The sequence below is a fragment of the Danio rerio genome, chromosome 7 (genome assembly GCF_052040795.2).
Source record: "Danio rerio strain M-AB ecotype USA chromosome 7, GRCz13ab, whole genome shotgun sequence".
Lineage (NCBI taxonomy): Eukaryota > Metazoa > Chordata > Actinopteri > Cypriniformes > Danionidae > Danio > Danio rerio.
The window spans coordinates 41217403-41361581 of NC_141027.1; the positions used below are offsets into that span (position 1 = coordinate 41217403).

A 144179-nucleotide genomic window follows, 5' to 3' on the forward strand; every position below is an offset into this window, starting at 1 on the left:
TTCCCCAAAGCTGAACAGTCAAAACAAATTGAATCTATGAAAGCAACTGAAAAATGCTATATTTTGCATTCCAGGGCTGTACACTGATAAATCATACAATGGGCTATATGCACACAGACTTTTCATTTCAGTCAGAAAAAAAATAAAAATAAAAAAGTGTGTGTGTGTGTGTCTGCCTGGCTATGATTTAAAGTGGGTATCAGAACAAACAAGAAGCACTGCATTAAATGATAATTTACCACACCATGTTTTTAAAAATACTGGGGTAAAATTTATTTCCACTGTTTAATTGAGTTTCTGTGCTAGCCTGCTGCTATTTCGTCTCTTTTTATGCTTAACAACCAAATGAATGCTTAAGGTCATTTAACTGATTATATTTGACTTATATTAACACATCAATGCTGTAAAAATCTTATGAACCTGAAAATAGTCACATAAATCTTTCACCGGAAGTTCATCATTGGCTGAAAAACACTAGCTGTGCATATAGCCCATTCCTTCATGTTGTCGCAACTCAAATCGATTAAGTTAACTTGATTGTTTTAACAAATTTATGTGGATCAAACATAAAACAATTAAGTTAGCCTAAAGAAAACTAAAGAATGGTGTTGATTCAGCTCATTTAAAGTAAGTAGTTTAAACAAGCAGCATTTTTAGAGTGTAGTTGATGTCACTTTGTTATCAAACACTAGATTTGGTCCTGTAATTGGACATTTGTGTTTTGTTTGTGAAGTACTTGCACATACAGACTAGCTCAATATATGCACAACCTGAATTTCACAAAGTGAAGTTTCAAACTAATTTTGAGAGGAGCATGTGATATGATTGAGCATGACTGGGTGCTTATCTGTAATCAGTGATAATCCAATCAGGGGTGCGTTTCCCAAAACCATCGTTAGCCAACTAAGGTCGCAAGTTCCGTCGTTACAAACAGTTTGTTGACTTGCCGCTTCCCAAATCCGTCACTCCAACGAACATTCGCAAACTGCGTTGCAAACTTGAGGACTCGCAACTACAGCTCTAAAGCTGTCGTTAGAACCATAGTTCTTGGCTGTGTTCTATTCCCACTTATGCCCCCCCTATGCCCTATTCATTTAGAACATTCTAACATTCAAAGTTGGAATTATTAAAAAATAAAAAGCATTAAGGTCATCTCTCTTAGGTGTGATTTGCTTCCAAAATATTTTTACAGCTCAGTTTTAGCGATCTTCATGTTTACAATTGTGCTCCCTTCGTAGTGCACTTTTCAAAACATTGGTGTCATTTTGAACACAGCCTCATGGCGAAAGCTGACATTATTTAAAAGCGGAATTTATGTTCTGTCTCCAAAGCTTGTGAAAACAAAAAGCATATGTTAGTTATTTTAATTTATAGTGGGTTATTTATTAAATTTCTGTACTGTATATGACATGGGCCTGCTGGTTAGAACATTTCTGCAGTGGTTTACATGTCTCAAATTGTAGAAGTAGACTTTTAAAAATAAAAATAAATAAATAAACAACATCCTACTTAATAATAATAATTATTATCATCATCAACATTAATATTATTAATAATATTATTAAAGTATGTTTTTCCCTTTGTAATAAATAATAAATACTACATTACATTTCTTAATAAATAGCCTCATTATTTATTTATATGATTTATATATGATATTAGAATACATGTTAGCTTTTGTAAGTGATTTGTTTTAGAATAGAATTTATAATGTTCAACTTCTCACTACAATTAGCAAAGCAAACATAGGCCCTATGTGCCATTTAGATATTTTTCAGTTAATATGGAAAGAGAGTGCATATTTTACCAAATCTAATATTGGATTTTATTTTAAATGTGTGTGCGTGTAAAACAGTATAATTAGCACACGAAATTACGGGCTTTTCCTCTAAATTTGTTACTCCATCCCCGTTTATAGCATAATTATGGGTGTTTTACGTTATAACTAACATGGTTCAAGCTATGGATCTGCGACAGAGAAACTACGGGTTTTGGGAAACACTCGTCACTACATAGTTCTTTTCCCAAACGATGCATCGTACTATGATAGTTCAGCCACGAGTTGCATCGTTGTTTGGGAAATGCACCCCAGAGTGATCCAAGCTTATTAAATGGATCATTTTTTCCGTACTGCTCTATCTTCGTTTTGGAAGAATCCCCCCTTCCACCCCATCTCCTCCCTTTTCTAAGGAGAGCTTTTCACCTGATCTTGGATCCCCTTATATGCTTATTTAGTTGGCGGGAGCCTTGGGCTCAACTATCTCCAAGCTTAGGGTTTTCTCCAGGAACAGCGTGCCAAACCTGCTAATAACAGCAAACATATCTAAGTGGCAACTCTTGAAATTATGCATTTGTAACTTGAAAACAATAATGGTATTACTATTAGACAAGCCACCTTCAAAACATTTTAGAAAGATGCAAGGTCAATGTGAAAAGGCATCAATTTATCACTCAACAAAAACACCAACAACAACAACAAGGGCAACAGAAGATAAAACCCAGGAAAAGGATTTATTTCAAGCAATTATTCAAGTGCAAGTACAGTCAAAGGCATACAATCGGTTTCCACTTGACAAGCTCCAGAAAAGAGCTTCCTAAACAAACAGCATTTATATTCTTCAGAATTGAACATGAAGGACAGTCTGGCATTTCAGACACATCAAAAAACCGTTGCATTAACGCACAAAAAAAGCGGTGATCAAAACAGCATAAATCACTTCCTCCCATATACAATAATGATTTCCAAGCAATGCTTTCTTTTCATCCAACAACACAACCCATGTGTACAGCTGGCAAGAGCGTACAGATCATTCGGGCTTTGTGCGACTTTGTGAACTTTGGAAGTCAGTAAGGGTGCGGTCCCACAGACGCAACACTTCCACGGACCTGGGCTAATACAGAAAGGAAATCCAGACGCAACGTCCCCCTGCTTTAATACAGAAGGATTATGTGCACACAACACCACAGTGAGACCAACAACAGCCTTCCCATCCAGAAAGAAAGAACAGGTGAAAGAGAGAGAGAGAGAGTATGAAAACAGAAGTAGAGAGAGAGAAAGAGAAAGAGAAAAAAAGCGAGGGAATTCTGGTAGCGCTTAAACTGAGGAGCACCTGTTGAGAAATGAAGACAGGTTAGCATCATCTGGAGCAGCTTTACTGTAGATAGACACAACATTAATTCAAACTCATATCAAAAGGAGGGTTTTTCATCTTTTGATATTCAATCCCATGCCGTGGTTTTCAAAATCAGTGTTAGTTTCACAGAGAAATATGGAATCCCAGTTCTGCCATCAGAAAAAAAAAGTTATAATGTGACTTCTGAGAATTCTGACTTTCTCACACAAAAAGTGAGACGTTAACTTAAGTTTTTAACTCAATATTGCAAAATACAAACGTGCAAGTCTGAAGTCAAAATAGTCAGATATAAAGTCAATTGCAAAAAATGTCAGTATTTCAAGTCCAAATGTAGCAGTTCTTTATAAATCAGTGGCAGAAATGAGCTTTCATAGGAAACCTTGTACTCCAAATATTATAATTTGAGTGTATCAAGTTGGCAGACTAGAAAAATCTTTAATGGTATTTTCTTTAAAGTTAATAAACTCAAAAACTAACCTATCAAAAATCAAAACTATGAATTGTATGACTGAACTGAATATAAAACAGCCTTTGGTGTGTAAGCTCAAAACAATAACTAGACGACTCAAAAACAACCACAAAATTTAGAGACCAAATACAGTGCAAAGAGCTTAACGCAAAGATATCAGAGATCCACGTTATCATCAACATCAGTGTGTTTGGTCTTTAAATGAAGCACTTTCAGAATGAAATTGCAGTTGCAATAAACAACTTAACCATCAACATTATATGAACTCACACTTTTTTTTAGTTAGACATAACACTTGCATGTCTTGATAGAAGTAAATGTGACCATCACTAAACATTTGCTATACAGTTTAAAAACAGTAATGGAGTATATAAATCCTAAAATGTCGTCGCCCTTAAACTACACCACAACACAAAACCCTTATAAAAACCCCAACACAAAACTAAACAAACAGCAATACGTCCGTCTCCATATTAATCTTTTGCAAAACACACACAAAACGACACCATTTAAACATTCATTATCCTTGCACAGTCTGACACAAAGCATGATGGGAACTGGAACTTGTTCAGTCTAAAGAGAGAGTTCACCACAAATTGAAAATGTAGTCACTTTACTCACCCTTTATTTCTTCTTTTAAAGATAAAATCAGGAATATCAGCCTGATCTCATGAGAAAACGTGACTGTTTTACGCTTTTGTCAGTTTAGTGGCTAATTCGTACAAGTTTGTACAAGTTCAGCCGTACAGCGTGGCACCCAACCCCACCCCTCAACCCAACCGTCATTGGGTGATGAGCAAATTGTACTAAATTGTACAAATGAGATTGTAGCAATTCATACGAATTAGCGACTAAATAAAAAAGTTACGAATTGCTGTGAGATCTTGTTGAAAATACTGAAGCTATTGACAACTACAGTATTTTCTACTATGGAAGTCAACATAAAAAAATAAGTAGAGGGTAAGTAATATGACAGCTTTTATTTGTTTGAGTGAATTATCAATTCATTTCTCTTTGGTTTTAAATTGTTTAACTATTAAATTTGATTTAACAATTCAATACAACACTGATTAAAAACAAAATACCTATAATTCCAGCCTGATAACATGAGAAAATTTTATTCTTTTACGCTTTGTCAGTTTAGAGGCTAATTTGAGTTCAGTCGTACAAAAATGTACAATTTTAAAAAGGAGGTGTGGTACATTTATTACTGAAATAAAACAAATAAGACTTTTTCCGTAAGAAAAAAACATCAAGACATACTGTGAAAATTCCTTTGCTCTGTTAAACATTGTTTGGGAAATATTTAACAAAAAAAACAAAAAAAATTCAAAGGGGGGGCTAATAATTCTGACTCTAACTGTATATTAGGTTTTAGTTATGATAATCCCAAAATCATTCCACATAAATCCGCAGTTTTTTAACAAAATTCTGAGCAGAAATAACAAAAAATGTCCGCAGATTCTGTCTGGCCCTAAGAATAAGCCACTAAATCAAAATGTTATGAATTGTCGTGAGATTGCGTTGATAATACATGTTATTCTTTCTCTCTCACGATCACCAAAGCTAAACAGCAACTCTGTCATGAAACAACCAGAACGAGTTTGAGACATTTCACCATTCAGTCAATCATTACACTAACCTGATGATAACCAAGACACAACTCTTACAAAACAAAATCACTTCAAAATTACTTATAAGCCATGAACCAGATTAACTATGAATTAGAACACACTTCATTTATGGCACCATCCTTTCCGGATTCATCCATCTCTCAATTTGGCTAACCCTAAATTCCACCTTGTCGGCCAAAAAACCTCACAAAAAACAACTAAAACCAAACTTTTAATAGAGCGTATATAATACCGAGATTTATATACACTACCCTAAATAGAAATTTTGAAAACCAATGCATTTCAGAATATAAAAAAAGAGCATTTCTTTAATGAAAAACCCTCCTTTCGGTTCTCCTGAAGATCTGTCCTGAAAAAGAGAAAAAAATGGTTTAATTTGAAGGTAAAAATGACTGCTGCTAATGGGGAAACAGTGCACAGTTTGTGATGCTTAAACTGTAAGAACTTGCTAAACCATTATACAATTAAAGCAGCAGAATTTGAAAGTGTTACAAATTCTAAGCTGATTACCCTAATAAAAAAGTGCAAGTAATCAAATAATATTAAATATTAATATTAAAGCAATAGGCCATCCTAATATTTTTATATACCGGCCAATCGCAGCATAAACGGCATTAAACAGTAAGGTTTTGGTACTAAAAAACAAAAAGAAAGAAAATAAAATGCACATAGAGTGTGCCAGCCACTTGTGATCGACAGAAATAATAAATTAAATAAATAAATAAATAAATAAAAAAGTAAACCTCAAGCCTACTCTCAAGTACAGAACAGAATAGAACGCATTCTCTGTTATTTTGACTAGACTGTTTGTCAAGTCCATAAAAAAATGTCACATGTGTGATTACATCTGGGAAAGGGACATTTCCCCTCAAAGTTATTTAACACTTACAATGAAGTTACTAAAAGATTCAATATGAATCAGTTTTTCTGTTATAAGACTGATTTAAAATATGTCTTATAAGATTTAAAATGAGTCACTCAGACTGCTTTACGCGTTTTAAATCCACAGGATTCACTCTTCTAGTATAAATAAATACCTTCAAACCAAAAAATAAATGTTTGCATTTGCAACTTCAAAAATATTGGTCTTAAAAAAAAAAACATTAACTCAAAAGTAAACAAAAAAAAAAGATTGGAGTGCATCTACGTTTAGGTTAATTAACGTTCATAATCTTACCCATTATTATGCATTTTTGTAATTCCTGAAAACTCACAATGCAAACTATTAACACAAACATACACATATAGACAAAGAGGGATCAAACTGGGATCGACCATGCCCAACTACCACTCTACAACAGAAGATCAGCAAATTACAAGTGCATCTTTAAACAAGTGGATGCTGAAGGGTCGCGGTTAACATGTTAACTTTGAAAAACATAATGGACAAAACAACACCTCAGGTGCTTAAATCTACCCAACTCTGAAACACAATCTTCTACCTCAAATTTGGCAACATGAAAAAATGAACATTCAGGTGTATGGACAAAAAATATGTGTATGTTGTGTTCAGATTAAATAGGACTGACTCTTCAAACACAAATCAACATCAGACAACAGTTAATGGTGATAGACAGTTGGCTTCACATACCCGTATTTACATGGTATATATGTGACCATCTTTTATTTTTCATCTTTAAAATTTCCTCAAATAATAATCTCGAAGTTCTCAAATAACAAAACTGATGTAAAACGACCAAGGAATACTTTGTTCTATTGATATTTATATATATATATAAAAACAAACCGAGAAAAGAAATGTACCTGTCACATACTAGTTTTTAAACATGGGAAGATTTCGAGATGAGAAAACAACAGACTCGACAGTTTCACACAGTTTTTTCATTATATACATGGACACCGATAATAGTTGCTCCCAAACCCTTTGAAACGACAGACCTGGTTGTGTTGTTAACTATATTTATGTTATATTTCATTCACTGAAATGGCCCGAACATAAAAGACTCCACTATACTACTGTATCTGAAACAGACAAAGGTCTATTCTTTGAAGCAAAAAAATACAAATAATAAAGACGATGACATCATAACAGCGATAACCCATGATTAAAAGCCATGACATCACAAGATTGCATTACGCTCACTGGAGATATCAGCCCATATAGCAGTGCTCAAAACTAAATCTGTCTTCTGACACTCAAAGCCCTGTGTTACAACTAATGAGGAAAACAAGATGGATAAGGAAATATAGATGAAGGGATTAGGAAAGGTCTCTAACAGCAGGTGTTGACCAATCTCCAACTGACCTCAACAAGCCACTTGCATTCCCATCTCACTAACTTAAAAATGATCAACCAAGCCAAAGGTCTACCATTTATCCAGATCTCTCTTCACAACGAACTTAAAGTTGATCGAAATTCAACCAATGTCAACAAACACAGCAGCATCAAAATCTATAATAAAATCGCACGGGCCATGATTCAACCATCCTCTTCTCTACACAATGTGTGCTACGAGGAAAGAAAACCAAACATATTAAAAAAGGAAGGGGAATTTCTGCCTGATTTTTATACTTTCTTGGAAGCCATCTCAAACAACAATTAAAAGAATCTAAACATGAGACTCCAACACCGAAACTTAAAACCAAAGTATAAAAGTCATTTACTGTTGAATTGTTTTTCAGCTGTCCTTAGACACGCATTATGAACTACAAACCAGCTCTGCAGACCAGAACTCAGCTTCAATACATTTACAATGGTGAAAGCGACCATGAAAAACTAAAAATGGTGAACAGTCATGTACAATAGCCCAAAAAAAGAGACAATGACAATCTACATTGACTTCCAATAAAGACACACAACTAGAATTCAAAATCTCACAGTGGCTTCCAAAACAGCACAACCCAAACCGGTCCCTGAAGCGCCATAAAAGCACTTCAACATCTCTACAAAGCAGTGCTTTCCACACTGTGGTCGACAAGCTCAACGCAAAGACTTCAAATAAGAAGTCTTCTGCTGCCCTCTGCAGGTGACAAAAACAACAACTGCAGCATGCAGAGACCAAACAACCCATTTACCACCTTTGCTCAAGTCAATTACTGTGGAAAACTCCAAAAGAAATCAAGAATTCATAACAGAATGTGTCTAATAGTCTATATGGAGAGCTACAGGATGGGAGCAACTATTATCAAGTGCCATCAAAATGTCTTGGTTTCCTAACTTTCTTTTCAACTGCTGGTTTCAATCATTACCGATTTCCATATATATGTATATACACATGAAGATACTGAAACAAGAGCAGGACTTCATGCCAAAGTTGAAGTACTAATGTAAAGTAATGCTGTGCCATATCCAGCAGGACACAGCTAGTGTTGGGCTCTTTGTCTTTGATTCTTTCATGCATATGACTGGAGTTTGTCGACAGTGCTTTTCTGCATGGCTTCCAAAACGTTTGATTCTTGATTGTGCGTCTGTCTTCCAGAAAAAGACATGTTCTTCTTGCTCACTTCTCTTTTCTTCTTGACTTTCTCCTCAGCCATCAATAATGGAAACGTCGATGTGAGACAAATCTATCATGTGCCTGATTAAGGGAACATGTGATTGAAATGAGACACGTGCATTCAAAAGGCATCTCCAACAAAACATGACCGTTGGTAGAGTCACCATAGAGCTTGTTTTTAATGGGTAAGATATGCTAATGCTTCATGTTTCACTTGCCAAACATTTTTGCAAACTATTGGGCACATCAACTCGTCCAATTTGATCAATAATACCAACAGAAAACACCTAAATGTATTATATAGGCTTTTTTCTGTTGTGTTCACACCTGCATTTTGGCTCTTTTGGTTCGTTTGATCCAGAACAAAAAGCAAGATACATGATCTATTTAATCAAACTTTCTTTTGTAATTTGAGATTATAAGTTTTGTAATTAGTAATAAGTTTTGGACTACAGATTCCGAGTATGGGGCACCAAATTTGACTACATCCCTTCACTTTGAATTGATTGCATATATCAATTGTAATACTAATGTTTACAATTAGGACCTAACCCTAACCTCTTATTTATTTTAGATGTCCAAGCAGGAGGTGTGTAAAGTCAACTGGTTGTATAACATTGAATAATTATATTCAAAACAATCAAACTTTAATTTAAAGTTTGAAAAAGCTGACAACAAAACTTTAAAAGCTTCCAAAAACACAAAAAAGGCAAGGTAGGATTAAATGAGTTAAGATATGTTTCACTTAATGTTCACACTGTTATGCCAGATTAATGGCATACCTATACATATTGTGCCAGTACTTACTGAACAAACCATGCTGGATTGGACGAGGTATGGTATGTGTGTACATCTGATAGTATTAGTATCGGTTTAGAACTTGTATAGAGCTTAAAAATGTGTAAATGAGTCAAAATTGCAAGACACAAAGATTTGTTTCAAGTAAACAGGTTTCCAATGCCTGTATTAAAAATCTACTGGTCAGGATTGGGAATAGGATGAGAAAAGTCAGGTATGCTTGAGAACTCAGTTCTGTTTTGGTGTTGCATCTTGTAACAATATATGTCTTGTTTCTGATTAGTTTTAACGTTTGCGTTCATAATTCACTCTAATCATCTTTTGTTAATAAGTGAAAAACAAACTTTTTAGAGGTCTCAATATGTTTGTTTAGTGCACACCAGGTTTGGATAGCAGCATTTAAAATATGAACTGCACTAACAAAGTGCAGCACCAGGGTTTGTTTTAATCAAACTAAACCTGACAAGTGTGAACACACCCATAGAACTTCATTTTTACCTTCATGATCTGCTGAAAAATGTATATGAATGAATAGAAATATGTTTCTATTTATAATCTTACTCACAAAAGACATTTCAGTAGTATATTCTTGTTGTGAACTTACAAATTTAAGATAAAAAGGATCTTAAAGTCAACAGCTCCCTCGATATTTGTGCAGTGTGATGAAGTCAATCTTACCTGTGGAAGCTGTGCTGAAAACTCACTGCATGTTCTGGGTTTGCGAACTTGGCGATGGCCTTCCGCTGCTCAGGCAACATATTAAACCTCTGTAGAAGAAAAGCACAAATGACATATAGCTGTAGATTTTATTTTCTACATTTCTACTTTGTTTGCTCTGTATGATTGGGAACAACAATTTGGTAAAAAAAAATCATACGGGAATGCAACGCAAACACAAACAGCCAGATGGCGCAATTGTACTATTTTTCAAAAGATCATCCTATAAACCAGGGGTGCCCAAACTTTTTCGTTTGAAATGCCCAAAAGATTGATATGACTAAACCATTTCCATCATTCTCCTTCTCTTCTCAGATGGGACGGTGGGCCAAATCAAAGGTTACCATAGGACAATTTTGGCCTGCGTGCCCTATTTTGGGCATCTCTGATATAAAGTTTATTTTGGGGTCAATGTCTTGTGAAAAAATAAAATAAGTAAAGGTAATGTGAGGGAAATTAATAAATTAATTTATTAATCACCTAAAATTTTCTATAAGGTTTAACATTTGTATGCTTTTGAAAAAAATTGTTGAAATAATAATATATTTGCCAAATGCACTGGTTGTCCAAATATATTAATCCTCAATATTTCTATGTGAGGATGACTGTCTCATGGGTTTGTAACTGTGCATTGATTGCACATTAGTTTAAAAATTTGCTGAATTGGTGGTAATGCACACTTTTAAACCAATCAAAATGTAGTATTTAGACAGAAAGTGGTAAAAATTTGATAAAAACTATGGAAATCGAACATTTTAATACCTTTAAACTCAGGATTTGAACCACAAACTTATTTTTTTAACCAGTTATTTTCTACTCCACTTGTAATGCTCTCTTCACTATGTTCCACTCAGTAAAGCTCAATGTTTTCACCTAGCATATTGAAATATACACAAAGTGTTCAAAAACACACCAAAAAATTCCACATTAGATCAAGAAAATCTAAAGCTTTAAATATATTAATGAATGACGATGTCTTATGCTGTTTAACCAGCAGGTGGTGCTGCTGTCAATCCAACCAGTTCAAACGCTAAACATAGTTAAATGTTTAGTGTCAATTACATTTCTCAAGTGTCAAATCAGAACTGATCTTTTGTTATGCAAACAGCAATATAGTTCCCTGATGGATTAGTATATTAGCCATCCTCAAGCTTCTTATCGTTGTATTTAAAAGAAGGTCTAAATTCAAGCCCTTCTTTCTTTTGCCTAATCCTTATGCTGTGCTGCTTATATTTATAAGACAGTATAACAGTGGTCCTGTCAGCTGTGTGCAAAGGGTCCGAAACAAATAATGATGGGAAAACACCATCCTGCATGAACAGTGGAAGAATTTTAGAAGAACCTGACAGTTATTTATGACACCCTGTTCAACAACTTCTGCGCTAGTCCAAAATTAACATTTTGCCACACTTCTCAAAAGCCAGAGAGTTGAACAACATGAAACCGACTACACATTATTTAATTAAAAACAGCAGAAAGAAAAAAAAATAAATCACAAAATCTGCAGATTGTATTATTATTGAAAGAATTTATATATTAAAGATAAAGAATATTGAATTTTGGACTGAATTATATAAATCATTAATATGGTTAAAGTATACTCAGAATAATTTAAATGAATAGTGAAAAAAATAAAAACATTTGTAAAAGGACTGGGTGATTAAAATAAAATCTCAAAGACATTTGTGCAAAGCCGTGATTGTCTCGTACATCTTGTCAGGGAAGCAAGGTTCCGCAAAATATCCTCCATAGGCCAGAGGGTGCTCTCGTGCAGAAACAGGCACAAAGCAGTAATCCAGTAAATACGAATAGCATTGCAATATAAAAGCAAAGATTTTACCGCATTCATTGATTCAGCATGACTACTAATCTCATGGCTATGAAATCATCCTGCAGAAAAATTTATTTCAAACATTAGACTGAAGTTATGAAACAGGTTTGGAGTGAAAACCTAAAGCACGTTTTTATGTCACATTTTCTCATGCAGCCTTAATTCATTTCATCAATGTAATTTTGACAGAATGATCATCTCAATCTCACTATAATCAGATTAAACATGATTTTGCATAGCTTGTCAGTGAACTATGACTTTTTGTAGTAAATGCTGCTCCATCTGAGAGCACGTGCTGGAGATTTACTAGAACCAGCTGTACTAACAAAATGCACTTGGAAATCACATTCGAATAGTCACCCAGCTTTACATTAAAAAAAAGAAAAGAGCTGCTCAATTTGGTTGTCAAAATCTAAAAACAGTAGAGCTGCACGATTCTGGCTAAAATGAGAATCGCGATTTTTTTGTGCCTAAAATAAAGATCCTGATTTTCTCACGATTCTGTTGATGTAAAATAAAGGTTAATATGAGTGGGCTATTATTGTTGTTATTCTCAAACATGTGGTAAAACAGCAATAGGCTTTGTGTAGCTGTACTGTTAAAATACTAAATTTTGTATAGACTTGGAATGGTGGACTTGAACAGACTTTAGATTTGTCCTGGTCATTAATGCTGATGATAATTCTGATGTTGAATTATTGTGTTTGAGACATGCTTACAATCTGTCATTTTCTGCTTAAAATCTGTCACTGACGTGATTTTCGTGAATACAGAAGACTGGGATGGTATTTTTGCTTTTCGTCGGTTTTTGGATACTTTTTGAGCTGGAATCAGTCAGCTACAACAGTCTGGCAATACTGTGTGTGCTTTCAGTTTCATTTTCACTGCTAAGAGCAGTTCACTTCCCGCGCGGCTCCCAAATGATCACTCTGTCACAAACTGAATGTTATTTACAACTTTATTAGCTGTTATTCACAGTCTATGCAGGTTCTGTTCACTAAAGTAGACTTCATTCAGAGGCGAGCCCGCGCCCGCTCTCTCTGTGGTAACAGCTGACGCATCATTACATGAAGACAGTAATTACATTTTTAGGGTGAATAATATCTTGCATGTGACTCTTTCAACACCATTTGGAGGCGTCCACGTTGCTGAACAACGTTTGTAAAACAATGTGAAGACATGTGTGGCTACCATTGCTTCTCTCCAGAACTTGAAAATATGATTGACAGAATCGTAGAAATGCTGGATTAAAATCATCTAGTGGGTCGAATCGAGATTGTGATCTTTTTACGATTAATTGTGCAGCTCTAAAAAAACAGTATTAACAATTTGATAATTGTGCTAAATCAAATAGGATTTTGGGGCACTTTTAGACTGTATTAAAACAATTGACCAGTCAATGAATTATACTGGTATATAAAACTCGCTAATGCAGAAATCTATTCAAATTTAGCACATTAAGGGGCCAATCACACAGAACATGCTTTTTGCGTTGAGAGGCACATTCTTTGAATGGTTTACTTATGGCTATGAGTGTTTTGCGCGTCGCTTATGTGCCCTGCACGCCTTACATTTTAACCGCCTGCTGTGTTTCGCATTTTTTTGCTGTTGTGTGCTGTGTGCTCGCAGTTGAAAAAAAGTCAACAGCTATGTCACTTGCGTCTTTTTTATTTTCCAATCAGCAGAGGCGGGGTTTCCATTGATATGCCTGCAGTGTTTGTGTTGTCAAGACGACTACAGAGACTTTTGAAGATGGAGGAGAGACTAGCGGTTGCTCTTTTGAGTTATCCAGAGCTGTATGACTTCACACATCTTAAATATCACAATATTATTAAATATTATAAGTATAACAATATCAACAGCAACACTCCTGCACAATACACAGCTGATTCAGACATTGCCTGGCGAAAAAAAAAAAGCGTGTATTTTCAGAACGGAAAATCAACTAAAATTCTTGATCATTAACAAGCCAAAAATATAAATGTATTTTTGATGAGTGAAAAACAAAGCTTAGGCTTCCTAACCTCAACAGGGCCAATGGAGTTGAGCAGGTTCAGGAGCTGTTTATTGGTTGTGGTGGTTGATAAACCCTCAATGCAGACAGTGCTGGGCTGATGATCTTGAGCTCTCGGGTTCTGTTGCGTCAGCAAGCGATTCGTTCCACGGCCACGTCCTCTTCCTCGAACTACCAACTGTGGAGATCGATAAAGATGCAGAGAACTATTTATTAACAACTACTATGATACAATTAACAAAAACAAGTAAGAGGACACATCATAGAGCTAGCCACTGCTTTTATGTAATGTGGGAACAAGAGATGATTATTAGATTGCGTAATCTTTGTTGTTTAATTCATTATCATATCCTTTAACCATTTTTATTCTACAACTCTACAGCAGTTCAGCAGATCGAACACAATTCAGTAACTGCTCCTAAAAACGAACATATTCCTCAATAATTCATAAACATAATGGTGTTAATTTTAATATTTTCAGAGGCACTGTTAAACATCAATAGTTTAACCACACTATTTGTAAATGGTTTCAATAAGGTAAAGTCTGTGAATGTAATTTCTGCAGTGTTCTTGGTTTATTTTACCGCTAAAATATTAGAAAAATACTTTACTTCCCAAAGTTTCGTGTTCACCATTATTTGTGATTCAGGTAAAAAAAAAAAAAAAAAAACATGCATAAATGTGGCCAATAAGCCAGCTGCAACATCAAGGTGAAGTGCTTTTTGTCTGAGATAGGAGAAGCAGTCCTGCAATCTCTTCAGCACTTTACTGATTAAGCCTCTGAAGCGACTGGAGGGAAGAGACTTCAGAAAGAGGCCATCATTAAGTCACGCCTGGAGTTTGCTAGAGGCCATGTGACAAAACCTGCTGAATGAAAATGTTGTGGTCTGTTGAGACTGAAGCTGAGCTCTTTGGCCTTGAAAGCAAAGCTTTACGCTGGGCACAAACCAAAGACAGATAACACTAACATTACAGTCAAGCACACACATTGCTTCAGTATAAGAAAAGCCTTTCATTTTGTAAGGCAATAAAGACTTTTTTTAAAGGCATTCAAGTTTCACCTTGTAAAACCGATTTTTTCCTTTTTACACAAAAAAACGTTTAGAATTACAATTTATTCCTGTGATGGCAAAGCTTCAGTTTTCAGTCTGACTGTTTCATTGTTATCATTCAGCAATCATTGAAGTATGCTCTTTTATTTTATTGTTATCAATTTATTCAAAATCAGTACATTAAAATAACACGCACGTAATACTCTGAAGCTGTAAACACTGTTCATTAGGGCTGCATGATATTGGAGAAATCTGATACTGTGATTTTTTTTTTCTGCGATAAACATTGGGATAAGAATTGATAAATATTGGGATATGAATACAGTTTCACAAGATCGTTTTGAATAGCACAATTTGATGCTAACAGTCTTCAAGTACAGAATTGATTAATCACACTGCAAAAAATGCTTTTCTTACCTTGCTTAGTCTTATTTTTAGCTCAAATATCAAACATTTCTTAGATCTAGTATATATATTGTTTTGTTTTTAACTTTAGAAGAAATACGCCAAAGTTAAGAGTTTTTAGAATAGAATGCCTATTACAGTCACTGTACACGTCTACTATGTACATTATATACAAGTGCGATGAGATTAAGTGCTCACTCTTCAGTGCAAACATTTACAGTAGAAATAACTGTAGAAGATAAACAGTAGTGCAAAATGGGGGGGGGGGGGGGGGGGGGGGGATTTAGGGTGAGGTGGAGTAAACAGTCCTGTGGTAGAACGTGAACTACTTAAAAGGTATAGTATGTAAATGTAAGATGATAAATAAATAGTGGTGCAAAATAAAGGATGAAAGGGGGGTAGGGTGAGGTGGAGTAAACAATTCTGAGGTAGAATGGGAGACGTATACGATATGTAAATGTAAGATGACAAAAAGTAGAGCGAAAACAGTTCTGAGGCTGAACGAGAGATTTATACAAGATGTATATAATTAGATGTGTATTGCATAAAGTCTGCTCCATGTGTGTGCATGTATAGTGTCTGTGCGAGTGAGTTGAGGATGGTAAAATTTGGAAGGAGGTGTAAAAATGTTTTCTTTAAAACAAGTAAAAGTATCTGCCTGTAGGGGAAGTAAAAAAAAATCTTATTTTCACTATAAAATGTAGATATTTGGACTAGAAACAAGACAAAAATTCTGAGTAAGAAAAACTTTTTTGTTGTTGTTGCATAAATCGTATGAATTCCATAGTGATTAAATTTAATTCTGTAGCTCTTGGTCAACTTTAATTCCGAGTCAACATTGCCTATCTTGCAATGTGATTATTGTAAACGTGCACTTTGTGAAATCAATGATATATTGTGCAGCCCTACTGTTTATTGATCAATGTTTATTTGTAAATAAGATTAAATGTGTTCATCTAGGGCTGGGCGATAAATCAATTTTCTTTTAAGCTCATGCATTGCTCCCCTCTAAGTTACAGTAGTTTCTCAGCATATTTGCGCTAGAAACAAACAAACAACATGGCACCGAGCAGAGAAGAACTAAAATTAAAAAGCACATTGCCACAACAAACACATAAGCGATACACCCGCCATGACACACACGCATTCACAATGAGACACATGCATTTGAACGTGCCCATGCCACAAATTGTCTTTCTCATTGAAGTTATGGATATTTCTCACTAAGAATTGATGGATAAGACAATTATTGGACAAGATGAGCATATGAAAGGAACTTTTACCGATCTAATGTTGGAATTCAACGTTGCTGTTTCTGGATGAATTACTTGACCTAGCCGTAGAGATGTTAGTTCATTACTCGGTATTGTGAACATCGACACTGTGACAAAACACAAATGTTACAACAGCCCTATTTTTATCATATAAAACAATTGCATCCCAGGGCTGCAATTTAAGGATCTATTTAAGGATCTATCAAAAAAATCTGATATTTTTAAATATTTAAAAAATATTTCGTTTTTTTGTAACAAATATTGCAATATACTGTATTTACAATGTCACTAGATTACTTGAAAATTGCTATTTGGTCAGGATTTATTAAATAAAAGATTTATTATTAATTAGTTAATTATGCATAAAAATGTAAAAAAATGTTACTCTTTCAGGCATTAAAAACCTGCGCAAATGATAAACTTTCACTCCATTACAGTTAAACTCTGCTATACCATCACAATTGTCATGTGTTCTGACATGTTTCTCCTGGTCACCTAATTCATAAAAATTGGTATTATTTATGTAATCTCTACGAAAACTGACGAGTCATAGTATTGGATTTCTTTAAAAAATATCTTCATTTGTGTTTCGGGGGTGAACAAAAATTTTGAAAAGTTACAAAGATGAGTAACTGATGCCAGTGTGTTTTCATGGCAGGGAATATAAAACATTTACTTATTAAAAAATGTATTATGTGCTGGTATTTTAAGCTGCTGGTGTATAATAAAATGTAAAATAAAATGCATAATCAATGTATTTAAATTACATGTCAATGCACAGGCATGCCATCCATCTTTACGAACAGACGCGTGCCATCAAATGGCCCAGGTTGGCTTTTGACCCAACTAAATGCAGCAGCCATCCACGCTGGAGGATTCCTAGTGCTATAAGCCAGTTGCTCCCTCACCACTTACTGAACATACAATTCACTTTTGCTCCAAGCGAAACCCTGGGTCCGTTGTCAGTGAGTGATTTACAAGGCCACGGTTATATCAGTAAACAGCAGCGAGTGTTTGGAATATCTGACTCAACATGAGCGCTCAGGCAGATGTGCAGGAAGGCGCTCTGCTGTGACTGACTGACACACGTTAGCACTGTATTTGTCCCCTGAGAACGGACGACTGTACAGAGACGGCAGCGCGCGGAAAAGGCCAAGGGATCTTCATCTCTCCTGCTTCAGCCTGTCAATATCATCGCACCTGGCACTCTGTTCCATATCATTACTGCTCCCGCTCTCTTCCAAAACAGCTACTGGTCCCCTGGGAAAAGCGGTGACACAGCTGAGCCATAGCAGAAACCAAACCTGCCGTCTTTACTAGTGCTGAAGCGCCGAGGAGAGAGCCACTTACAGCAGCTCTTCATGACAGCCACAAAGAGCCAATGATAACTTCAACAAACGGCCCGAGTGTATTGTATATTCTGGACAGCACTACACAAGATTAGAAGAAATAAACAACAGTGCAGATAAAATAAATGAATAAATATGATAACCATATCTGCGTTTAAGTGATTTTCAGTCAATATTATGGGCTATTTCAGGCCTTTTTTCACTTTCCGACAATGGCAGGAAGGTTTTCAGTGCAAATTCAACAAAATGAAGATCCTGTAAATGTAAAAGATGTCTTGTGTTTACACAACCGCTCAAAACTCTACAGAGAGCAGTGTTTCCCACAGGTTTGAAATATACTTGTGGTGGTAGCTGGATTGAAACATACCTTTTACCCACATCACATAAATGGTAAACTATAAGTGACAAAAAAAAACAATTTGATTTTTAACTCTTTTTATTATCTCTTTTTAACTTTTTCTTTTCAATGGGTTAAAGTAAAAAAAAAAAAAAGACTGTTGAAATAAATATAAAAACTCCACTCTTTCTCTTTTGTGCTATTTAGGAGCCATGTGCACCCACTGACAGGTCAAATCTGCTCAAATCCCTCTCTCTCTCATTCAAGTTTCGATTGCTTTATTGGCATCACATTTTGTACAGTACTGCCAAAGCATTTCAGATGTATAAAATAAGTGATATATCGACAACAAATGATAAAATATCCAGCAAAAGAGACATAAATTACAAAAAAGGAATAAAAATCTCTAAAAGTTATAATACTTACAAAAATGTAGATTATTTAAAGGTTCAGGACACCCCGGAGAACTTTTTTTTATATTAACAGATGTGTGTGTGTTGAGCATCAGTTAAGACAATGTTAGCACCTGTCAGCTTTAATTGTGGGAAAAACTGGATAATTTTGTGATTTTGTCAGCTAATTTCAGCTTCCGGGTTTAAAATGATTTTTGGGGCGGGATCAAAATTGGCGACGTAGCGCAGAACTGCAAGTGCAATGATGACACGTCGGTTTCTCATTATTATTCATAGCGGAGTTTTCTTATCCTTTGAGAAGAGTCGGCTGCTTAATTATTCATGAGACCTGCCAGTGTCAAGCCCGAGCTGAGAGACACGGAAACCACGGCACAGTATTTAGCCTTTCATGAAGGCTCATATGCGTTTGTTTCCATCATCCACGGGGTTTGTTGCATGTTTTCCCCCGCAATCTTGTCAGGGCCGATCATACAGCAAAGCTGTGTGTGTGATGCAAGCATTTTTGTCGGGAGAGCAGCACGAGAATTAGAGAAAAGCGGACGCTGTCTTTTATCAGGAGTTCGTTCACATTCAGACACATCACTGTGCTGCTGTGTTTGCCTAAATCCTCCAGATTACCAGCAGGGTTAATGGTTAAAATAGACGGGTCAGGAGACCTGCTGCACTGAGTCTGCTGGATACAGGGATTGAGGGAGAAGTCCTCATTTATAGTGTTTACATAAACACACTTATCTTTATAATGATATAAATTGTGGTTGTCTGTATATGAAATTAAGAATAACAAATGTAGCAGGGCATTAAATCACTGTTCATTTCTTTGCATTTTAACTTTGTAAACTATTAACTCATGCGTCTCCTCTTTGTGTCTCATTTTGTGAGCTAACTGACAACAGTAGTTATTCGCTCCCCTTCTCCCCTGCTGGCCACGCCCACTCCTGCCCGATGCTTGCGGAGCTCCACGCCCATTAATCATGCATCTTTTGAAAAAATTCTGAAGTAGACTTTAACCAAAAGAGGGGGGTGTCATGGCCCTTTAAATAATAGAAATGAGTTGGGCAGCACGATGGCGCAGTGGTTAGCACTGTTGCTTAACAGCTAGAAGGTCGCTGGTTCAAGCCTCGACTGGGTCAGTTAAGCCTGATTTATACTTCTGCGTCAGATGACCGGCGTAACCCACGGCGCATGCAACGCGCGTGGCTGTGCATTTATACTTCTGCGCGCTGTCTCTGTCGGTCTGCATTAACATTTCCGAAACGCTAGTTGGCAGTAAGGTGTAACTGTTCCTCTGTGTCGAGTTTCTTCGGTGCTTTTTAGCTTTTCCTGAACACTTCCTGGATGTACAAGTGGCTCAAACTCGCTCATTTTGAGGCAGGAACCGGCGGACGTGCAACAACTTTAACTATGAGGTAAACACAAAACAAAACTTTCCATCCGGAGCTCCTTCACGGGACTCCACACTTGTAAACAATCGCTCGCGCCATTCGCGCGGCTCTTGGTCCCGCCCAGACTCATCAGCACTACCAAGCTGACCAATCACAGAGCTTACACTACACGCCGTTGCGACGTGTAGTTACATTTTTTAAGAGGTGCACGTCAGTGACGGCGACGGCCACGGCGAAGGGCTATGTGTCAGCGCCGTAGCAAACGCCGGCGTTTGACGGAGAAGTATAAATCAGCCTTTAGCATTTCTGTGTGGCGTTTGCAAGTTCTCCCCACGTTGGCGTGGATTTCCTCTGGGTGCTCTAGTTTTCCCCACAAGTCCAGAGACAAGCGGTACAGGTGAATTGGGTAAGCTAAATTGTCTGTAGTGTATGTGTAAGAATGAGAGTGTATGGATGTTTTTCACTGATGGGTTGCAGCTGAAAGGGCATCAGCAGCGTAAAACATATGCTGGATAAGTTGGCAATTCATTCTGCTGATTAATGAACGGACAAAGCCGAAAAGAAATTACCCATTTCTAATGGTGTACAAATAATCTGCAGCCAATTTAGATGTAATTTATTTAGCAAAGTTTAGTAAAGTCGTTTAGATTCAAGATTTATTTAATGTCTCTCTGGCTATTGTAACTGTGCGCATAAAATTAACTACAGCTTAGAAAACGAAGGTAAAATCATATCCCAAACATTTTAGCAGATTTAGAAACCTCAGCCGGACGCAAAAAGGTGTGGGTCTCTGTGGGTCTGCAGAGCACACGAGTTCTCACACACACAGAATGAGCATTAAGAAACGGGTAAAAGAGAGATTTTCCACTACTTAATTGCTTGCAGAATGCAGATGTTGGTTTACATTGAGCGGATAAAAAAAAAAGTGTAAAAGGATGATAATAATAGTTGAAAAAAATGTGCCGCAAAATATGCTTGGGCGGTCGTTAATATACCCGAGCGGTCTGCCCAAGTAAAGTCTGTGTGGGAAGCACCAGAGAGTAAGACATTTTATAACATAGGAAGAGTAGGAATAGGAAAATAGGACTACCATTTCGATACAAAAATATAGAAGGTGTTTAAATCCACAAATCACCAACATTCATCATGGTTCTACTATAGAAACACTAATGGTAACTTATAATATTGCGGATTAAGGTAGCAGTGTAAATATTTATAACAGTATTTTTGTTAAGTTAGATTTGACGTTTTGGTGAGGTGCCATAATTGTGGCTATCATAGTCTATGACTAAATAAGGAAAGGCTGTTGCAATTTCTACAGATAGTACTATTTTTGCTAAAGAAACATGTAATTTGCATTCCAACTCAAGCTACTATATGACTGTATTAGTGTATTTATTTACTAAAAGAAAATTTATGAGACTGTTCTATCAAATTAGGTGCTGGTGCCTCCATCTGTAGAAACCTAGTGGCACTGATGCCAGTGCTCTCAAAGTTTTTTCAGAAGCTTTGCAGATAAGAAGGAAATTTGACCCAAGCCCCCATGAACCTGTTAAATGGCTTTCTGGCAAGTGTTGTCCTTTTCAAAAACAGTAAAAAATGGCTAGCAAAAATTCACAATTATAACTTATGATTGTATAATCTGATGATAATCAGATTTAGTAACGATGCTTAAATTTAAACTTATAAAAATGCCAAGCATCAAATATACTGATTTGGACATAACCTGAAAGCACCATTAGTACCAGAGCTTAGTGTCATCTCTTCAAAATGGCATTGTGCACCTGTCCAATTAAGGGCTTGTGAGAGTAATCCTGATTCAATGTCATACCCGGTTCGTTTGGTTTGTCACGCCACGGCCAGCCTGTTGTTGATTTTGTACACCACCAGTTGCCATGGTAACTTTCCTGATGGGACCAAGCCTCTGTTGGGGGATAGGCCGACCAATTGGTGGTTGCTGTTGCTGTGAGGGAGCAGTGCTGGGACTGGCATCTGCCTGCTGAACACAGAGAAGACACATCTTACAAACCACACAAAGAAAATCCCAGATTAACAAACATCAGACCATCAGTCTGAACTGGACAGAACTGGCAAAATATGAGATACTGAAGTTGAGCATTCTTTTTTTCCTAAAGAATTGTGCCTATTTTTATTATTTTTTTTTAATGTACAGAATGTTATGAGCATACTTTAATAAACAGGAAAAACACAGTTTTTGATCCCATTTTACATTAAGTAGCCTTAATTACAATGTACTGATATTTAAATTAATCATTTAGTACAACACATTAAAGTACATACATGTTTTTACATTGTACTAATATTTTAAAAACAATATGCTTAAAATTAAATCTGAAATAAATTTCTGTTTTTACATTTAGAAATATACTGTTTACCCACACCTTACCTTTAAAAAAACCTACCCATACTTCAGACCTATCCCTAACCTTACCCATATCCTACCTCAAGAAAAGTTCTGGTGCTTTTCAATACTATATGAACACAATAAGTACATAGTAATAAAGGCCACAATATAAAGTGGGACCGATTGTCTGATACAATTTAAATAATTCACGCTGAAAACAATCAGACTTTAAAACACTATGAATGAATGAAAACATCTGCAGATGTTCTGTTTCTTATTTGCTGTTGTCATTTTCCATTTGTCTCTACTCCTGCCATTAGTATTTATTTATTCTGAGGCTCTAGGTCCACCTTTGGGCTTGGTCTAGCCAATAGTACAACAGCACCTCCTAGGGAGCTAGGTAAAAAGATACGCGCATAAAATGAACAAAAGTGAATAAAAAGTAAGGACCATTTGATTGGTCAAATTGTGCAAAACAAACTCTCTGTGAAATAAATATTGCATTTACTATTATCACCATAACAATATTTTTTCAATAAATTCTGCAGCCCAACAGAAATGCAGAACAACAGACAACACTACTCCAAGAGGTGATGTGATCTGATTTCAGGATGCTAATTACAGGATAAAATATAGCTGAGTTTATTAAACATCTTCCAGAAAACTGGTGACCGCACCTCTGAGTATAAATGTCATGGACTGGGGATAAAGAGAACTGTTTCCTCAGCTTTCAAAGTGTTTGTGTTATCTGACAGCGGCTGGCAGTCTTCAGATGTTGAAGGCCTTGAAAATTTAAACGCTCTCATCATCGTTTAATGGTGCACTCACACTATGCTATTTGAACCATGCCCAGACAAGTGTGAGTGCTTCAAATCAGGCACAGTGCGGTTCAGTTGGCTGGCCCTGACCAGGTTGGAAGAGGTGTGCCAGAGTGCAGTTGGGCTGCGGTGCGGTACGCTTGTAGTGTGAGTGCAAAGCATGCCTGAGCCCGAAACTGAAGACAAGACTTGACTTTTAGGAGACTAAAATTGATAATTCATATGGATTTATTAATCATTCTTACTTTTCAATGAACACGAACTGTCATAGTTTATTAAAGACACTAACCCCTCGCCACACATCAGCTCCACCTTCATCAAACCTTCTAATATGTCCAGCATGAGGACTTTGTGAACATGTACGCCAAAGGTGGTGGATCTATTCAGCAAAATATTTGAAAGAGTCACTGCATCCCAAATGACTAAAAATAGTACAAAACAATATAACTAAAGCAATCTCCACTGTGCTGAGCAAGAGCAATTCTCTTACTGTTAAACTGAACAGTGCATCAACTATGACGCAAGCATGCTCAGATTTGAAAGGTAAAGATCTAGTGTGAGTGCAGGCTGTCACTTGGGAGAGGGACAATCGTGCTTCGGCACGGTTCAAGCCAACTGCAGCTAGTGTGAGTACCCCCCCCCCAAAGGTTCCAATCACCTCAATACTTTCTTGTGACCACAGATAACACATCATCTCAAGAGCTTTTTTTATATATATTTAATGAATGATTTTGTTCTTCTCAAATTTGTCATTGGTGAGAACTAAATACCTACCCAGGCCCGTTCCCCAGATCGTTTGAGAGGTGTGAGTGCTTTAAATCGCGCTGAGGCGCAGTTCACTTGGCCGGCCCTGGCCCGGTTGGAAGAGGTGTGCCAGAGCGCTGTTCACTTGAGCTTTGGTGTGGTACGCTTGTAGTGTGAGTGCAAAGCACGCCTGAGCCCGAAATTGAAGACGAGAATTGACTCTTAAAGGACTGTTTTATATGCGTTTATTAATCATTCTTGCTGTTCAGTGAACGCAAACTGTCGTAGATTATTGAAGAGGCAAGCTTGTTTATGAGCACCAAAAGTGGCTGATCTGTTTAGCGAAATATTTGAAAGCGTGTCACTGCATATCAAACGACTTAAACGATATAACTAATCTCCACTGTGCTGAGCGAAAGCACTTACTGAACAGCGCATCATCGATGATGTAAGCGTGCTCAGGCCCAAATGTAATATGAGTGCGGGCCGTGGGGGGAAACGGGAGTGGGGACAAGCATACTTCGGCCCACATCAAGGCAACTGTACATAGTGTGACTACGCCCTAATTCTGTATCTCAGAAAATTAGTGATCATTGACAATCTGTTGACAATGTTGAATATTATGTTAAATAAATAGGTTTCATGAACATGACAATGACCCTGAAAAAGAAAATAGAGATCTCAGTAAATTATTTGCACTGACTGATAAACAAACAATTGCTCAGCACGATTCAAAAATCACTTCTTTTTGGTCAAATACACAAAAATATATCAAATTTTAGTTTATGTCATGTCTTGAGTAAATGTAAGAAGTTCAGCGACAAATCTTATGATTATTAAATTGTATCCATGCATTATGGCTTAATATGACAAACCTGCTCCAGTCTGTCATTGATGATAATCTAAAAAGAAGGGTTCATTTATTAAAAGTGCAGTAGGAGATTGTCTATAGGCATGGGCCGGTATAAGATTCTGACGGCATGATAACCTTGAATAAAAATATCACGGTTTCACGGTATCACAGTATTGTGGTTACTGCTCTAAAATATATTCTTTTTAAATGTCGTTAAAAACGTTTTTCCAAATTGAAAATAATATATTTAATTTTTTGAAAGATTTATAATACTTTGGAACAGTAAACATGTCAGGCTAAATAATTCAAATGAATAATTGGCTTCTTTTGTCTTTATTTGTTTCAAAAGCAATGATTTCATTACAAGTTAAACCGGCATCTTTGATATTTTATGCTGAAGATACTGTTGTCCTAAAAAACTAAAAGAAAAATCTTACACATACCTTAGAAACGTTATTACAGGAAATGGTGGTTTTAAAACCTTGACTTTTCCAAACTGCGGTAAACCTGTAGTAAAATTGTCGTCCCATGCCTAGTCTTCAGAAACATTTTTTGTTGTGTTGGTAGAAATTCTCTTCACATTCCAATAGTACAGATTAAAGTAAATTGTCTTAATGTATTCATACGTATTTTTCTATTCTGGGTAAGGCATTAAACAAAAAAATTTTAATCCAATAAAACATGTGTTAGGGCAATAATTGCCATAATTCTGATAGGTAGCCCAAACTGTCTGTCAACAAATGTAGATTTGTACATTTGCACAGCCCTTCAGGCAAACAGATCTGTCGTTTACACGTGCACATGCACATGCAAGAGTGACAGTGGTGAAAACAAATGCTCAACCAAAACTTACTAAAATCTTAAATCAATTTTGGAGTTAGTTTTGTATACTGGATGAAGAATGACACCATGGCTGAAGTATTTCTGCTAGACAGGTAATGTTCTATTATAAAACTATTGTAGTCATGTAAAGCTGATGTAGATTGCATTATGCTATGAATGGGTTATATGCACAGACGTGTTGTTCAGCCACTGAAATTTTCAGCCGAAAGATTGATGTGACTATTTTCAGTTTCATAAGGGACCTTTTACAGCATCGATAATGTAGATTTTTTTTTAGTTTAACAATAAAACATAAGTCATTAATGCCATTCCACCTAGTCAGCTTTACAGAGGTAAAGTTGAAGTTGGTGAAGTTGGTTTTATATTCACATTGATTCATTTTTGAACTATGACAACCTGTGACATGCTCCCTATATTGTTCAACATAGTAATTTGAATATTCAGTCTAAAATAGCATGTAAGTATGGCTTAGTAATAAGTGTAATTCCTGCATGCCACCAGCCAACCACTAAGTATAGTCGCTTTAGGACAATGTGTGAGAGAGTGAGACTAGCGATCCTTGCATACATGAAATATTGCACATACAACTAAAAACATGCTAGATATAATACAGTTTTTCATTCAGAATTGAAATATTATAAAGTACTATAAAGATTTCTAACTAGCGAATGTCATGAACTAGTGGGTTTGTTTTCTATCGTCTTTATGGTGCGTGTTCATGATTTCAGGAGGACTGCAGGGGAGGGACTGTGTTTTCAAAGCTATTATGCTAACGGTTAGCTTTTTGGCAAATAACCTAATGCACCGTTAACATTGACTGAACTGCTATAGCTAGTGCTCAAAATCATATTCAAATATCAAAATTTCTTAATGATTTCTTGAATGCCTTGTATGTTATTTTGGTTGTACTCTTTTAACCGTATCATTGTTAAAATATAAAAAGAAAAACATGAAGAACATTCGACTTATACCGTCTACCACAGAGAGAATCAAACATCAGCATATAGTCCTCATCCGACAGCAAACCTGAATATATTCAACACAATCCCTATAAACATTCCTTCAGTCTACAACAAAGACATAATTGCCAAAGCAGCTAAGCTCATCCTTTTCCCCTCATCTGTCTTTTTCTAAACCGTGTGCATTATCTCTATTCTGTCTGTCTCCATCTGAGGGGGTTAATGGATTAATCCAACTCAATACAAAATCCACACCTTCAGATTACATCTATCAGATGCTCCGCAGCAATACACCGGGGCGGGGTGACGACATTTGACAAGTCCCTCCCCCTCCCCCACCCAGCCCGTCACCTCCATCCCCCATGCTGCTTTTGTACGGTGCAGGCTTTTGTATTCTTGCTGATGAAAATTTAATTTGCTCTTATCAGTGCGGCTAAGCTGGAAGAAATACAAATCCGCCCAAACCGGCATCTCTCTTTCTCCCGGACTCTCGCAGGTATTATTACACCCATATCAACATAGACGAGAAAGATTAATTGCAGATGTCCCCGGACTGACACCTATTCTAACACACTTCAATGATGAGCTGATGGATGGATAAAGCGAGAGGCGAGACGAGATAGATGAAGAGAGTAACATGGAGCGAGCACAAGTTAGAAGGGAGAACAAGAAAGAGAGATAACATTGTCAGGCGGCTGAGGTTGACAGCAGGAGAAGAGAAGCACCTAGAGGATCAGCTTCTTTCGGTCTGACAGACCCTCCCCCTTCTTCCTCTTTGTCAGTCAGAGCCACGGCACTTCAGATAGCTGCGTGTAGCTTTCTATTAACTAAGTTGACACACAGTTATCTTCATTCACAGAGATCTGGCAGTCAAAGGAGATATTTAGCTTCGCTTCAGGCAGAAGACTGGAAAAGGATGTTTTCTCCTCATTCAACGAACAAATCATCTCTTAGAGGCCATAAATCATCCTTGGGTCCTCCTTTCCTTGGTTGAGATGCATAAAATGCCCTGTCAGAACGACCTCAAACTCTAGACTTAAATGTAAAATGATTGGCGAAACCGATAGAAACCTCCATTTGGTCTTGCTTAACTTGCCTCGTAAAATTGCTGCTCGACTTGAAGAAGATACAAACCTTTACAATGTCTGGATCTGCTATCACTCAGAGTAAAGACGCAAATGCCAAGCATCTCACTTTAATGACAGCAGGATGGTGCCATTTATGGCCACAAAAGGTAAAAGTGTTCTGTCAATTAAATCCCAGTATGAAGACTACCATCGCTATCGATTCTTTCAAAAAGAGAAATTTGCTACATACCTTAAAACAGTTTTGAGCTCTAAAAACTTTACTGGTCGAAAAAGTAGACGTCATGACTTTTACAGTAATTGGAAATCCTCTTGTCTTTGAGGTAGACTCTTTTATTAATTCTATCAAGGTGACAACTACTTCAAGAAAACCGGCAAAGACAAAAAGAGTCAAAATATTCTGTGGCACATGAACTTTAAAGATCACATCTAGAGTTTAAATAGGTTACAAATTCACTCACCTCTCCCTGAAGCTTAACTACACGCACTTTCTGTGGAACTTGTGGTGATTCAACACTGTTGGTTCTTTGCATCACTGTTCTTTTTCCACCGGGCTGAGGCTGACCCAGGCCATGCCCTTCTACTGGCTTGGTTTGAGCACCAACACCCTGTGCAGCCGGTCGTTGAGTGTTTTGTGGGGCGATGGTCCTCTTCTGCAATGGTTGATATTGGCCCTGCAGGTTGGCATTAGGACCAGTACTCTGTGGCTTCTGTGGCCCAGACCACCCTGAAGCAGGTGCCTGAGGTTTAGTGTTCAACAGACGTGTCTTAACATTGGGACGAGGGGAATTGACGATGGGCGAAGGGTTCTGTGGGGTTCCGTTAGAGATCAGGGAAGGGACCGGCTGAGGGGGTTGAGCTGTAGGGGGCTGTGTGGTGTTCTGTGTTGGTTGAGTCTGGTTTGGAAGTTGGCCGCCAATTCGTTCCAACAGTTCCTTTTTGCGCTCACCAGCTTGCTGCTGCCTGCGCAGCTCTTTGCGTCGAAGGACCTCTTCTCGCAAACGTTTCTGTTCTTCGATCTTTAGTCTGTATTGCCGTGTCTCCTCATCTTCATCTGGGTTCTAAACAAGGACGAATTTAAATTCTGGATGAATAAAAGAAGACTTCTTTTGGCTTTATGCAAAAACATTTCAGTCTAGTGAGCATATGCACGAGACCAAGGTTGCTTGTGGTTACTTACACATTCTAGACAAAGTCTAGCTGCAATTGCATTATCTACATATCCAGTTTAAGTCAGAATTATTAGCCCCTTTTTGAATTTTTTTTTCTTTTTAAATTTTCCCAGATGATGTTTAACTGAGCAATGAAATTTTCACAGTATGACTGATAATATTTTTTCTTTTGGAGAAAGTCTTATTTGTTCTATTTTGGCTAGAACAAAAGCAGTTTTTATTTATTTATTTTTTTTACAAACATTTAAAGTCAAAATCATAATATCCTTTAAACTATATATTTTTTCCATAGTCTACAGAACAAACCATCGATATACAATAACTTACCCAATTACTCTAACCTGCCTAGTTAACCTAATTAACCTAGTTAAGACTTTAAATGTCACTTTAAGCTGTATAGAAGTGCCCTAAAAATATCTAGTTAAATATTATTTACCATCATCATGGCAAAGATAAAATAAATCAGTCATTAGAAATGAGTTATTAAAACTAGTACGTTCAGAAATGAAAATAATCTTGTCTCTGTTAAACAGAAATTTGGGGAAAAAAATAAACAGGGGGGGATAATAATTCAGGGGGGTTAATAATTCTGACTTCAATTGTACATAGATATACAACTGTAATATTTGGTTTGTTTGTTTTTTGGACCAGTGTTACCTAGGCCTGCCCCAATAGTCGACTAAACTTGTAAAAGAGAAGATGCTTGGTCAACCCAAATGTTTCAGACACAGATTTTTTTTTTTTTACACTGGATATAGCAAAGTAAATCAAGTTGGCCATGGTTGACAGATTGCTAATTGCTGGTAACAGTACATGGGGCATGACATGAAAAAGCCAATCATTGACCACAAAACAGCAACTTTACATGCTCACTCAACCTATTGTTAAACTAAAAATTGTGTGCCATATGTTCAGTGCATGACAAATGGATGTGACCTGTGCAATAACTTGCTCTTATACACTAAATTTATTTCAACAAAAAACACTGCACTTTTGTAAAATGAAAGGGGTTTCACATGAAGCGATTGTGAAAGTGACATACTTTGATGATCATCTGTCTGTGGGTGCATTGTAAATTGACCTGACAACCCAACTATGCAATAGTTAAGAAATAATATTTGGTGGACATATACAGTTGAAGTCAGAATTATTAGACCCTTTTTTCATTTTTTTTCTTTTGTAAATATTTCCTAAATGATGCTTAGCAGAGAATGGAAATTTTCATAGTATGTCTGATAATATTTTTTCTTCTGTTTCATTTTGGCTAGAATAAAAGCAATTTTTTTTTAATATTCAATTTAAGGTCTAAATTATTAGCCCCATTTAACTATATATTTTTTTCTCGATAGCCTACAGAACAAACCATCGTCATATATAACTTGCCTAATTACCCTAACCTGCCTAGTTAACCTAATTAACAGAGTTAAGCCTTTAATTGTCACTTTAAGTTGTATAGAAGTGTATTGAAAAATATCTAGCAATATATTTACTGAATTTACTGTCATCATGACAATGATAAAATAAATCAATTATTAGAAATGAGTTATTAAAACTATTATGTTTAGAAATGTGTAAGAAATTGGGCAAAAAATAAACAAGGGGGCTAATAATTCAGGGGGACTAATAATTCTGACTTCAACTGAATGTATACAGAGAGAGTTAAATCACTGAATAAAACATATATATACTTTTGTGCAAATGAGCTTATTATAATTAGGTAACAGTGTCTGTGTGAGGAACTAATTTCTTCCACTACAAATTAACATCTGAAGTTCACTGTAACAGCTGGGCAAAAGCCATCGCCAAAATAAAAACTTCACTTCAGAACACGTATTTAAATTCCTTAATTCTGCATATAGGTGAGTATCATGATGCCTTAGACATGAACAAACAGAGGATCGTGCTCAAAGCTGAAAATTAAAAAGCAGAACAGAATAAATAAATGTTTAAAAATCCACAGTTTTGTGTTTAAATGGTTTCAGCGTGTACAACAATTTGGTGCTCTTGTTTCTTAAAATGCTTTATAAATAAATGTTGACTTGACTTGAAATTATTTGAAAGCTAAACTACTACGTTCTTGCCTAAACTATAGTGAGTCTGCATGAGACTCGCTGTGGTTGGAGAGATGCCCACAGAGGAAGAGACTGGATCATTGCTGATACTCATAGAATGCTGATTTCGGCCAATCAAATTTAAGAAAATAAAACAAATTTTTTCATAAACTTGAACATGTCTAATTTACGTCTATGTAAACAACTGCTATTTTGTAAAGAACTTTAAAAACATCAAGCAGCTCCCAGTATTACCTGTGGAGTGGTGCTTGACTGTGCAGCTGGTTGCGCTTTCTTTATCTCGGGCACTCTGGGCTGCAGCGGTGCTCTGGCGGAGCCTTGCCCTTGTGCTAAAGGTCCAACCTTTCCTGCTGGTCCAGAACGAGCAACGGGCCCTTGCCTAACATTTTGTGTTGCCTTGGTAACTGGTTTTGCTTGCCCACTAGGCACTGATGGGCAGGTATTATTGTTACTAGTAGCAATGGGCAGCTCCCGAAGGTTGCTGTTGCGCTGAGGAGGAATCTGCTGCAGTGGAGAAGGCGGCGTCTGAAGAAAAGCAGGAGAAGTTCAGAAAAACGGGTTGATGTTCAGGAGTGAAAATGAATTCACTGACAGCAGTTTTGCTCTAGTGTAGTGAACTGCTTTGCATGAATGAAATATAACTTAATAAGCAGCATCAAAAACACGAAGTGCTTACCATTCTGGGTCTGGCATGGTTGTTACGCTGCTGGTTGCCCTGTGGCCGGGACTGCATCTGTCTATGGCCACTCGAAATCGATTGGCGGAAATGGGGCTGGGAGAGGTGTTGGTCCCGTGGGTGGTGTTGGTGGTGAGTTTGATGTTGGGGTGGAGGCTGGGAGTGAAGCAAGGCCTGGGGGGGTAAGTCCTGTCTGTGTTGCTGGTGCTGCTGGTGCAAGGGCTGATGGGTAAGTTGCGGATCATGGTGCAGGGGCTGCTGCAGTAGACCCTTTAAATAAAACAAAGAAATTAAATTAAACTAATTAAACAAACTCAAATGAGGATAAAATAATCAAATTTACATCTTAAGTGTACAAATGAGTTGGATCAAATGTCATAAAGCTTTCTTTTAAAAGGACATTTACACTAAAGCACAATCTAGTCAACAGGAGTAGAACTGAAGTCGGCACAATTTTACAGTACTTTACCTAAACAGTTAATTTGCTGTTCTTTTTCAATTTCATTTGTTTCTAAAATCACAATTTAATTCAATTTATTAGTAAAACCAAAGAAAATAAACAGTTTTAGGAGGAATGACATCTTTAAAAGAGCGACAGGTGTTTGATGTGTAACAACTAACCCAGTGACCTCAAATAACCATGAACTGACAAATACTGCTAACACAAGAGGGCAGTCTTGTCTGCTGCTTGCATGTAAAAGGGCAGGTTATCCTTACACAGCTTACACCACTTCTGCTTGCTTGTCTGTTTACACTTTCTGTGCCATCTACCCTACCATTCAAAGGTTTGGGGTCAGTAGGTTTTTTTTTATATAGAAAGATACCTTTTATTAAGCAAGTATGCATTAAATTGATCGTGACTGTCAGTAAAGACACATGCACAACCCAAACCTTAATGTAACACTGACATACTTCCTGAGCTAAATTAAGACAGCGAGTTTATGACCTCATAAAATACAGAAATATACAACGCATATATAATGACACATTTTATTTCATGCTAGATTAACATGCAATGTTCACCATGTCAGCAAGGCCATGCTAATTTTTGGTATTTCAACTTACTCTCTGGCGTACCTGCATACCAAATGGCATGTGCTGGGGGCTAAAGGGGGGTCCCTGTTGCGGGGGTGAGAATGGCTGTCTGTGACCCACAAATCCACGGGGACCAGGGGGCCCTGGAGGACCTGCATGCTGCAGGGCTAGACTCTGAGGCCCTTGGTTCTGTCCGAGCCCCAAAGGACCAAATCCAGGACCTCCAAGTCCTCCCTGTGGAGGGAAATTCGGAGGGCCTTGCCCCGACATCGGAAGAACACTGTTATTCAAAAGGGGGGCAGGGCCTGGCTGGTCAAACATGTGCTGGCCTGAAAATCGCGGTTCTGAAAAAAAAATAAAAAAAATTTAATTTCTTAAACTTACACCATCCAATGGATGGAGGAATTGGTATTGAAGACAATGCAGGGCTCCAGTGTGATGTCACATTTAGGTTGACATCCTACAGCTTTCTAAAATGATTTGACCTTACCACCAGGGAAGAAGTGGTCTTGATCCTGATGATGTGGTGGTGGTGGTCCTCTCCATGGCTCCTGGGAAGGCAGAGGCCGCAGAGGTGGGCCAAAATTCCCCAGATGCTGCTGAAAATCAGGAGGAGCCTAGAGGATGAATAACAGCACAAATAAAATAAAAATTCACAGACTCCACAGAAAACACTCTTCACCAAACAGAAATATTATTGTTGATGGATGACTTTTAAAGCCAAAAAGCTTTACACTTCTTATCTTCGTTATTAAATGTGTTATTAAATGTAACACTTCATATTAAGATCATAAACATCCGCTTATGCCATTGAGAAACCTTTTCAGCAGAAAGAAAATGATTTGCATACACCCTTGAATATAAATCTATCCGTTCGCAGTGCTTACCTAACCCATTGCTCATAAAACTCAAAATCCCCTCTCTACCTTTCCAGAGGAAAAAAAGATAACGATCCTTACTAATCCTGCAGTTGAATGCGAATCCTCTCTCCTTTATTCTTTGAAAATATCCTTTGCTCTTAAGAAATTAGCCTTCCTTCAAAGGAGCCACACTCCAGCAAATTGTGATGCTTAGCACCTCTTTACTCATTATAAATGACTTAAGATGCAATCCAACTTTTAATCCACGTTTTCAGCCCTGATCTTTAGTCAGCCAGTGAGTGTCACCAAGGCCAGCCAAGTTGCTTAACAGAAAGTCAATCAGGCAGCTTAGCTAAGCAATGGACAGGAGGGAGCAAGGGAGAATCACATTGTTATTGTAGACTTCATTGCTCTATTCAAAAGGTCAGTTCCTGTAACACAATGGGAGCTTAAGTACATTCACAATACCTTTGCAAGTTTGCATTCGTTTGATAAAAGGAGCATGTCCTTTTGGGGGGCTAATCTTTCGTAAATACCCATGGATCTGCTCAATATGTAACCAGTTATGATCTGACTGGGAGATAGAAAGGGAGTAGGAAAGACAAATGCCAAGCATGGGCTGATGCCATTTAGAAGACAAGCCTCGGGTGTCTTAAAATACACTCTGCAACTTGTTCCTTTCTGCCGTTCTGGTATAAAAAAAAATCATGAAAGTTCAACATTAAGAAAAATGTACTGCACTACTTTACAAAATTCTGGAGACTACTAAGCTTTTAAAGGGAGAGTTCACCCAAATGTTTTTATTCTAATTATTTATTCAACCTTTACCTTTTCCAAACATTTGCAAACATTTGGTTACAAAGATTTTTTTTTAAATTCTGTTGAACATAAAAGAAGTTATACTGGCAACTGGTTTCTAACATTCTCCAAAAAATCCTTAGAAAAAATAACCTTATAAAGGCTTGTAAGAACTTGGTATTGAATAAATGGTAAGTAAATTAAAATCTTTAAGTGAACTGTGACTTTAAACAAAAAAAAAATAATTATGATTCAATCAACATTACTAACAAAGGAGAAATTTACACTTTTACCTTTCAAAATGATTTCTGCTATGACCAGTATTAAACATAAAATACAATATAAATATGTAGCATTGAGATTAATATTCAAAAACTCGAAAGTAGTAAATATTCATAGAGAAATTGCGGATCAGCCTATTGTAAGATGAGATGTGATCATATGCTAATGTATGATAATCAAGAGCCCAGAGGGCTAATGGACGCCGATTCCTGCAAAATGCCATTGGCATTTTTAATGGTGTCCTGTCTGTACCATACTGGCTGTGGGAGACAGACAGCTGGAAAAATGTCATTGTGAAACTTCTCTCTCATTCAGCAAGATCAGAAACGAAAACCGTTTTAAGAGTCCACGATGTCTCCAAACTAGTGGCCACACAGCACAAACAGCATGGACAAAAATGTGGATGGCATGGACATTTTAAACTTTTTATGAAATAAAGAGAAAGTGAATACACTTGATGCCATGAGAGTGATTTTAAAAAGTCATAAGGTATTAATTGATATGGAGTTACAAAAAGTATTTTCTAATAGTGTATAATACTTATAAATTGTTTATTAAATTGTATAAAAGAGATTTATCAATTATAACAAATTTAAAATGAAAAAAAAAATACATACAATTAGAAAATCACTTTCTAACTTTAAAAGAAAATATTGCACCTACAGTAGCACTGCATAGTGGTATCATGTTACTGCAACATGCAACTACAGCTCCAGTGGACAGCAACAATGAACAGAAAACCAAAGTATTTGTAACAGAGCGGAAAAAGAAGAGAATTGGGGAAACAGTTTATTTTATGGGGGTTTCTGATGGTCTCCTCCTTGGCAGTAATCACTTTATCCACAGTGCAGGCAGCTGCATGACGGTTCCTACATCCTTAAAGGGCTTTTATATCTGTTCTATGTTTTCACGGTCTCCATTTCAATTTCAACTGGCAGATCCTCCTCATATACCAGGACACTTTTAGAGAGTCGTTTCTTCCACACCGCACATGTTGCTTTCAGTGTCTATGACTCAGGCAGTTTCGACCGTAACACACAGCAGATTTATGCAGATTGAAATCACTTAATTCTAACTTAAAGCAACGTGAGGTTACTTACCGAGAGTCTCGGTGAAGCGATGTTAGGCCTTGGTTGGTTCTGCACAGGAGGCATTGAGGGAACTGAGATTAAATGGAAATAGAAAAAGCAGGAGTCAGACAGACAGAAAAAGGGATGCAGAACGAGAGAGTGGGTTGGCGTAACACAGACACCATAAAAGTCTCTTCTTGCCACGTGTCTAAACCATGGTTTGTCACAGCTGGTCACAGAGAGAGGGCTGTTCTGCTGATTAAACTCTGCATCTCTCTCTCGAGCAGACTGGGCCACCTAATGAGATAAACTGACAGTCAAAAGGAGTAATTTCGCCGTGAATCATTCCACCTTCGCAGATGTGTGCATTTCAGAAAGCTGGTTTAATGCTGATGGGCTGCCTACAGAGTGAAGGCCACACCAGAGGGAAAAAAACACTTAGAAGGACCTTGCTCTGTGAAAATGTGTGTAAGCATCAGCCGAAAGTGCTTAGCCTAAAAAAATGAACAAAGAAAAAGTACTTTATGAAGCCAAACATGCATCAAAGAATATAGATTTGAATCTGGGGCCATACCTTGCACAGGTGAGGATGATGGTCCTCTGAAGTGAGGGTTGATGTGAATGTTTTTGGGATGGTGCTGTTGGTGCTGCTGGTGTTGGTTGGGATGTGCATGCGAGTGTCGTGGTGGGGAGTTTAACTGTTGTGTTCTGGGGCCTGGTGAACGGTGACTCATATGTGGCATCAACATCTGCAGTGGCTGCTGAGCAATCGGAGTGCCTGGATCTGGAAACAGCCCAGGACCTCCAGAGCTTCTCGGGCCGGGCAGACGAGATTGATGATGGTGATGCTGAAGCGGAGGAGTCATTCTGAGCTGCTGCTTTAAAACGAGAGAGAGAAGCCAAGGATCATCAATCAATAACGTAAGCCTTCTCTCTTTCACCCCAAAAAAATCATTATCTTGTAGTGTTGTGACCTTGGGTCTCCAGACGACCCCTTTAATCAAGTAATCAATCATAAGAGCCAAGTGACTGGGACTGAATCTGAATTAAATGAGGAGTTTAAGACGAATACAAAATGTTCAAGCAGTCTCTCAAAAAACATACGTTGTGCCTCTGTGTCTCTGTTGATTTAACCTAAAAGGACATCACCTCATTTGAATTAAGTGAAGCAGTGAGTGTACTCAGATACACTCACTACAGTCTTTCTCTACACACAATATATTTATTAACTTACGATCAGATGAAGACATGTGCTTGATATGACAACTCATAGACAGGAGCGGAGGGGAATTCAATTAAATCATTATGGCAGTGAGTGCACTATATACTGCTGTCAGCACTGCAATGTAAAAGAACACATCAATGTCGAGGAATGACAAGTTGTGCCAAAAGCCAGGAAAGTCAGGCTTTTCTATAAAAGAAAATCAGCTTTAAAAAAAAAAAAAAAAAAAAGAGGTGCGAACGTTCGAACGAACAGCTCAAGCGCAAAGGGATTACACCCTCAACAGATATTTAATAATAAAATAAGCGCAGGAAGCTAAATCCTTCAGCAAAGTACAAATTTAATTTGGTGTAATGCTTCCTCAATGGACTCCCGCCAAGTTATTTGCCATAATCCATATATCAACATGGATAAGACAGGGAGTGAGAACGGTGATAATTGTCTTTTACTCGAAAGCAAACGGACTCTGCAAGGGTGAGACAAGAAAAAAAGTCAACGCAACATCTAAAACTGATCTTCAACCACCTAAAATAAAATCAAATGCCAAGCTTGCCTGAAATTAAAGTGCCTTTCAAAAGATTGTGGTCAGTAAGTTGTTTTTTCTTTGTTTCTTGAACCGGTCACTTATACTCATTAAAGTATATTTATAAATCAAAAATACAAAAAATTAAACAAATGCTATGACATTTTAAATAACTTTTATATTTGAGCATTTATTACACTTTAATAAACGGTGCCATTTAATAAAAATCAGTGCTCAGTATATGGAAATTGGCATTCTGTGACCCAAACTCAATGGTTTCCTCGTTTTCATGTAAATCCTTTGAGTATAAGGGGCGGTATACAGCAAATCAACACTTGGTCATTGGGCTTCATTGGTACATTCGTCACAGTCAGTCTGACTAGTTGCTTTGGTTTGTTTCCACGCATAACCTCTTGTCCGGTTAACGTCAGAACTCGTCAGCCCGATTAAGGCATGAAGAAACCAGCTGTAATTTTGCTACATTTCTCAAATATTTGTTAATCGATATGGATTATTAGATTATCAGACATTTTTGCAGGAACAAACTCTCAGAGTTGAGTGAAAGCTGCTATAATATTGGTACTAAATATTGCTTTGTTTACACTTTGCACGTGCACACTGGAAGTTCCGGTTTTGCCGTTCTGAACAAAAAACAGATACTGCCCCCCATGGTGCAAAAAGACACATCCTCTTGCACAGACGCAAGACATAAGACCTAAAGCCTGGTGAAAAACAGGCCTATCCAATCAAAATACAGACTGTTACATTGCACATGGGATTAATTATTAAATAGCATGCCCTTAACATTTGCATGTACTATGTGACATTATACATCAACTAGACCTGCTGAATCATCAGAAGTTCAGCTATTATTTTGAAATAAGGAGACACAGGAAGACAAATAAAGCCAAAGACTATAGGCTAAAGCCAACCACACCATGCCTTTACACCGTGTCTTTTCTATGCGCTGTGAAGCAATGAGGACAGATGCTAAATGCAGTGCGTTTTTTTTTGTTTGAAGCTTTTCATAATGCAAAATCCAGGCAATATGGATTATAAATTCATTCAGCTCCACCCCAAATAGGTATAAGGTCTGTTTAATTGTATCTTTTGGTAATTTAGCATGTATTTTGTAAAAATATCTATGTTTGCAATGAGGCAACAAAAACATGTATTTTGGAGTGAAATAACAAAACAATTTATTAAATGCCACCTGTTTATGCAAAGATTGATAATAATTATTGTTTTTCATACATGTTAAAACATTCAAAATACAACTATTAATACATCTCTCTCTGTCACTATTTTCGAGTATAATTCTAATTTAGCATTGATTTCATCAACAATGCAACTAAGGAGAAAAATTATTTTTTCTGGGTGATTAAAGATAGCTAAAATAAACCTCTTCACCACACTGGTGGATTTAACAAGGCATCTATTCAATTTCTTAAAATATATTTTGACAAATTAAGTATGATTTTGTTTTGCACATGTTTGTTTTTGTTTCATTTATATTTCGTTTTATTTCGATTTTGTGCTTGTGTTTGAGTGAAAGAGCAAGCAATGAGCTGCAGGAATTTTAAAGAAGACCTCATTAATATTCATGACTGTCCCAAACATGGTCAATACGGACCTTCTGGTCCTAGTGGATACATTCTGGGGTAATAAAATGTTATATAAAACCATATCTGCTGAATTTTTTAATTTACTAAAGCCTCAGTCTTACTGTGTAGATAAGAGAGAACAATTTAACTTATTGAATCAATGCACTATATGGCATATTTAAACACCAGCATTAGTGTAAATACAACATTTATATTTCAGAGGCTCCTATGTCATGTGCAAAGCTCCATGAAAAGCGAGGCTCAACATTCACACTTGTCTAGAAATACCTGTAAAATTGGCAATCTCAAAACAAGGCTGTCAGTTCAATGACACCTGTCTTTTCACTGAAAAAAATAAAAACCCACGCAATAAATGCACTCATAGGTTTTTCTAAAAGATTAGTTTTAAATGCATTTCCACAGGAATCACAACTGCAGGAAACAACTGCAATGAATGCTGATTGCTAATTTATGTGCACACAGTGATTGTCATGACAACAGCAGAGTATAAAAGCACAGTCTTACTGGCTGACTCAAAATTTTACCTTGTAAATGTGCATTTGTTCCTTCGGGGCTTGTCAGGATTATACGTTTACATGCGGACAATTCTACCTCCGCTCTCTTAATAGTCAATTAAGGGCAGGAGAAGCCTAGAAAACCCCTTGACACAGAATCACAATGGATAATAATCAGCATATATGCTATTCACTTATGCTGAGGCAAAGGTTTGGAATAAAAGCAAGTAGAACAATTGCTTATCAGTATTCCAGATTGAGAAGCAGGGTATTGTTCACTGCTCAGCCCAAAACAGTAGATGCCAACAATAACCAGACAATCAGTACCTAAATAGTATACAAATGGTCAGCGTTTCAGAAAATAAGAGTTAGTCCAATTTCACTAAACAGTGTACATGCATTAACGTAATTTATTAATTTATTAAGGTTTCTGTGGGTTTTACTAAAGTAATCTTAGGATTCTGGTACTCATACTGCTCAATTAAAGTGTTTCCTAAATTATAAAGTGTGATGTGGGGCTGCAACTAACAAGTATTCTTGATAAGTGATTAATACTGATTATTTCTTTGAAAATATAAATATTAGAGTCTAAGACAAAAACAACAGCTTGCTTTCCAATTTAAAATATACATTAAAAACAATTGCACCGACAAAATATTAAATTACAAGCAACACACTAAACTGAACACAACATTAATTATAATACACCTATTAACTATTAAGAGCATTTATTGTTACTGCTCTAATAAAAATTTAATGTCTAGCCAGATATATATATATATTATTATTATTATTATTATTATTTTATAAATCATCACAATTACATTGCTTCATTTACTGCATGTTGATACTCGTTCAGTGAAGTCTCTGAACAGGTGGGCCTTTAGGCAAAATAAAAATTGCCTTGTGACTTTCTAACATTTACAGATTAAGACTCAACTAGTTATGCTGAAGGGAACATGTCTGAAACACTTCAAACAGTACACAGCACATGTATGCCATGCCCATGTCAGGTCAAACTGCGTTACATTCTTATGAAGAACTTATTTGAAGAGCTTAAAGGATTCTCAAGTTTAAGACAACTTGGGTCATGAACTTTCCCCACAATTCCACCCAAGATGTTATATGTTCCTGTCATAGAAATGTGTTATTCACTAATGTAAAGTGACAAGACACACTCAATCAGTTATTTAAATCACTGTTACTTTCTCAATGGATTGCAATTAGATTAACTGATTTGGTTTTGCAGCCAAACTGTAAATATTTCCTATTAAACTGGTCAATTTGAATTCAACACTTAAACCTCCACATTATATTTTTATAGGTTTGTGTAAAGTAATTGATGCCTTTTGTTGACAACTTAAATAAACCTTTGCATTAATTATGTATTTACAGACGTTAAAAATTAAAGTGGATCAAATTGACCCCTTGGATAATAGGAAGGTTAAGCTTCTTCATCCACTGTCTAGAAATCATACATTCTTATGCACTAAATATAACCGCTAATAATTAGTCATTAATGGTTTAATTCTATACTAAATACAGCTGTCAAATCACATAGTTGAGCATTTGTGTTAAAGTCATTAGTCTTTTACCTGCATTCCTAAGTTCATTTGCATCAGTGGAGGCCTTTGCTCGTTTATTCTCCCTCGACCTCCAACTCCATCGCCGCGAAAACCTCCCATTCCAAACATGTGGAAATCATTTCTTCCTCCGAGTCCTCGACCTCCAGCTCCTCCTCTTCCTCTCATTCCACCTCTACCTTGCATTCCTCCTCTTCCTCCATCTCCATACGGTCCTCCTCTCCCTCGTCCTCCAAAACGACCCTGCTTTCTCTGACGCTCATTCTCCTCAAACTTCTGCAGGTCTGCTTTAGCTTCCTTAGAGAGCTCTGAAAGAGAAGAGAAATGAATGGCAAATGTCCTCATGAACAATCAAATAGCCTTTTATTCTGCACTTCATTAGGATAATGGGAATAAAACTATAATTTATAATACGATCTTATTGGTTTTGATTTATGATCACTTGGGGAGCCGAGGTAAAGGGATATTTCACGCAAAAATGAAGATTTTGGTATCATTTTGTGAAACACAAACGATGATATTTTGAAGAAAGCTTGGAACCTACAACCATTGGCTTCTATAGTATATTCAATCTACCCTATATGGAGGTTAATGGTAATATGTTTCCAACATTCTTTAAAATATCTTTTGTGTTAAAAAATTAACTTAAACTGGTTTGGAACAAGTGTAGGGTACTTAAATTATAAAAGAAATCACTTTTGGTGTGAACTATTTCTTTAGTTTAAATATTAAAAGGTCATTTGACACTACATAAAAATTCTCAACATTTACCCATATTAAGTATTAGTTCATCTTCGGAATGTATTAAACATTTTTTTCACAGCCATTTCATCCCAAATGCTTAAGATTCTAAACTTATATAAATCAGAAAATTATATCTATAATCTAATTATATCTATATGATTTTATTAATCTTCTTAAGAGTTAAGGTTTATGTGACGATCATATTTTATTTTCATTTTAGTCAAGCCTCAAAAACTGGATCCCCGAAGCTCAGGTATGCTTGCTTGATCCACAAGAACCCTTAAGGTTCATTCTTGCATGTCACCAGAATGTTTGAGCTTCCACAAGAACCTTTGAAGTTCATTCTCAAGTGTCTGTCAACTGTGATTGAGCTTCTGTTCATTTGATGATCAATATTTATAAGAAATAAAAAAACTAAATCTGCTCATCATATAAAGCAGAGGCTTTCAAAGTGTGTCAACTGGAATACAGTGATGTCAACTGATAGATCCTTCTAAATACGAATACAAAAAACAAAGAATGAATGCAAAGAAAGAGTGGAATCTGCTTGAGGAGTCATTAAATGCACAATAAATCTCAAATGAAAACTGATTTCAGGACTAAAAAGTGGTTGTCTGTTTTGGGTAATTAGACTTACAATGTAGGGACAAACAAAAAAATCTTAAACGCCATGAGGGTGAATAAATAACTAATTTTTTTCTTTTGGGTTAACAAACACCTCAAAGGCATAGTTCTCCCAAAAAAGGTAAATTCTGTTATCATTTATGCACCATCCACTTGTGCCCAACCTGTTTTATTTTTTGTTCTGTTGAACACAAAAGAAGATATTTTGAAGAAGGCTGGAAACAATTTCATAGTATTTGATTTTCTACTATGAATATAATGATTTATTTCCCAAATATTTTCTTTTGCGTTCAACAGAACAAAATAATTAAACTGATTTTAATTAAATCAAGGCTGATGACAGAATTTTTGTTTTTGGGTAAATTATCCCTTTAATTAAAAAAATACATATTTTTACTATCATTTGGTTAAAAAAAACATTAATACTTTCTTTTTAAAGCACTTAGACACAATTTACATTTTTAACTATTACAACATCTCAGTCCAAAGAAAATATAACAAAAATGTAGAGAATATGACAAAAATAAAAAGATTTTCATTAGGTTTGATACATTTGATTGCACTTTAGATTAGTCTTTTTTTCCATCAATGTCAATATATGCTGATGTAGTCACTATTATTGTCTAATGTCATCTGTGTCATCTTCATCTCGTCTTAGCCTTACAAAAAAGGTAATCAAGGTGATTTTTCATCATTGTTTTTTTTTTAATTGACAGGATTAACACCTTTGTAACAATACAAACAATACAGTGCTTTATTTGTTAGCAACTAACCTAATGTTTCTGGGATGTTTCTTCTTTTACTGGCAACATCAGACAACCGGACCACTGTGTCATCTTTGCGCTCAGTCTTAAATCGCAGGCGGCCAGATTCTTCATCATCTTCCTCTTCCTCATCAGACTCCTCCTTTACATCTGCATCCTGCTCATGCTCAGCTTCTAGATCGTTTTCATTGTCTGCCTGAAGTTTGCAGTGAACTTGCATCAGACGGTGTGACTTTAAATCATCATCATGAATGAAGAGACCACAAACTCATCCTTTACCTCCTCTAATTCAGTGACATGAGAGCTGTCCTGCTCCTCCGTTTCCTCCTCATTCGCCTCCTCTTCCTCCTCAGCCACTTGTTGTTGGTTGGTCTCCTGCTCTCTATATTCTGTTGGGTACTCATCCACCTGTAAGAGATAATCAAATATTTATTTGGTGATTTAAGCAGAACTTGAGCATAAGGGCACCAGCGCATCCTCTATTGAAACACCTGCTGCTCTAGCATGTTATAGATGAATGCTACTGTTCAATGTCAAAAACAACATTGATGAGGATAAAACATTAGAATGATGCAAAAATCTATATAATTTTTTTTATTACTAAAAAAATGCTTTAACAGCATCGAAAAACCTGGAAAAGGAGCACTTCTACCATGTAAAGGCAAGAGTAAAAATTAAAATTTAAGGAAAGAGAGAAGGGACTGCCTAAAACGAGAAGATTCGTTACACACAAAGACAGCTAATTTGAACAACAGCAATGCAGACACACACACACTATGAAATGAATGCCGTGAGTAGCAGATAAGGCAGTTCTGAAAGGAGTATCTCAATCAGATCACAAATAGGGGATGACAGACCAGATCCACTGTCCTAAAAAACACATAAAAAGAAAAGAAAAAAAAAAAAAAAAAAAATATATATATATATATATATATATATATATATATATATATATATATATATATATGATGGCGTCAACAAGAACTAAACCCAAATGATGTGACATGCTGCCTTTCCCGCCCACCTCCAAACACTACTCCAGTCATACGCTGCACTAGCTCGCAAAATGGCTAGTAACGTTAATGTAATCCTCCTATAACCAACAGTGGGTCTGGCGTTTGGGAGCACTTTGGTTTCCCTGTAAGTTATGAGGGTGATGGTAAGAGAGTTGTGGAAAAAACCACAACATCAACCACAGCGATAAGCTATTTCAGCGGTAATATTCGAGCATGTCAACTCATTTACACTGACATCACGAAATTAGACAAAAGCTGGAAACACGTGCACTATATGCAACTATTCTCGCAGCATTCAGACAGACAATTACTACAGATTCAAACAGGGCAAAACATTTAAAGCTGTGGATATGAGACAGGTCTCGAAATTGCCCTGATGTTGTGCGACCAGTTTTCACAGCAAAATGTTCACCACATGCGCGGAATTAGGAGGCATTCAAACATTAAGCAACTTTGCACCTAAAAACGCCAAACACAGAGCTCATGAATAGTTTAAAACAGTTGACATGTCAACTTGCTGCAGTAAATAAAGCCCTGCTTGCCCCGCCTTCAAGCTCTTCTTATTGACCCACTGCGCTAGAACAGAACGCTAATGAATTGGTTAATATTAGCTGTCGATCACTCAGTTCCGATGACAGGGAACTACAGGTCGCAAAAAATGTTTACGGCTGGATACGAGAGAATATTAACAACACTGACAGATTTAGTTTTAGAAACCAGCTAGAGTTACAAATAATGGCAGATCTGATTAGTGATCATGTAATGAATGTCATTCATTTTTGATTTTTGTTTATTTGTTAGTTGTGATTAGAGTGTTATTATATAATAGAATCTGTTAATATAAAACGTGTAGTAACGGTGCTCATAATTTTTGATGGGTGCGACTAAATTTTGTCTGGTGAGCCTAAATTTTTTAAGTTAGGAGCACTGGTGCTACCCAGAAAAAAAAGGTTAATTTCGAGCCCTGTGAGACCTTAATCGGTTGTGAAAATGTCGGGTTTTAAGAAAATGTTATATGTAATAGAGCCCCGCTACATTATTCCTTTATAAGCCCATTTCAGTCAGATAATTCCTGCTTTCAGACCCACTAAAATGGCAGATGACAGTCAAATCAAGCAGAACTGTGCTGTAACTGTCTTAAGAAAAGGGAGACACTCATCTTTCTGAAAATAAAAAAAAAATTACTTAATTCATTGAAACTGAGTTCCATATAAAAGCTAAATTAATCTTTTCTTTTTATTTGTATAACAACTACAATATTACATAGATTTTTTTAAGCAGATTTAGTTTTATTTGCTGCTACACAGCGACCTCATGTAGCTCTATCACTGTTTAAAGTAAAAGAAAAAAACAAGATCATACTTTAATGATGTTAAGTTTTAATGCATTAAAAAAAAATCTGAGAAATATTCTGGCTTTTTCTTCTTTTGCTGTATCGAAAACATACCGAACCGTGACACCACTCGTGTCGTATCGAACCAAACCGTGATTTTTGTGAACCGTTAAACCCCTACAAATGATGACTTAGTCCTATTTGTACAACCAAACATGACGGAGTATTTTAAGTTGTTCAGCTACAGAAAAATCAGCAGTCATCCTTGAGCTTTATGTGTAATAGTACAACTGACATTGCAGCCTGTTCATCAAACAAAAAGTAAATGACTATAACTAGATTATTGTCAGAGACAGATGCAAAGCAGGAATTTGGGCTGCTTAATTATTTAAAAAAACAATAGTGATTATTTTGGACAAAATTGTAATCAGGATTGAGTGGGCCATATGACCAAATTGTTAAATCCTACTATGTTTTTATATATTTTGTAGAATCCATAGCTATTACACTTAAACATTTAATATTGTACATTTAAACATATGTACAGTAATATTTTAATTATGGCTGCACGATACTGGAAAAAACGAACATTGCGATATTTTGTTTTTCTGCGTTTTATATTGCGATATGTATATAATTTCAAAAGATCCCTTAAGGAAGTCTATTTGGAAAAAAAAACTCATAATTTTAATTTGATTGGGAGTTTGACTTTGACTTTGGGATTTTGTAGGTGAGTGCATCTGCGTTAAATATACAAAGTTACCATAAAATAAACTTAAGCATTAATGAAAACAATAGAACAATGATCCAAAATAAAACAAACATCACTATATGTTTTTTTCCATAGAGTTTAACAGTATCAAGGTACAGAAATTCAATAATCAATGTAAAGCAACACTGCATGTAATATTCATTGCACAAATAAACATAATTATTATACTAAAGTGGAAAACTTTATATCTTTTTGTGCCCAAATTGTTCAAATTCACTTGAAATCTTAATCTCACAGGCACTGAAATAACATAAAAACACAAATCTTTCACACTATTATACAAAAGTTAAACTTCACAATCAAAACATCTGCTTTAAACTGGGGTTGCGGGTTAATTATTTTCCCCACTTGACATTGCAGATCCTGCAATGTGATTATTGCATATTTTTAGCAATGCACAACCTATATCCTAATATATTTTAATATTCTACTTCTACATAGAAAAGAGATTTGGATCTTAAAAATCTCAAAAAATGTTTTAGTGGGTTTCATGGCCCCAGTTAAAAAGATAAAATACATACTAGTTATTCACACTCAAGGGGTTTTATACCTTCATGTGTTCCTTTTTCTGTTGAAGGTACACAAAAAAGGGCAATTTAAAAAATGTTAGAAACCTGTAACCACTGGCATCTATATAGGAAAAGCAAATACTATGGAAGTCAATGCTAATACAATGCCATTCAATTCTCATCTAATATTTTTCCAAATATCTTAGTTTGTATTCAACAGAAAAAGCAAGTGAAGGGCGAGTAAATGATGACAGATTTTTTTTATTTTTGGATGAACTATCCCTTTAATGGCACTTCTGAGCAAGAGGCCGGAAAGGCCCAGTGCAGCAATCTGAAATCGGGGAGGGGAGGGAAAGGGGGCGCTGAAGGGGAGTCTTCCTTAATTAGCATAACAGTGGGAGCCCAGTCTCATTACTATGCCCTATTACCATTCCTGCTGATATTTGAAATTCAATGAGATGTAAATGTTTGACATGATACACAGAGAATGGGAGATAAACACGCACACGGCTCAGTGGTGGTGAAAATATCATTGACTGTGTTGTCTTTACACACACTCGCACACACGCACGCGCAAACAGACACAAAGAAAGCTCCAGCGCACACATAGCTCACTGACAGGGAAATATCATCATCCGACTCTGAACAAATTCTCACACACACTCGAGCACAGAATGTACAAAAGCATCCAGAGAGACAAGCGCACAGCATCTGCTGACTACCTTGCTGAGCTTCCCATCCTCTACCACGGCTTTTGGGGGCTCTCTCACCAGAGGAACTTCTTCATAAAAGTACACACGTTTTTTTTGAATGTCTGCACCACAGGAACTAGGAACTTATTAGTTATAGGAACTAAATTAGCCTATACTTCAGAGAAGGGTTTCGCCCACCACAATAGGAAGTACCAGTAATGCAAGTTGATTGGGTGAACCCACGCCATATACAAAACCCTGACTACATATTTTGAAGCACTAGGAGAGATACATGTATGAACATAATCTTACAAGCAATGTGCCTTAAGGTCTTTGCACACTGAAATCAATTTTCATATGCGTTTTTTCATATTCATATGCAAAAAATTCATCAAGTAAACAAACCAGTCCGATGCGTATTAATGTATTACGAAAAAACAACATTTCTGAGTCTCCTTTTTTCTCCAAAGTAAAAAAGGAGGAATGGGTGTTCATTCAATACTGTATAGAGAAGAAGGAGGGTTAAGCTCATTTTTAAAGTGTCTTTCTAAGATTTATTCATTCATTTATTTTATTTTCAGCTTAGTCCCTTTTATTAAACTGGCGTCGCCACAGCAGAAAAAACTGCCAACTTATCCAGCATATGTTTTACACAGTGAATGCCCTCCCGGCTGCAACCATCACTGGGAAACATCCATACACAGTGTGTCAAAATGATCAACACATCGTGAGTTCGAATGAATGTTTTTAACCTGCAAAAATTACGGATGAAAGTTTTGTATTCAGTGTCCAATCACCTACAGTGTTTTGTCTATTTTACTCAGCCTGAAGATATGCTTTTAGCTCTTTTATTTGGTCAATTTAATCATTTTAACTGCTTAGTATGGTTGCTTAAATATGTTATGACCAAGCAATCAAGCTATGTCAGAAAGTAACAGCAAGACAGTAACTCTGCTCTGTTTCAGCTTGATAAAGCTATACCAGTGAAGCAAAGTGCTAGCCATATTAAATTTATTTTGTTTGTTTACATCAGGCATGCTCAACCCTGTTCCTGGAGATCTATCTTCCTACAGAGTTTAGCTCCAACCCTAATCAAACACACATGAGCCAAATAATTAGGACATGAACAACCCTTGATAATAAAAATGCAGGTGTATTTGATGTGGGATGCAACTGAAATCTGCAGGAAGGTAGATCTCCAGAAAGAGGGTTGAGCACCCCTAGTTTACATTGTTAAAATGTCTGCTTTTTGCTTTGCTTTATCGAACAGTAAAACATGGCTGTTTACTTTCACAAGTCATAGCGATGCTTTCTTTTCCCTGTAATAAAATGAAAAAGTTTTGAAATATTGCATTATTTAGCATCCTATTGTATCTCATAAGCAACCGCCACTAGATAAGTGATGTCTGACTGGATGTTTTTCAGCTGATGTATGAACGTTCTGCCCACATGGTCAACTTCAGATTTATTGAGGGCTACTGCAATCTAAAAACAATAACATCAGCCTGACACAAAACACCTAGCGACCTGAAGTAAGAGTGGGTATTCATGAATGGTCATGACTGCTGAAAATTCACCATAACAACTTGCGTACTAAACAGACAATTTTAAATGTTCCAAATAATTAAACACTTTACCAATTAAAGATTTACAAATTGTACCGGTAACGTAAACTACAAGCCAAAGAAAAATTAAAACTTTCATCAGTGCAGAATTATGGCAGATATCAATCTAGACTGACATGAAATTTTCATGTATTCAAATATGGCCAGCAACCATGATTATGGGGACAAACAGATCCAAACTAACTTCATCTGGTTTGCACCATTCACGTAGCCTTGGAGTCATGACGCCTAAAGCGACTAACATCTCACCTTTAGGCACAAGCAAAATCCAATAGTAAACATTGTCACAGGGCACCTTTTATAATCCATTTGGACAACACAGATTTCACTGCTATGGAAAGTCAACAGTACTCAGACCAACCTATATTTGAAGAGACAGTATCTTTTTAGCCATATCCTTGAGAAAACGTGTGCTGTACGCTTTTATTACAACACGCTTCAGGTGATTTTTTTTACTGAGAATCCAGATCTGTGTGGGAGGAATAAGCCTTTATTGTAATTTACAGAATTAAGAGGAAACTGGCAATGAAGAAGCAAACTTGCGAAATGAGATGTGAGGGCCGGCCCTCTGTGCACCTGTCAGCACTGTCCTGGATGCAGTGATCAAGCGATCACATGGACAGGTAGAACGTTCAACGACATCTGTCCCGCATTAAAGGTCAATGAAAGACAGAACAAAAGCAGCAGTCTGATGAGCCTCGAGTCCTACGGGGTTTTATCACTCTGTGTCTTTGTGTAAAATGACTAACCCTGATGCTCAATGGCCACAGCTTGACCATAGCAAATCATATTTAGCTCATTTATGTCCAATAAATTGAGGCAAAAGACACCACTGACGCCATCAAAAGCCATTGAAAATTTTGTGTATATACACTAATACACATACAAAGCAGTGCCTCCATGTATGCACACACGCAGAACTATAGAGTTGGACACAAGGTCAGACAGATCCAAATGACTACAACATGTATCTTGTGCAGAGCACATGAACTGGCCAACTACAGGGCAAACGGTTAATCCTTTAAATCGTTCCACACATTAACTCTGGATAACAGTAAACACAAAGATGCTAAGCGCCAGCAGCCAAGCGACCTTGTAAACAGAGATATCATATGGTCAAAGTGAACACTGAAACTAAAGCAGAATTGAAGCAATGACAATATTGGAATAGAAGTTGCCGTTGTTTTATTACAGAGAAAAACCCTAATCTGATTTCAGACACATTTCCCAAGACGAGTTTCTGAGGCAAGGCTTAAGGCTTTTCCTAGACTAAATTATAAACCAAATACATCAGTGCCATAAGAAATGTTAAGATACACACTAATAATAAGAGCTGATCAATATATTGTTTGAGCATCGATATTGCAATGTGTATATACGCAATAGTCAGATTGCAGAATTAGATTAGTTATTAAAGCTTTAAAAGATAATTTTTTTTTATTTTTTTATTTTTTTATTTATACAATGATGTAGGGCTGCACGATATTGAAAAATTCTAATATTTCACTATTTTAATTTTCTGCTATAAATACTGCAATATTCCACAAGATAGTTGAATGGCACTATTTGAAAAATTTCTGGGCAGTCTAACAGAATTCAGGTAAAGAAATTGTACAATCAAAATGCAGAAAAAAAATTCTTACTTTGGTTAATGTCTAGTCCAAATATCTAAAACTTGTAGATCAAATAAAAAATATTGTTTAATTTTCAACTTTAGAAGAAATAAGTAAAAATTAAGAAGCTTTCCTTAAAACAAGCAAAATTATCTGCCAGCGTGGTAAGTAAAATAATCTTGTTTTTGCCTTGAAATGTATATATTTGGACTAGAAAGAGAAAAAAAATTCTAAGTAAGAAAAACATGTATATGCTTCTGGTCAACTACATTTCAGACTCAACATTGCGATGTGCTCATTGCAAATGCGCACATTGCGATGTCGATGCTGAAATGACTTATTGTGCAGCCCTACAATGATGATTATTTTATTTTACATTTGATTGTTCAATTCCTGTATTTGAATACTGTTGGACTCCCCAGAAATTCATTAAGCACCGTTTACTCTACTTTTATTTTTGCTGTCATATTAATATGTTTTTGTATTAATAAATCTATTATATTTTATGCAGATGTACAGCATAGCAAAAAGCTTGACCAACACAGTTGATCTAAACGAAATCTTTACAAATAGAGCAATTCAAACCATATGTTGAAATAATATTCAAATCACAATATATAGCAGCAAAACAAAATATTGCGATGCCAGATCTTTCAATATCGTGGAGCCCTTCCAGTAATATTTAATGGGTAGACTTTTTATAACAGCTACTTAAAATCACATAATTTAGTAAAGGCCTAGTCCTGGACTAAAATAAGCCCTGTTTGTTAAACCGCCCTATTATTCAGTGTACTCGCGTACACTGAATAATCGCGTAAATTCTGTATAAAAACAGTGATAAAATACAATTCTGTAGCAACTGGTTAACTATAATCCAGACTTAACATTAAATTTCTTTGTGATGTGACTATTGGGGATGTGCACATTACAGTATCGATGCGGAAACGATATATTGTGCAGCCCTAGTCTGAAGACACCATTACTTTGTATTAATTTAAGAAACTGAAGTTCAATTATTGTAGGTAAAGCAATAAAATTAACATTTATTTAATGAATCACTTTCTTGGTGAAAATAGTTCACACTCGGATGACAAAAGAGATTTACTTTGTGTAATACCAGGCAATATCACGTTGCATTGGTTGTAAAACATGTCCTGCCACTGACCAATCAGAAACACAACATCATTTGCCTGTAGAGCTGCGTGAATTGGGGAAAGATTCATTTTGTGTTATCGAGGTCAAAAATGCTAAATGAAATAACCATGGTATCACGTTTTCCATTTAAAACGAGACTTTTACTAAATTTAAAAGACATATTTGCACAAACTTGTTATTTTCACAGTAGTACTGCTAAACAAAATAAATAAAAAGACACATTTACATGCAATTATTTTTTAACATTTTGTCCAAACAAACTAACAGGGACTTTTACACACAATTAATATCAAATCATGTCACCAATGCAAGCCTAATGAATGACAGTGCACCAGTAGGGATGTGCCAGGCTATCATGCAAAAAAAATTTAACAAGGAGCAGTGAGCAAAACACACAGAAATGAGCTCTTTATGACTAAGTCATTGTCTGATATTGTGGTTTGCAATGTGTAATTTAATAAGATATGAAACATTAGAAACTAAATAAATTCGAATTTGGACATTTGAATGTTCAAATTCATTCCATTTGATTAATTTTACACATCCAAAATGGTTAAAATATAACTTCTGTGGTTTTAGAAAGACAAATTATAATTAACTCAGAGGAAAGTATATACAGCCTTTTTTTGTTTTGATTTTTTTTTTATTGAAAGAGTTTTTTTTTATCTAAATATATATTTTTTTGTTTAATTCAAACAAATATTGCTCTATCTAGAAAGAAACTGATATAAATAATTCATAAACCATGCACTTAACATCTCATCTGGGTTTGGATGAGTAAATGATAACAGACTTCTCAAGTTCGGGTAAAGGATCTCTTTAAGATCCAAGCAAATAAATAAATAAACATGTACAGAAAGGACACAACTCATCAATCATGCCCCTGTGTTGTGTCTGCTAAAGACCACTTTAAAGAAGGTCAGTAATCTTTTCACCTACAGCCAACTTTATCAGATCCTGTCTAAGAGCTCTTCCCATTCGCCAGCATGGATTGGCAGGACATCTGCTGAACAAAGACTGTGAAAAGAGTCTCGCCTGAACAAAACCCTGAGGCCTGAGGGTCACAAAGCACGAGTTGTCAGGCTGTAGACATGCAGGAAATGTGCTGGGGGATTATGGAGAGTGTGTGTAAGCCATAGAGTAAGAAAGGAGAACGCATTGCTTACTTGGAAATCGTCATCCAGTGGCTCGTCGATCTGAAGGTCCAGCACCTCGTCTTGATATACAGCAAAATTCTGCTCTCCTCTGTATTCAAACCCTTCATCCACAGCTTGGTACTCATCTCCTTCATACTGTCCATCCTGAGAGAAACCCGCCTGGCCCCCTTCACCCTCTTCATAAGCATTTCCTGTATATCCACCTGGATCTTCAAAGTCAACAGAAGTGCCCATACCCAGCGTCGCATTCAAACTTACGGCTTCACCTTGACCACTGGTTAACAGACACACAGAGAACAAACAAAACAGATCTTAGTGAGTTACCAAAGCTGTTTTATGTTCATTAGAAGAAAGAAATTCATGCAGGTTTGGACGAGGGTGGGTAAATGGGTCATTTTTGTAGATTTCCTTTTCTTATACAGTGCATTCCAGTGATGGTGCAGGACAGATTATACATATTATATGTCAACTTTTCCTTTAACATGCTATTTTCATTCTAAGGCCCTGTCCACATGAACACTGGTATGTTTAACCGCACTTTTTTGTGTGTGGTTTCGCTGTTAGTCCATACAAAAACTGAGCATCATAATGCGGAAACTAATACTTTCTAAAAACAGGGTGAAGATTATGTTAAAGTCCAAGTACAGTGTGGTCATGTGGTAACTAGAACTGGACATTTGACTCATGATGTCAAGTGTCCGCACTATTCACACTTCACAACCAAACCCGGAAGATGTGAATGAGTCAAATTTTGCATGTTTGCAGCAAACGTATCGCATCTTGTTGGACCGAGGCATGGTAATCTGCCTCCGTTCTTGCGTTTTTATTGACTTGTATAATGTTTACTTGCAAAATATACTTCATTCTCTATTTAGCGTGAGCTCAGCAGAAACATGTCCTTATTTCAACCTGTTGGTTTGGTGTGCCCTTAACGTGCATCACAAAGACAGAGTTTTGTTTTAAACAAAGGTGGAAAAAACTACATTTATAAAAATACTAGTGTACAAGGGGTGTACCAGTGTACTAGTTCAAAGCTGATAAATAAGTGTAATTATGTTTGTAAAGTGCTATTTCCTCCTTAAAAAGACATAATAGGCTAATAAATAATGCAAAGTGTCATTTATATAAATCTCCCTCAAAGCTTGGCTTGTTAATTAGGGTATTTAGAGTAAATAGCAGGATGAGTAAATGGGTGATGTACAAGTGACCTTGAGTTACTGTTACATCAGAGACTGAAGTGAAGCATGTCACTCAAATTTGCTATTTTAAACACGTCACTTAAGGTAGAAGGTGTCAAAGTTAGTTCAATGTCAGCTGTAATTATGTCATGGATGAATTGCTCCTGTTGGTTTTAGAGTATTGAGGCTTTGAATAAATTATTGGGAAAATGTCATTTTGACCCCACCACAAGCTGAAGAGTATTTTACTAACATTATTATATACCTCAACACTCATAAAAACACTTTAATAGTAGTTCGATTTTAGATTGTAGATTTAAGTATTTTGCAGTTAGAACATTTGTGTTAAGAGTTGGAGTCATACTGTCAGAACCAGAACAAATATAAATTTTTGTAAGTTTAGCATGCACAATGTCACAAATCAGGTTTCCTATGAAAAAGAATACAATTGGCATTTTCGTAGATTAATGTCTTCTACAACAGCTCTAATATGCTCTAACACAATGAATCTTTCATATACATTTGGCCAGAAAAATCTTATAAAAACATGAAAGATGTGACCATATTGAGATCATATGACCACATGTAAACATTAATAGTAATAACAATGTTTTTTTCTTTTTAATTCAGCCAATTTTAATGGTTTTTCTAAGTAAGGACTGCACAATTAAACGAAAGCAAATGCCATATGCATTTTGTCAATGAAGTCAGTAGTGCAATCAGCAGTAAATTTCCACCATGTGCTTCCAGACAGAGCAGCATGTACTACAAAGTCGTAGTTCTATGACAAGCTATAGAATTTAGCAATTTACAATTTAACTTCAAAATAATGAAATCAAAGATAATCATGCTGTGATGACAGCTGTTTGTGATGCTTCTCAGTGAACTATGGTTCTGTAGAAAATTCTGCTATATCTGACAGCATGTAAAAGTACCACAACTAGTTACATGCTTTTAGTCCAATCTAGTGTTGTCAAAAATATCGCTATTCAAGCATTGCTATAGAGCAATCCGCTAATACATCACATTTAGTAAAGCACTTGAAAGACTGACATGCAGAGTCGATTAAAACAGAAGTATTGCCAGACAGAAGACATCACTGGACATAAACAAACAATCAGAGCACTATTGTAGGCCTATTCATATTTAATGTATTTAACATTCAGTGGTAAAAAAAGGCATAATATCAGAAATAGTGATCACTGCGGTTTCTGCGATTTTTGTGGTTGCTTTTGTTCCTCTGTGGTTGGTATTGGATTTAAATTAGAAACATCCTTATTATGACAACACTAGTCCAAACTCACTTCATAACTTCCTTTGAGTGATAGAGACCAGTTAAGTAAGATGATTTGGCTTCTTCAAAAGAATAAACAGAAATAACATATTTTGTATTTTTCCCAAGCAGTGATGAAGGCATAGTACTATTATAAACTTTATTAAGAAGAAAATTATAAGATATTAGATAGGCCATATATTGTCATGTGTTGATTAGTCATGTTAAATCAGTGAAAGCAGTTAAATGTATTCTGTGTTCAGCAAATGCAATAGGAATTTTCTGGTTTTCTACTTCGGGGAACATTTGGGGTTTTCTTCAGGCCTTAAGGCTGATTAATACTTTTGTGCCAAGCGTACGGGTATGGTCCAGTACATCCTTCGTGTGGTCAAATAGCCCTTGCCATGGCTGATGCTGACGTGCAACCCTCGAAAAATGCAACATGTAGCAACAATGCATAGTGCAAGCTCTGTAATTGGTCGGCTTGGTAGCACTGATGAGTGTGGAAAGCGCTGAGAGCCATGAGCTTGCTAAAGCCAGTGTTTATAAGTGTTGAGTCGCGTTAAAAGAGCTTCAGATGGAAACTTTTGTTGTGTTTAGTTTATGATTAAAGTTGGTGCATGTCTGCCAGTTCCCGTCTCTGAATGAGCGAGTTATGGCTACTTGTACATTAAGGTAGAGTTCAGAAAAAAAAATCCATGAAGAAACTCGATACAGAGAAACATAAAACCCTCACCTTTACTACTGATCACAGAACCATGCTTCCCTGACAATATGTGCATGACAATTGCAGCTTTGGCTAAATTGTTATTTGTCATGCAGCCATAATAAAAGTACATGTTGCAATTTTGCTAAATAAAAAATAAAGAAAAAAAAATTATTTGAAACAAATACAACATACACAGAAAAAACAGATCTCTGTCTTGCTTTCAAAGTCAAGAAAAATCTAGAAAACAAGTCCTTAAATCATAAATGTTTTTTGAAGTATCTATGTTTTCAGGTTATTGAAAACTCTTGCCTTTCATAAACTGTTCAAGTTCCTTTTTAAAAAGGAAGTAAATTTGTCTAGATATGTTTCTGATGTCTGAATGCCAAAAATTTAATGTGACAGCTGAATTTCTCTGAACTTATTTAAATGCTGATCACAATATACACCACTTGCCTCGATCACTAAGCTCTTTTTGTGGGAAACGTGCTTACTTGGAAAGATAAATGAAGCACACGCAACTTTCATCCATCAGTTTTGAAAGCACTGTAACGTGTTTTACTGTTACACTGTTACTACATCTTTGTAAAGACCTAACTGGCCTATTTGAATTGGTTGCTTTGACAAACACATCTGACTTGATTAGTGTGGACAGTCCATGTGAAATATCTTATGTCTTATTTAAGTCTGATTTTACTTTCAGCCTGGAAATAAATAAGGCATAATGATGAATTTATTCGAGAGCATTTTAGCAGGTACCTTATATTTTGGTCTTCTTCATCACTTTGCAAGAGATCATCGTTCAGTTCCTCATCTGACAGCTCTGAGGGGTTCTGAGTGGGGACAAAAAAAGTAAATGAAACATAGAAATCTATTTAAATGCTTCATGAACCAGAACGTCTGCTTAATCCACTTGATTTTTAGTAGGATTTAAAATCTTTAAAAAATTTTACTTGCTGTACAGCTGCTGGAAAATATTTCTGTATTGCTTTTAGTTTAAAGGGGTGGTCCACTACGATCTCATATTTTAAACTTTAGTTGATGTGTAATGTAACTGTGTGAACATAAACAACATCTCTGAATGTAAAAAGTTCTAAGTTCAATGCAAAGGGAGACCTTGGTTTTTACAGAGTTAGCTTAGCAAAGCCTACAATAAACGAATTTTGGGGACTACAAAAAAATACTTCCGCCCCCTGTGACATCACAAGTTCGCTTACTGCGCATCCCACACTGCGCATGCAGGTAAGGGCCGTGGCCAGAAGCACTGTAACGTTATAACAGAGATGCGTCTAAACGCTGCTGTTTCCACAGAGCTTCGTCTGGATTTGGCTAAAATCTCCTCAAAGCAGAAGTTGTAAGCTACAAGTAAGTGTTTTTATTTGTTAAAATTGATCATGACATGTACAGTGTCTAGCGTTAACGGTATGCTGTAGCAATGATGTAAACAATGCGAAATGCTGCTTTGCGGGCAAACGATTTACCTACAAATTCATATCTATCAGCCAAACTGCTGTAACACACTCACACCACCAGCACGTTCGTGTCTCTTATGTGTGTGCGCACGGGACTGCACTGATAGTCTTCAAGGAGCTCCATGTGTTTCACATCTCAGATAATGAAGTCGCAAAAGATATGTGGATGATTCATATTACTTACACCTGCATATTCCGGATACTCGTGAAAGATGTCATACGCATAGAGTTAAAGAAATACAGATTAGCTTACCTGACTAGTGGTCGCAGCAGAATAATAAATCAAGGCTCAACAGGTAGCATCTCACACCTTGTGCTTTATTCTTCTGTCACGATATATTACAGAAAATAACTTAATCCAAGCATCAGAGAAAAAGAAAGTCCCACGCACATGCGCTTGCTAAAGTTTACACATTCACACACACACATAGACGCACACACACTCGCTGTTAAAGGAGCCGCACCCTATTTTCACTCCTTAGTTACTGACACTTGTCAGATGTTATTTTAGAGAGCGGGCGCGAGGTTGACTGCATGTTTACACAGCAGAAAAGCACATGCTTTTACGGGCCGATCCGCCAATAGCAGCACATTATGACGATGACCAATCAGAGTCACTTAAGGGCGGGCCTTTTAGAGGAACTAGGAAATATGACAGCCGTTTTCATGTTAGCTGAGTAGCTGTGTATAATCAAAGTGAGATATATGAAAAAATTACGCGATTTCCTTCAAGTGAACCATAAGCACACATTGCTTTGCATCTTATAAACACAACCAAGCCTTAAAATTACATTCTGGACCACCCCTTTAATACGGATGCTTATTGACATTTACAAGTCAGAAATTTTAAGATCAAATGTTGTTGTTTTTTTTTTCTAAAAACAAATTCACAAAATTTAAAAAGTGATTATGATGAATATAAGCAAGTATAACCAAGTGTCATGTAATTAAAAAAATTTACTTTACCTTTTTTGATGACAGCCAATCATCTTCAAGCAAGTCTCCCTCCTCAAAATCACTGTCAATTGATTAAAATATACACACTTTTACAATAAAATCTTCATGAAAAGCAAGATACTCTCACTGCAGAGCAAAACAACCAACATTTTCTATGCAAAGACCACACTCAACAGCAAGCAAAAACATATATATCTATGCTTCTGTAATCTATGACAAGTAATTGTGTTTCCAAAAACCTGATGACATCATTTCCAGTCTGTGGAAAAGAGACATGAAAAGTGCAGAGCAAAACAGAGCCAGAAAAATGGCATCGATGAGGACTTACCTCTCCAAGTCATCATCATCTTCTCCTCTCCGTCTTCTTGACCTTTCAGCACCAGGCTTATCATACTCATCAAACTCATCATCTATGTACAAACAGGAGAATGATCATGTTATGAATGATTACATAGTACATGTTCAGGCCTCGCACACAAAATATATTGTGACACTTGGGACTCAGAAAGGCCCATTTTTACAGGGGCAGTTCATTAAAACAATGAAACTATCATCCGTGATAACTTTTAAGGTCATTTTACCTTTGGTGCCTTCTTCCATTATATAGACTAAACAACTGAGAAATGTATTGATATATTGTTTGTAGGGCTGGGCGATTAATCGAAATCGACATTCGGAACCTATAATCAATCTAAATATTCCAGGCCAATTTTTGAAATTATTCCCCACATGACCCCGCTCTGTTAAGGCTGATTTATGCTTCTGCGTCGAACGGATGGGTATGAGTATGGGTATGGTCCGGTGCAGCCTTCACATGGTTACATACCTGAGCACCTCTCAAAAAATGTTACTACACATCACACGTTTGCACTACATTGTTGATGATTGGAAGCTGCACCAGAGATGCCTTGAGATGGCATGTTTTCTATTACAATCAAATTATTATTTACATTAAAATAATTGTTTACAGATGATGCAAGAAATGCACAGCATAAAACATTATTTACAGGACATGCAAGTGTTTTTTATTTAGAAGAGATGCTCCTTTTTTCTACTTTTAATATGAAAAACTCTGAAAGTAATTTATTTTGTTTCCAAAAGTGCAAATTACCCATTTTCACTTTTTTATAAGAAAAAAGTGACTGTTGGTTTTAGGCAACGTATGCTTTAGTTTCAGTTGTTCAACAATGATGTTCAATAAATAATCATAGGTAGTAGATTGCGTGTGTTTTCTTAAATTATTTTAAATCAAGAAGTGCCCCTTTATTCAAAAATCTCTCAATTATAATATGTGAGCATATTTACTGTACAAAACCTCTCAGTGAACTATGAGGGCAAAATATTTTAAATAATAGCTCATTAATCGTAATTAAGTTAAAACATTCAATTAATCAAGATTTAGATTTTAGGCCAAACAGCCCAGCCCTAATTGTTTGTGTGAAACAGAAAGTTTCATTTTGTGGTTAAAAAGTCTATTAAGTGTATAAAGCAACAACTTTTAAAATTACATAATCAGCTTTAAACTCTACAAGAAACATTTCAAAATTCAACCAGAAAAGAAGCCACTTCAAAACAATATCAAGTCACTTTTTGTTTAACGTTAGATTCTAAGCTCCACAACAAGCCTTCATCTAATCATGATTAGAGCATAACTATGCAGCACGATTATGCTAAAGCAACAACTGCTTTCAAGCATATTTCATCTGCATCTAAATGAAATCAGATACAGAACAAGAATACAGCATATATAACGTACTGTAAATCTAATCAACCTGTCAAGAATATATCAATTAACGTAAGAACGGATTAAATAAATGACGAACCCATCTATAAGAGAAAATGTTGTAAAGCACACACACTTTTTATAAGTTATTATTACACAGTAACAAATAGTCTAATAATTGTTAAAAACATGATTATCCCAAAATGTATACCTCTCGTCTGGTTAAAACAAGTGTTGCTCAGTGTCGAGACAGATGCTTACATAACCAACACAGACACAACCTCATTTCACTACATACGACATTTCTTAACCCAGTAAATAAATCCCTATCAATATACAAAACATCCGTCGGGGCTTCACATATAAACACAGATAACTCATTCATTGCAACATTTCAGCTAGCAATCACGAATACGCATAAACAAGCAAATGCAAGCTTACTCATAACACGATCGTTAACACGACACACCATAACAACAATAATCAGTCAAACAAACAGTCGTGGTATAAAGGTAAACAGTATTTAATCTGTAAACCCACTGCACAATTAAGTAGCGCATCAAATTGTGAAACAAAAGCAGCTAACGTTACGTCTTTAGCGCTAGCATGGAGCTAAAGTAATTGTAAATAAATATTACGAAACACTTCATACCCCCGACAATGGTCGCCATAACCCAAGACTGTATGTTATCTTGGAGACTCTGGTATCTCTATAACGTCGATGAGTGCATTGAAACTGGTTTAAGTGCAGAGCTTCAGGCCGTTAGCTTAGCATAAACCTCTTCAGTCTGAGCTCTGAAAACATCTGCACAGCAAACATGGCGGCTGAGCCGTATTGCATCATGGGTTTGAAATTGCAAGGCTGGCTGCGCCTACAAAATATAACAGTCCGGGTATTTATTTTAACTTACAGTGCGTTCCAGTGATGTGAAGAACAGAATAGAGCTTGCCTTACATGACTTTGTAACACAAACTTTTAGAATTCTAATTTAAATCTAACAATTAAGTACAAATGTGTCTGTACAATGCTATTTACCCGCTTAAAAATAAATGCGTCATAAAAAAAGCTAGTAAATAGGCTAATTTTAAAGTGTCCTTTACAAGCTAAAACCTCCTCAATGCTCGACTTGTTGATTATTGGGTATTTAGATTACATATTTTTGATGTCAAGTATCAGTAACAGTAAAAATGTAGATAACATGTTATTTATCTATTTATTATTATTATTATTATTATTATTATTATTATTATTATTATTATTATTATTATTTGACAGCTGGAAGGGCATCCACTGTGTAAAACATATGCTGGATAAGTTGGTTGCCGATTCATCCTGCTGTGACAACCACAGATTAATAAAGGGAATAAACTGAAAAGAAAATGAATGTATTATTTATTATTATTGTTGTTGTTGTTGTTTTTGTTGTTAAATATTTTGGTTACCTTTTCATTATTTTAAGGTCCTAGGTCAATGTATATTTTCCACAACACATTATTCATGAAAATTAACCATGTTTTTGCAAATAAATGAACATATTAATAAAGAATGATTAATAATGTAGGCTATCAATACAATAAAAACAAAACCTGGTTACTAGCCTACACTATTTCTGTAAAGTTTCATTTTTGCAAGGGCTCAAAAGATTAGCATATAGGTAAAAAAAATGTTTGTGTTCCATAGTAAATTATTGAATAATTAGTGCAATTAATTTTCACCACATTTTATTGTTGCACTTAATTCCTGATAGTCATAATCATAATCATCTTAATAGTTATAATTTAGTGTCTCTATAACAGAGATCTTTATCTGTTCTCTCAAAGTGGCATGTTGTGCAAGTGTTATTAATTTTACTTGTAATATAGCTGTGATGTAATATTTTATGAAGAAATATAATCCAGACATATTCGCTATATTGTTCTGGGGTTACTTGAGTAAAATTGTTAAAATTTGCATTAGTGTTGCCATTATGACGTAACTTCAATTACATTACGCGCAATGAAATATGTTAATATTAATAACCCTGTTATGAATAAACCTACATATGCACTGGCATTCTGCTCTGTTTGTCTTCAGTTATTCAATTATTCAACTAAATATTTTAAATTACAATGTAGATAATATAATTGTTTAAATATTTTACATTAATAATACTTTTGAAAAAATAAAATTGAATACAATCTAATTTGTCCATGGTGTATTTGTTTATCGAAGACAAGACTTCTCATCAACAGGGGCCATGTTATCTTATTGTAATCTTTAACATTTGCACATTGTTTTAATAAATGTTTTATTCATTTAATAACAGAAAGTAAATACAAATATAATTTAACATATAAAATGGTGGTTGTTGCTTAAAAATCGTGCATGCTAGACTTACATCTAAATTAGTTAATCTGAAGTAATGTTAAGAGGGAGATCTTTCCTATCAAACCTTATGCCAAATTAAGGATTGTCATATGATATAGGGTGGGAAGAAAATATACAGAATATCCTCCCAAATGATGGGTGAAAGCACATCCGTGTTTTAATAATGAAGAATAATCATTTTTGGAGGAGTAATTAGCTTTTTGTGAAATTCTGAAATTACTCACAAAAGTATTTAATAAAAACACAATTAGTGTGTTTTATCTATCTATCTATCTATCTATCTATCTATCTATCTATCTATCTATCTATCTATCTATCTATCTATCTATCTATCTATCTATCTATCTATCTATCTATCTATCTATCTATCTATCTATCTATCTATCTATCTATCTGTGCCTGAGGTTATATCAGATTTATGTCAGGTTCAGACAGAAACATGTGAAGCTTTTTAAATTGTTCTATTTTGGTTTTATCTTCACTTTTGAAAAACAATAATATATACAGTTGAAGTCAGAATTATTAACCACTCCTAAATTATTAGCCCCCTGAATTATTAAACCCTGTTTTTCTCTCTCTCCCCAATTTCTGTTTAACGGAGAGAAGATTTTTCAACACATTTCTAAACATGATAGTTTTAATAACTCATTTCTAATCACTGATTTATTTTGTCTTTGTCAAGATGACAGTAAATAATATTTTTCTAGATATTTTAAGACCCTTCTATATAGCTTAAAGTGACATTTAAAGGCTTAACTAGGTTAATTAGGTTAACTAGGCAGGTTAGGGTATTTAGTCAAGTCATTGTATAATGATGGTTTGTTCTGTAGACTATCTAAAAATAGCTTAAAAGGGCTAATAGCATTGACCTTAAAACTGTTTAAAAAACATTTTTGTTCTAGCTATAATAAAACAAATAAGACTTTCTTCAAAAGAAAACATATTATCAGACATACTGTTAAAATTTCCCTCCTCTGTTAAACACCATTTGGGAAATATTGAAAAAAGAAAAAAGAAATCAAAGGGGGGCTAATAATTCTGACTTCAAGTCTGTCGTTTTATTGAACACTGTGCCTTTATTTTATGTAGAATTAGGCTGAGTGTAGTTTAAAGCTATGGTCGCAAACAGAGAAGCTAGCAAATTATTGTGATGCACTTTGTTTTTTTCACTCGACTCGTATTCAGACAACATAAAGCGCAATGGCTGAGAGATAAACCTAATTCATCCCCCACCTCCAATCATATTTCTTTGACTGCGATTGTTTCCTAAAGATTATTTTCTCTCTGCATCCATCCGGGGAGTCATTCGGAGGTTATCATTTTTGGGGCTGTTGTTATTGGATATCATGCTGAAATTCGGGACGCCATTGGTCTGGCGCTTGTCAGTCTGTGGCGCGCCGACACTCGTGAACGCGCTGCGCAGACAGTGCACGACACGTAAGTGGCCAGAGAGTGTCTGGAGTCTGTCTGAAACTGATAAAAATGGTGATGGAGTTTATCCAGAGTCTCGCTCATAGTCAGTAGCAAAACAAAGGGAGACAGAGCGGAATTTTGCAGGCGTCCAACACTGTAGCCATTTTCGTAGCGTGAAAATGAGATTCTATTGTAGCGCATCTCAAAGTTTCAGTCCATGTTTTTCACCAGACAGACAGACAGTTCATTAATTCACAGGTAAGACGATCGTGGCGGGGCGCAAATCTTTTGTCTAATGCAGTCTGCCGTTGTTATGGTGATTGTGTTGTTCATGAATATATGACCTAATAACTGTGTGCGATGATGCTAATTCCTAGCAAACAAGACGGCGCATGTAAACCGCTGGTCGGCTGCAGGGTGGTCATTTTAATGTGATTACATGTTAGCGCATGTCGTTCGGCGGGATGAAGAAAGAGTTTATCGCGATCGTCTCTTCAGACAGATGACGCACCTGTGCTCACGTGAGCGCGGTTTCTCATTAACCCCATGAACTCGTGATGCCAAAACACTGTGCTGCTGCCGCTGCAGTGTGAATTTCAGCCTGCCTGGACTGTTTTCAACACGGTAAAGAAAGCCATGCGCCAAGTCGCCTGTTGTTTATCCGCAATTTAAGGCCATTTTTTTCTTAGCGTGAGACTTCCTCTTGCGGTGAATGTCCGCGTTGTAATTCTTCATGGTTTGGAGTTTAGTCTGTGTTAGAGAGCAAAATAGGCTGTGGTTTGAGGTAAGGAGCTGGTTGGTCAAAAGGCAGAAAACTTCAAAGGTATTTGCCAAAACTACTGCCAAAATGTTAAACGCCAAAAGCTCCTTACACCTTGTTTGTAATCATACTTGTCTTCACAGATCGTAACTGGTGTCATTTCTGTTTCGCGCACGGATGGTATGGTCCAAAGTGAGTGGTTCGTTCCCCATAAGTAGTAAATTAATTTACCCTATTTTAATTAAAATCTCCCCATTTAAATTCTAACATAGTCTACAAGAAGCTTACTTTTTCGATCCATAGTAAGCATAGGGAAAACCGAAGCGAGTAAAAGCAGGAGTTGATAGGCTACACAAATGTGTTTTATCTTCAGAAGTTTTTCCTGATTTTAAACTTATTTTAAAACTTTTGTTTTATTGTCAATTTAATTAGGCTAATTGTACAATCCCAACATGGCAACCCTTTGAAAGGTTTAAAACTTTTCAAAACCCTTTGAATCCTGCAAATTGATCTAAATCAACTATTACTTAAAGGCAAAATAATTACCCAAAAATAAATCTTTAACAGGAAATTAGATTTATTTATTCTTCTTGGTGAAAAAAAATGCTTTCGCTTATAGCTTGTTTTACAAATGTGAGATTATGGAAAGTTGCTTCATTTATCTTGGGGCATGTTATTACATTTTGAAAACGTTTTACAAATAAATATTTTAAATGTGTGATTCTGAATATTTTTGTACTTTCATTTAGTCATGTTTTCATTTAATTCTAAAGTGTTTCGTATTTGCTTTATTTAAATTTAGCTGAAGAGTCAGTTACAAGCATTTTAATGGTCATGAAGTTTACCTCATATTCTGTAGTGCCAACACACCCTAAAATACAAAGTCAGTTTGAATAGGCAAATAACAGTGAAAATATTCAGTAGTTTTTATATATCGCCAAGTCTTTAAGATTTGTTTCTCAACAGTAGCTGACTTCAGAAAATGCTGAGGAAGACTCTCTTGAGTAATACCTTTTCCTATTCCTTATATATCATGTAGGACTACGATAATGGGGCATTTAAAAATGTAAATAAATGCATAAAGAATTACATTTTTTATTTTTAAAAAAATCATATTTTCTCGCTGTATTTAAAAGTTGGCAATCAGTTCTGGCATTTTGTTGTGCTTGGATCAGAATCATGAATCAATGCAGTGAATTCTGCTGACCAAAACATTTCAGATGTAGTCAGGCTACCATGCATTATTGTGAATTTGTTGTTTTTCTTCTTTATATTCACATTTATTTTACAGTCTAAAGTTTTTCCAACAGTTAGAATAGTTTTTTCTTCTTAAATTTTTACAAATTGTGCTTTTTTGACCTATTTCATGTTCAAATTGGTCAGTATTAAAAAGGCACATCGAGTCTGTTGCCCATGTGGCTTGGCTTTGCATGCTCATGCATTCATAGTTTTAAAGCAGACAGAGACATCTCTCTTTGATATTGTTATCAAATGAACAGTCATAGGTCTCAGCTTTTCAGTCATATGCAAAACAAGATGGCTACTTCACGGGAGGCACAAGCCTATAGATTTGTAGATATAGTGGTCCCTCTTTTATATTAGAGTTTGAGTCAGCGTAAAATGTCTCGGTAAGAGAAACTGGGACCTTGCACTCAGAGGATGGTATCTCACTCTACAGTTAAAATTGAATGGACCTAAGTTTATGTAAAAAAAAAAATCATTTTTTCTCATTTGTGATTTATAATAAATCAATGCACAATAAAAAAAATTCTCCATCATCTACGAAGGTCACAAAAGGTTATGGTGAGAAATTATTTATCTTTTATTTCATTGTCATCGATGGCCACTAAGTTTGAAAAGTTATGTTTTTGAACCTAATAATTCAAATAAAATGTGCTTTATATGACGCATGAAATTATGTTTTAATTATTCTGAATGTGATATTGCAATAACTCATGTCAACCATTATCAGAAAAGCAAGAGCTCTGTTAAGACAAATTTTTAGTTATAATGGCAACGTTAACTAAACATCAGCTATTAAACATTTGTAACATGAGGTTGAATTTACTAAGCATCTATATCCACGTTTATTTAAAATTTGCTGTGTTCAGGTCAAAATCTAGTTAATAAATACTAATAAATGAATAATTATGTTAAAAATATAAGATAAATAAAAAGTTTAAAAATCGTGGCTTTTTATTTCATTAGTAATAATTCAATAGGTCAAATAAGCTTGTACATTTATATTGCATAATGATGTATACCTGCAAACTGCTTAGTACTTTTTCAAGACAGTACATCGAGTTTTTTAGCACATGGTCATTTTCAAATAGGTGTGGTTCTTCATGAGACGCTTTAAGAAATCTGTTGGCTAAAGGAAAAGTATTTTTGTTGCCTACAGCATGAACTGATGGACAGATATTTTCGGCCAATTTGAGCAGCTCTGTGCATGCAGAAGATGTTCGTTTTGTTTGCGTACTTGACATGAGGTTTTCATTACTGTAATGTTTGATGGTATTATAAATGCACCGCTGCACATTTCTGTATATCAGTTCACCTTACAGGCCTATCAGTGTCCAACCATGTCATGTTTCAACTGCTCAGACCGTATGTGCCTGTGTGTTAGCATTCATGCATGTTGCTTTAGCTCACACGCCCGTTTAGCATTTGGTTGTAAAAATGTTTGGTATTTGAAAATGTGCTACCTGTTACTGGAGTTATGATCTTACACTCCCTGTATTTTTATTTTAGTTTGTATTGCACAACGATTTAATTGAATGATAAATGAAAAAATTGTTACAATCGAAAAAAAATATTTTAGTAATTTATGTAAAAAAATAACCTCAGTGCATCAAGTGTAATAATGTTTTTATTTTGCATCAAAACTCATTAGCACTGCTAGGGTTTTGAAATATGCATATTTTATTCTTATATTCACCCTAATTCTTTGTGTTTGGGTTTTCTTTTTAGGCAGGATTATCATTCTGGTACCTGCCGATGACCTTTCGGAGTTGTCACCAAATCATCTACCCTTAAAAGTGATGCGAGTGTTGTGCTGCCGTGCTGATGGTAGGTTTTAAAGAGCGTTTCCCACCCTGTTCTCTGTGAAGCACATTTGGGCATGTCATGGAAAGAGAGGTGAAACGGCAGGAATGCAGAGAGATGCGCGAAGGCGCGATTATAAAAGCCTGCAGGCTGATGAGTGTGCATCAGAGAGGCTAATGCTAACCGAAACCACACTCTGTTTATCTTTGTCAGATGTGACGTTTGAAATGGTGCTGAGTAATCGAACTTTCAGCTTGGGAGACCAATCATTTCCAGTACTCTTCTCTCATATGAATTTCTAACTGATTTCTTCATTGAATACAGTTGATCGTATAATTACGACAGATAAATTAACATGGAAGTAAAAAGTCTGGCGATGAAATGCGAAGGTAAAGGGGAAAGCTTCTTAGAAAAAGAATATTTTCTGAGTGTGTATGTATGCCCAAATATTTTTTTGGAGAGGAGTGATAATGAAAAGGGCAGCCATTTTTTGTTGTAATGTCCAACAGCGCCCCCCAGGTCTTTCTCTGTAGCTCTTATGGATTTGGTGTGTGAAAGAACAAGGTTCTCACTCCCCTGCATTGCTTGCATATATTCAATATCAAAGCCACAATGGCATTTTAAAGGGATCACTGGCAGGCAGCCAAAACATAGAGCCTCTCTCTTTTTGGTGGCTGTCCTGGCTTACTTGCTTTCTTCCTTTTACTCATGTCCTCGTGCTGATGGCAGCGTAACGTCTGACTCTTCTCAAAGCTTTACCCAAGTGCTGGAGCGAGACATTGGATGTATTAGGACAGCTGCCTCCATTTTAGGGAGGAGTTTTGCAGAGGAAGATGGATACCCTTTGCCACACTGCCAGATTTTGCAGCTTGAATCAGACTCGAGGCATCGTCTGCAATATTTGGCTACGTTTTTGTTGTCCGATGTTTGTTTCTTAATCGAATGTGATACATTTACTCAATATTTCCTTCGATCGCGTTTGTTGTTTTTGTGAGATGGTAAATTAGATGAAACACGCTTTGGGTGCATAGTTTACCATGAAGCAAATGTGCTTTTGTCACTATTTTTGACCTTCCTCATTGCTGTGATTTGATTTTTCTTGTTTATTTATATTTTTAGTGGCCACACACACGTATCGTTTTTCAGATTCATCTGTTTTTCTGAAAGTGTTATTCCTAATTAATTTAAAAAAAGAAATGGCATAATGTCTTAAATAAAAAGCTGCCTTTAGGCCTTCAGGATTTGACTGGTAAATGATGATGTGCTCTAATCTGCTGTGAAATGTCATTGTCTTTATTTCATATTACTCGGGCAGTTTGTATAACTATGCTATGCTTGGATTTTTTTTTTAACCTACAAGTTGCACATTGGAGGGATAGTATTATATTAAGCAAATTTAAAATGACACATTACTTTAGAAAAATTCAGCAACGAACCAAGTTTTTTAGTTGTATTGTGCCCTTTAATTTACGTTTTTTTAGTTCAGTCTTTCTAAATATTTTAATGATTCCTGTCTCTCTATCGTTGGTTAATATCTTTAAAGATGACGTTTTTATTATATCAGTCTTTCTGGTGTAAACATCACCAATGAGAATATGTGCACATTTTGTTATAGATGTTTATTGTATTTAATGCAGGTAAATACATTTAGCTAAAAAGGTTACGAAAGTGAAGTGTCCATTTAAAATATTTTGTTGTTTTGTGTAAATACAATAATTTAACAATACTTTATTTTAAATAGCTTATTAATCGTCTTGTATTCATAATGTCAATTTAAAAGTGTTTCGTTGGTGTAGATTAAATTATTGGTGTAGGTAGGGTTATTTTTTATTAATATAATTAAAATGTAATTGTAAGTTTGTTTTTAATATTGATGAAAATATTTTATGCTTTTTCACGTGATAAAGCTATGATATGAGTGAGACTGGTTTTGGTGTGTGTTTGAAGCCACAAAGATGCCATTGACAGTGTGTGCGTGTGTGTTGAAGGGTGCATTTGTGGCTCATGTTTGTGGCCTTGTGCTTCAGCACACAATGTTCTGGAAAATTCGGCCTCTTGTGTGAGACTTTAGCCATGTAATCTTGCAAACTTTTTGAAATGCCGGGCTTAGGAGAATTTTCGTAATTATTAGTGTGGCTTAATTTTTTAAAAATTACGGGAGTAGCAGTATGCAACAATGTTAAAAATATCTGTAAAAGAAATAATATTTATTGTCACATTTGCCTTAGTGTTTCTTTATTGTGCGCTATTAATGTGTAATGAAAGTTTAACATTTATAAACTTTTGCAAAGTACCGACAGTTGTAATAAACACCTTATGTAATATCGTGCAGCGATTATATAATACTTAATAGTCATTTTGGTGCTGTACACGAGAACAGTGTAGGAAAAAAAGAGTGACTGTTTAAATGTTGCAGAGGTTGAGAAATGTTGATACTGCAATATAAAAAATGCAGGTTGTTCCAGGCATATCAGTGATTAGGCTAAAATGTTATATACCACTGCAGTGAAAAGTAACATCTTTCGGAATAGATTTTTACTTGTACTTGTGATTTCGTGTTATTTATTTATACTTCATATATCCCATTGTTTTTTTAACACTTCTTGCATAAATATTTAGATATTTCTGTTTCAGATTTTTCTGTGTTCTTTTATATGGAAAAATTTCTTTTTATATGGAAAATATACAAGATTTTTTTTTAAAGAAAGGCCGTTTAAATGTAGAATCCAACTATTACTGGTTGTTTGTGCCTGTTTGTTTGCAGAAAAGTCTTCGACTTCATGTCATCATATCAGTGCATTCATAATTAATTATCTGAGCTGGACTTTTCAAGCATAGCAGATTCTAGTCTGTGCCAGTTGAAATTCCAGTCATCGCTAAATGTAGTTTGTTTGATTTATAAACTCCTGTAGAGTCCTTACGTTTTACTGTCTCTTCTAGATTTCTATTAGATTCAGCTCAATTTTGGATGTGAACATTGAAAGTGCTGTGTCCTTGTATACATTTATTCCTCTTTAATGGCTTTTCAGTGTTTCTGCTTCTATTTGCAAGCACATTAAAGTACACATTGTTTAGTACATTTTAAAAATATTTTTCTATTTGCTTGGATCTTTCGATCTGCCTATGATTCAGCTGGCTTAGCATTAAGTATCATTATTGAAGCTTTCGTGGCACTCAAAAACAATAATATTCAAATGCATTTTGCTTCCTTTTCTCGTTGAAAGCATTCATATGCATGATGCTATTTGTTATGTTTCACTTTTTATTTATTTTTTATTGTTATATGCATGTTTCCTTAGCTGTCTGAATGATTTATTAAGTTTAGAAGGAGATGGTAGAAAGAAGGTTTGTTTATTCCATCATCCCTAAAGGCACAGTATTTTAATGAAACATCATCTCTCTCTCTCTCTGACTCACACTCTCTCACTCTTCCATTTTTACTTTTTCACAACTGCTAATCATTTAATGGTCTTTCAATTAGTCTAAATGAAGCCAGTGAATATGCCACTTTTTGACATTAAATGACTGAGTTACTGCATCAAATTTGGCTTCATATTAAAACAGATGAAGAGCATTTAATCGCTAAGCATTTTAATTCGCTCTCTCCATGTCTTCAGCTACGAACGTTTGTTTTCCCAAATAAAGTATCGATTGATCTCAGGAGGTGATACTCAGATTTAACCTCGACCCTAGTTTTATTCTGTCAGGTGCTGAGGCCTGTCAAACAGTCAAAGCGTTCATCGGCGCCTACATTTCATCTGCTAGAGGATGTGTTGATGGGTTGAAAACCAAATGAACTGGTCACAGCGATTAAAGGCCAAGTGGTTAATCCTGGCAAAGAGACTGTGACACAAACACCAAATGAACACTGCAACTCTTCGATAAGAAAGAGCAGTGCTTAAGTACGCAAACATCCCAAATATCAATTTCACGTCTGATGTGCCACCGACACTCAAGGTGTGAGAGTGCAGGGGTTACGCCAAACAGGCCCTTGGCAATGGTATCATGTTATCTCCTATCAATTAGTGCCTAAAGGAGATTAACCCCTGGAACATAGAGGAAGCTGATAGGATCACTGTCGAATTGCAAGGGTCACCCATTTCCCTCATTAGCGATGACCTCTCTCTCTCCATCTGCCTCTCTGTCTGTCATTTTTATATATGCACTCGTTTAATAGGGAAGTGGACTGATATGTTTTTGTGGACATGTTATCATGAATGTCTTTTGGAAGGAGGGTTAGATATTGGGTGATTAGTCATGCTGTGTTGTGTTGTGTTATGCTGCTGCTGCTGTGGTTCAGGTGAGAGTGAATCAGCAATGTATTCAGAGTTGACAGCATTTCTCTTATAACAAGGCCATCCGAATGAAGCCCAGAGTTTGAGTCTGGCTAATGTTGGTGCATCGTGGCACATTGGGAATAAACTGCTGCTGACCTTACTCTGTATTCATGAGCATGTGCTGGTGTTTGTGTCTCCTCTGGAAAAGTTTGGTTGTAACAAATAACTTGAAGCAGGCTTAAGCCCAAATGAGAGCTAGAATTTTAGATATGGGTCAAAGGCAAGATGGCCGTTTTGGTGTCTGCGTCAAATAAAGTTTTACGAAGGTTGTTTTATATAGGAAAATTAAATGCAAGTGTCTGCTTTAACCCGTGTAATCCAAATTCTTTTCTTACAATTTGAGTAGATGCTTTTCACTGCATAGGCCTTCCAAAGACACAAAATGCATGCATACTTTGATATAATGTTGATTCAGTTAGCGTTTTTTTGGGGGATTTAGATTTTTACAATAGTGACCGGTCAGAAACGGCATGGTCAGAATTTCATTGCAATTAAAAACATTTGTTATACTGCTGGTCACAGTAGGGTATGTGCACATTCCATACCAATATACTTTCGTTGAACGCTTAACGTGACTTTTTTTCTATTTTATATGGTACCTTTTACAGCATCAATGTTGTAATGTCATTAAAATATAGTCAGTTAAATAGACTTCGGCATTCATTTAGTTGTTCAAGTAAAACAAGATGAAAAGTCGTTTACATGCACACTCCCTTCAGGACCAATCGGCTAGCGCACAAACTCCATTAGAAGTACTGGGGTAAAATAAGTAATCATACTTTAAAGGCCAAATTTACACAACTTATATTACACCACCATGTAGACCAGCCGGAAGTGTGTAAACTGAGCTGGACATCAGATGACACACATATATTTTAATCAACTCTCATTTTATCTACACTCAAACAAATGATTTTTGTTGCTTGTTTAAACTGCTTATTTAAAATGAGATTAATCAACACAATTCCTGAGTTTTTTAAGACAACTTAATACCTTTATGTTCAATCCACTTAAATTGGTAAAAGCAATTAAGTTAATCTAATTAATTTGTCTTGGGACAACATAAAGGAATTGTGAGGAATCCAGCATTTTTACTGTTTTAACTTTTCATTCAACTGTTGAATCTCAGAATTTCAAATTGTTAAAATACAACATTAAAATGTTGGTCAGATATTGCTCTGTCATTATTAGTGTGACATTTATGTTCAAATTAATCTAAGTATCTAAAAGAATGTGGGGAAATATGTGTTTTATTGTAATTGCATCATTTTATTCTTCCTGGCAAATGAGTATAATGTAGTGGTTTCAATGGGTAGTGCTGGGTAAATTATTTGGGGACTTTACTGTTACACTAAATCATTAATATGTCATCAAACGATTCTTGTGCCAAATATGCCTGACAAGCTTTTTTTTTTGCTATATAAAAACTGAATGACATTTTGGTGAGTTACTTTTATAAATCTTGGTAAAATGTGATGTTAGACCTTTTACTTTTTCCTTAAAAAAAAAAAAAAAAGAATAATAATAAAAATGAATAAAACTATAAATATATCACACTTATTGTTTTGATGCTTTCAACTTTGACCTATATGTTGCATGGTAGTTAACATTCGTTGGAAGCTTTTTAATTAGTTAGTTCACCCCCAACAAAAAAAAACTTATCATCATGCCTTCATGTTTTTCAAAAACTGTTTGTTTGTTTTCTTTTGATGAATGTGGCATTTGGCAGAAAACTCAATTTGCTTATTTCCATACAATAAAGTGAATGGAGAAATGGGAATGGTTCAGTAAGTGGAGATGGGTAGACATTTTTGTTTTCAACATCCCATCAAAAATGACCAACATTTAACATTCTTTATATAATATTCTAACTTTGTTTTTCATTACAGAAAACAAATGTACAGTTATAGAGCAACATATAATAGTGGTGCCCAGATGCTTTTATTATAATAATTTTTTTGATAATTGTGACCCTCGCAATATCAATTTTGCAATATCAATTTAAATTGTGAAATTATTAGGCAAATTAAATTATTAGGCATAATGTGTTTTCTTGGTTACAAATAAAAGATAAAGATTTCACAGATAAGAGAGAGATGTAAACAAACAGCTTTTCACTCTTTCTATTTGAAGAAAATTGTATTATATTTGTTTTTTTAGCAGGTTCTGTTTCTAAAATATATATAAAACCATTAACAGTTTACAATGTCGATGTGCAGATATTAGGTGGCCAGTTAAACTGAACCCTCTTTTCATGAGTGTGAGCAGATGATGTCAAGATTACTTTTTTTTTTTTTAGGTAATTTTTCTGCTAAAGGTGCTTTTTTTGACCTGCTAATTTGCTAGTATACAGTGAACTAAGGTAAAAATAAAATCTTTTGGTAAGTTATTTTATTTGACGTGAAATTATTTACTAATAGTTTTTAAAACAGTATTTTACTTATTCTTGTATTTCTTTTTATTAATGCTGCTTTTGACCTTGTACTAATTGAGACTACATATGAATATTTATGCGTTTGAATATTTATTTGTCAGACTACAGGACCATTTGAAATGAACTTGTGAAGGCAAAAAGAGTGCAAATGAAAAGGTGAATAATTGCTGAACTTAAGAGAACCATTTTATAATATATACATGCAATAAAGTTTAACTTAACAAAATTAGTGTTGATGAAAATACTAATGAGTCTCACAAAAACATGTTTGTGGTCACGTTTCACTAAATGGAAAAGAAAAACAAATCGTATTTTGCATAACCAACATTGTAAAAAAGCTTTACTTTTCATTCATTATTTAGCGTATTTGCCCCTAAATTCTCATTACTGTAATTACTTATTTAAAAGTAACATTTCCGTCAACTTAAGTTGAAATAGATTATTAATGCAGTTTTTTTGTGTGTGCTCATCATAATGGGCCTTTTGTTGCATGGTGCAGAAAGTTCACGAAGAACAGCCTGTTCCAGCTGAAGCTGCAGTTGTGTTGTGTAGTGTGAGCTTTGTGAAACATATTTCAAGAGATTTTTTTTTTTTTACAAAATTCAGTTTATCTTAAATTCTAATTGCTGAGAAGTGTAAGTAAATTTTGGATTAATTACTAAAAATGATCTTCTCAATAAACGTGTAAAGTAGTTTCTCATTCTTATTCGGGGGCAAAAGAAGACAAAGTCATGAAAATGCTATTTTTCCAACATTTTCTAAATAAGTTTTTGACAATATTTAAAGTCTCAACTGAGATTATTGTTCACAACAGCTATTGTTTTCATTACAGTGCCACTGAAATTTAGCCACTTATCTGCTGATAAAGCAATGTCCTACATATTAGCATTCGTCAATGCACTATTAGGAAAACACAAGTTATGTCATACTTTTTTATATATAATTGTGACTGCTTTGAAATCATTGCATATCTGCTTGATTATTGCAAGAAGTGTTTAATGTCTATAAAATATACATAACTTGCATAAGATTTGTGTGTGTGTGTGTTTGTTTGTTACTTAACATGCCACTGGTGCAAAATCAAGGGTGTTATTCAAGAAAAAAAAGGCTGTACAGTATTTAAGAAATTAAAATAGCAAAACCACAGCTTTCTACCAATAGACAGTACAGTAATGCTAATAAACCTAAATAAACAGATCAGTGAACAAGGATTTATTAAATGTGATCAATCATATCAATAATTGTGTAAAATGTGTTTGTGATTTTTGTAAAAAGACGGTCATTTTATTTTAGAAATGTCATTGACGAAATCTCTGATGTGGTGCTACAGTTTTTTTTTTTTTTTTTGTGCCTCCCTTATTGTCAGTGATTTATATAACTTTATGAACATAACTTTCTAAACATAAGAGAAGGTTTTGACGCCACCCTTGAAATGATGCAGTTCTCTTAAGCCAATCAGAATGCTTCTTTTTATAGGAGCATGTTAATCATGAATGAAACGATGAATGTTTCATTTCACAATATGTGCGTATAGAGACTGAACATAAAACGGCTGTTTCAAATAAGCATTATATTCTTTTGCATTTTAAGATAGATAGATAGATAGATAGATAGATAGATAGATAGATAGATAGATAGATAGATAGATAGATAGATAGATAAAAAAATTATTTTATTTCGTAAATTTCTTGTCTTTATATTCTCTAGCAGTGTTTCGTCTCAGCTCAGGCTGTTTTAATAAAGATGCTGCCGCAGACTTTCATTAACTGGGTGCTTCAGGCAAATATGCAGTAAGAAAAAGGCATGCTGTCTTTGGCCTTCCAGCTGTGTGGATGTCCATCAAACTCGGCAATGTTTTTTTATACTTCAAAAGAGGCAATGCAATTGACTTGACAGACTTATGACATGTTGGTAAAAATTGGCAGCAACTTTCAATCAGCTGTACTTTACAGTCAATTTTAGTGTAAGAACAGATGCAAATGTCAGTTGTGCATTGGGAATGTTTTTGCTACTGTTATTTGTTATTTTTAAGATTGTTAGGCCAAGCAAAAACCAAATATTTTTACTATTATCAGTGCACAGTTTTGTAGTTGAGCATTATATTATATTATATTATATTATATTATATTATATTATATTATATTATATTATATTATATTATATTATATTATATTATATTATTGATTCATATATTTTCTTTTCAGCTTAATCCCTTTATTTATCTGGGGTCGCCACAGCGGAATGAACCGTCAACTTATCCAGCATATGTTTTATGCAGCAGATGCCCTACCAGCTCTGGGAAATATTATATTATATTATATTATATTATATTATATTATATTATATTATATTATATTATATTATATTATATTATATTATATTATACATTTCGTAGGTGCATGCTATTGAAAAGAATCAACATAGACGCAGCGACAATGCCCTTGTATTAATGCAAGTTTGCAGACATAAAAATATAAGTAAGAATGAACTTTTTTATAGGACTTGTGGAGCTCTGCATTCAACACAATCTCACGACAATTTGTAACTTTTTGATTTAGTGGCTAATTCGTATAATTCTAATTCATACAGTTTACTACGATTTGCTCATCCCCCAATGATGGTTGGGTTTAGGGGTGGGGTTAGGTGCCACGCCTCCTTTTTAAAATCTGAACTCATACGAATTTGTATGAATTAGCCACTAAATTAACAAAATGTAAAATATTTAAGTTTTCTCATGCGATCAGGCTGCTGCATCGATGGATGGACACTTAACTGAACTGAACTGAACTTCAGCTGAAAACTGGACTGACATAATTTTAATTTACTAGAACTTCTACATTAAGCTGCTTTGACACAATCTACATTGTAGAAGTGCTATAGAAATAAAAAATAAAATAAAAAAAACACATGAATGTTGATGAACAACAGGACAAAACCAAAGCTACTTTTCAACTTTTAGAAGTGATGGGAATCTAATATTTTTTTTGTATGTGCATTTTGTTTTTATTATTGATTTAGCGAAAGATGGAGCTGACAGCTTTTATTTTAGTGGTATACATTATTTGTATTTTACGATGTTTGTTTTCACAGAACCAACAAGAATAAAAGTGTAGTGCAGATAATAAGTCTAGCTCTTTTGTATCTGAACATCTTGCTCTAGTTTTGTATTCTACCATTTGTACCAAATTCATGATTGCTTTTTTGATGTAAAGTGTTTTTCATTGTGACTTTTAAATGCAAAAGCTTTTTTTACATTGCGATTTCGATTGTAAGGTATAAAAATGTGAGTCCGCACACTCTGTTTTACATCAGAGCGATTCAGTTCTGCGAGGGTAGAAAAATAATGATAATCTCCCCCCACCCCTGTTCTATATGGTAAGTTATTAAAACTAATTTCCGCATGGAAGAGTTGGACAGTAGCCTCCACAGCACAGCCCTTGCAGACTCATCTGTGTCTGGTAGAAATAGCACAGAAAAAGAGAGTTAATTATTTCCAGCCAAACCCAAAATGCCTCTGTCTCTCTCCACACAGATTGGCTTGTGATTTGCATGAGGATTTTGAGGAGCTTTTCAGTATGTTTGCCGTGTCTGTCCTGGCTGTCTGTTTAAACAGGCCTCGAGTAATGAAGAAGAGAAGATGGAAGTAAGGAAGGAGGGAGGGAGAGAAAGAGGAGGTGTGCTAAACCCTGGTTTCCCTCCTCAGCCCTTTTGGGACGTGAAGGCCCCAGATGGTGTAGGGGTGTGAAAGCAGTATTGTGTGTATGTGTGTGTGTGTGTATGTATGTGTCTGTCTGTCTCTCTGTCTGTCTGTACATTCGTTCCGAAATCAGGGGCGTCCTTGGTAAAAGAGCCCAGCCCTAATGTCATCTGTTTGAGTGGAAGCTTGTCTCTGTCTCTGAATGGAGACAAAGGCGAGTGGACACAACACCCCCCCTCCCTTGCCCATTATCTTTGTCCCTGTTGCCCTCTGCAGCCCGGAGCCTGACACCCAGTGCTGGGGGCTTTGATTAACCAAGTAGAGACACTGGGGGTCACAGTAGCCTCTGCCCTGATTAGCCTGCACTTGGCCACTGCTGACCCCTCCTTCCAAAGAGAATCATGTGAGGGCTCTGGAGAAACTGAGACACGGGACATAATGCACCTTGACCTGTCTAGACTCTGCTGTTAACAAATGGATAATGTGACCTTTTTTCATGTTGTTGATGTAGTGTTACCACCCTCTCTGCCTCTCTATTATTTATTTATTTTTAGATAATTAGGGTTAATGACTTGCCTGTCGTCTCAGTTTGTTTCTCTTTTACTTTATTTTTTAATTAGTGTTTATTCTTTGTAAGAAACTTTTAGAATTGAATTGTTGTTAGTAAATTTCTTGATAGGTTTACATCAAAAGTCAGAAAAAAGATCCTGTTCTCTATATTGTGAGACGTCACATTTTCTGTAAGTATTTTCTAAACTTGTTTAATGATGCTACGCTTTTATTGTTTTTCTGTACAGCTTGTATTATTTGTAAAATCAGTCAAGCTGTATTTCATTTTCGTATAAAGTTTTAAGCAGCTTCATTAGAATGGCAAATGCATTATGTTCACTGTAAAAAAAATGCTGGGTTACATAATCGATTTACGTTGGGACAACATAAAGGAGTTATGGTAACTTATTCGTTTTTTTTTTTTTTTTTTTACAAATTTAAGTTGCTTAAACATAAAACAATTAAGTTGTCTGAAAAAAACCCTCAAGAATTGTGTTTTAGCTCATTTGAAGTCATTTGAACAAAGAGCAAATATAATTGTTTTAGTGTTGTTTATACTTTACTTGAATGTGAAATGCAACTGATATACCCAGTATATTAATTAGTTTAGTAAATAAAGATATTTTAGTTTCATAGACTGTAAAAATGTTGCTGCATTAACCCTTTAAGACCTGAGATATCAAAAAATAGGCAGAAAATTCTTATTTTCTGGAACTGAGATGTTTATTAAACCATAGCAAACAACCATAGCAAACAAACAAAATAATACATCATTTTGCTTGCAACAAGTTAATTTTAATGACAAAATTATTTTGCCCTTGACATTTTGACAACAAAGAACATTTCAGGCAGTTTTTACCGGTTACCTTTTATCAAATCATATACAACATGTTTTTAAACAAAGTATTGATTAGGTGGTTATTATATAGGTCTTAGAAACTCGTGTATCAAATATGATACATGCGGCTCTATAAGTATTGTTTCATTGTACTTGGAGAAAAGTTTTACGAACACTGCAATCTGACTGTTAAGGTAACGCGCATGTTCAAATCAAGTGATATTTCATGTTTTTCAAAATGAATATTGGTGGACATGTATAGCGTTTTCTCATGTTAAAATTAAAAAGGGGTTCTATATCTGAGATTATGGGGTTGCTATGTTTAAGTCGACTCTGTTTCTGAATGGAGACAAAGGTAAGTGGACTGTTTAGGTTTACCTTGTGTTGGGTTGGTTGAACACTATCATATCATATCTGTTGCTTTATTTTTTTTAAATTACTGTGCACACTTCAGCAAAGAGATATCACTTTGCTGATTACTTTAATACATAAAGATGAGATTGTACTGTTGTTAACCAGAAGCTAACAGTAAAAGAAATTAGTTAAAGGAATAATTCACACAAAAATTAAAACATACTCTGTTTTCTCACTCTTAAGCAAGTATAAATCTTATACTGTTTCTAGTTTTAAAAAAATGTTAAGCTGGTTTATTGCAGTGTAATTACAGTTTCATGTTGCAAATGAGTAACTTTCTGATAAGTAAATTTAAGTAATATTGTAATTTGATGAAGTATTATGTGAACTCAAATGTATTCAAAGTTTATAAATATCTGTTTGCTCAAATGATTTAAGTTGCCTTGACTCGTTTATGAGGGGTTAAAAGTGTGGCACAGATATGAATGTTGTGACCCTTAAAAAATGTTTATTTGTTACACGTAAGGTGGAAGGGAACTGAATTGTAAAACCATATAATTCTCCTTACTTTAGTATTATGTGCTGAGTCAAGGTCTCTGGTAAAATATGATGATTGCGCCTTTTGGGAGCTGGATACACGAAACCTGATGACAGCTGGAAAAATTTGGTCACTGGAATATTGCAATTTCAAAATCTTTCTGAAACGCTGGTGTGAATGTTGTGTTTTTTTTTCCTTTCATTACGAATGGCTGAAGGCATAGTTTGCACACTGAAAGCGCAGGAAGTGCCGCTGTTGTTGTTCCTGTGCGGGCGGGTGGGTAGATAGGTGGGTGGGTTGTTGGTTGGTTGGTTGTCTGTCTGCACTCCTTCTGCTGCTTTGCCGTCATGCAGCAGTTTCTTCCACAGATCTGGAGTCTGTGATGGTGGAGTGTTCTGTCAGGTATGGTCAGATAAATCGGACCCTGGATCAGCGTTGGTATAGAGATGGTTTGTACCAGTAAAGGAGGGTGCCGGGGGTTGTTATGGTCGTGCTCTGTGTGGCTGCTCCTGCTCCGCCCTTTAACCAGCCACTCAGAGCCAAGAAAATGGCAGCTGCAGTAAGATTCCCCACCCGCCCCTCCATTTCCCCAATCCCCCACAACACCACCACCTCCACCACCCTTTTTCCCCGCTCGCTTTTCCCATGTTTTGTCACTTTTGAGGTAAAACGAACTGGAGTCTTGTGTCCATTGCAGCTTTTCACACTGACGCTGTGTATGGCAGCTTCTCTCACGCCCTTGTTTTGAGAAGTGCCCAGGTTTGTGGGCTAAAATGAAACGCGACAAACATGTTCTACCTCAGCCAGCTGCATCCTTGCACAGTTCATAACCATGAAGAATTTAATAGAAGTATTTATCCTCGTACAAGAGATGCTTTATTGAATGCATTTCATGGCAGTCAAAACGTCACCCGTGTTTTAATGAATGCTGTCGTATGTGTGTCATTCATGATGAATGGATGTAGTCAGGGTTTTATTTGCTGCTGTACTTTCACATGGTGGATCTGCAAAACACACTCTGAAAAATGCTGGGTGGTGTTAACCCAAATTTGGGCAAAATATTTAGAACCCGATGATTGGATTTGCCTTTATTTTACACACATTTGTGTTCAACAGTACAGCTTTTTTAGTGTGGTCTGTAGTTTTGAGTGTAGTTTTGATAAAAATAAGAAATACATAATATTAATAAATAGATTCGATGACACCTAATTGTTTGCAGAATCTTCCTCCTGCTTTGCTATGTCATTAATTCCCCAACTGCTCAATCGATTGTGTTTAAGTTATGTGCTGTATAATTATTCTGTTTCTAAATGGGCAGTAATTTAGATATATATGACCAAGCTTAACTCACTTAAATGTCCAAAATAAATCGTTGTTGCCAAGAAACAGTCTAAACAATGACCCAGTTTGTTTGCCAGTACAGCCTAGAGAGAGGCAGGTCAGGTTTTGTGGAGGACGTAATGTAACTCCCTCCGAATCTACTATAATGGAGCTCTGCCCTCTGATATTGACTCTCTCCCTATGTGTTTGTGTATGAGAGCAGGTTAGGAGAATATGTCAAGGTTATTCTGTGCAAAACATGTGACCCTCCCTATTTTCCAGCTTGAGCTGATGATAAAATAGAGCTTGACAGTTCAAATAAATAGATCATTGCATGTCAGGCTTAAAATTACACTGTGTATTTGAATTCTGTACTTTCAGATGGTGTCACTGAATTTGCGTGTGTGTGTGTGTGTGCATTTTGCTCTGTCCTACTGATGTTCTTTTTTGTGAATTTGTCTGTTTATTACAGGATAGTGAAGAAGAAGAACTGTGATGGTGCTTCTGCAGAGGTGTGATACAGGTAGTAATAATAATGTAATTGTATGTATATATTTCCTAACTGCATTACACTGTCCTTCACTTGTTTGTAGTACTACACTCCAATCTATATTGCCACTTTATACACTGTCAATAAATGGAAAACGTATAGCAAGTCTCAACTACTATAACATTACCAGTTCAACAAGTTAATGGGACAGAAAATTCTAATTCTTTTAGTAAGTGGCACAAATGATCCATAATATCAGACTAATTTACGAGTTTTAGAAAAGTTTGGACACTTTATACACTGTAAAAATGTGGAATAAAAATATAAGTGGATTTAATATAAACAGTTTTTTCCCAAAAACAAATCTCAAGAATTGTGTTTTAACTAAATTCAAAAGTGTTTTGGGTGTATAATATACAAAATATGAAAGACATGATTAATACAGAAAAAAAACATGGAAACCAGTTAAGAGGCCAATTGTTTCTCAGGATTTAGGATTTATAATTGTTAGTACTTATTTTATACTTACTTATGTTAGTATTTTTGCAGTTTGTTCAAAATACTTACTTAAAATGAGCTGAAACGACACAATTCTTTAGTTGTTGGGGACAACTTTAATTGTTTTATGTTAAATCAACTTAAGTTAATTTACATTTGGAAAACACAAAGGGATTGTGTGGAACTCAGCATTTTTTACAGTGTACAATTATAATTATAAATTGTCATTAGTTTATTTTATGTTACTGAGAACATTTCTTTTCAGTAAACAAAATAGTGCAATGTTTTACTTTTAGAAAAGTTAAGAACACACTATTTGGTGTAAAATTAACCTGCTTTTCAATCACAACAAATAAAAACATTTGCGATTTTGGATGGTTTTTGTGTTCGAAAGAAAATGTTTTTCGTGCTTGTTCTAAATTTGTAAGCACTTTTTTCAGTCATTTAGCATAAAATATTAATAAATCCAGTAAATCCAACAAATTGCAAGTGGTCTTTTTCCATAGCTGTAAAACAACAACATTAATATAAAACAACAACCCAGTGTCTAAGTAATAGCTAAATTATTACAAATGAAAAGAAAGAAAGACAGAAAGTTCTTGCTTTTAGGCTTTCATTTAATGTTTGAAATGGTATGTTCTGAAGTTTTTTTTTTTTTATCAGGAATGAGCTAGCAAACACCGATCATTCACATAATATTTGTAGACCTTTAAACTGAATAGGATGATTTAAATGGTTATTTTGTCCTGCTCATGGTTAGTGGGAGTCACGGCCAATTATGTCTCCAAATGTCGTACAGTATAAGGTCAAAAGTCGCCGTGCTGTATTAAAAAGATGACAGTAACCATTCTGTAAAGGTCAGCCGTTCGGTTTGTTTCCAAGGTGCCACAATGACTCCTCTTGTGAGCTTTTGATTCACTTTAGATTAGATTTAGTTAATGATATATCATCCTGTGTAATGACAGAAGTAAACTTTTGCAATCAAATATTCTAAGTTGGCCAATACAATGTTTAAATGTGCCCTTTTGTTTGCAGTTACACTCATATCAAGCCAAGTTTCTGAGTAGACAGTTAATTAGTTTTAATGTGTGGCTATTTTAATTATATTTGGAGTGGTGTGCTTCTTAAGACACATTATGAATGTAAAGAGGACTCTTGAACCCTCACTAGGCTGATTTAAATGCTTTAAATCAAATAAAGAATTTAAATTTAAAAATGTAAAGTCTGTGTGTGTGTGTGTGTGTGTGTGTGTGTGTGTGTGTGTGTGTGTATGAGTGTTATTCGGGGTCAGTAAGTAAATTTTTTTTTGTAAGCGTTTTTTATAAAGCAACACACTGTAAATTGCAGTTACAGTGCTTAGCATACATAGTACACCCCTCACAAATCTTTCAAATTCATATTTTTACTAGGAAGCTATACAATATTGTATTTGTGTATATACATTAGATTAGTCTGTACTGAAGCCAAATCTGGAGCTTATGTAAGAAAATAACTTCCAATAACGTTCCAAAAACTAGTACACCTAAATTTATGTTAAAAAAATTAAATACAAATAAAAAAGGAAAAATGAAGAAAAGCAAAAAAAAAGAAAAATGTAGTTGAAATTTTGTAGGTTTTAATTTATATTTGCAATATTTTGCTTGCATTTTTTTATCTTTAATAATGTTTAAATTTCTAAATATGTTTGGTGATCTATATATATATATATATCTTTTGTTTAAATGCACCAAAATACATTGCCTATATTCAGTGAGAAATGGATAAAATATTTATTTTCAAAATGGGGTGTACTCAATTATGCTGAGCACTATAGTTGCTTTACTTGAAAGTGAGTATATGCTTTTTTTAAGTGTTTTTTTACTTAAGTAAGCCTTTTTGCAACTTGGAACTATTGTTGCATTATTTTATTTAATTATGCATATTTGATTTACTTAATAATTTAAGTCAAAATATTTACTTGCTTGTTTTTTAGGTAAAGCCACTAATTGCTTTTGAAGTCTATTAAAAATAATACATTAAACCAAGTTAACATCAGTTTATTCCTGTCTTACACATGGTTTGGGGGGAAAAAGGTGAGATTTATTGTCGTAATTTAAAACAACTATTTTCTGTTATAAAATACTTAATGTCATTAGTCCTGTGACGGCAAAGCTGAGCTTTCACCATAATTTCTCCATTGATTCTCAGGAATCATTCAAATGTGCTGATCTGCTGCTCAGGAAACTTTTTCTTCTTTTTTTTAAATAAATGTTGAAAACACTTGCTGTGATTAATATTTTTTGTGGAAACTATGATACTTTTTAAATGTAATTAATAGAATTGTAAAATTATAATAATACTAATAAACCATTTACTTGAAATAGAAGTCATTTGTAACATTAAAATGTCTGTCACTCTTCAGCATTCTTGTTGATTAGAAAATAAATGAATAAAAATAATGTCATCAACTTTGAACATCAGTAATCCTTCTGAAAAATGACTGCATTCATGAGTACAATCTTTACTATTTATTCTAAACTGTTTTTCAAGGTGTATCAATAAAATGCCTGTGTTTTCACATCGAAAATGTTCATGGTTTCAATAAAGTTACTTCCAACTTCAGGCTCACCATCTTTTTCAAATCATACCATAACCGTTAACTTGTTAACAAGTCCACGTGCCACTCACTACCCTCTACGACTGCCACTTGTACCGTACAAGCTCATTAAAATTTCTCATTAAACTTTCTTGAAATTAGTGCAACTCATGTGGCGGTTATATGTGTGTGTGAGAGACATGAGAGAGAGACGGAGCGAAAAAGAAAAGCAAGAAAGCGAAGTTTCAATGCCTCTGCTTTCTTTTGTCCTCTGAGTTGACTTCTTAGGAGCCCATTGCCGGAGCTCCATACATGAGAGATCAAGAGTTACCAAGGTGCTCAGAAGATAGACAGACACACACTCATTCACTCAGACTCATTTCCTTTGCATGTCAGAGCCCTGCTGGGGTTTCAGTAGAGGTCACTGACACCACCAGTGGAGCTTTCCCCCTAAATGACAAAAAAAACAACCCCTGTGTTAGAGTATTTGTGTCTTCTCTTCACAAAACTCCAAGATGTTAGAGGAGAGTTGATTTAGATGTTGTTGTGTTATGATGGACCTGATATTATATTAGTCAGGGAATGTTCTGTGAAGCATTTCGAGGTAACTTCAGTGGTCTAAAAAGGTCAGTGTATTTTGTGAACTGAAGAAGTTGTTGTTTGCAATTGTATACAACATATTAGAAATCCTCGTTCCCATCAACTAGCTGCAGCATTAACTTGTGTTGTAACAAGATTAAAATATATTTGTCCTGCGGATTAGCATTCTTTACCGACCCTTTTGCTGCTTTGCCGGACTGGTCTGTGTGTGCAGCAGTCTTTTTGATCTGCCGTGCGTAGTGAGGACTCTGGCTTGGGTCTGGCCATCCGAGGGCCTGGTGTGAAATCGGCCTGATGTCATCCCTTTTGTCCTCCGTTTGCATCCCTCACTCCTTTAATGACGTTTCCGAACCTCGCAGCCGCATTCCTCAGTGGTCCATAGGAAGCGTTTGGAGGACTCTGGGCAGAAAAGCACAGTGGGAGTGTTTGGAGTTTGGGGAGGGGGGATCTTTTGTATGGAAAGCAGACGAGTAGACATCCGTATTCTGATACTTTCCCTCCACCTCAGGCTATTCTATTGTTTGTTTGAATCGACTGAAGTGAACCCTGATATCAGGAGTTTAGTAGTTGTAGAGTTTGGTAGAAATGGTTATGATGCCATAATTGAATATAATCATGTATCAGGGCGCATACAAGCAGTCTGGAGTGACAAACAAGATTTATTTGCACATATTGTACACTTGAACTACCCTCTGAGAGATTGCACTGTGAAAATAAAGGATCTTTTATATTAAATGGTTCCATAAAGAGACTATTACATCTGCTAAACTTTTATTCCACAAAAGGTACCTTATAGCAGAAAGTTGTTTGGATTATTAAGTCATGAAGAAATTGTTCTTTAAAGAACTTTTTACAAAAAAAACTGTAATGCATTATTGTTTTTAAGAGTGTATAGTGCATGTGTGTGTGTGTTTGTGTGTTAGAGAGAGCGAGAGAGAGTTAAATGTGGGTGTAAGGTGGAGAAATCAAGATGGGGTGTGGGCAGGATTGAGGATTGTTCCTTGCAGAGGAAATGAGCCACCTGCAGCCATGACAGGAGGTTTTGACCTTCATTTGGGGTTTCTCTCTCTCACTCTTCTCCCCCCCCCCCTTTCTCTCTCTCTCTCTCTCTGTGTCTGTCTCTCTCATTACTTTGCTCACACACAAACACACATACTTTGGCTCTATAGAAAGCCAGTGAGGGACCTCTCCCCTTAACCATTGGGCATCACTTCCTCATACAAGTGGCGCTAGAAAAGAAATGTAGATGAGGCATTGTCATTGAGCAGGTCAGTGCATGGGAAATGCCAGTTGTCTGTGGCCCCCATCTCCTCCCCCCAGAGGACAGGTAGACTATGACAAGATGTTTTGTTTTATTATATATTAGTTGAAGTCAGAATGATTAATTTTTATTTTTTTAATATTTCCCAGATTATGTTTAACAGAGCAAGGATATTTTCTATGTCTGATAATATTTTTTTCTTTTGGAAAAGGTCTTATTTGTTTTATTTCAGCTATAATTTTTTTTTATAAAAAAACATTTCAAGGTCAAATTATTAGCCCCTTTATGCTATATTTTTCGATAGTCTACAGAACAAACAATCCATATACAATGATTTGTCTAATCACTCTAACCTGCCTAGTTAACCTAATTAGCCTAGTTAAGCCTTTGAATGTCACTAAGCTGAATACTAGTGTCTTGAAAAATATCTAGTAAATTATAATGTACTGTCATGACAAAGTTAAAAATTAATCAGTTATTATAAATCTTTTTTTTAAGTAGTTCTAAACTTGAGTCTTGTTTTACTGAAAACTTTTTACTGAAAAAGCAGATCATTAAAAATGGTTTCACTCATCATAGGCAAGATGTTATTTCACTTTGGCAAATTTTTTCACTATATTGTATGTAAAAAAAATTTTTAATGTGTTGTTTATAAGTTTGCAGAAAATTGTAGTGGATAGTCTACAAAGCTTGAATTAAGTTTTAAAGTTTGTCTCAATTATATTGTTTTGGATGACATGCAAAAGTTGGAGTGAGATATAAACAGTTGAAGTCAGAATTATTATCCCCCTGAATTATTGTCCTCCCTGTTTATTTTTTCCCCTAATTTCTGTTTAACGGAGAAGATTTTTTTCAACACATTTCTAAAAATAATAGTTTTAATAACTCATTTCTAATCACTGATTTATTTTATCTTTGCCATGATGACAATAAATAATATTTGACTAGAATTTTTTCAAGACGCTTCTATACAGCTTAAAGTGACATTCAAAGGCTTGACTAGGTTAATTAGGTTAACTAAGCAGGTTAGGGTAATTAGACAAGTTATTGTATAAAGGTGGTTTGTTCTGTAGACTAAAGAAAAAAATAGCTTAAAGGGACAAATAATTTTGACCTTAAAATGGTTTTTGAAAATTAAAAAACTGCTTTTATTCATGCTAATTTTTTCTTTTTCCAGGAGAAAAAATATTATCAGACATACTGTGAACATTTCTTTGCTCTGTTAAACATCATTTGGGAAATATAAAAAAAAATTCAAAGGGGGCTAATAATTCTGACTTCAACTGTAAATGTATGTAAAACTTGCATTTGTGCGTTATTTTATTTATTATTATTTTCGTGTTTTCTATTGTAAATTTTAGAATTGTATTAAAGTGGTTTTGTTTGTTTGTTTTATAGTCTGAATTAACTTTTTTTTTTATTTTATTCTGCGTAAAGTTTTCCACCTAAAGCTATTCTTTAAACAGTTGAAATGTGACTAGGTATTATTTTATCTGGAGGGCAAACATTACCGTTGTGGCATTTTATGGTGCAAATAGCTTAATTTAGGTCAGATTTTTATTTTATTATTTTATTGCAAATTACAATGAAATGTTAGCGTCCAGTTTAAATTACAATTTGTCCAGAAGCATTTTATCCATTAGTTAGCAATGACTGTTAGTTAATTATTGCGTTTAACAGCATTGTTTTTCCTGTGCTGTTTTGCAGGAGTTAATAAAGGTCGTGTTGTCTAAAACAAGTAGCCTCATCATTATCCGAAATTATTATATTTTCGGTTTCATGTCTAAATACAGCTAATAATAATAGTCCAATTTTTTTGGTGATGTCTGCGTAATAGAAATGTTATTTTTGGCAATAGTGTTAGCTTTTTCTAGCTTAAAGTCCGTACACAGGGATCCCTAACAGACTCGATTAGAGTCCCCGTCTCCCCGAACGTCTCATTCGTCACTTTGATAGTGTTTTCGTTTCATGAATTTAATTTCATTTTATTTAATTGTGTGAGCATTTAAAGTGGGAGAAAGCATGAGATGTAGCTAATAATGTTTAGTCTGTTTGTAATTTTATCATGATGACGTTTTTAAAGGATTTATGGACCAAAGTCAAAGTTGACCAGAGCCCAAATATTTTTAATTGTCGTCATGCTCATTAGACAAAATACAGGGTCACAACAAAGTGTTGCTGATATGGGTTTAACCAAAAATAAACAAACAAACAAATAAATAAATAATAATAATTATAAAAATACAAATAAATAATATTAATATTAATTCTACTAGGCTATACTACTAATCATAGCAATGATAATAATTATTGTGATAACACTAATAATGACTATAAAAAAATAAAACGTTCAAAGGGCCAGTGTTTTAGTGTTTTATTTTTTATATGGGCTCATGAATCTCTGCAGTGCTTCTCCACTGTCTTACTGCTGAGGGTGCATCAGCGACTCACTCCTGATTTGGTAAAGCTTTGTGTGCCAGCGCCGTGACGTCATGTCCGCTGGGCTCAGCTCCCATTTGATGAGAGCATGGCACGTTCTTTCAACCAAAGAGTGAGATAGGGCAGGAGCGTGAGATAGGCATTAAATCTCATAGAAGCCACAAATAAATGCATTTAAAAGACTTTGAGAATTATTATTATTATTATTCATATTGTTTATTTAATTCTTATCAAGATTTCAGGAGGCAGTTAATTACACAATTAATACGTAGGTACGTGATACAAATTATTTACACATATAACAAACAGTACCTGTAAACACAAAATAAAAATAGCATTGTATTATCTCAATTTTTTTCATTTCAGCTTTCAACATAGCTTTTATAGATAGATCTTCGCTGATGAGTAAATTCATTAGGTCGTATATCAGATAGAAGGCCATATTCATAGATATGCTCATATGCAATTGAACTAATACTGTTTCTCTGATTCGGCACAGTTCTGTGATATTAAGTTCGCACTTGAACTTGTAAGGCAAAGTGTGTTAGGTTTGGTGGCTATATAGTCACACACTCTTTTCAGGTGTAAAACAAAGATTCGACAAGTAAAAAAAAATCCACAATTTGGTATATGGATACAGTCTGCAACTTAAATCTCGATCATACCCTTTTTTACTTTTCTAAACACGCGTGAATATGCCTAATATGACAATTTGCAGCTTTCATGCAAAGGCCCCAATACCGCTTTATTCACATAAAGAAGTTATTGCAATATAAATAAGCAATTTAAACACCTTAGAAATCTACTCTCACATAAAAAGCAACACCGGTCATTGGATAAAGTTTTTTTTTCTTCCTTAATATAATCTATATAAATACATAACAAATATGAAGTCAACATTAAAACAGTATTTTAACATCTGTCATACAGTAAACAGCTGGTTTGCTTATTTTTTATTCGATAGTTGTGTGTGTTTGTGTTTTATATATAGCTGTATATTTATATATTTGTTTATATTTCTGTGTGATGTGTTGTGGCGCTTACCCTGGCTTCAGTCAAGAGTGCGCATAAGCGAAATCATTGTCAGTGCTACACGTTTATAGGCAGCATTTAAATGGTTAAAACATACTTTGCTACAAAAGATGATTATATTGCTCTTTTATAAAACTATGTATGCGATTTAAGACGCTGCGGTACATTTGTTTATTTAGCGCACCCAGTAGAAGTGTTTTGACCAGGCTATGAAGGTTAGTTCAATGTTATTTCGAAAATATTAGGCTAGTTCACATGTAGTTCAACCAGATAACCTACAATGCACTGTTAAACAAGTTTTGTGATTTCTTCCTCCATTTCACTCTTTTAAATTAGCCAGGCTAAGACTGTGAACTTATTTACAATAAAAAAGGACAGTGTTTCTTCTCAGTTTCCTTTTTTCTGTTTGTTAAAAAATCCTGCTGAGATCCGAACGATTGCTGCGTCCATTTCGTATCAAACATCAAACCAAATAATACGAAAAACGTGGAAAAAACAAGTCTAACGCATTTCATAGTACTCACAGTTGCCTGGATGCAGCAGAAAAGACTCTTTGGACTTAAGCAAGGTTCGCGCAATGTTTTTTCTCACATAAACTGACATAGCTAAATGTATATATAAACGCCCGTTGCGCTAATAGCGCTTGGTTCTGGTGACATGACAAAGAGCGATAGAAACACTTGTTTCTAACATAGACACTCTATCCAAGTGCAAACAACGGCACCTATAGCCTATTTTTGAAATAATTTGACCATTATTTCATAAGAGAATTGTGTTCAATAAATGTACTTTGACATAATTCGATATAGCCTCTATTTTAACGTCAGTAATGCTGGTATATTTATTAACTGGCCCTTTATTCTTTTGAATTATTGCATTGTAAATATAACCTTGCCCCCCACCCGGTCCACCCCACCCATCTCTTCCCCCTCCCCGCTCTCTCTGCCTCAGTCACTGTCTGATTTGTCCTCCTTTGACGTGGTGCTGTGGTTGTACAGTCCCTGTGCCATCAGGTGTATTGCCAGACCGTTCTTGACGCCGCTGGCCTTTTTGATTTTGGCCCGCTTGTTTTGGAACCAGATTTTGATCTGAGATTCGTTGAGGCCCAGTTCCTGCGCCAGGCTTTGCCGCCGCTGCTCGGTCAGGTAGCGGTTGGTCTGGAACTCGGCCTTGAGTCTCTGAAGCTGCTCCGCCGTGAAGGCCGTGCGTGGTCGTTTGTCTTCTTTACTTGCGGCTTTCTTCTTTGGTTTACGAGACCTGGGACCTGCGTGCACCAATGAAACAACAAGTCGTTTAAAAACGCGAAGCACACACTGTGCAGCAAGCTAAATTTAATATGCGTTTGTGTTCATGCATGGTCTGGTGTGAGGTTGCATTAAACATGTTCAATGGAGTGCTGTAATTTATGAATCTGTTTTACGTAGGCTTTGCTTTATTTATTTATTTTGCGTCACGCTTGGGTGTGAGCAGTAGCCTAGCCTATAGATCTCTCTCTCTCTCTCTCTCTCTCCCTCTCCCTCTCCCTCTATCTGTAAAGCTATGTAGTCCAGTGAATGCTACATTAATAGCTAATGCGGGAAACCTCAGAGATGAAGCGGAATATTGATGAGGGATTCGCGCATTGCTCTATATAAGACATTTTTTGGTTAAAAGTCTAATTTTAGGTATAGAAATGCATTGAGTGAGGTTATATGGCGACCATACTTGGATTTAACCCATTCATCGTTGTAAATGTTTATGGTTCGTGATTGTAGAGCACTCTAAGAAACTAAACGCAAAATAAAATCTGGTTTACGCGATGGAAAGAGCTCCGACTACAGTTGCAAAATATTTTAAAGAATATTTTAGTATTAAAAAATCGAGAAAGCATTGACGTTAAACAGCTTACTTTTTAACGCGGAAATCAGATGAAATATCGGCGCATTTTTTTTTCTACACTATTAAAAGTAGTAAACAGGCCGAATGATTTCCCTGAACGAACATTGAATCATATAACCTACTCATGAAATACAGTCACAAATATCAACCAACCAACACAGCAGAAACTGAAATGTTATATATTTCGAAAAGTAAAATAAATAAATAAATTGTATGGACTGGTGTACATGACCACTCATGCTCGAGTTTGCTACATTATATTGGCGTTTAGCATGGACATTTTCTTAAATATTGCAATTCAGTTTTAGTTAAATTAATTTACAAAATCACCGCAAAATCCATTAACAAATGCTGTTTGGTATATAGTAAATACGAGGCCTGTTCTATTGTTGAATAAAATATGCTAATGAAATATCAACAAAGACGAAAGGCTTACAGGGAAAAACATTTGGCAAAACCAAAAATCTATTTTTACACATGTTCAGCATTAATATTGCATTTCTATAGAATTTCATTTATTTAGTATTATTAAAAGAAAATCAGTTTCTCGTCTGTTTATTTACTCTCTTCATTAATATGACAACAAATACATTATCATTATCACTCCACGAATAAAATAAATAAATAAATAATAATAATATACAAATATTAGTAACAACAAAAAAACTTACTTAATTGTTGAAACTACTTACTGGTCATTTACATTGACGGCCAAAACATTTTATTGTTTTTGGGACCTTTTGTCGTTTTATTTAATTATATAGGTACAGTCAAAATATGTTAGTGACCCATAAATATTCAGGTACATAAAATATGCGCAAAATTTAAATAACCAAAATACTTAGTGAACTGTAAATATTTGTACTAGTATAACTTGTTCCATCACTTGGGGGTTGTTTTTAGAAATTGACCTTTTAATTTGGTGGATATACGTGATTAGAATTAAATATAGTGCAATTATAACTCTTGTAGTGCTTTGCATAAATGTAACTATTTTTTGGCACATGCTATGAAAAAATAGAGGTAAGCGTACCTGACGACGGCCTGTCCGAGTAGCGTGTGCAGTAAACCCAAGCGGGCCACAGCATACCCTGACCAGTCTGTCCGTTTGAATTGCTCTGTGAACTATCCGATTCTGAACCCAAGCACTGATCCACATTCTCCCCGCGGGGCTTCAGGGGTTCTTCGCTCTCTATCTCTGCCTCCTTTCCTCCGCTGCTCGTATGCGTTGTGGAAGCTTCTTCCGCTGGTACAGTACTTCCCACCTGTCCCGTGCTTGGACCCGTAGGGTTGTGATTCTCTCGTGCGCCGTGATTGTCCTCATAGCGCGTGATATTCGCTTCTTTTTTACGGCCAAAATCTGGTCGCAGGATGTTGTCGATGAAGAAGTTTGTGATTCGGTGTGGCAGCTGCAGGTTTCCTGGAGCTTGTAAAAGGGGTCGTATGGCACTGTTGGACTCGTCCGACGCTCCTCGCTGTTCCACGTCTCTTGCGCTCTGCTCATTCTCATCCATGCTGAGACGCACTTTCCACCTTCCGTCCTTAACCCTTTATCGCTCTCCCGCACTCTGGCAGTCGCACCCCACTCCACGGGCGACTCCGTCCACTTTGTTCACTTCAGGAAAAAAAAATTCAAAACGGCCAAAAAACTGTCAGTGAGTTTTAGCGACAGTAAAAAGCCTTTGCGCACCGTGGTCACAAAGGAAAAACATAGTTACGCCTTCCAAACACGGAATGTTTGCAGTTTAAGGTTGATGAACCGTAACTTGCCAGTTTGGTGCTACTGGTTTGCTGCGCAGTGCAACTAGCGAGGCTTCAGTGGCTACTCTGAGGACAGAGAAGTGGGGCTCCTTACTGCTCCTGAAATACTTTCACTCCGGATTTTTGTTCTTATTTTTAATACGAGCCCCCAGTGACGTTACACTCCGGTATCCTAGACACGTGCCTTTGGCCAATAGAACATGCTGGAGCTGATCACGTGCCCCTGATTCGAGAGTAACAGACAACACTCATCCTTGCACTTTTAAAGACACAGTGCTTCACCAAAATACAAATTCGGGCAGTGCCAAAACGCAGCCTGCATACTGAACACGATCTTCACGATTTTCCTTTTTAATCGGAGGTTTGCATGTAGCGTAATTATCATTTCTATCCATTTTTTGTATAAATAATTTGAATTTGGTCAAGGCAACTCACTCTCCGAACGCACTCACGAAACCGCAGATTTTTTTTTCAATTAGCCTACCGTTTTTGCACTAGTTTATTGTCAGTATTGTTACGTTTTAGTATATGCGAAAAGTTTTGTCAAAATTAATTTGTTGCAGTTTGATAAAGTCGAAAAAACGGTTGGCTATGCAAAACAGAATGCGTCAAACCAAAACGAGTGGATGAGAAATCGTTTCCATAATGGGGTGCTTACTGTTTCCAAACCGCAATAAACATTACTGTGAAATTTTTGACGAGGACGTGTATAGTATTTACTTCCATGAGTTATACAAGTTGGCTAGTATTGTGAATGGTACACAAATTCACATGATATACAGCGATGCAGTTTTTCGAAGAATCACGAGTACGCACTATTTTACGCGCTTTACACTGCACACTAATCAGAAAAAGTAAACGATGACAGACGAAGCTCTGTTTGCATCTGTCTAGGAGAACATACTTTAATGGAATGACTGGACCCCCATATCTTTGGACGGAAACTATTTTTATTAAAGAATGCCAATCTGCTTATTGTCGCGCCAAAAAAAAAAAAAATGAAGTAGAACTTTTCTTTGATTTCTATTCTTTATAACTCTTAACCAGAGCCTATGCACTATTGAAAAGGATGAAACCTTGTAGTAATGCAGATGGCGATGCAGATGGTTCGTTTTAAGGCTTTCTGTACCATGGAGCAGCAAATCCATCATCGCGCGCAATTGGTTTGGAATTCATTTTACTTCTCTTTATTCGCAGTAATCCGTCACAGAGTCGTTATGTGTATGATGAATGACGCCATAGCAGTGATGTGCATTGACTGTGGCCTTTACTGCATATCGCATCGAAATCAACAATAACCATTGGTTCACATTGTGTTCTTGCACCTTTAATATGACATTTTGTAAAGACATCATTCTGTTGTAACTGGCAGTATAGATGGTAAGTCTAGCTTCTGCCATTAAACGTGCAGTATGGCTTTTCTAACTAAAGAGGTTTCTCAAGAGGCCTTCTATGATTGCATGCTCATTAGGAAGTTTCTCTGGCGAGCCAACACCGTGCAGTCTCATCAAATTAGTGCCTTCTATCTGCCTAACCACCTTTAACTAACAAGGCATAGGCTACCTATTTTCCATTTTCATTGATTATTTTCTCCATTTAATAACATTTTTAAATACAGTCTGAATATAAATACTTGTTATATTTCGGTTACTGCTGTTTAACTGCGAAGCATTGATTGTTATTTTAGGGAATAAACTGGTTTAGGGAATAACTGGTAAAATGTATTTGGTCATGTTTTTATATTGGCTAGCCTGCATTCATACGCATGCTCTATTGTTGCTCCACGAAGATCCCCGACAACAGCCGTTTGAATAGACCATGGCGGTAGCCACAATAGCCACCGGCCTGTCGTACAGCTCTTCTCAAGAGTGGAAATGGACACGGCGCTAATCTAAGGGTCTTCAAGGATGCTTTGGCTTTAATGACAGGGGATGTACTTCTACAACGATTTTAAATCATCCACAGATATTAACCATAGACTCCATGCGCGGAATTGGTGAAAGACAATGGAGCGGTTGACAGATCGCAAGCGCCGCAGCCTGCCCTCTGTTGCGCTACAGCGCTGAAAGCCTCACCCTGGTTTGACAGAGTTGTATTTTTACGCTTTTATTTCTCATTTGCAAATAGAACAATTTATTATCAGAAATGCATAAATATTTATATGTATTTGCCATAAAAATGAATCATGCCAGCATTAATAGTGAATAAAAATAAAAGCACATCAGTTCAACAAATCATTGATGTGCGATAAGAGATGCTGTAAATGAACCATCCCCGTCACCTCCTTTACCCTCTACATCTGCTGCTTCATCCTCTACTGTATGTAGCCTATCCTGTGATTTCACTCAACCAATATGAGGCGCCCCCTCCCATAACAACAGAACACAGGTTAAGCGATGCAAGCACGTATAGCTTTACTGCTGGTGTACAGCAACGGAATATGATACATGTATCTAATCCATTTATCAAATGTAAATCCTGTACCTTCTTATAATTTTTTAAATCAGGTGTTTCATATCACGTTGATTATAAGAGCTTTTGGTGCTCTTGTTTACTATAACTGCACTGGTGCCACTTGCAAAACCCTGGGCATAAGTTAAATTTTATGTTTATATTAGTCATGATATGGCACTATTCTTTGCGTCTTTTGTGTTGTATGTGTAGCATTAGCCGTGCGCACGGGCAGGTTCACGTGCGCTTTCTGTGTATGGCGTTCTCCAAATGTATACCCGAGGGGACATTTTATTGACGTATCCTTATTCACTAACATATTCGAGATTTTCTATTCCATTCCACGGTATTGAAACATGACTGATATTTCACCCCTCCATGAAAATTTAAAGAATTTAATATTGTCTACATACCACCCGCTTTCCACCTTTGAAACGTCAAAACAGTGAAGAAGCTAGGCATTTTGAATAATCTACCAATAAATCAAAATACTAAGGTAACGTTAGAGCTCCCAATAAGGGGGTCAATTGGGTTGAATTTGTAAACACTGGTCTCAGTAACATTTCCTTCACGCTGGTTAATGAATTTGGTGTCTTTTAAAAATCAGGTAAAATATGTGCAACTTTGCACTTTTATTTAGCTTTTGGTTATATTTTGGAAATATTTATTCCATTTCATTTCAGTCAATTGTATGTCATATTTAATAAAATTTTATATGGATGTTTTACGTTTCCATGACACAGTCAAGGTCTATATCGTCCAGAGCAATTCAACTTAAGTGGATAAATATTATTGAAACTAGTTTAAAAGAGGACGGGGCAATCATTTATTACGCTTTGAATGCAGAAGTGTTTTCCAGCCAACAACCAACTGAACTAACTGAAATGCCCACGGTCTTCACGTCGCTAAAAGTCAAAGAGGGCGTATATTTAAGGATAAATGCATAGTTTTCAGATGAAATGCAGAAGCCATTTAAAATGCTTCGGTTGATCAACTGAACATACCAGCATAAACAACACAATCTGTTTCAATGTGTAGATAAAAAACACCACAACCAAATAGTGTTATAAATGCTATCCTTTCTGCTATTAAAAAGACCGATGACCTGTCGAAGTGCCTAGACATAGCGATATAAGAGTATGAGTATGAGTGTAATGCTGTTTTATTTGAATGGATGTTTTGTACCAGTTTATCCCAGTAATGCCTTGTTTGACCCTCAGTGTGTAATCTTTAGGCTGTTATGCCCTTGCACAGTATATGCCACTAGCTCAGTCACTACAATAGATGCTGACGCGCTGCCTCGGTTTGTGAATGGTCGCTCTGGTGTGTGTGTGCGCGTGTGTGCGCGAGCCCTGGTGATCATAGAGCTTGCAGTCTGATATAAAGGATAACACACCCCCCTCAACTCTCTCACTCTCTGGCTTTCAAAGACACACAAACACTTACACGAACACGGTCAGTCAAAGCACGCCTGCGATATGAGTCCTGACACCATGCATGGCAGGATCCAGCCCAGCCAACCACAAGTCTGGGATCTGCAATGACATGGTGGTGACAGTTATTTTCAATGTTACTCCAGTATATGTTTTCCTCATAAAGATTTGAAAGATATTTAAAATTCAAATATTCTATTTAGAATCTAGAATTCAAATCTAAGATTAGCGTTTCCACACCTGACGAATGCAAATCAACGCGTCAGAAATGATATTTGCAATAGGCTGTCTGTAATCCACCGCCCAATATCTGGTCCAATAATAAAAAGTGAAACCAGTATCTCTTCGGGTATTGGTCGACATGCGTGACTGATAGCTGCTGCTTGTTTTAAATCCAAATTCCCCCTTCAAAGCAGGGAACTGTCGGGGTCCGGATCCTAGCAGAGTGGACACTTTGAAAACGCCGTGAGGATAGAGTTGATAGGTTTTAATTCCCTTAATTCTAAAGCGTCTGATCGTCCTGGCGTAAATAAGTCTCCTTCAGTCTTGCTGTCCCTGACCCACCGTGCATGTGGCGTCCTCCACAAACCTAATTAAGGCTCTTTAGATGGGATCAAGTTAATTGAATGCTACTCCCATCTTGAGACTCTTTGGGAGAAAATGGCTTCATTGACAGTCAAAGCTTTAGTTTTGTATCTATCGCCAGTCATCCAACCTAGAAGCTTGAAGATTTCAGTGAAACGGGACAAAACGGTTTTGCGTGCTTAAGAATAGCCCCTTTCCCTGCAGTTGACGTTAAAAATCATTGATGATGCTCAAAATATGTTCAGACGTCTAATGTCGGATGGCTTTTCATAAACAAGAAAGTGCCACAGGTGCATTTTCACTTTCACAAATACCAAGCATTTGCTCTCCGTGAAAACTCACATTTAGAGTGCCTCTCAGACATGTCAGCCCATATTATATTTCATTAACATCACGGATCAAACGCATTTTCTCAAATTGCTTTGAGACCAGTTGCCAGTTTACGAAAGTGGAAATCTTGTTAAAAAAAAAAGCTGGCTTTAAAACATCTGTTTAATATGGATTCATAAGTTGTATTTAGTTAAATACATACTTATTTAAAAAAAAAAGAAACAAAAGAAAAACTAAAAACGGAATTATTTAACAATTTAATATAAAATTTATATTTTAAATTTATATATTTTAATATTCGTAACATTTTTAATAATATTATGTTGTTTATATTAATCTGTTGACCATGACAGGAATCCACTAATAAATGCTCGAGTGTGATAAATTATTTTTGTTAGGCTAATTATTCAGTTGATTTATTCAGTGTTATAGATATGTACAACTTACAAGTTTGCTCTGCTGTGGACAGTTTAGTCTTTTACTGTTTTCATTTTCTAATTTTACTAAGACCAATGGCATGTTTGTTAAATAAAAGATGTAATCTGCATTTCGTTTGTTTAGTGAGAAGTACGAGATTACATGATAGAATATTTCCCCATTTTTAGAAGTGTATTTTCATTAAATTGTTTAAATAAAAAAAATCCATAAAGTTAAAACATAATTGAACTTTTTACTTAACACTCTATATTCTTGCCTTTTCCTTAATTTTAGATAATGGGTCTAATGTTTCCAACCAAACACTTGGAATCAACATGAAATCAGAATTTGTTAATAATAAAGCAAGTTTCGTTTTACGTTCTAGTTTATATGAAGATTACCCGTTTTAATGTAATATTTGATATTCCAAATTACACATAGCGTTGAATGTCGTTTAAAGTCAAATAAATTAGTCTCCCTAGTAAAACAAATTCCTGAGTGTTTGCTAAATTTGAAGCAGCATTGTAACTTTATTCTAACATAAAAATAGTAAAATTATAACATAATTCTTCTCAGTAATTCTGCTAAATAGGCAGCAGTAATCATTGCAACTTTGTTGAAAGAGTGTAACATTGTTATTCTCCGTAATTTTGCTAAATATGGAGCAGTAATCATTGTAAACGTTGAAACATTGTAACATTGTAATTCTTCTCAGTATTTCTGCTAAATCCGGAGTAGTAATTGCAACTTTGTTGTAAGATTGTAACATTGTAATTCTTCTCAGTAATTCTGCTAAAGGGAGCAGAAATCAATGTAACTTTCTGTTGCAACTTTTTTACAATGTAATTCTTCTCACAGTAATTCTCTTCTCTCTTATTTAAAAGTGCCATACTAATCTGTAGAATATTTTACGCTATGGTTTCTCTGGAGGTCATTCGTCATGTGTAGGTAGCCTACAGACACCGCATAGCGCCAAATATCCTTTTTTACATATGATGAAAATGTTAAATCAAACGGCTGCTTTTTAAAAAGGACATCCATATGCAGAGCGAAGGTCCGTCCATGTTTAATTATGAATAAATGTTAATTTATTATATGAACTCTTCAAGTAACAAAAACATCTCACTTGAAACGAATAAACACCGCGTGATTAAAGATTTGTATCCTTGTTTTAAAAAAGACAGTTGTAATGAATAAATTGGCATGCGTAAAAACCCGCAAAAACACTAAGAAACAATAATGCAAATTACATTAAAACGCACTTGGTCCATATGTGCTACCTGTGTCGATGCCTGCACACACCCTGGGTGGGTAGCAGGGCGCTATCCTGGTTTCTTCGCGGGAGTTTAGATGCTTCAAATTCCATTGGCACCTGTTTCGCGCGCTTGTGATTGTTTACGACCCCTGCGACAAGTGTGGCGCGTGACTAGCCCGGTAATCACTTGTCGCTAAACACTTTGCCCACTTCCACCTTACTGTGCACTTGTTGCTTAATTCCCGTTAGCGCTTCACTCATTTTTTGTAAATGCTAGTGTACAATTACACATTCATGATGGTATTTCATCCTACAGTACAAATCATAAAAAGTGACACGTTGGCCAATTAATAAAATGGCTAATATAATGTTGGTTAATATAATATAATATAACAAGCCTAAAATAGTGAAATAAAGTTGTGTATTCAATTTTAAGCTAATTTTAAACTTGGAGTATTTGCTTGCACTACTACTTAAGAACAGAAAACAGGTTGAATTGTCTTCGTGTGTGGCATCACTAATCATATCTTCAGATTCAGCATGTATATATAGTCTAGAGAAGAGGCTGATTCCATGTGTCGTGTGCCCCACCTTTAACCTAACCCCTAAGATATTTATTTTGACCACAGCTGAGACGAAAGGGCTTCTTGAAACGAGGCCCTTAACCAGTTGCCAATCATAGCATGAACATGATGGGATTTGCGGTCAAAGGTCTCAGGATGTTTTTTTTCCTCCCCGATTGCGTTTAAAGTTTTGAATGCAGAATATAATTTTTATCTGAGATATTTTCAGAGTGGCAGGGGTATTTTTTTCTTTACCCCAGTGTCCCCTTCCTCTCTGAGAAAGTTGGAGTCCTCTTTTGTGCGTCTGTACTCGACCGGAACCTGCTCCGTCCACAGCTGCTCCTGCTTTGTGATGGGGAATGCGTCATTTCACCATCTTTCACACACACTAATCTATTTATCCCCACTTCCCTGTTTTTCCACTTCTCTGTATTCTTCATTCGATTTAAGAATATTCCGGTAGGCTGTATAAGCTGCCTTTCCCTTTTGGGATTCATAAATTTGACATCACTTGTCATAAGTAAAAAAGAATCTATCCACAGCGTTTCTGAAGAATTAAGATTTGTTTTACCATATTTAAATTCGACTTGCCATAAAGGTAGGCTATATTGAATTTTTGGATGGCTAAAATGACTCAGTTGAACTAAAAGATGAAAGAAGACGTTAAGATGAAGGTGACTGTCCCGATAATTGTTTAATAACGAATTATAGGGCGGAAGTGAGAGGTGGAAGTGATGCTCCGGTGGGTTAGATATAAAGGTTTTCATCTCCGTTTCACTATTGTGTTCAGTCTAGACCGCCCGCTTTTCTTTCCTTCTGCTGCTCTCATGAAAGGTGAACGTTTAATGACGGTGAATAGGGTGGTGGGCATGCAGGCTTTTTAGATCTACCGAGAGTTAAAACATGGTTCAGCAAAGATTTTAATAATTACTGGTTTGTTTGGGCCTTATTCATGCATTTCATTCACTTCAACTTTAAAAAGATTATATTATATTATTTGTAGGTGTGTGTGTGTGTGTGTGCTTCAACACTACCCACAATATAAAAAAATTATATAAACAGCATGACTGCATATGATTTTAGTTTATTGTAACTTATTAAATTAGATTAATCGTGTTCTAACTTAATTTATAAGTTATGCAAGCAGTTTTAAGTTAGTTTAACATAAGTTCAATGGATTCATAAGCTTATGAAAATGTACCTATTCTTTTCTTTCTTTCTATGAGTCAAGTAACAGTTTTTTTTTATTGAATAGAGACATAATGAATATTATATAACATATGCTCTGGAATTAGGCAGAATTCCTGTTGAATTCCCGTTGAACTTTATTTATATATATTAAAAAACTTGAAAATTTGATCTTTCTTTTGATTTTTTAACTGATTTATTTATTGGTCTTTCTCCTTGTAGATTAAACAGTCAAAGATGCCCTGAACAAAGGGTTTGCAGCACAGGCCTTGTATTAGAGTGTGTCTTCATGTGCTTGATTAGGTTGTAATAGTGGCAGGCCTAACGGCAGTCAGCAGACAGTTAATCCCAGACCGTAATGCCATGTGTATTTCATTTGCACTGTAAAGGATTTGTGCGGATCAGACGCTTCATGTGTCACCACCTGATATTTACTTTTCTGACTGCAGCCGTCACAGAACTGTGAAATTCATTCCACTGCACACAAGAGGGAAGTATGTTTGATTTTCATTTGTACAATGCCTGAAGAATATCACCTTTAATCTTCATTATTCAACATTGTTGATATAAAGTGCCTCAGCAGTAAATGACCGACCTAATCTCTGTATCATCATCATTCACTTTTATGCTCCTGCTGATCACTAGCATTCCTGCCAAAAGATTTTTTTTTTATTGCGAGCCATTTGGCATTTATTAGATCATTTGTGAATCCTAAATGCTATAAACTGTAACTAAATTGTATTCTGAAGGAAAGATTTTGTTATAGTGACAGCTACACCTTTGATTACTGTTAAACGTGTAAATCCGTTGACCTTGGCCCTCCCTACTGAAAAGCAATTTGCCACCACCTATACTATAAGAGAACTTGTCTTGTGATCGACCATAGAATCCGTAAACCAATTAGAACAGGCAAGGCTGAATCAGACTGACTGAGGCGAATGGAAGTCCTGGTCAGTTGTGAGGGGTGAGACATGTTTAAATGCCAAACTGGCATTTGAATGGCATCGCGGGCAATTTGGACTGAAATGGTGCTGTCTTTTTTTTCCTTTCTTTTTTTTTTTTTGCACCCTCCTGTAACACCGTCACTGGTCTGTGTCCCATTAGGTCTAATTCTTCAATTCATTATCTTGCTACCCTCAAAGATTGAGTGAGACGGTGATGAGACACTGAGCGAGAGATACAGAGTGAAAGAATGGAGATAGATTGTCATTTTGGCTTAACATGCACACGTCAATCTTTGGAATCAGTGACAGTGTTGACTGAGGCAGAAATTATTTCACAGCCTGGCGGTCCAATTTAAGATAATTTTGTTAGTTGAAAAAGACAGCGGTTCATTTTGTCTCTGTTTTCATTATGGATTTGTCTAATTGTGCATGCTTCTATATGGCTTTCCAGGTGCAGGACCTTTAAAAAGGCTTGTGTAATCTATAATTTCTTAGTGTCTCATTCCTTTTTTGTTAATTCATTCTGTTTTTCTTTCTCTTTTTTCATCCCTCCACTCCCCGTCATCTCTCCTCCACTTCCCTGTCCTCTTGTACTCCTGTGCTAGTTCAGTCAGAAGCCAAAGAAATGTCAGGGGTGAGTTCAATAAGTCTGGGTAATTGCGATTCTGTCTTCTCGTCCGTTCGACTGAATCATCTTCCATTAGAAGAGTGGTGGGGGGGCCCTTACCCAGGGCCAAAGAGCAATCTAAATCCTCAACGCCTGTTAAAACCTCTGCAAGTCATCTCCATACAAACATGTGGAAAATCTACTAACACACACAAACATTTCTTTTGTTATTTGGCTGTTCTTTATTTAAGGATTGTACCTTTATTTGACCAAATGGTAATATTTACACAAAAGAGAATGTAGACTTAACTTTTTTTTTTGGCGACAGTCTTCAGGATAAACCCCACATGGACTCAGAGTATATCAGTACTATTTTTTTATGTATTGCTCTCAGTGGCTGAATATAATTCTGTTGTAACTTTAAAAAATAATTTATTACTGTTCTTTATTTTGCATGTTTTTCTGTTTGTCAACTTCATAATAATGTTTATTTAAAGTCGTTTTTGTTTTATTAACCCCTAATGTAACATAAGTCATTGTTCTTGTCAGTGCAATGTTGATTCAGTTAAATTCTTTCATTGCCCTTAAGTATCTTAAACAGAATAGTGAAGAAAATTTTAAGGTGTTTGCTAATGCTATTTGTGAATTGATTTTTTTCAACTATTTGCGAAAAAATTTAAATTCTAAATATAGTTACTCTTATGCCTGCTACACGTTGTCGAAAACCTGACGCGTTTTCATGTTAAGAATGGTAAGTTTATAAATGATAACATAATCCCCAAAAAACGTCCAAATTTAAGAATTTGAGTAGTTTACACCACTGTATAATTCTGTATTTATCAAGTAGAACAGTTACTGAATATTAAATATTTCGCTTCTTAATTCTTCTAAATTACCTTGCTCTTTTAACTGTAAACCCGACATGTGGTCCAGCTTCTTCTCTGAACAGTAAATCCCGCCCACTTTGATCTGATTGGAGATCTTAATCTTCCTGATATTGACGAGCACTGATAGACCAGCCTAAATGTAACTTTTTAAAACCTTTCTGTAATCTTAAAAAGAGCAGCAGTGCAATGATTTCAAATGTTTGGGGGAAGTTTTTAATGTTGTAGGGACTGGGGGTGTCGATCAGGGTGTCGCCTACTATGAAAAGTTGGAGTGCTGTGTCATTTAATCAATGTTATTACTGTGTTATTTTTGTGTGCAATATCATCCAGAAAAAAATGTACTATAATATCGCCACTAAGCACTCTTGCAAATTCGGTGGCGCTGACTGTCACACATCATGCTTTTTGTGTTATATGTAGAGACAACACCTCTCACCCAATGACATGTTTGAGGAGGACAGACGCTGTTTATGTAGCCAGGATGGGGTCTCTCTTTAGCCATTCATGCAGCGATGCTGAAAAATGTACAATACTGCCATCTGCTGGTGGTAAATCAATCCAGATTCATGAAAGCTTTCTTTGAAATGTGTTCCTTGAAATGAAGTAATTTTATTTGCTTAAAGAATATAGATATAAAATATATACAGGCACAATGCGACATTTATTTATTTTGTTGGACATCTAGTTAACCGATAGTTAGTTGTTTGAGCAAGCATTCACAAGTCCAAACACATCCATGCTAATGGTGTACATTATTATACCTTTCTGTACTGATTTCATTTTACTATTTCTGTCTGTGTTTGAATTCATTTTACAGTAAATGATGAGTGTTTGTTTTGCCAAATATAAAAAAATAAATATTTATATAATGTAATAATTCTAATATAGAATAAATTTACTTTCTGTTGACTATATTTTGCAATTACATGTCAACTGATTTTCATTAGAAGCATAGAAGTTGAGAATTCAAGCACTCTTTTGGTTAGTCTTGACTGATTGTCATGCACTTAAATATTATTTGCAATCAACAGAATATTGTACAAAGGGGGTCATTCAAATGCACATCCTAGAAAGTACCTAATTATTACTTTAGGTTAAAATGATGAGGTTGTCATGAGGATAATAATAATGAGTATTCAAAAAGCTACTCTCCAATAGGGCAGTGTTGTTAAATACTGATTTTCATTTCTGGTGCTAAAATATTTAAGCTGATTATACTTGGCTTAAATAATGCTAGAACCTTTTATTATAGGAACATACGTTATATGCTATTTTTTCTATATTGAAATTGAACTAAGAAAGGTCGCTGGTTTGAGCCCTGGCTGGGTCAGTTGGAGTCTGTGTAGAGTTTGCATGTTCTCTTTGTTGGCGTGCTTTTCCTCTGGGTGCTCCAGTTTCCCCCACAGTCCAAAGACATGTGGTAGGTGAATTGGTTAAGCTAAATTGGCCATAGTGTATGAGTGTGAATGCAAGTGTGTATGGGTGTCTCCCAGTACTTGGTTGCGGCTGGAAGGGCATCCGCTGCAAAATAACAAATGCTGGATAAGTTGGCAGTTCATTCCGCTGGGGCGACCCTTGATTAATAAATAAAGGGACTAAGCCAAAAAGAAAATGAATGAGTGAAATTGAACTGCATAGTTTCACATGGATAAACAACACAAGATATTTTAATATTTTGAACTAGAAACATTTGAAGAAATTAAAAGAAAAACATTGAGCTCTGCTTGTACAAATGATGAAAGACACAAGTATTGTAATTATACTAATTTAAATTCAAATATCATTAATTAATATTTATTTTAACCTGCACTTGTATTAAAAAATAAAAAGTTAATGTCTTGTGGAACAAGAGCTAAATAAAATTATAGTTTTTTATCATAAAGTTGTTTAACTTCAAAAAATTACCAATGTAAAATGAGACCATATTACATCAACAACAACCACAACAAAACTGAATATTAATTTTGAAATTCAGTATAAAATATAAACATGCTCTTAACACTGTGGCATTTTTCCCATGGTATTTAATAATAATATTCTTCAAGGAATCACATTGAAGTTCTTGTGCTATGACAACAAAATCAAAGGGAGTTTAATCAATTAAGAACAGCAGTTTAGACTGGAGAACTTTACCCAATGTGTCAAAAGTGTTGTTGTTCACTATGATGTGACATTTTTAATGATTTGAATTCATCCTTTAAACATGCATTAACCTGTTTTCTCTTAATTTATATGCAGGCCAAAAATGATGAGAAAACAGAAGGAATATTGCCATCGCAGATTATATTATGATGAGTAAAATATAACATATTCAGGAGAATATTTGGCTGGAATAAATAATTTTTTTATTTTTATTTTTTGTTTTGGTTACAGAACAAACCACCAATCCATTGTACAATTAATAATGGGCCTAGTGATTAAGCCTTTTAAAATAGCACTTTAAGCTGAATTAAAGTTTCTTGCAAAATAACTAGTAAAGTTGTATGTACTGTCATCATGGCAAGATAAAAGAAATTAGATCTTAGAGATTAGCCGTTAATTGTTATGTATAATGTTAAAAAACAAAAACAACAGTTCTGATAGTCAACATTTAGGAAGTATTTGGAAAATAATTCATTTTAGGAGGGCTGTTAATAATGCCTTTAACTGTGTGTGTATTTACACACACATGGATATGTAGAGGCAATCCTAATTGCTGGTTTTAATAGTTATAAATATAAATAGGAATAAATAAATATAAGTGTACATAGGGAAAATAACTTGTTGGCTTCCGGTAGGTCCAGGCATATGTGCACTAATATCTAGTAAAATATTATGTAGCCTACTGTTATCATGGCAAAGATAAATCTGTTATTAGAAATGAGTTTTTAAAACTAATATGTTTAGAAATATATTGAAGAAAGTCTTCTCTTTCTTAAACCGAACTTGGGGAAAATATAAAATAATTAAAATTTAACAGGAGGGCTAATGAGGAGGTTGTGTAAATGATTTTTATTTTTATTTTACATATGCTTTTTCAGATATGCCATAGTTAAAATGTGTGCAATTAGATTGGTCAAAAGCTACAAGAATGTTCTACTTGGAAATGTGTTAAAAGTTGATGTTTCTCAAACAGCTCCTCTGCTCCCTGAAGAACAATGCAAATGGTAAAATTCAGTCCACTTTTAAAAGGGGCAGTTCACCCCAGATTGCTGTTAATTTATTCACCCTCCTGAATAATTGAAATGATGTTCAGTTTCTTGCACAAATTGACTGCTTTGATGTAGTGTCAGGAGCCATGAGTGCTTTTAGATTTACCTACAGGACACACTTTTAGGTTCAGTCTTTTCCCATTTTGAAGTCTCCCACATTTCTCCAAATAAATGACAATAAAGTGACCTTTGGACCAGTTTTATTTCTGGTGAGACTTTGTGAGACTGTAAAGAGCAATGGAGCTCAAAGATTTCTTAGTTATCACAAAAAACAGCAAAAGTAAGTCTTAGGCACTTGCAAAATGTTGTAAAAAATATTAAAAAGCCTTTGCTGACATGGCTATTCCTTAAAACTGCACCAACGCATTTCAGCAAACACTTGCCTTCATCAGGGTAACAGAAATTAGGTGCGTTCTGGAGTTTCTTTTAAACACTATGGTCTCATTACTTATTACAATATCTCAACAATATTAAAATAATATATTGGACACAATGTCAACTCAACAATCATTATTTATTAAGTATTGAGACAGAAAAGAATTAAAATCAAACAAAAAATATGAGTCTTATATATAGTCATCTATATCATCTTGTGTATAGAGTGAAACCACCAAAAAAAGTATATAAACAGGGTTATAGTGTACAAATACATAACCCACACACATATATACATTTATACATGTTTGATTTTGGATATTTATTATTTATCGTTATCCCTTTGGCTATAATTTGGATAACCTGTTATTGGAGGCTTTCAGCCACAGAGGCTTTTCAGTCACTCTTGCAGTCAGTGAAATCCGGAAAGTTTGGCTGACAGTTAAATATGGTTTGTCAGATAATTAAGGAACCTACCGCCAGGTCCCAGATAAACCAGTGACTGTGAGGATATTAAAGTGTTCTGCAGAATATGTAACTCATGAATTGTTTAAACTAGTATAACTCCTGTTACAGTCAATTCAAGAACTACTAAGGAGTGGCCTTGAAAATTGTAGGTTGTTTTCTAATTTGTTCTCAAATGTTTACATTTAATATTACTGACTATTTCTGCAAGTAATATATTGTTTAATCAAACTATTGGTCTTAACAGTAACAATAAAGTAACTTTATACAGTGTCCTTGTAATAATGTTTTTTTTTTTGTATTTACCCTTATATCTGAAGACTGAACAAATAACTCAAAAGCCTGATGTACAATACACAATTTTATTGAATTTCATCCATAATTGAACTAAAACAGTATAAATGAACCAAAGTGGTAAAAACACACATGCACATTCACTCCTAGAAACACGTCAACACATTTCTCACTCCCTTCGAAATAAAGCTTTCATTCACTTTTACACCTCTCCTTCCCTGAAACAGAGTGGTTCAGAGAGGAACGTTTTATCGTGGTTTTAAAACATATCCCTCATGGTCTTCATCAAACATTCCCAAAATACAGCGCACAGTATTTTGCTTAAAATAATTCACTACTGCTAGTAAAGACAATGAACATCAATGTTTTTTTTTCCCCATAACAGTGGAAATGGTCATTGGTATCATTTGCAAGATTATCTTTCGTGTGTGACTTCTTTTAAAAATGAGTTTGCCATCCTACTACACCTTCATGTATGTACGTATAAACAAAGTGATTATTGCTGGTTTGCCACTATACTGCATATGAGTCGTCTGGGGTTCCTTAACATTGTAAAAGGTAATAAATATGAAAGAATACCAGGCTCAAAGAAAGTGATTGCACTTAATTTGCTAAGACCCCCAAACCTGCACACTAGCCCAGTGATACCTCTTTATTTAGACAGAGAAGCTGCTACAGGTGAAAAGCAATACACAATGAATAGAATACAAAAAAATAAAATAAAAAAATTGACTGTACGGGTGAAAGTGACAAAAGCACTTAATTCTATAATACAAAGGCAATCACAGATTGCAAACCTTCGAGGCCGCAGTAAAATGTCTTCCTGATGTTTAGTTATCAAAAGTTTCCAACCTTTTGGTTTAGAAACTTTAAAAGGACTTCATTACACCATTTTATATGATTCTACATTGTGAATTTACATTAATACAAAGAGCATCCTTGTTTTTTTTCTTCTGTTTGACTCTTTCTTCAAGGTGCCACTTAACGTCTCGATAGCTAATGTTTCTAGTCTTACTTTTGGTTTACATTAGCAACAAAGTATGGTAAAAACACGATCAATTCAGTCAGTATACTACACTAACCAGTCGGCACAAATGTGATTGGCAATCAAAGCTCTCTGGTACTCATAGTAATACTCAAAGTGGTCAGTCTTTAAGGGTAGCTCAAAAATCAAACTACAACTAATCCTATATAGACAGTACACAGACCTCTTTGGATATTTTAGGTATTCTTGTATTTATTCCCTTTGATTTCTTCTTTCAGTTCTCCAGCACAAAGTAAAACTAAAAAAGTGTGAATTTTCACACTGTCTTTTTTCCCCCTGGTCTTATCCATAGGACCAGCACACGCTCAATTGTAGATGTGGTTTCACAAGTAGTTTCATCGTCAGTGAAACCAGCTATGATTTTTTTTTCACAGTCCTATAGTGGCACTTCAGCAACCGTAACACTACTGCTAGGAGCTGTAACAACAACAACAACAACAACGACGATAATGACGCTGATGGTAGTAATGAATGCCAGGGGGAATCTTTTGGCTATTCAGAGGTGTTGTTCATGGCACATTGGGCCAGCTCAGACCAACCCGCTCTTTCTTTTCTTTTATAGTTATAAAGAGGAGCAAAATTAAAAGCAGAAGATACGCTTGGATAGACACCAGGGACGCCCAGTATAGAATATCAGATGTCCTTTTTTGGCACTCTTCGAAGCTCACTTCATGCCCTCTGACACCTGTTTAGTCATTATGAATCTTCTCAGTCGAGCCCTGTGGAAGAAGACAGACAGTCTGTTAGGTGAAAATACAGTATATTCACAACCAAATAGATACAACTGAAAAACAGCTCAATTTGCATTAAGTCCCTAATTTCCATAAAATATAGGAATGGGCATAAACTACACCAGCGTACAATACAACCAAAAAGCAGCATTAATATGCAGAAACTATCCTGACTATATTATTATGTATTAGTCAGAGCACTTGGCTGACTTTCAAACTACCTAAATATGTTCCAGCATGTTCCCAGGTGTGCTTTTAAAAATGTGCTTTGAGCAACTCAAAATTGGTTTTCATGAAGCTGAGCCTGATCCCGTTAAACCCACTTGGCCTCTCAACACTGTGGCCATAATTAGTATGCACTATATATAAGAAATGGGCTTTGTATATGTTAGGATTATATGTGGATGGGCAGCCTTGTAAAATTTGATAGCCCCTCGTAGGTCAGCACTGTCTGCCATGCCTCACCCAAGGGCAGCTGAATCCGTCTTTAGGAAAGCTAATGTTGAAATAAAAATGACAACGTTTCATATACAGGCAATGTTCTCTAAATGATTCCAGTGCACCTACAGTACACAACGAAATGACGATGATAAAAAGGTAAAGGTGTTAATGGTGTAAACTAGATATCGAACTATTTAATTAGTCAGATGTTAAACCAAACTATGTAGAGTGACCATAATTGATGATCATAGTTGTATTCTAAAATACAGCCATTATTTACATGAAAAGATTAACAAACGCAAACGTCCGGGTTTACTAGATTTATTTACCTCTAGTTTTTTTAATCAACTCTATCTCTTAACTGGCCCCTCCATAAAGAAAGCTGGGAAAAATACTAGCAGAGCACTAATCCCAATTGGTCAAGCAAAATCAGCCGATGCCAGCTCGAAAACAAAAAGCATCCAGTAACAACGTGTAGAATGCACCACTTGGAGCCAGTAAAGCACTTTGTTTACCATCTCTCTGACCATTAGCATGAAAAACAAGGAGCGTAATCTTCTTTCACGCCCTTATTGAGAAAGAACTAGGGTATGTCAGCAAGACAAAGAGCCACAGCTGACTGAGAAGGCTTGGAGGGGATGGCACAAACAAGCTAATTAAGATGTCCAAGCATGACGTTTCTGCTCAGGCGCTAGAGGGTGTCAAAAGAACACTAAAATGGTAAACTGGTTGCTTTAAAGAAATACATTGGATACTGAAAATAGTTTATACATATTTAAGAGAATGCACAAAAATCCTAAATCCTAGTTTTCATTTATTTAAGGCAGATTTAAAACTTAGTTAGCTTATTTTTATAAGTATAAATGAATATTACAATACAAACTGCCTGCCACTTTTCAGCTACCTAGTTTGTTCACATCTAGATAGTTTTACCTTCATCAAATACAATAACCCAAGCCATCTTTACACTTCCTTTTGCTAATGTTAAACTTGATTCCCAACCTAATTGGAATCAGTTTATGAAAGCCACAAGTCCTGTTTTAATGACTGTCTTTTAATGTCATTTAGAAAATAATCCTGTCTGAACAGAGCTTACGGCTGCATGCTAAATTGTACACATTGAAATTGTTGAGTTAAATATTCTGGCTCCAAGTTTGATTTACTTCCTAAAACACGCAGGCTGGATACAAGTAGAAGAGGAACAGCTGAATAGCTGATGAGCCAAGATATTGAGTTTCACTTTTGCTTTAGCTAAAGCTAAGTTTCATTTCTGCCATTTATTTATTTTAAGCTAAACAAAAGTGGCCATTGGCTTTGTGCATAACACAAGAGGAAACTAACTACAATACATGAGTAATCAAGTACATCAGTTATTCTGTGGAATATGAAAGACTGGAAAAGGGGGCTGGTATGAGGGGCAGTTTCTTACCATAGCTAGTTGTCTGCCAATATTTCCAACAGTCACTCCGCCAGAGAAGAATATACAAGGCAGCCATGAACGGACATACAAGAAGTCTGGAGAAGTATACCTGGTAACAAATGAAGAAAAGGACTGAAATGACGAGCTGCTTAAAGGAAAAACAAAACTGAGTGTTTGCACTTGATATAATATTTGCTAATGTTTCTTACAAAAAAAACATGTTCTACGACTAAAATTATGAATATGTGAGAGTGTTAGTTACTTGCTAGTTGATATGAAAACAGTTTTCTGTTGCTGTTTGTCAACATGTTTGAGTCATAACTTACTGGTAGATGCCGTTGTAGACCAGCAGCTGAGCAATGAGAGTGGCCAGCAGGGCAGTGGTCAGCCCTAAACCAAAGCCACTCCTGGAGCGGTCAAATGTCCACCACAGACCCAGAGACAGGGCAGCCAGAGTTAGTGATAGCTGCACATTGTTAGCAAAGTCCAGTTTCTGTAAGGTACTTTGAGTTAAGCAAAATATTCTTATGTTAACATACATTTTGAAAACATTGTGATGTTAACTCAAGAATTGAGTTTGTGCAGGTTCCCAAGTTTTTGCTGGTCCACACATTTGGAGAGCAGTAAACAGGTTCCACAAAAACTTTGTAGTCAAATTTATTAAAAACTTTTTTTTTTAGTTCTTAAAAAACCCAGTTCTCATTTACATGGGGTTTCTTGGCAATGAAGTGCATGTTACTGTTTGAGTTCAGAGTTAATGTAAAGTTTTAAGGTATATTTACATGACAACAAAAAATAAAAACTTTTATGCATTTTTGCTGTTCATTTACCCAAAAACACAGACTCAGAGTCGTCAAAACAAAACTTAAAAAAGGTTAAATGATATCGTGTGCAGAGTTTTCAACTTCTGGCCGGGTCAGAGTACTGAGCATTTCTAGTCATTTTTCAGCGTTATTACAACTATCCTCAATACATAAGACTTTTTAAAAATATTAGATAAGCATAATTCTCGTTGCATAGATTATTGCTGTGTAAATATGTTTAGTACTTTAACGGGTCACCCCACTTTTTTAGTTTAGCCTTTGATGTATAATTTGTCAAGATAAATTCAGGTTCAGACAAAAACAAATAAATATGTGACAGTTAAGAGATTAAGTCTGTTTATCTTCAGAAAAAAAAGGATTTGTCTTATGCTATTGAATAGTAACATGGCTTATTACAGACTTAAAACAAAAATCTCAAAAAGGTTTGGAAGTTTTCATTGTCCACAATGGTTGCAACTGTAAAAGTGTCACTGTTAAGGATACAGCACTGGCGTGATTGATGCCCACAAAGACAGCAATGCAGCGCATCACGCTTGCCCACTCCCGCTTGAACTTGTGTGGTTCTCCAAGATGGTGGTCCAAGCAGGGGTACAACAGACCAACCACAGCTGAGAAGAGAAAACAGAAAGTATTTTAAACAACATTCATTGAAAGGGGGAAAAAAGAAGAAGAAAAAAACATTTTTTACATCTGCTTGGTATTGTTTGACGCCTTTTAGTATATAAATAATGGGTGATGACTTTTGTGTTTAAATAAATCTCATAAGAAGAGTTCAAATACAACAAATCTCTTTAAAAGGCATTTTCTACTGAAAAGGATGTAAACTGATACGCGTCCACATCACCACTATGAGGAATGCAGGGGGAGGAGTCGAGCGTGACCGAATTATTTATTAATTTCTGCTGCACACGACTTCCGTGTTTCTCTTTTCGGGTAAGTGGCATGTTCGGCGTACCAGCCAATGGCGTGCCTCTCTCGCAGCTCACCCGTTCTGAGCGCAGCCAATGAGAATGCAGCACCCCAAGAATGACCCCAAATGCCCGGCTGTTACCAGGGCAGCGCTTACTGATAGCTACAAAGCCCAATGTCAACAAAACTGTCCCCGAATCACTCATCTTACATAAAAGACACGATAACAAAAAGCCCTCAGCAAGCACACCGTCTTTGTTTGTTATCGTCACGAACAAAGCATTCGAGCCCAAGTGTTTCAGACAGACTCACCAGCAGCGGTGCCACAGCAGAGGGGAATCCACCAGGCGGACGAAAATAGCGTGTCCAGCACTTCCTCTGGAAACAATGTAACGTTTCTCTGGATCTGTAGTAAGTTTAACACCAAAGCGAGCACAACTCCCACGATAAACAACACAAGCCCCCGTCGAATTAAATTGGCGGACTGGAGGCTGTGCAGAGAGCCGTACGCGTGGCTCAGCACTGAGGTTATGATGGACATCATTTCACCCGTTTTACAGACAATCCAGCCGGCGCTTGACAGGTCCTTCGTCTTCACACTGGTCGAACAGGAGCAGCTCCAACAATGTTCCTCTAGTCTTGGCATTTGGCACTGTTGGAAAACAGTAATACTCATTAATGATTATCACTAACTTGATCAAATAAAATAATGTTGAAAGTCAAGTATTACGCTACAAAAAGCAGTGCTGTAGCCCAAAAAACAATCTGTTCCCAATGAGTATTAAGTGGAAGTAAAGGGAATGAATAGGCTACCCACCTTGATCTTTTAGCGATGTCTTCGTCTAAAGCAGAACACGTCTGTGCTTTCAAAACTCTTTTACAAAAACGAGAGGCTACCTACAAATAATTTCAGATGTGTTGTTTGGTCACATCATCTGTTAGAGAAATACTGCTGCCTCTTTTCATCCCTCAGTTGAACACTGCCACACGCGCGCTTCCTCTGCAGAAAACAAGCGCGGTCATGTCTGGTGAGTCTCTCTAGCCAATCAGAGTGCGGCGGGCCATATGACGCGAACGCGCGCCACCCCTCTCTGACAGACACGCGCTGTTGATGTTCGCCATCAGCTGTTCGCCTTGTGTGTGTGTGTGTGTGTGTGCGTGTGTGTGTGTGTGCCTGTGTGTGTGTGTGTGTGTGTGTGTGTGTGTGTGTGTGTGTGTGTGTGTGTGTGTGTGTGTGTGTGTGTGTTGACGCTATGCCAGAGTCATGCAGAAAAGTCTTAAACTTCTAGATTGGTTAAGTTTAATGACCTTGCTTTGCTAAATCCTTTTCAGTAACTAAGCAATACAGCACTGATTCGAGATTTTCTCAGTGTTCAATATTGCTGTTCTCCTGTTTGCACAAAACAAACTACTTGTTGGGTAAATGTATTTGTAATCTTTTCAGGGTACAGACAAGAAAGCTTTTTGCTGATATGAACTTTTTTTTAGTTCACTATGAGTGAACAGGCCCTGAAAGTGTATGAGATAATGCGGATTTGTTGGCTATACGTGACAGCGTGCAGTACGTGTCCGTGAGACTGAAAACAAGAAATCAGGTCATGATGCTCAGTGGGCTGTTCCCCCACTGTAAATAAACTTGTGTACTTATAGTTTATTGATTCAGAGCAGAACAGAGTTCAGTCTCTTACCTCAGTGGAACCACTCCTCACCAGATAAATGAGTCTGATGTTTGCCCCTTGTCAAGAATGACTGTCAACAACTCTTTAGCTGCTGTTTTTACAATAAAGGTTCCAAAATGGGCTTTTCATTGCAGTGCTAGAAAATAACCATTTTTGATATCTAAAAAGCTTTTGTGTTGATGAAAGTTCAGAAAAGAAGCATTATTTTATTATTTAAACTTATGTGCAATTGAAATGTGCTGTGGATGTTAACGAGTCACGATACACCAAAACACATTTTTTTGAGATGTTGACAATCATAAATATGACTCACGTTGCTAAAACACTATTAGGACACATATATTTCACAAAAAAGTGAAAATTGGTGGGTATTGCAATATTTGAGTCAATTCATTCTTCAGATTTAAAAAGAAATGCGTCACGCTGCGTCACGGCCATGAGATCATAGTGTAAATTCCAGCATGGAGACTGGATGTCTGAACCGGTACAACATGATGTCTGAGTTTTCAGCATTAATTCATTACAAAGACTTGGTTCGAACCATTCAGCGCGCTCTACTGTGAATGAGGTGCAACTTCATTAATATGCATGATATAGTTCAAAGACGGTTTTTACCTGTTACAGTGCCCAGATGACCAACCATAATTACAACAAGTAGTAGAAGAACAATTGTTTGGAGATATGGATCGTCAGTGTTTTTTTTTACCAGATGAGCTTTTCACATCTGGAAATGGTGAAATCCAGATTTGCCGCTTTCCTTCTTTTAAAAAAGACGCGGTTCTAGTTAATGTTGATTGTCCTGTCTAGTTTTGGTAAGTGATCAGTGTTCTTTGTTTATGTTAATTAAGATGGCAAATTGCGATATTAAATTAGATTAAAACAAGACTCTTCCAGCTGTTAATCTCATCCAATATCTTGTTTGTCACAGGGGGCATGAATGAAATGTTCCTGAATGAAAGTGAAAGAGTCAAACTGTAGTTGAAGTCAACAAATTAAAAATGAAACACCCGAAATTACATTAAATTACATTACTCCGGAGGAAATGTGGAAATGTGGATAGCGTGATGACGTTATAATCGAATTTTGTGCTATAACATGTAAAACAGGATCATGAAAGGAACATTCAAAAAGCAACTCATAAACACCTTAATCATAATATTGCCATATTCAGATTAAGGCAAATAATTTGATTACTGATTTCCATGTAAACGTGTCTATCTCCACTCCATTAGCTTCTGCTCTGGAAAGACGCTTCTTTGGAAATCACAATATTCTTAATAAACGGCTAATAAAGTAAAGCGCTGAAGTGAAACCCTTTTCTCTAATACTCTGTTTTAGCTGGAATTATGTCATAATACTGAAGTCTGTTTAAGACCTAAGGTTCCTTCAGACTATAAGTACGCACATGTTGGAATGTTCAAAAGCAGTCTGAGAGTTTTGCAAATAAATTGGGAGTAACATATCTGTTACAACTTTCAGTGATTTTTATAAGTTTAAAACTTTTATAAAACAGCATGTTTGGAATTAAGACAGTAAAATGCTATCCATTTCTTAACCACTATATTCACCACGACCGTATCGTGTCAGTAAACATAATGTGTGTGTGTGTGTGTGTGTGTGTGTGTACTGCAAACAGCATTTGTGTGAGATTCATAATTTCAGGAAGGCTTGAAAAAACTCCACCACAAATACATGAAATAAACTTGGTATTTTTGATGAATGAGCTGTATTTCAGCTTTATTCAAGTCTGTCTCTGTCGCTGTGCTGTTTATCTGACATACCGCATGATCAGAAGCAGACACGCACATGGGAAGGTGGGCAGAGAGAAGCAGCTCATTTGCATTTAAAGCCACAGGCTACAAAAACAGCTACACTGTATTTAGACACAAAAAATGGGCAAATTCTGGAGGCTTTAAAGGGCCATGAACCCCCCCACTTACGGTTTAAGTCTACCTCAGAAATTAAAAAAAAAAGCATCATAATGGGTGTGGAGCTCCTCGAGCAGAGGCAGGAGTGGGTGTGGCCAGCAGAGCAGGGGAGAAGGAGGGGAACTGTTGTCAGTTGGCAACACAAAATGAGACACAAACCTTGAGGAGATCCATGATTTTAAGGTTTCCAAAGTTAAAATGCAAAGAAATAAACAGTAATATAATGCCCTGCTACATTTGTTATTTTATTTTATTTTTTTAACAAGAAGGTCGCTGGTTCCAGCCTCAGCTGGGTCACTTGGCATTTCTGTGTGGAGTTTGCATGTTTCCCTGTGTTCGTGTGAGTTTTCTCCGGGTGCTCCGTTTTATCCCACAAGTTCAAAGTCATGCAGTACAGGTGAATTGGGTAAGCTAAAATTGACCGTAGTGTCTGAGTGTGTGTGAATGAATAAGTGTGTATGGAAGTTTCCCAGTGATGGGTTGTGGCTGGAAGTGCATCTGCTGCATAAAACATGCTGGATAACTTGGTGGTTCATTCCACTCTAGCGACCTCAGATTAATAAAGGGATTAAGTCGAAAAGAAATTGAATGAATGAATGAATAAAAAGGTTTGTTGCAACGAGTCTTGAATTGGTCATAGTCTCAGTCATTGTGGGGTTTAAAATTAGGCTGATAGTTTGTGTGACCAGCACTTAGCCTAAGAATGTATTTAGCACACAGGTGTCAATTCTAGTTCCTGGAGGGCCAGAGCTCTGCACAGTTTAGTTTCAACCCTAATTAAACTCACCTAATCAAACTAATTAAGTTCTTAAGGCTTGTTTGAGACCTACAGGTAAGTGGGTTGAGGCAGGGTTGAAACTAAACTGTAAAGAGCCAAGGCCCTCCAGGAATTCGAATTGACACCTGTGATGTAGCACATGAAAAATATGTTACCCGTCACAGTTTTAAAGTTTATACCTTATAAAAAAACAATTATGAGTTAAAATAAAAACACAAACACCTTCTCAAGGTCAATGACAAAGCCCATTCTGATAATTTTTTTACTTTTTTTTTAAATATAAACCTTGGCCATGTTTGGATCCAGAGGCTGTCATTGTTGTAGTAAAAACCTATTGATTATTATTGTGAGTGGTGAAATATTGACACAACTGACGCAGTTGACGGTAGTATCCTCTACATCTATAGGCTTAAAGGCAGCATGCTCAACATGTCTTATCGTTCATGTGAGGACGTGATTGCATAACTGTGCTAACATGATCATAGATACGCAGGTACAAAAACAACATATACATAGCGGATATGTACATACAGTTGTGTTGACTGTTAATCAAGCACAAGCAGTATCTCTGGCCTTAACCCAGATACGTGTCTCATATACTGTGCTACAATGGCAGGTACTGAGGATCCATTCTTTGATCCCTGTTAAATGCCGGATCTAATTAAATTTTTCCATTCAGTTTGGTTTCTTTTTCTAAAGCTTTTCTCAATACACATTGTTCCAAAGCAGCTTTACAAAGAATAGTGCCAAAGGCAGCAGCAGTTGAAAAAACTCTGTACAATCTTATGCATGTACGGAAGTGAGAAACCTTCTGAGACTGGGGAAGTCTTTGTCCCTGGACTGGCTTTTACTTAAATAAATTCATGACAAATTACACATACAAATATCTGCTTCATCAATCATATTATCCTGCAATCGTTTATATTGCCCAAGAGTAAAATAAGCACATTTATATTGTTGAGCTGGGAGATTAACATAAATCCATTGTTAACTTACTTCACATTATCTGGGTGAAAGTACCAAAACTCACAGCTTTGGAAGCAAATCCTTTTAGCTACTGGCTGAAGTGAATCATTGTTCACAATTATATTGTTTTACTGAGGGTAGACTCTTTCTGTTCCAATCCTCAAGAAAACACGAGAAGAAAAAAGTTTGCTGTGTGATCAAGAGATTTTCTTTATATACATATATATATATATATATATATATATATATATATATATATATATATATATATATATATATATATATATATATATATATATATATATATATATATATATATATATATACAGTATAACTTTATACAAAACAAGAAACGAGAAAGGCCAGGCTACAATTATACATATGACATTACATACACAGTGGTGACTCAAAGTGCTTTACATAAACAGGAATAAAAGAGACAAGAAAATAAAAACAAATAATAAAATTATTTAAAAACAGATTGAACAAGTGTTAAAACAGATTATGAAGGAATGAAAGAAAAAGACATAATAGAGTGGTCTGTCTGACGTAGCACAAAGCTTGTTCAGTAAAGGCATGGCTAAACAGATGTGTTTTAAGTCTTGATTTGAACGTGCCTAATGTTGGAGCACATCAGATCATTTCTGAAAGCTGATTCCAGCAGCGAGGGGCGTAGTAGCTAAAGGTCGATTCACCCTGCTTTGACTGAACCGTTAGAATTTCTTGTTTATATGATCCTAAAGATCTGAGTGATCTGTTAGGTTTGTATTCAGTGATCATATCTGTATTGTATTGAGGTCCTAGGCCATTTAGTGATTTGTAGAACAGTAATAATACTTTAAAATCTATTCTGAAAGTAACCGGGAGCCAGTGTAAAGACCGGAGGACAGGTGTGATGTGCTCTGATTTTTTGGTTCTGGTCAGAATCCCTGCAGCAGCGTTCTATGAGCTGCAACTGTCTGACTGTCTTTTTGGGAAGGCCAGTGAGCAGGCCGTTACAGTAATCCACCCTGCTACTGATAAAAGCATGAACAAGTTTCTCTACATCTTTACTGGAAACAAAGCATTACATTCTTGCAATGTTTTTTCGAGATGATAGTATGCTGATTTAAATACTGCTTTGACATGACAACTGAAACTCAGATCTGACTCCAAAATCAAAAAATAAAGATAACTGACCTTATTTTTTGTTGTTCGACCCCAAGAGCCAAGCTGCACATTCACTCTGAGAACCTCATCTCTGTCCTCAAAAACAATAACTTTAGTTTTCGCTTTGTTTAACTGAAGAAAGTTTTCGCACATCCAACTGTTAATTTCATCAGTGCATTGGCAGGGTGTCAATGGGGCTGAAGTCATTGGGCAGAAAGGCTAAGTAGACCTGAGTGTCATCAGCATAGCTGTGGTAGGAGATTTGTTTTTTTCTCATTATTTGGCTCAGTTGGAGCATTTAAATGTTCAAAAGGAGAAGTGCCAGAATTGAACCTTGTGGGACTAAATATGTCATGTCCACCTCAACCTATGGTCAGATCTGAAGTAAAATCTGAACTTTTTGAAGACCGTCCCACACAGTCCAATCCTTTTCCAGCCTATCCAGAAGTATGCTGTGATCGACAGTGTCAAATGCAGCACTGAGATCAAGTAATACCAGCACTGTTAGTTTGCCGGAATCTGTATTTAGTTGTAATATCATTGATAGGAACCCCAGACTTTAAGAAACTTTTTAAGAGACTTTGTTTATTTAAATCATAGATGTAGTACCCAGAGGCCATCTCATTTAGCCATCTGTGAGAACATGGGGCAGCAGAGGATTTCCACTCTTTCAGTATAATTCTCTTGGCCACCACCGTATCCAGCATTAATGCCAGTTGCACATAATAAGTCAATGCCAAAATTGTATTAGAATAGTCAAAAATTGCCAATTCCACTTCAGGGCTGATCATATGCCTCACAGTAACAAGAAAATGAATCTTGCCAATACCTGTTTCAGGAAATCCAAAAAGAGTGAGATAAAGCTCCATCAGCCCCCTCACATCAATGTGTGTACAACTTTAAACTGGACTAACTGAAGTCAAGCATTGATAGAACAACTATGTGTTCTCTGTAGTATTTAATTCAGACCAGATATTTTCAGAAAGATTGATGCCAGCATACTTTTCACAGACTACCCTAAATACCAATTAATGAGACCACATATTTAGAATGAGGCTTTTTGACGCACTAGATTGTAAAAGTGACATTTTTCTGGCTTGATCTCAATCATAAAGAGCTTGCTGAACATAATATCAATAACAGAGCAATTCTTAACAATACATTTCTGTGTGAAATAAAAGTTTTTGATTAACTTTTTCTTCTACCTTTAGATTGATGGAAAGGTTTCGTAGATGTTTAAGGTTCTTAATGCCAATACTTAATTTATCACTATATAATTTTATTGTTTGCTATGGTGAGCAGTGGTGTAAAGTAAAAAAGTTACAAAAGCTCAAACTACTGCATTTGAGTAGTTTTTCTCAGAAATTTTAATTTACTAAGTAGTTTTAAAAATGTGTACTTTTATTTTCCCTTGTGTACATTTTTAGTGCAATATTGGTATTTTTGCTCCACCACTATCCTTCAACCTGCAGTCTCTACTTTTTCCTGTCTATCTAGTCCAGGGGTTCCCACACTTTTCAGCCCGCGACCCCCAAAATGACAATGCCAGTGACTCGTGACCCCCAATATTCTCTGAGGTGGTGGTTATAAATACAGAAACCTTGTATGCAATGACGCACACACACACACCAATAGACCCAAGTCTATTCTTTGTTTTTTTTTTAATGTATGTCAGTGCTGTAAATGGGCTAGAAAGTTTAACCTGGTGTTACAAAATCTGCTGCATCTGACAGTATTGCTGTGTCTTTAGTATAATGTAAATAACCGAGAAGTCGCAATCCAATAGAACTAGTAACTATAAGCTACTATAGTAACTATATAGTTTATAGTAACTATAAACGACTATTCTTTCTCTTCAGTGGGTTATTGATAAAATACAGTAAGTATTAAGGTTTAATAAAAATTAATTGATTTTTGAAAATTACCAGGCGACTCCCTTCATTGTCCCGCGACCCCTCAGGGGTCCCAATCCCCACTTTGAGAACCTCTGATCTAGTCCTGTGATCCTGTCCAATCAAATCACACATAGGAAGAAAATCACAACATAGTGAACTACCTCAAGACATAGGTGATTTATAAATGCAACAAACTGTTTGGAAACAGTAAAAGTTCAAGAAGATGTCTAAAATCCTTACACGGTATGATCAAAAAACTGCATGTGATGATGAAGATGACAAATGTTCACTGTATGATGACTGAAATGGCCACTATAAGGTGCCGTATAGGATTTAAATCAAACTTTGCTTATCAACACATACATAAAACACGTGTATATACACCTATAAATTACTCGCATATACACCTATACTACTGGATGTTCAAAACAACATGGATGAAACTTGTGTATATACATATAAACTTGACGCATGAATACACCCACATACACACGCACATACATATAAACTCGATCCTCACATAAACACCCACATTAACACACGCACATACATATAAACTTGCTGCATGCAAACACACCTATACACACTCGCATATACATATAAACTTGATCTATGCATATACACCCATAAACTCTCACATAAGAATATAAACTTGATGTGTGCATAAACACCCAAATGACACTTGTGCAAACATACAAAATAAAATTCACAAACATATATACATTTAATTGTCTATATACATATATGCAAGTGATTTCATATGTGTGTATGCATGAATTTTCACAGTAAAAGGAAGTTATTTCACTTTAAAAGGAAGTCGTTTAATTTCAACGTAAAAGTCCTTTGAGTGTAATGAACAAGATTATTATTTGTCATAATTCAGGTTATTGCAAACCTTAAGAAGCAGAAATAATGTGATTAATAGAGGAATTACATCTGTTGAATTATGAAAATAGATTATGCTAATTCTAAAAAATAAATAAATAAAAAGGTAATGCAAAGGAATGCTCCTGCAAAATTAAAGGTTTATTATGCAATTAAATTATCGGAAATGTTATTGTGGTTTAATAAATATAAAGTTGCTTAAGTAATCATTTTGAATAAAATATGTTTGTCTAATATTAGTTTATGTTTTATTATTGGTGTCACTATTCGTCAAGGGTTATGATACACACTTATGTCCAGTAGGGGGCAGGAATGCTCTTAAGTGGGTTTTCCTGTCACCAATAAACAGGCTAATGCACCAAAATGCTGGATGCCAGCTGCTGTAAAAATATAAGTAGTAGTTATTTAACACAAAAGGAGTGTCCAGATAATATATATAGCTTTTCCATGGGGGTTAACTTGACCAACATGAGGAGCAGAGACTTTTAATCAGGGTTTTTTTTTTTTTTTTTTTTGATATGCTGAATAATTAACAAATCAAAATGATACCAAAATCTTACAATTTTCACACCCACATTGTAAAACATATAAAAAGCATAATAATTATAAAAATGTAAAAAACAAAACAAGAAGACTATAGGCTACATTAACATTTGCAATAGAAAAGAGGAGTTTAGTTTGAGTATACATTTATATTTATAATTCTGGTTGCTTTTTGAACGTCCTTTAAGGGTTCTATCTGTCCATTTATATTTGTGTATGTAATAACCTAATTAAATTAAAAGGTTTTAAATAAAAATATTTCTTATTTTGAATAGTCTATTTATATAGACTAATATTTTATATAACATATGGTCATAATTTAACATATTTAATCCCTCTATTAATCACATTATTTCTATTTCATAAGCTTTGCAATAACCAGATTCGTGATAAATGTTTGTGAATTTTATTTATTTATTTTTTTTGTATGTTTGCGCGAGATGTTATAGGTGTGTTTGCATGCCGTGAGTTTGTGTATGTGCGCGTGTTGTTGAGTGTGTATATGCATAGACCGAGTTTAATATATATATGCGAGTATGTATAGGTGTGTTTGCATGCTGCGAGTTTATATGTATGTGCATGTAAATGTGGGTATTTATGCGAGAATCGAGTTTATAAGTATATGTGAGTGTGTATAGGTGTGTTTGCATGCAGCAAGTTTAATTGTATGTGCGTGTGTTAATGTGGGTGTTTATGTGAGGATCGAGTTTATATGTATGTGCGTGTGTATTTGGGTGTATTCATGCATCAAGTTTATATGTATATACACAAGTTTCATCCATGTTGTTTTGAACATCCAGTAGTATAGGTGTATATGCGAGTAATTTATAGGTGTATATACACGTGTTTTATGTATGTGTTGATAAGCAAAGTTTGATTTAAATCCTATATGGCACCTCATAGGCCACAACTAAATGCACTTACATAATGTTATATTTACACACACATGCACAAATTACTTGTAAACGCATCAGCTTTTTACAGCGTACTACTCTCTACTTACTTCTCTTGAGTACTTTTAAAAGGTCTACTTTTTATGCTCATACTTTAAGTAATATTTACAACAGATACTTTTACTCTACTTGCTTTATATTTTTGGGCAAGTAATGGTACTTAATTTGTCAGTACTCTTTCAACCAGTGAGTGAATTAAATAGATAAAAACAATGATACAGAGAATATATTTTTCCTTGTTTAATTTTTGAAAGTTTGAGTTGTGATATCAAAGAGGAAAACACTGACATTTCACTAATATACTAAAATGTGCACGAATAATTTTACAGAAAACTTTCTCAGAATTAAGTGGTTTCAATTATGTGACAACAATAATTAAAAGACTATTAAACAACAATAATTTGTAATAAAGTGATTTAATGTGTTAAATATTAAAAAAATAGCATTGGTAGCCTAAGATACACATACTGTGGAGCAGTGTTTCTCAACCACGTTCCTGGAGGGCCACCAACACTGCATGTTTTGGATGTCTCCTTTGTCTGTCACACACATTACAGGTCTTGTAGTCTCTGCTAATGAGCTGATGATGAGAATCAGGTGTGTTTGGTTAAAGAAACATGGAATATGTGCAGGGCTGGGGGTCTTTTAGAAAAGTGGCTGGAGAAACACTGCTGTTGAGAAACACTGCTGTTGAGAAACACTGCTTGTGCTATATAGATGAGGCTGAAACTTTTGCCAAACTTTGAAACCTGAAACTAGGCCAAGTTCATACTATACTAGGTTAGGCAAATAACATTTTGGCTGTTACCATCCTTTAACAGATCCCAGCAAACAATTTTGTGTTTAATATATGTCTAATAGACATTTTAATGTAGGCAGCTTGGCTAAAACAAGGATATACTTGGGCTGTCAGTGAAAATCTAATAAACATCTAAGAATAGCCCTAGACTAGTGGTCAAATAGGCAGATTAGACAGACTTTGTATGTGTAGTCATTCATTTCTGTTTATTTGATGACTAGTCTAGTTTTGGTCTATTCTTGGATGTCTATTAGGTTTTCACTGACAGCCCAAATTTAGCCTTGTTTTATCCAAGATGACTATGTTTAGACATCTATTAGACATCTTTTAAAAACAAAAATGCTTGATGGAATATGTAGTTTAAAAGTGAAGCAAAAGAAGGTGTGAAACTGCTACTGTCAACACAAACCAAACCAGCACCAAAACTGAAATATTTTATTGTTTTGGGTATTAACAAGGTCAAACACTTTTCTATTTTGAAGAATCAACCAGTTTTGGGACATAACGTGGCCCAGGTTATTGAACTACAGTTCAGCCACATACAGCCACCTTTAATAATGTCTACAATACATTTTCCTCAGTCTGTGTCTCCAAGAAGCTTCCGGTTCTGATTTAGCCTTGTGAACTGAAGAAGGCATTCAGTGCCATAATGCACAGGAAGCTCATGCAAACACACATCCTTTTTTACAGGCTAGATTTAATTTTTGCCTGGTTGAGAGGACAATACACCATGTGGAAATTCTGCCCTATAGTGGCTTATGCTCGGTTGTGCTTTGTGGCACAACATCTGTGTGGCAATGTGTGGGAGAGAGATAACGTCTGGGGAGAGGCAACGTTGAGGAGGGGGAGGCAGACTGGAAACTCCCTACGGCCGTCCTTCCTCTTCTGTGATTCAGACCCCAGTGAGGCTCGTCTCATCCTTCACACACACACACACACACACACACGCACACGCACACACACACACACACACACACACACACACAGCATTTATACAGTCATCACAGCAAAGATAGAGTCCTCACACATTTTGCTTCCGATTGTGCCCCTTCTTCTCAATTTTTGGACAGATTCCAGCTGAATGGCTTTAGTGTAAACACTGTACAGAACTCATCTTCAGCTTGATTTGTACATTTTGATAAATTTAAGATTGAAGGCTAAATATCACGTATAGTGTAAAATTAAGCAGTGCAATTAATTCAATGAAATTAGTTACTTTGACTTTTATGAAACTTCAAACAAATCAAGTGAAATCAACATTTGATTGTATTAGACTGAACTTAAACTAAATGAGTTAACCTAACCATGGAGATATTTCAGTTCCCAGCATGCTTTGTGTCAGACTGGAAAAAAATGTATAAAATAAAAAATAAAAGTGTTATTGTCTATTTTTTAACATACAGTGGAGAGACATTATTTAGACTTTAATGTTGGGTTATGGGGAGAGATTGCTGGTTCAAGCATTTTTGTATTGAGTTTGCATGTACTCCCTGTGTTCGCATGGGTTTCTATAGGGTGCTCCGGTTTTGCCCACAATCCAAAGACATGGGGTACAGGTGAATGAGGTAAGCTAAATTGTCCGTAGTGTATGTGTGTGAATAAGAGCGTATGAGTGTTTCCCAGTGATGGGTTGCAGCTGGAAGAGCATCCGCTGTGTGAAACTTATGCTGGACAAGTTTGTTCCGCTGTGGCGACCCCTGATTAATAATGGTACTAAGCTGAAAAGGAAATTAATGAATGAATTTTGGGTTATGTTGAGATTTACAAAACATAAATGGTTTATGTAAATTACATTCAATATAAGTATGCCAGCAGCTAGCTCTCTGCAACTCTCACATGGTCGCCTACTGAAGCTAAGCAGGGCTGCGCCCGGTCAGTGCCTGGATGGGAGACCACATGGGAAAGCTAGGTTGCTGCCAGAAGTGGTGTTAGTGAGGCTAGCAAGGGGCGCCCAACCTGCGGTCTGTGTGGGCCCTAATGCCCCAGTATAGTGACGGGGACTCTATATAGATCTATATAGATATATCCTAACTCTCTATGGTCATTAAAAATCCCAGGATGTCCTTCGAAAAAGAGTAGAGGTTTAACCCTGGCATCCTGGCCAAATCTGCCCACTGGCCTCTGTCCATCATGGCCTCCTAACCCACCCCATATCATAATTGACTTCATCTCTCTGTCTCCTCTCCACCAGTCAGCTGGTGTATGGTGTGTGGTGTGGCGCAAAATGGCTGGCGTTGCATCATCCAGGTGGATGTTGCACACTGGTGGTAGATGAGGAGATTCCCCCCTATGTGCAAAGCGCTGTATAAATGTAAGGAATTATTATTATTATTATAAGTAGGAATATAAGTTTATTCATCAGGGGTCGCCACAGCGAAACGAACCATTCATTTAATGCATTTAATGGTCGTCAGCATCTCAAATCCTCTTAAACCATCTTAATTTTTGTATATTTAGATAAAAAACTAACATTTTGAATCTATTCTTTGTATTATACTATCCTTGCATCAAATAATAATAATAAAAAAATTGATGCTGTGCAAAGTGTTTCTAATGCAGCATTTGGACTGGACAGTAAACAGTCTCAAACTATTTTTCTTCTATTGAAAGTGTTGAAAATACTATTTGGGGAGTTTCTCTTTTTATTTGAGCAAATAAATTTAAAAAAAAAAAACTCTCACATTTAATGCTTTCTAAGTTTACCCAAATATGACAACTTCCACTGTCGAGATACCCAGAAATGTAAAAAGGTCTGTTTATAAATTTAAAAAAATTAAAGATTAAAAATCAACTATTCCAGAAAAATCTAGAGATGGGGATTGAATTGTGGTTTCATTTCGAGGTCTTTTTGAATCTGTTTAACTACCTGTAGATAACAGCAAAGCAAAACATAGGCAAAAGCTTTGTCTTCACTTGCAATGACCTCAGAACTGAAGGATTCGACATAAAGAGACAATCTGGAAGAAAGAGGGGCCTTAAAATGGCAGAAACGGCAGAAAGGCTATAAAATCAAAGCGAGGTTGATCAAAAATTAATCATTTATCGTTTAAAAAGTGATGCTTGCATGATATCAAAACTGTGAAGAATAATTTGCTGTGGGTTTCCTTAAGATTTTTCTATTCATTGGGTTTAGTAAACTCTCAGTTAATGAGGAAAATAAGGTTTGTAGTAAACATCAACTTAACAATACTTGAACATTTAGCAGATTTATTTTCTTTGCTGTAACCATTTGAGAGTTTCCTTGCCTATCTTTTGGATCATTGCCTTGCTGAAATGTCCACTCTGGTTTTATCTTGATCATCCTGCTAATGTAGATGTTGGAAGGAAGCAGCTGATATCAATTTACATTGACAGGGGACAGGTTTCCAGAATAACTACTGAGAAAGATTACAGTTGCTGTCTGGGCTCTCCATGCCACATTCTGTTCGTCATGTGTTCAATACTTTTTCCAATACTTTTTCCGTGTGTCATTTAATTCTATTACACATATATTATATTACACATATATGTGTTACATATATTAAACAACTTAATTTCAAAACTGATTAGTTTTGTTTTGTTTGTATGTACCGATTACTTTGGTTGCTACTGACTTTTTGTTGAAATTTCGAGTCAGCAGCACCTTTAAAAAAGTATTTTCTGAAAATGTTCTGTCATATACACAAACATTTAAACAACGAGTGAATATAGGAAGACAGATTTATTTATAATTAACATGATCTCATGGCAGTTTGTAACTTTTTGATTTATTGGCTAATTCATATTCTTCAGACAATCTCATTTGTAAAATTTAGTACGATTTGCTCATCCCCCAATAACGATTAAGTTTAGGGGTGAGGTTGTGTGCCACGCCTCCTTTTTAAAATTGTTTTAATTTTCGTACGACTGAATTAGCCACTAAACTGACAAAATGTAAAATAGTTACAGTCACTTGTAAAGTCAGGCTGATATAATATAGGGTGCTTGATGGGAGTGAGGGAAGCTAAATTTAAATTGGCTTGCTGTTAGCTACTCCTGGCAGAATTATCTGCATAGCATCATGATGTAGTTTTTGACACAGATGATACTATTATCATCAATTGTTTAAAAAAAATCTATGAGCCCTAAAGAGCCTATATGAATAACATAAGTGCATATAATATGACAGAAAAATTGCATACAGTAATAAAGCACTGTATATACACATTTGTATATGCATATTTAAGCACATTTGTGTGTAAATGACTCACAGTAGTCTTATTATATCTCGTAAAAAAAGTGAAAGAAAAAAAACTTTTATTTTTTCTTTCTGCCTTCCCCATTTCTGTCTTCCAGTCTCTCCAGATGCCTCAGCAGCAGGATGTTATGACAGATCAAATGAATCCCAGATGAAGCGTGGCAGAGATTAAGCAGCAAGTCTGGGTGGAATAGTAGCATATTCAAAATAATGAAAATGTTAAAGTGGCTGCTTTAAATTGACTCATCAGGCGAGACATCCTCATGCCCTCCCCTGACACAACATGAAGTTATGTGGTTGAAACGTTCTAATCCATCCTTTGAGACACAGGATTAAGCTCAAGGGCCAATTTTATCCTCTTTCACAGAATTTTTGGCAATACGTTGCCTGCGTGAATGCTTGTTGATGTGTTGCATTTTTCTTATATAATTATTTTCATCACTCTTCCCCCCTCCTGTTAAATACAGAATATCTTGTCTTCATTTACTGTTTACATTTAGATCTCACCATTTTTAAGCCTTCGGTTGTTTTCATTGCTAGGATTTATCAAGGCTTTTAGAAATGCAAATTGTGCATTAAAAATATATAGTTGCTACTGGTATTTCGTCTGTTTGTTTTTTGGGTCCTCTACAATCAACAATTTTCTATCCCTTCTGATCAAGAAAAGCAAAAACAGTCTGCTGAGAAAGGCACACAAACAAAAGCATACTTCAATATCTGAATGCTAATGAGTACAGATTGTTACTTGAATAAACAATGTTGCTGTTCGAGAAGCCTCAACGGTTATCATTTGCAAGTTAATTGGCAACAAAATATTCTAGCAACAGTAGAGTGTTTGGAAATACAGCAAATGTGCAATAAATGTATTATTATTAGTCTGGGCTGTGTGTGATTAGACATTCCTGCTAAAGTTCAAAGGTTTTAAAAAACAGCGTAAAGTATGGGCTCAGAGCTTTTAGCCAATCCACTGACCGCCAGAGTGCCTTGTGGTTCAGCCAGCCAATCATGTCACAGCATTAAATGGGGGTGTGTCGCAGACATGGGCAATGTTTTGAAGATTGCTCATTCATAAAAAGTAATGTGCAATTATAGTAAAGTACATTAAGTACTTATAATATCAAATACTTAGAGCTTTGCTACTTGACCAAGACAGATCGATAGATGATAAGTGAGGCATTGGTACAAAAATTTTAAAGCAATTTAATCCAAATAAGAATGTAATGTAAAGAAAAATCAGTAACATAACATTCCATGTCAACCATTCATAAACAGTCTTATCAGTTTATGACCTGTACATTAGGCAGTATATCAGTGTTTTTATACAAGCGTGTGTTCTGGGAGGATGAGAATTGTACCACCTGTCACAAACTTTAGTTAATATTTAATATTTGTTCTAAATTACTCCAGTGGAGTGATATTTCTGTAATCTGATAAAAACAATAACAGCAACAAAAGACAAAATAAAAGCAAACCGCAAATATGTCCTTCTTCCAGTGAATGAGTACAAATAACTCAAGCACAACACCTTTATCCTGATGTTATTTTAGATAGAATATAAAAACTAAATGTAAAGATTTTCAGTGCAAAAATAAAATAAATAAATTAACCAAATTGTTATTTCTTGTAAAGTCTTTTTGTTTAGTTTTTTTCTGTTCTTGAAGAGATTTTCCCATTTTGTCTACACTATTTAATCTCTTAAAGAGGTAACTATTTAGCTATTTTATTATGTGTGACTGTACTATACCATTCATTCATTCATTCATTCATTCCTTCATTTTCCTTCAGTTTAGTCCATTTATTCATCAGGGGCGCCACAGCGGAATGAACCGCCAACTTATCCAGCATATGTTTTATATAGCTAACCCAATTCACATATATAGCACATGTCTTTAGACTGTGGGAGAAACCGGAACACCTGGAGGAAACCCACGCCAATATTGGGAGAAAATGCAAACTCCACAAATGCCAACTGGTCCAGCCAGGACTCAAACCATAGATCTTCTTCCTGTGACGTGACTGTGCTAACAATTGAGCCACCATGTCGACCCTGTACTATACCATAGTTCTCATTAGTTCAACACAGATACAGTACTTGCACTCTACTGGATTGAGTGAAGGGTTATTTAAAGCTCTGCACTCCCTCATCTGGCCAGAACTGGAAATAAAGGATTTTAAATACCCCATTAAAGGGATAGTTCACCCAAAAATGAAAATGTACTCACTATTTACTCCACCTCCGCCTTTATCTTTTTTTTTCTTCTGTTAAACACAAAAGAGGATATTCTGACAAAAGCTGGGAACCTGTGACCATTGACATACATAATAGGAAAAACTATAATATTATGGAAGTCAATAGTTACAGGTTTTCAGCTTTCTTCAAAATATTTTCTTTTAACACAGGAAAGAAACTTATGTAAGCCACTGTATGGAGTATGGAGCCACTTGAAGATTATAGACTATTATATACATGAACTATTATATACTATTATAGACATGAAGACATTATATTTTGAAAATACGAGAAATATTTTTTTTTCTTGCATCAGTATGTTTTTAGATTTGAAGATTTCTAAGGTTTCTGACTAGTGAAAAGAAAACATGGCATGAAAATATGTTTTTGTTCTTTTATTATACTGCATTTTACCCAATGCTTCTGTAGATTAAGATTTCAAATCCAATACATATCTTTAAAGACACTATCTCAAGTCAGAAATCTCCACTTCTAGTAGTTTCTACAAACAGCAAATTACATACATACATTTAATTTTTATTGCTAAATAGTTTGATCTTTTAATAATTATTGTTTATTTAACATGCTTAATATGCAATTTGCCTTTTTTATGCAACATTTTGTTCCTAACATCGCATGTAAAATATATACACATTGCAGCAATTATGCTGAGTGAATCTCAGCGTGTTTCTTATTTTAAGTCTAGTGTCACTTGACAGTTTAATTCTCACAATTACTGACTTTGCTTGTTGCTCATGGATATAAAACATTAACGACTTGTGTGATTATAAAACAGTAATTGGTAAACTATTAGCCTTTGCCTGAGTAATTGAACTCTTCGAAAGATGAGCAAAGCCAAATCTCACAAATGAGCCACATGTGACTTCATGACTCCTGGACACTCACATGTGAAAATACAGCATTGACTGCTTAATGTTAATGTATTATTTTAAAGCTGGTTTATTTAAGCAAGATTAAGAGAGAACAAACAAATACTGGTAACTCTCTTCAATAAGGTTGCATGTACAAACATGAACAAACAAGGAACAATAGACTTATTACGGTATTTAATCATATTTGTTAACATTAGTGAATAGAAACAAAGTTGTTCATGTTAGCTCGTGTCAACTTATGGTGCATAACTTTTGTTACATTTGGTTTTACTAAATGTTGAACTGTGATCAATAAATGATCTGCAAGTATTGTTCATTATTAGTTCATGATAGTAAATACATTAACTAACATTAACTCATGAAACCTTATTGTAAAGTGTGATTAAAACACTTAAAATGATGTTAAAGAACTCTAATGTACAGAAACGTTCTGACTAGTGCTGAGGAACACTCATGGGGCAGGACTCCAATGTGCCTGGTTTCACAGTATAAATAGCCATTTATGCAGTTTAATCGTTTGGTGGATTTTATTAAACAAGAATCACAGCAATTATGATATGATGATGATGAGACACTTAATAGAAGAGAAAACTGTAGAAAGTATTGTTAATGTCGAAAGGTTGTCTGCAGTTAACATATCAGCCAGCAGAGGGCAGGAACACAAAAGATTTTAACCTTGATCTACTTGATCAGTCAGTCAAAAGAGGAAATTTGTAGTCTCTTAAATCTCTTCATATTCCAGTCTATCCGTCTTCTTGTCAGCTGGATTTCTGCAGGAGTTATTAAAGTGATAAATGATTTAATATTTTCAGTTTTACTCAAATCGACTCTGTATTTCTTAGTCTCTATCAAACACACACCCCAAGCAGCAACATCTGTCCTTTTATAGCGCGGCGCTTCTTCAACAAACAACAACAGAGATGCTAATTGATAACATTTAAAGATAATTACAGCAATTATTTCTAAAGTTCTCTTGAGTAATTGAGGCTTGTTGAAGAGCACGACCTTTACACACAATAGTACTGACCACCACAAGTGCTGTGTACAGTGCTGTTATATCAATTACGCTAATATTAAACGAGAGGCCCTCAGATTCAAACAACGTGGTATGACGGAAATCATTAGGCTGTTGGATCAACATAAATAAACGGCTGTAATTAACTTTCAGATACTACATTAATTTCAGCGATAATGTTAGAAAGTTGATTCATTCTGGATGAGGAAAAAACGGTTCTGAAATGGCGCGAGACATACATGTATTGTTGAAAATAAGCTTTCCTCACTTGGTCGTCTCAGAAAAGTGCTTTGGACAAAGCTTGATCAGCAGTATAACTTGTATGACCAACAGCAATTTAATTTGAGATTGTGTCTTAAATTGTGAAGGTAGAATTAGTCCCAGTTCTTTTGTTTGTGTCTTTAATAGGTGTCTAATAACTGACTACACTGTAAATCCTAAATTGTAAGTTGAATTAAATTAACCTTATGAGTCGTTTAAATTATGTTAAACTGACTTAAACATCTTGCATAACTCATAAAATTAAGTTGGAACATGATTAACTTAGTTTGATATGTTACATTTAACTAAAACATATGTTCATATGACTAAGGTTAGGTTAGGTTACTTTATTTATATGCAAATGCAGATTTGGTTTGAGTCCTAACTGATCATATAATATTTTACAGTGTAGTCACTGACTTCACATGTGTAATCATTCATTCCTGTCTGTTTGATGACTTTTCTATTTTTACTATTTTAAGATGTCTATATTATAATATATTAGCATATAGAGGGAAACAACATGCTTCAAAAATAGGTGCAGATATTGTGTCTCTCTTTATGATTTGGGGTGTCATCTGATAAAATGTGAATTATTACATCAACCATTTTTCAAGGGTGTCACAGTGGCTCAGTGGTTAGCATTATAGCCTCACAGCAAGAAGGTGGCTGTGTGAAGTTTGCATGCTCTCCTTGTGTTGGCGTGGGTTTCCTCCGGGTGCCCTACAAGTCCAAAAACATGCTCTATAGGTCAATAGTATAAACTAAATAGGCTGTAGTGTATGTGTGTGAATGAGGGTGTATGGGTGTTTCCCAGTGATGGGTTGCAGCTGGAATCGCATCCGCTGTGTAAAACATATGCTGGATAAATGGTGGTTCATTCCGCTGTGGTGACCCCTAATGAATAAAGGGACTAAGCCGAAGGAGACTGAATGAATGAACTATGTTTCATAAAGAGTGTGGGTTTTCATATCTTAAATAAGCTGACAATATTTGGACAGTCTGGCTAATATGGATGAATGGATAGCTCAGCTGAAACTAACATGAACACACAAGCTATTAATCTTACTTAGCAGTCAGTAAATGTTGGCATCTCAACTGATTACTTACTGGTTATTGGATATTTTCTCCATAAATCACTGCAATCTAAAATTGCACATAAGAAACAACATTCATGTGCATTCTGGATGTTCAGAATCTGAATTGATATGTGTCTATGCATGTTGCGGGATTCCTCTGAGATTTTGCTCAAAATTGATATGACAGCATTATGCCGTTGCTACGGCTGCACATCCATAATGCAAATCTTTCATTCCAACACATTTCAACTGCACGGCGATCTGGGGCTGTGGGGGACATTGACATGTTTAAGAAACCAGTTCGAGATGTTCTGAGCTCTGTGACATGATTCATTATTCTGTGGGGTAAAGCCTTCACAAGGTCGTAAAGAGATGGACACAGGTACTGTAGACTCTACTCAGGTAGACTTTGGCATGTAAAGAAAGCTCAAGTTACCAAAAGTGTTTGTGAAAATTACTTTAGAAAGCATTACAATATTAAGTTCCAAAAAAAAAAAAAAAATAAAATACTTGGTGCTTTACTTTTTATTGTAAGTATTGCATTATGTTATTTCTGACTTACTTTTTCTGATCTGGCTGAGGCTTGATCTCTTTCAGAACTTGCAGGTTTTTTTTCTTTTTTTTTTAAATAGATGAGCTCTGCAATTAACAACACACTGTATAACCTTCATTTGTCAATAATAATAATAATAATAATGTAGGATAATGTTATCTTCAAAGAACTTCCTGACACCAGAGCTCTACTGTATACACAGATTAATGAAAGTTTAAAGCAATGCATTTGCTAGTTTAATACTTTTTGTCTTATTTAAAGGTAAAATCCATTCAGATAATCCTCTTTTCCTTTTCTTCAATGTGTTCAAAATAATGAGAATATTTCCATCACAGAAATGCGTTCTTCATTTCTGTTTGTTCCTGCATTCTGTCATTGCGTGCAGGATGCAACATGACTACAGTAATTTTAATTCATCAAGTTATTTTCAAAAAGCAAATTAACTCAACTAAAAAGCAAGTCACATTACATTATTAAAAAGTACCCTAAAAATTATTACTTAAATTTTAAAGTAATTCGCTACTTTACTTGTTACTTACAAAAGTAATATTATGTAACTCGTGTTACTTGTAACGCGTTACCGCCAACACTGGTTACCAATGTATTAAAAATATTTCCTCCGCTCCAATATGCCAGAGAACCAATGGATGGATCAATACTGTCATGTAGTTTTTCTGGCTTGGGTAACCTCTGTTCATAAAGCTGAAAGGATCACTCCAGATAATAATGTTGAGCAACAAATAATTCTAATAGTGAAAACTGATTGAGAGGTATATTTGGCTTGTTTTCTGTCCATCATTAAAATAACACTTCCTATTTTAAGATGACATTATTATCACTAGCATATCATAACTCTTTTGTTTTACTAAGTTTTGTTTCTCAAGGCTATCTTTCTAATATTCCTTACAGTACAGTGATATTCAACATTGCTGTTAAAAGACTCGTCTCAGGTATTTGGGGTTATTCACAGGCAGCTGAAAGTAATGTGCTCATTCTCATTTTTTATAATAAACGACAAGTCTGTGAAGGAACTAATGCCATGGGTTAATAAAAAACATAATGAATTGTTTACAGTTTAACTAAAGTTGCTTCCATAATTCATGGTAAACATTAAGAGACAGGAAAAGGTGTATATGAAATACTTAACTCTAGGGCCAATTCCAATTCACCTATAGAGCATTGGACATGTGGGGGATACCGGAGCACCACACAGAAATGCCAGTTGACTAAGCCAGGGCTAAGACCAACGACCTTCTTGCTGTAATGTCTTCCTGTGTATATGAAATAGTAATTTTAGTTTCTAAACTGGGAATTTTCTAAAGGTTCCCACTTGTACTGCATAATCATGCTGTGTTGATAGTGCTATATACAGTTGTAGTCAGAATGATTAGCCCCCCTTTGAAATTTTTTATATTTCCCAAATATCTTTTAACAGATCAAGGAAATTTTCATAGTATGTCTGATAATATTTTTTTCTTCTGGAGAAAGTCTTATTTTTTTATTTCGGCTAGAATAAAAGCAGTTTTGAATTTTTTTTAAACCGTTTTAAGGTCAAAATTATTAGCCTCTTTAAGGTAAATTTTTTCAAAAGTCTGTAGAACAAACCATCATTATACAATAACTTGCCTAATTATTTTAACCTGTCTAGTTAACCTAATTAACCTAGATACGGCTTTAAATGTCACTTTAAACTGTATAGAAATGTCTTGAAAAACTTCTAGTCAAATATTACTTGCTGTCATCATGGCTAAGATTAAATAAATCAGGTATTAGAGATGAGTTATTAAAACTATTATGTTTAGAAATGTGTTGAAAAAATCTGCTCTTCTTTTAACGGAAATTGAATAAGTCTGAAAAATACAAAAATAAACAGGGGGGCTAACGATTCAGGGGGGCTAATAATTCTGACTTCAACTGTATATCATATAGAAGAGTCTGAGAATTTGAACAGCTCTGAGCAGAACATCATTTGTTGTCATCTCTAAATTACTGTAATTATGACATGCCAGTGTTTGGCTGAAATTATAGGTATGTCCTGATGACTGGTATCAACTGGATAATGGCATACTGTAATGAATATAAAAATATGTAAGTGAAATCAATTAGGTCCATGTAATTGATTAAAAATGGAATGGAGATTGTTTTTCATTTTAATCAACTGAACAGTTATTAAAACCCCTCCATTTAATATATATTCGAGGCGTAATTGAAAAATTAATAAAAGAAATCAGGGGGGAGTTTCCATTTCAGGGAAGGTTTTTGTGAAAAATGGCCTTAATAAGCTGTTAAGATTTTATACGTAATTTAAAACCGGACTTTTAATGAGGCGCCTAGTGTCACACTGTACCACTAAGATATTCGATTTCTAAAGTGGTTTAAATTTAGGGCGGAAAAACCCTGATTAAATTGTTTAAGTATGCGTCTCTTGGAAAGAACCTGCCAGAGCTGACAGAAATTACATTAGTTAACATGTAAGCTTTAGTAAAATAAACTGAAACATGTTGACAGCCTGTTTTCAGCAAGCAGGCTGATTTTGACAGGAAGACACAGAATCAGTGGAAAGGTATTCAGAAATGAAAAGCCTGCTATATTTGTGCATGACATAAAGATAGAAAGAGGAAGAGATGGAGACAGAACAGCTCTAGCATGAACAGGTGCAGTTGTTAGGCCCTTTTGATCTTGCACCGAGCCACGTCCCATAACACCATCATTACTCACCATACACACAGACAAATACACATAGAGGCTTCTGTTCCTTTGTCAGCGCAGCGGCATCATTTCTAGCACTCCATCCCTCTCTTCCCAGTTCTGCCTGTTTCTAGGCTTTATTCTCCACAGGGTGTCCGTGTCCTGACTGCATTTCCATTCAAAATGTGGATACAGTATGTTCTAAAATCTTTTATCTGACCTGATGTGGCCAATGTAATTGCAATGGAAACAACATGTGACAAATCCAAGAGTAAAACCACAGTGAACATCACAATGTTTGGATTGCATGTTTTTCGTTTTTCTTTATTGACTTGACAGTGTGACCTCATAAACCTTAAAAATGTTATGTTAAATTTTTAATTTTAAACATCTTGTTATGGCTATACCATGCTAGAAGAAAAGCATTTTAAAAAATAACCAAGAAAATTCAACCAAAAGTTAACAAAACTTCAACAAATTTAGCAGAAACCTTGATGATTATAGAATGAAGAAAACAGTTGGATGAGGCAAATTTGCAATATTAAAATTCCCAAACCATGATACTTCCCCCTAAGGCTTTCACTGACTTGGGTTCGGACTTTCCCCAGATTGATGAAGAATGTTTCCTATTGGACGCCCCGATAAACTAAACCTGCTTTCATCCAATGGGACCAGTTCACTGTTCACACAACATGCTCCGCTTAGGTTAGTTTTGTCTTTTGATTCCTTCTGATAGTGAGCGGTTTGGTCACTGTAAAGCTTTCAGTCCAGATTCTCTTGTAAAGACATTGTAATCTAAAGACACTGCATGTTGAGACACAGATCTTTACTCTGTTCAGAGCTGAACTGATGAACAGTTCCAGCTGCAGTGTTTGATGAATCGATTGCCCATAGAGATTCTCTGTATTATTCAGTCCTCACATGCATCTGTCTTTTGTGGTTGACTCGCCTTTTTTAGGGAATGGAATGAGTTAGTGAGATTGTAAAGGTGTGCATTATGCTAGAAATCACAGAGTTTCACAGATTAACGTGTCTTGCTGTGACTAAAAAGGTCTCGTTTAGCTTTCATCTGGACAACCTGCTGTCAGAGCATTTTGGTTTTACAGTGGTTCACAATCTTGCAAAGTCAATGACAACGGGAAAGTTTAGTTGCCAGTTAAATAGTGTTTGACGGGTAAAGGAAATCCACCATGTGCCCAGTTAACACCAATAACTGAAAGGATCTAAAACTGAATGGTGTTCTCTAGCTTTGGTCAGCCTTCTATTTCAAATGTCTTATTTTACATTTTATACTGTGCTTCAGAATATATTCAATTCATGAAATATGCTGTAAAGGGGACCTATTATGCAAAAATAAATTTTATAAGGGCTTTTACATAGTTGTGTGGCAGCAGTCTGTGTATATAACCAGCTTCTAGCTGTAAAAATGTAGTAATTTTATTTTTCATACACTTCATAAAAGCAGTCTGCAGAAACACTTTAATTGAAATGCTCCCTTCATATGTGTCATCAGAGAGGGAAAACCCCGTCTACTAGTGATGATCTCTTCCTCATTAACAGGACTTTAGTCTTGTTTTTGAATTTGCCAGCCACTATGCTGACACATAAATGTGTGTCTTTTGAAAAAAACACAATCTTATTTATTTTCTTATTCTAATTTAAATGTGTTACTTTATTGTTTTTCAATTTAATTTTTTTTGTTATTTTGTTTTATTTTGTATGTGGTTTGATTTTGTTGAATGAATTAAGTTCTGGTTGGGGACTTTAATTATGACACAGAGATTATGGAGCCTACTGGATATATAACAGTATAGTAAGAGACGTGAAGCAAAGCATGCCAGGCAAAGATGCTAGGTGAAACACGCCAACAAGGCACGAGTACACGGCTGATTCATGGATTCCCCATTTATTAATTTAGCTCCTTATTTAAGGGAAAATAAGTTAATTTGATTTATTTTATTTGTTTAAGATTAATGTTTTATTTGTTTGATGTTGGTTTAGTGTTTTAACCTTCGGGATTCATGTGTGTTTATTTGTTTGTTTGTTTTCTCTCTAGTTCTTACGGTGTTTTATGATGCTATATTGTGTAATGGTTCTATGGGATGTGATCAATAAATGAATAATAAACCATTATTGAAAGACTCAATCAACTTTTAACCAGGACGCTACAGTCACCAAAAGGGCCCAAATAGGATCAAAGTCTAAAAGGGACAGTTTAAAAGAGTTATAAAACATTCTTGGGCTCTATTTAAACATTCTAAAGCATATGGTGCAAAAGAATTAAGGGTGTGTCCAAATCCACTTTTGCAATTTTAAGGACGGAAAAATACAGTTTGCGCTGCAGGGCATGCTCTAACAGGGTTGTGCTTATTCTCTTAATGAGTTAGAGGTGTGTTTTGAGAATAAACCATTCAGATTTTCATCTCCTATTTCCTTTAAGAGTCAGTTGCATCGCGCATGGCACATTTGGTATTTACACGGCAAACTTTATATGTGGAAAACTCAATGATTGTAAAAAAACATGGACGACGCGACAGTGCCTTTTCCCATTGAACGCTTTAAATGCAAAACGCCTCATGACGGGCACAAACTTTTGCAAAAAACTGCTGAAATTGGAGCCTTGGCATGCGCAGTAGGGCTTACCAGATGAAGCAAGAGGCGGAGCCGCAGAATCAAGCTTCCAACTAAATGCTTGTACGTCAAATCAACCACACCCCCCGAACTTCTCATTTGACCACCTGTATCTGCACTATAACAAAGGCTCGATAATATAGATATGAACTTACTTTTAGAAACACATAATAATGTACGATTAATTTTTAAAAAACTGTTATGTAAGCTGTTATAATTTTATAAAAACAATGAATGTTGGACTGCAAAATAAACAACACCTTTATTTTAGACTGGAACACCCAAGAGTCCACAAAGTGGCGCAAAAAGATTTGCTATTTAAACAACGTGGGACAAAAAATGAAAATTAGGGTTGCATTGGTTCTGAAAATAGCAACAAATCACGCCAAACACGTCTTGCACCTAATTGTGCTGAGTGTATGATAGGGCCCTTTGTGTATTTTTGATCTCTTTGCATTTTTTGGATAGGACAGTAATCAGACAGGAAGCAAAATGGGAGAGAAGGGGGTGGGGTGGGGGAGGGGGTTGGCTTGGAAAATATCCTTGAGCCGGAATTCGAACTCAGGATACCCTAAAGTGCTACTGCACCATATGTCGGCGCGCTAACCACTAGGCCAAAAGGGGTATAATGAGTCTCATTTAAAAACTGATATTTTTACGTTATTTTTATGTTAGCATCAAATAGGACTAAGCAGTGATCTTAAAATGTAGGAATTTGTAGGTTGTTAAGTGCTTTTTGAAATGTATGGAATTCAATTTTAAAGTTATCATAATTTCAACAGAAATACATTTTGAGCGGTTGAACCCAGAGTATTTCCCTTTAAGCGGAAGGGTACACAGATACAAGAATTACACAAATACTGTTGATGGTTTAGATTTACATCTGAATGTAGTAGACTGGGACTTAACTTTCAATATCAGACTTCAAGTATCAGTCAAGACCCTTTCACAAATACTGTACGTCCACCGCTCTCGATCGATTGACTGCTTGTATCATTTTTTGTGTATTTCGTGTGAATGCAGACTGTATCTCTGAAAAGGTATGATTGATGTGACCTTAGTGTTAGTGCAGAGGTCTTTCTCATTCTCTCTCTCTCTCTCACTTACATGTACACACACACAAACACACAAAGTGGATCCCTTATTCTCCACTTTCCCTCAAGACCTGTAATTGCTCTACAATCAATGACATCAAACACTTTCCTCAAATGCATGAATTTAAATCAGCCTCTTTTAGCGTCCAGCACTCTCCCAAAGACACAAATACTGATTCACTCACACACACACACACACACACACACACACACACACACACACACACACACACACACACACGCACACACACACACACACACACACACACAGACACACACACACACTTTATGTTCTCCGAGCATTCATAACAAGTGGTTGTCATAGATACCAGCAAAATAAAACGCTTCCTCACCTTTTTTTTTCCATTCATGTATTTGTATGTGTGAATTGCCGCCTTTTTCAGGTCCTCTTTTTGGTGGACATATTCAGAGTTTAGCTATTCAATGGGTTTTACATCTTTGTGTGAGAGAGGCTGAAAAAGAGATGGACACTTGGATTTGAGCTTTGTGTATGTCTCATATAGTGGCATCTCCTTTCTCATAAGGCTCTTACTCTTCACACAATTTTTCTTGCACATATTTGATTCATGTGCTAATGGACTTGAGTACAGTCTTCTGCTGTACGTCTAGATTGCAAAAAGGGTCATTTTCAAACTTGGGTTTTTTGGTTTGGGATTTTGGTTTGAAGCGAAGTGAGCTTTGTCAAGGATAGTTTTACCCATACTCAAAACTGGTCCACTGCT

At 35.7% G+C, this 144179-nt stretch overlaps 3 protein-coding genes and 1 long non-coding RNA gene across 11 annotated transcripts; 1 reads left to right on the forward strand and 3 right to left on the reverse strand.

Moving 5' to 3' along the window:
• Nucleotides 1-6797: 6797 nt before the first annotated feature.
• On the reverse strand, nucleotides 6798-61468 carry rbm33a (RNA binding motif protein 33a). Of its 8 annotated transcripts, none has more exons than XM_087261626.1 (19): nucleotides 61312-61468; nucleotides 59265-59346; nucleotides 58946-58997; nucleotides 57267-57340; nucleotides 53360-53624; nucleotides 43758-43886; nucleotides 43488-43674; nucleotides 41359-41654; nucleotides 36474-36774; nucleotides 35930-35991; nucleotides 33380-33506; nucleotides 32932-33233; nucleotides 31855-32124; nucleotides 31413-31703; nucleotides 28396-28995; nucleotides 22099-22263; nucleotides 14066-14233; nucleotides 10172-10260; nucleotides 6798-8776 (listed from the first exon to the last, which is right to left on the reverse strand). In XM_087261626.1, exons 1-19 carry the CDS (start codon nucleotides 61328-61330, stop codon nucleotides 8728-8730), a joined length of 3528 nt encoding a protein of 1175 aa, XP_087117752.1. In that variant the 5' UTR covers nucleotides 61331-61468; the 3' UTR covers nucleotides 6798-8727. The 8 variants fall into 8 exon arrangements, with proteins under 8 accessions (XP_087117752.1, XP_087117750.1, XP_087117748.1 ...); XM_087261624.1 differs by having other exon boundaries at nucleotides 22099-22266; XM_087261622.1 differs by having other exon boundaries at nucleotides 32920-33233.
• A 3509-nt stretch (nucleotides 61469-64977) lies between these two features.
• si:dkey-151p11.2 lies at nucleotides 64978-114145 on the forward strand (the record flags this gene model as incomplete). The annotated part of the gene is given in 4 exon segments (NR_125798.1): nucleotides 64978-65064; nucleotides 68171-68269; nucleotides 82785-82835; nucleotides 113510-114145. It is a non-coding gene; the product is annotated as a si:dkey-151p11.2 (long non-coding RNA).
• en2a (engrailed homeobox 2a) lies at nucleotides 90376-94915 on the reverse strand. The gene is given in 2 exon segments (NM_131044.2): nucleotides 90376-92471; nucleotides 94119-94915. Coding segments are annotated over 2 exon segments (798 nt in total). The 5' UTR covers nucleotides 94600-94915; the 3' UTR covers nucleotides 90376-92154.
• Nucleotides 110786-116178, reverse strand: insig1 (insulin induced gene 1). Its single transcript, NM_199869.1, has 6 exons — nucleotides 116019-116178; nucleotides 115514-115853; nucleotides 114776-114900; nucleotides 113795-113961; nucleotides 113478-113577; nucleotides 110786-111595 (listed from the first exon to the last, which is right to left on the reverse strand). The coding sequence occupies exons 2-6, from the start codon at nucleotides 115845-115847 to the stop codon at nucleotides 111566-111568; spliced, it is 756 nt and encodes a 251-aa protein (NP_956163.1). The 5' UTR covers nucleotides 115848-115853; nucleotides 116019-116178; the 3' UTR covers nucleotides 110786-111565.
• Nucleotides 116179-144179: the final 28001 nt, after the last annotated feature.

Coding starts and splice junctions, on each gene's coding strand:
- rbm33a (XM_087261619.1), bottom strand. Junction 58,998..59,264: donor GATGATGATGACTTGGAGAG/GTAAGTCCTCAT, acceptor ATCAATTGACAG/TGATTTTGAGGAGGGAGACT. Junction 32,125..32,919: donor GTATGCAGGTACGCCAGAGA/GTAAGTTGAAAT, acceptor TTTTATTTAAAG/GGTCTACTGCAGCAGCCCCT.
- insig1 (NM_199869.1), bottom strand. CDS start 115,847: ATGCCAAGACTAGAGGAACATTGTTGGAGCTGCTCCTGTTCGACCAGT. Junction 113,962..114,775: donor GCATCAATCACGCCAGTGCT/GTATCCTTAACA, acceptor AGTACCTTACAG/AAACTGGACTTTGCTAACAA. Junction 113,578..113,794: donor GTCTACAACGGCATCTACCA/GTAAGTTATGAC, acceptor ATTTGTTACCAG/GTATACTTCTCCAGACTTCT.